Below are 129,295 nucleotides of genomic sequence, written 5' to 3' on the forward strand. Positions count from 1 at the left end.
TTTCATGGCAATTGCCATTTAAAACGTTGAAGTAAAGCCTTTTATTTAAAAGTCACTTGACATGAAAATGTTTTTTGCTTCTATATCGGTCTTGTTGGTCCCCTAATTCTGCATCTGAAGTCTCTCGGTGCAGAATTACAGCCACTTTGATCCAGTCCCACAATGAGATTTCCCAGGACGCACCGTTTCACCGCCTGTAGCTTTAAATGCTAATGAGGAGGAGAGCGGCCTATAGAGGTTGAGGGGACATTCGCGTCGTGAACACCGTTCACCAACAACGATGTTTGGCACAGACGTTTTTCAAGAAAAAAATTAAATGCACCAGCTGGTTCTTCAGAGTCTCGTGACTCATTTTTACATTTAATCAGCGAGCAACTGCAACGCTTGGAAGCCATGACAGTGCAGATCATGTTTTAGGGGAGCGGTGGGAAATTCTCTGGTTGGAAAAAGCATAAGAAACGGGAGGTAACCTTTCCCCTTATGACGTCATAAGGGGACAAATTCCAGATCCGACCGTCTGAGCTGCCGCTCTCTGGACGATGAAGCAGAATGAACCAAACCACTCTTCACACCGACCGCCATTTCTAGCCACCACAGGACCACAGACAGGCCGGGGGACCTTGTATTAATGTTCAATCATCTCACAGAGTGACATCTTCATGTCAGGGGACCTTTAAAACGTGTATGCTGGTTTGTTGTATTAAGCCCCCAGTCGCCTCTTACTGCTGCAGTAAAAGGATGACGTTCCGGACGTTCCTGGCATGTTGATTGGCGGCTGCCCCAGCACTTGGTCATGAAAGGAACGGCTCAGTCGGAATCGAAACCTGATTCCCGGGTAACCGAAGGGATCAACGGCACGATGCCCCAACGCCAGAGGTCCCGTCGTATTCCGACCGGAGGTCTGCGTTCTGGTTTTAGATAATGGCCGCCCGGCACAGACTAAACACCGGATCCTCCCATGTAATAACTTTCCGTCTGTATCGGTGTGTTCAGTCTTGTCCACCGCGGCCGACTAAACAGGCGCGTGCTAAGTGAGTGTTACGGTGGAGCGGCGGCCCTGTTTGTTTGGGTGAACGTGTGTGCCGAAGTGGCTGCAGCCGGGGGTCCGTCGGGGGACCTCGGGACTGATGAAGGGGCTGCCGGGGGCCCCGCTTCACCAGCACCACCCTCTGAACTGGTTCTCATGCTGTTGTCATGGCGATGGTGTCGGAACACCCACAACCCCGCCCTTTTCCTGCATTTTGAGTTCTGGCCACAGTTTTACAGACTCAACAAAAGCCAGTTCACCTCTCTGTGTGTGGGACTGCACTGCAGCAAGTGGAAAAGGGTGTGTGTGTGTGTGTGTGTGTGTGTGTGTGTGTGTGAGATCTCTCTCTCTCTCTCTCTCTCTCTCTCTCTCCGTGTGTCTATAAAGCAGACCAGCAGATTTGAATTGGCAATACATAAAATGGAGAGAGCTGAGATTTTGCCCAATCGGGGTGCAGCGCTGGAGCATGGTGTCCTCAGCAATTACCACACACTCACACACACACTCACAAATGCACAGTCATAGGCACACACAGGCGCATAAACATAAACAAGTAAATGTAAAGTCACATGCTGTGTGCTGTTGCCCGCACACGTACCCCTACACCAACATGTGCAACTGTGCTAACTCACTGGCGCGTGTGTGTGTGTGCGTGTGTGCGTGTGTGTGTGTGTGTGTACTTTCCTCTTTCAGTTCGTATCTTTGGTTATTTGTATACATTTCAGGGAAAGACCCGGCAGACTAGGCTGTGTGTGTGTTTGAAGATTGTGCTGCTGGATTGTCGGTCCCGTGTGTGTGTGTGTGTGTGTGTGTAAATAGACATCCTGCTTCTCTCCACTGACCCCTCCCTCAGCTTAATTAGAAGCTTCTCTGGGAGTTAATTGGCTGGTGAGTAACGCCGGTCTCACGTGGGGCTGTTAGTAGATTGTAGGGGGTTTACAGTAAACACTGTGGGCTGTTTGTCCCGTGCTGGAAACGTGTGTGTGTGTGTGTGTGTGTGTGTGTGGTCTGCAGTAAGCATGACACAGCATGACGTGGTGTTTTTTTTTTTTTTTTACTGTCTTGCTCGCCATTTCGCATGACGAGATCTCTGGAATCAGGAATAAAGAACCTGCATCACTGGCATCACATCGGCCCTCAACGTGACGTTTATTTCTATTGCACGTTCGCCATCATTCCACATGAGCAGGTCGGAAGGCGGGGCGTACCTCTGTGTTTTTCCGCGGCTTTATTCCATCGGGGTTAAACGTTTTAAGATGAGTGAGATCAGATGATCCTTCATTTACCCCCCCTTATCATGAAGAGCCAATTGGGCCACACCCTGGTGTCACACTCCAGACCGATAGTTGTCTGATCATTTTGTTGTTGACCTTTCGTTGCCTTTGCTCGGCGTTTTTTGAGAAATGTCCGTTTTATCGACTGTAAACACCGGCTTCTGTGTCGCCATTTTTTTTTTTTTTTTTTTTTGCATGCCGGTGTTGATTTAATGATTTATTTCAAGCTGGCCGGTGCCACTCCGAGGTTCATTGTCACCGAGTGCGTGTCCACCGCGGCCGAGTGACATTATGCAATATTGGTTGCTTAATGCACCGAAGGTTGGCAGCACACGTCGTGCTCTGAAGGCCTCGCGCTCGCTCGCTCGCTCGCTCGCCCGCCGCGCTGACCTCTTGTCCCCCCTCGCGTCCTTCGCGATTTACGGCCGAGGTGCAGCAGGAGGAACCTGTCCCCAACACACGCATCCAGCGTCCAGGGACCGGCCACACTGGACAGGGGACACTTTAACAATGCCCGTTTTTTCCCGTGTTGTCAGATGATGGGATTGTTCAGGTTGGTCTGGAAATTTTAATCCAAACGCCACGTTTGTGCTGATTAAAGACCAACTTGTTGGGGGCGGGACGTGGAGCTGCCTGCGGGTGGAGGGGGAAAACGGGTTAATTGAATTGCACTCTGGGAGGAGCTGACATGACTGGTTTGTGGGTGGAGATTAAGACGAACCCAGGGCTGACTGATGGCTTAATGGGGGGGACCCTGACCCACCCCCAAACCGACCACCTGGGGTCATGCGAGGCCACGTCCAATCCGGCTAGACTGTGCCTTTGTCCGCGGATGACCCGTAATCCTCTTGGCGTTAATGAAGGTCTGGTTGGGTCACACGTCCGCAACACCCAAACAGCATCAGCCGAGTCGAAGCGAGGTGTGAGGTCAATGTCAGATTAACAGGGGCAGCGCCATACGGTACAAATCACCGGATAGATTACGGTGAATTCTAAAATTCGGTTGTTGTGATTCATTCCTGAGGTCAACGCTTGCTTAGGGCCGGGTGATACGGACTAAAAGTAATATTGCGATGTTTTTAATATATATCGCAATACACAATAAATATGTAGAAATCTCCAATGAATGAGTGTATATGATGCTTCATTTTTAAATCTGTTAATAATCTGCTTTTAATAAGACAACCGGTGACCTTCATGGACAGAATTTCCAGGCGCAGCCGTGGTGTGGAGGGTGTCGAGTTTGGTGTCTCTGCTTTTTGCAGATGATGTGGTCCTCCTAGCTTCATCAGCACCTCCAGGTTCTCGACCAGAAAAGGGTGGCTTGCCAGCCCCGGGTCGGGAGAGAGGTCCTGCCTCAGGTGGAGGAGTTTAAGTATCTCGTCTTGTTCAGGAGTGAGGGAAGAAGGGAGCAGAAGATACGAACGCTGAACCCATCTGTCGTGGTGAAGAGGGAGCTGAGCCAGAAAGCAAGGCTCTCGATTTACTGGTCGATCTACGTCCCAATATTACATTTACCGCATTTACCAGACGCCACTTACAGTCAGTAGTTACAGGGACAGTCCCCCCCCTGGAGTGTCCTGATCAGGGACACGATGGTAGTAAATGGGGTTTGAACCCGGGTCTTCTGGTTCATAGGCGAGTGTTACCCCCCTAGTCTACTACCACCCTACCACCCCACGATATTGGTTTAGAGCGCTTTGCGTATTTATGGTTTCTCCGGCACTGCAGTTTCATCCGAGCCGAGCGAAGTGGCGTCAGGAATCGATCATGAGTTCCGCCTGCGGACGGAGGTTAATCTTGGCGTTACGGTCGAGGTTTCACAGTTGTTCCCCGGGGGGTCACGCGGAGGTCAGATTTACCGCAGCGAACGAAGCCACACGTTGTAATTTAATAATCTGCTCTTATCCCGCATTCTGATTGGTCGGTTGGCGTACGTGGAAGCTGTGTAACGCACAGGTGATGGCGCCCATATTTAATCTGCGGCCGGAATGAATGCGTCGCCGGGCGGTGTGAGGATAATCCGAGGCGAGGGGCGCGTTAGCGGAATTGAACGCCCGGGAGTGCATTATTCCTTCATTAAGGATCTCGGGCGTTGGTGACGGCCACGTCATCTGTCGTGCCATCTTGTTGTGTGTTTGAGGATTGTGCGGCAAATCCGGCGACTGGACAAACAAAGACTGATTCATCCGGTAACGGCTTGAATTAGTCCCACTTTGGAAAAGCGACTCTTTCACCCTCACAATAGTGACAGTCATGTGACGACGCCCAGACTATTAACCGTCCTGATTGGGCCAGTGCCCGTCCCGCCCTCCCCCATCTGTTTCCCCCGAGGCTCCAGGACAAAACTGGACAACTCAACAAGTTTGATTGCGTCGGTTTTTGTGGCCTGTACAGACAGAATGTGTGCGCTGGTGAGGAACGTTCTGGAACGGTCCTTCAGCTCCCACCTGCTGCAGGTTGCATGACATTGCATCAGTGGCCTGCCTTGTAAGAGGGGGCGGGGTCCTGGACTGGGGTACATCGCTGGACAAAAAAAGTCGTTACTTGATCTGCGCTGCTCGTCCGAAAAACATCCGATTCATACAGAATCTGCATGGATGATGAAACATTATTATTATTATTATCATTATTATTATTATTATTATTATGCCGTCTTTGGTTTCTCCTGTTAGAGGTCGCCACAGCGGGTCCACCAGTCTGGTTGTTCACATAAAGATTTGGCAAAGGTTTTGTGCCGGAGGCCCTTCCTGTCACATCCCTCCACATTTCCCCTGGCTTGGGACTGTCACCAAGGGACACTGTCACATGCGTCCCCAGTGGCTGGGTAATTATTATTGTATTGTGATGAATGTCTTCTAAAAAAAAAAAACAACATAAAAATAAGACATCCTGTTTCAACATTTCAACATTCATGAAATGTTCTTATTAAATACTTTATTAATACTTTAAATTATCGATGGAAATCAAATTTATCAACCCATGTACTTTGGATTTGGAGCCACACTCAAAAAGGCGGATCCAACTTTGATGTAAAGTCCGTAAAACAAGTCAAAAATGAGACTCAGTAGTGTGTGTGTCCTGATGTTAGGTTGCTGCGTCTCCTCGGCGTCTCCTGATGTCCTGGCCTGTCCCCTGGTAGCGCCTCCATGCTCTGTTCCATCCTGGATGAGCTGCACCACCTGAGCCACCTGTGTGGGACGTGGGCTCCGTCTCATGCTGCCACCGGAGTGGACAGTCTGATTTCACAGAAGTGTGCTTGACTTGGACTTGCATTGTGTTGTTTAAGGTCTTGTCGGAACTCCACACATCGTGCCGTTCGTGCTCGTGTGTTCTATCAGTAACTCTGCCTGGTTTTATATTAAAGCAGAATAAATAAATGTTGGTTTTGTTCCGGAACATGCAGGCCATCACTGCCCCTCTGACCCCGGCACCAAACAGCAGACAGCTCCTCATGAATAATAGATGCCACGTGTCCTCGTTGCACCATTAAAAGTGACCTTGTGCCGTTATTGATTGGCTCGGATGATGCCACCTCTGACCCCTGTATCTCGGCGTGCCGGGCCGATCGGGTTTCGGCCCTGCGTCCGTAACGCTGCTGATTTACGGATCATTGAGTGAACTGAACATGACTGTCTGAGATGATGACTTGTATCACAACGTTCTTTCGTTCTCCACAGACGCCTGGACCCCTGTCTGAAGAGCCCCTCCCACTTTACCTTGACTGGGGGTGAGGAACGGGTCTGTTTCAGGAGATCTGTTTGTCTACATGTGGGTTGATTATTCTGGTTTTGGATTATTCTTTATCTTCTGTGACCGTTCTGTCTCATGTGTGAAATATGAACATGTTCCAATGGCTAGAATCAGGGCGACATCAGGGTGGGGACTTTCACGGGGTTCTGTGTACCAGGGATCTATACATTTACCTTTACAGCATTTATCAGACGTCCTTATCCAGAGAGACTTACAATCAGTAGTTAGAGGGACAGTCCCCCCCTGGAGACACTCAGGGTTAAGTGTCTTGCTCAGGGACACGATGGTAGTAAGTGGGGTTTGAACCTGGGTCTTCTGGTTCATGGGCGAGTGTGTTACACACTAGGCTACTACCAGCCTTCAAGCAAGTCCAGGACCAGAACGTTGGTTCCAGTTCAATCCAGGCTTATCCTCAAAGAACCATGCAGGTGACGTGCCAGTTCTAGGGGTCACCTTTAGTTCAGCGGTTCAGTGTCTAATGAATCTCCTAACTGGAGACGTCTGAAGCTTCTCCTGGTGTTGTGGCTGGACCCTGCTCTGCTCTGACATGTTTTCCTGAGGCTTTGGTGGTCGGGTTTTTAATCCTTCTGATTTCTCAGCCACGTAATCTGCACTGCTTGACCATGGTGTGGTGGGCTTCTGTGAGCTTGTGGAGTTAAATGGGATTAGAGATTCTTTGATTTTTATCTAATGAGGGGTTTAGACTCTATTGAACCTGGTCCTCCTGCTGGAGGAGAGGTCTGGTCCACCTCGCTGCATCTGCATGAATGTGAACTCCCTCTGCGCGTGTCAGAATGTGCTGACCACCCTGCCCGTCACCGGCTCTCGACGGCGGCGGCGGCCAGACAGGCCCTGCTGAGTGGACAGAATCTCCAGCAGCCCCTCCACCCTTCACTAAACCCACCCATCTATCCTGATATCGGCCAACCGCTGTGCTGCTGACTGGGTCACTGCCTGTGCCGGTCAATACACACCTCAGCTCTCACTTAACCGTGTATTTACTCTGTGTGTGTGTGTGCATTTGTGTGTACACACACATTTGTCTTGCTCAAGCAAAGCTGCCGCTGCATCTCAGACTGCAGGTCTTGTCAGGACACATCAGCTGTTTTATAGAAGATGCAGATGGAGTCTGCAGGGTTCATCAGGGGCAGCAGAGCTTTAAGTGGACTATTTATCTGCTTTAAAAAGACTTTTGAATAGCACAGCATTCATAATTTCCCCCATCAGAACACTGGAATTAAAGTGCCTGATAACCTGCATGTTGGTGTTGGTAGTGGGCGTGGTCACTAGTGTCCACTAATTCACCAGTTCACCCATTAGAACGCTGGAATTAAAGCGCCTGATAACCTGCATGTTGGTGTTGGTAGTGGGCGTGGTCACTAATGTTCACTAATTCACCAGTTCACCCATCAGAACGCTGGAATTAAAGCGCCTGATAACCTGCATGTTGGTGTTGGTAGTGGGCGTGGTCACTAATGTTCACTAATTCACCAGTTCACCCATTAGAACGCTGGAATTAAAGCGCCTGATAACCTGCATGTTGGTGTTGGTAGTGGGCGTGGTCACTAATGTTCACTAATTCACCAGTTCCCCCATCAGAACGCTGGAATTAAAGCGCCTGATAACCTGCATGTTGGTGTTGGTAGTGGGCGTGGTCACTAATGTTCACTAATTCACCAGTTCCCCCATCAGAACGCTGGAATTAAAGCGCCTGATAACCTGCATGTTGGTGTCGGTAGTGGGCGTGGTCACTAGTGTCCACTAATTCACCCATCAGAACGCTGGAATTAAAGCGCCTGATAACCTGCATGTTGGTGTGGGTAGTGGGCGTGGTCACTAATGTTTATATAGTCCAGAACAAGGAGGGTGTATGAGAGCTGTCAGTCATCCCTACAGACTCCTCCCCATTATAAACTTCATGTTTTTGTCAGCTTATCTTTGGACATTATGAAAGCGTGACTTGTGTTCTTTATATAAGTCTTCCTGTGGTCGTTTAGAGCCAATATTAGCATTGTATGTATATAGTGTTCCGGACGTAAACCTGCTCCTTTTCTCCGTGTGAAGGGTGGAGTGTCTGGAGGGGTGGAGTTCACACCCTTCATCTGTAAGAAACTGATGTCTGATGGATTCTTCCCTCTCCTCTCATTTATTCATTTTATTTTCACCCAAAGTGAAGAACAAAGATGCAAGTTGAGACACCAGAACAACTTTGCCTTCCCTGCCTGTCCCTCTGTCCCCCTCCGTCTCCCTCCATCTGTCTCCTGTGCATCCCCTCGTGGCTGATGGATCACCACTCGCGGTCCCCCACTTATCCCCCATCTCCCATTCAGACTTTTCAATCACGTCCTCGCCGTCCCTCTCCGTCTCTCCCCCACCCGGCCCCAGACGGACCCATCTGGAGGAGCTCCTCCATCAGGACCTGACAGCTTCCTCCTGCTCCCACTGGTGACCTGCTCTTCATTTGTGTTCTTAAAATAGACGCGTGTGTCGCCGGGCCTGATCTCTCTCCGCGTGAAGCGCGCGGTGTTGGGGACGTCACCTCTGCTGACCCCACACGGAGGCTGAAGGATGACGTCCCCGAAGGGCCGCGGACGCTGGCCTCTCCATCTTCCTGTCATCTGGACGCATGGAGTCGTCAGGTCAGCACTATTTAAACCAAATTGCTTCTATTGTCCCATCACATGACACCAATACGCAGGTGCGGTGCGTGCGAGTGAAGTTCCTGTGAGCGGAACCGGACTAGAAAATGAGAACCGCGTATGTACGGGACTGAATAAATTGTGCAGGTGTGGAAACGTCAGTAGGCGCATATACAGAAATATCCAAAATGCGTCGTGCAATAAGGACAAACTGGGGGTGGACCCAGAAAAGATGGCGGCGCCGGTGAATACATTTACCTCAATTACCAGACGCCCTTATCCAGAGCCACTTACAATCAGTAGTTACAGGGACAGTCCCCCCCTGGAGACACTCAGGGTTAAGTGTCTTGCTCAGGGACACAATGGTAGTAAGTGGGGTTTGAACCTGGGTCTTCTGGTTCGTAGGCGAGTGTGTTACCCGCTAGGCTTCTAGCAGCATCGTGTTGAAGGAAGTAATTCCATGATTTGTACTTTATACTTGATGTTGGAGTATAAGACGATATCGGGATATCGACGATGTAGGACGCCCACGATGTGACGAATGTTTAAGCAGCTCGAAAAGCCGGCCGATATTTCAGGCTGTTGTTGGTTCTCTGTGTGATATATGAGTACATGTCGGGGTACATGTACATGACGCGCAATGTCACGTACAGGCGGAGAGGACGGGTCACGTCCCTGCATCAGACTGTTCAACTCTGATTTTCTGGGGACATGGTGGCCTAGCGGTTAAGGAAGTGGCCCCGTAATCAGAAGGTCGTCGGTTCGAATCCAAGGTCCCGTCCCAACACGCTGCTCCCCGGGTGCCTGTCATGGTGCCCACTGCTCACTCAGGGTGGCGGTTAAATACAGAGGACACGTTTCACTGTGTGCACCGTGTGCTGTGCTGCTGTGTATCACAATGACAATCACTGTATGTATGTATTTATTTATTTATTTCAGTGACCCGCTATAAAACATCAGGAGCTCATGCAGGCTGAAGACCTCCCCGCTGAACCTGGTTTACACCACAGTTGGTCCTGGCGGCCATTTTACACTCTTCGCTTGTTAACAGCGCCGCGTTTTTACTCTGCTTTTCAGCTGCACATGCCGCGGCCCGGCGCCGGAGAGAGAAGAGCCTCTTTATCTGTGGCGCCGCAGCAGGTGCGGCTCAGATGGACCTGGGTGTCCTCCTCAGGCCGTCTCATTAGCAGCCGCGGGGCTGCAGGGCGGGCAGCTGCGAGGGGACAACGGAGGCCACTGTGGGCGCTGGAGCCGGGCCAGAGTCGGGCCGGACCCCGCGCCAAAGGGGCGGGGCTACGGCCGTGTCAGCACGCGGTGGCGCGAAGAGGGCGAATCCTGGGTGCACGGCTGTGGTGTAGGTCCTACGTTTGGCCAAAGCCAGATTCCTTCCATTCATCAGGAACCGCTCAGGACTAATTTCATCTGCGCGGCTTTTTTACATTTAACGACGAGTTGAACGCTGGAGCTGGTCGAGCTGCGGAGAAGTTTCGGTCCCAGATCTCCACTCTTCTGCATCCTCGCGTGCTTCGTTTCGCAGGGAAAAAAAATATTTGTGTCAGTGAAAATTCCAATGAAATAATCTAATCCCATCCTGATGTCTGTGTGCATGTGGAAGTCTCTGCAGTGTGTGTGTGTGTGTGTGTGTGTGTGTGTGTGTGTGGAAGTTGACATTTTTGCTGAGCGTATTTAACCTCCTCCGTAGGCCGACAATGGCGGGATTAGCTTCGTTCCCGTTCTTTATTCCCCCTCCTCTCGGAATGCTGTGCTCATCAGTTCAGCATGTCCAGGCCTGTCCCCTGCTCCTGGTATTCCTGCCAGTGGGAAAATCACCTGAACATTGTCCCCCATCCAGTGGTCCACACTGTCCTAAAAGAACAGACAGTGTTCTTCATGTCTGCAAAAAGTCATTGCTATAGAGAAGGATCAGGTGGGAAAATGGTTTGGTGCTTAAACTCGTTTCAAGGAGCTTTACACACACGAAATATGATCTTATTATTGCATCATAATAGAGTCTAGAACAACCACCAGCTTCTGGTGGTAGTAGCCTAGCGGGTGACACTCTCGCCTATGAGCCAGAAGTTCAAACCCCACTTACTACCATCATGTCCCTGAGCAGGACACTTAACCCTGAGTGTCTCCAGGGGGGACTGTCCCTGTAACTACTGACTGTCGCTCTGGATAAGGGCGTCTGGTAAATACTGGAAATGTAAATGTATTCAGCTTCTCCGTGCACTGACACGTACTTTAAGCTGGATCAGCGTTCATCACAGCTTCTTGATGACGTCTTTAGATTTGAACATTTATTAAATAGAAAAGAGTTCTGCAGCTCAAGTCTTGTGGGTATAGATGTGAATTACTCTGAATCAAAATATATTTTTAGATATTTTACCCACTGCACACCCTCTGTATTTAACCATCACCCTTGGTGAGCAGTGGGCACCATGACAGGCGCCCGGGGAGCAGCGTGTGGGGACCTCAGTGGCGGATCTGGATTCGAACCGGCAACCTTCTGATTACGGGACCGCTTCCTTAACCGCTAGGCCACCACTGCACCAGAAAGTGAAGTGATTTAACTCATCACACTTAGTGAGTAGTGGGCAGCCATGAAGGACATTTCCTTCATTAAGGGGACATCAGTGGAACCTTGGCGTTTCGGGATTCGATCCCAGTAACGTGTCCACTTCTGCTAGGCCACCACTGCCCCCTCTGTGATGTTTTCAGGCTGCTACCACCTTGGCTCTGACCAATGATAATGTGTGGTGTTATTAGTACAGAAGATCTACTCATCTTCTGCTGCCAGACGTTCCACGGCAGTCCACTGATGGTTCCTCCTAGTCTGGGGTTTGGTGGACCAGTGGTGGTTAGCCAGGGACCCCCCGAGTCCCTGGCTAATGAACACTGCGGTTCTATGAAGGTTCTCACTCTGAGTTCCCGCCACGTGAACCGCTTCAGTCGGCGAGATTGTGGCCAGCGTGCCGCTGGAGAGCCGAGCCGATTAATTCTCATATTTGCATGTGAGGCTGATATCACGTCAACTTTGTTCCGTTATCAAATGTACCTTTTAGAACAGAAGGATTTGGGTTTTCAGAAACAGAGCGCTGGGGCTGTCTTCCTTCAGGTCCTCCCAGGGGTGCCGACTCCCCCCGGAGGCCGTGGCATTTTCACGTTCCGCAGCGAGAACAGAAGCTCCGGCAGCCAGAGGGAAGAAGGGAACATCTGACAGCTGCGTGTCTCGAGTCACCAACTTGTCAAAGAAGCTTCATCAGCAGCCGCAGCGCCGCCACTTTTACCGCGCTTTTGTTGGGAGTTCAACAGAGTTCATTGTTATCCGAACAGGAAGCGCTGGACTCTAATCGGCCAGCTGCCCTCCTGGCGTTTGTAGTTGCCATGGCGACCTGATGACGAGGCCGGCGGAGAGAGCGTACCGGTCAGTTAACAGGCGCTGCCAAAACACGGAGCAACAGTCTGATTGTGCCCTCTGTGTGTGTGTGTGTTACTGTGTATAGCATATAATGTATATTTAGATAAGATAAAAGAACTTTAAATATAATTGTCATGATCCGCTCCGGCAGGGGTTACTCCGGGTCCGGAGTTTTATGTTGGTCCTGTGTAATGTTTCCTGGTTGTTATCACCTGTGTCTAATTATATAAAGCTGCCCTGTTCGTGTCTGTTTGCCGTCAGGTCGTTGTCTGGTGATGTTTCCTCTGTCCTGTCTACTATGTATTAAACCCCTGTCCTGTGACGTCGTGCTTATGTGTCCTCCTTCCTCGCCATGTCCAGCCATCGTGACAGAATGACCTGACCAGATTGGGACACAGCCGACGCCACCCCGCTGAGATCCAAGGAGCCGTGGTTCGCCGGGAGGACGATTCCGTGTATGGACAAAGTCTCATCCGGATTCCACCTCCGGTAATCGCCAGTTTCCCGCCAAGATCCATGCCATGTTTTTATCATGTGGATAAGCGTGACAGACTCTCAGCGGCCTACGCAAGCTACCGTGGGGTCGAGAGGATCCCATGTTTCCCCTGGCGATTCCGGAGGCACGGAGTACGGGCGAATTTGTGCAGCCGGACCTCGACGGCTTACGAAAGCTACCGTGCGGTCGAGGAGACCCGTCGCGCAGTTCAGGTTCTCCGGCGAGAATAACCGAGACGAGGAGAGCGGCGGACTTCCCGGCGTTGCGTGCCGGAGACTGGCGGAGTGACGACGGACAGGATGCCGGTCCCCCATGGATGAGCCGTGCTTTGGACCAGGCCTGAAGCCGTCAGTGCAGGACAGCCGTCACTCGTCCTTATGGACTTCCTCCCCCTTTTCATGGACCGTTTTGGGTGGCACTCCGGGAGTTGTGCCTAGGAGGGAGGGTAATGTCATGATCCGGTGCGACGGGTTACTCCAGGTATAAAGCTGCCCTGTTCGTGTCTGTTCGCCGTCGGGTCGTTGTTTGGTGATGTTCCCCTTGTCCTGTCTACTATGTATTAAACACCTGTCTCGTGATGTCATGCGTATGCGTCCTCCTTCCTCGCCATGTCCAGCCCTCGTGACAATGACACTATCAGCAAAACACGCATGTTGTTGGTGGGCGTGGCCACGTATGTGTACAAGTAGAGTAAAGAATGGAGGGAAACGTACGACACGCCTGGGCGTGTCACGTATTGACAGGAGGGGTTTACATCATCCAGCGGTTAAGGAAGCGACCCCGTAATCAGAAGGTTGCCGGTTTGAATCCCGATCCACCGAGGTGCCACTGAGCAAAGCACCGTCCCCACACACTGCTCCCCGGGCGCTTGTCATGGCCGCCCACTACTCACTCAGGGTGATGGTTAAATGCAGAGGACAAATTTCACTGTGTGCACCGTGTGCTGTGTATCACGTGTGACAACCACTTCACTTTATTTATTATTTTATTAGAATGAGGAAGTGAGAGCTGTCAGTCATGCAGACATTAACTTCAAACATGATTAAAGTTGCACTGGGTGGCAGGAATGATGTCTGGGTGGGTAGATGGTTCCACCGTCGCTGGTGTGCGTGTGTGACCTACTGATGGCCGCAGCATCTGAATTCGGCCGTAGGATCCGTGTCGTGAGATGAGCCGACGCCTCGAGTGCCAAGTTCCAGTTCCAAAAATACCCGACCGCGTCTCGGTGGTAACTAAGGACATCATGCGGCGAGGGAGTGTAGAGGTTCCATCCTGGCCCTCAGCTGTCTGCGGTTTTAAATAATACGCGAGTCCGTTTCCTCCAGATGCTCGTCATGTGACCCACGCCAAAAGCATCCAGATCAGATAAGAGCAGCTGTCTAGAGAAGGTGTCTTTTCTTGGAAGTCCTATTTGCGGAGCGGAGTCCCACCTGCAGCCTGACGGCAGGAATTTAAAATAACTTCAGACACCGAGACCACGGTGGCGGGGTTACCGATCAGATAATGAATCCTGCGAGAGCGCCGTCACCGCCACGCCCGCTTCACCCTCCAGGTGAGCGGTGAGATTATCAGGGTTCAGAATGTTTCTGCTGCCTTCATTCAGGAGCTCCTGTGGTCTAATACAATACGGAGTGCAGCATGTAGAGATCAAGCAAACTGAGTTTCAAAATTCGTTTATTACAGTAACAATATTCAAATCATTAAAATATAAACATGTATATATGTGCATATGTGAACTTTGTATGTATGTACAGTAGAGGCCAGAATTCTGAACACACAACATGTTTTCACTTAGGCTTCTGTACTTAACAAAAAAGGTGAAATAAGTGAAAACATGTTTTATATTCTAGTTTCTTTGCTCTGATTACTGCTTTACACACTCTTGGCATTCTCTCGATGAGCTTCAAGAGGTCGTCACCTGAAATGCTTCTCCAACAGTCTTGAAGGAGTTCCCAGAGGTGTTTAGCACTTGTTGGTCCAGCTCACCCCAAACCATCTGGACTGGGTTCAGGTCCGGTGACTGTGGAGGTCAGGTCTCCACTTTTTTTGTTAAGTACAGAACTCCACATGTGTTCATTCATAGTTTTGATGCCTTCAGTGAGAATCTACCAACATAAATGGTCATGAAGATAAAGAAAACACATCAAATGAGAAGGTGTCCAGACTACTGTACTGTATACTGTACATAAGTGTGTTTGTTAGTCTGTACGTGTGGTCAGCTGTAGGGTCTTTGTTGCAGAGTCTGGCAGCGGTTGGGAGGAAGGATCTTTCCCTTCCCTTGGACTACTTTTTGGTGGGCCCTCACCTCTCTTGACCAGGAACTTCTCACCGTAATCCACCCGCATCGCAGTCTGGTCAAAGTGGCTCAGGTCCTGGTGTTTATTGGCCTCTCAGGGGTCACAATGATCCGTTCAGAACACCACCATGTTTATCAATTATAGGTCGTGACTCAAACCTCTGGACATTTAGCACGGTCACCTGGTTCCTGGTGTGTCTGCAGGCATGAGTCCAAGCAGATCGGGGTGAGTTGACTCAGCCAGACCATCTAGAATGTTCTAATCACCATTTAGAACTGCTTGACAAGCCTGATCTGTGCAAAGGTTCCAGTTTGTTTACCCTGACACGGCCCCGCCCACCACGCTGCAGCAGAATTCCGCGAAAATCCGAACGCACAGTAGCGCCCCCTGCAGGCGCATCAGCGCGGGCACGTGCTCGTCTGGTGTGATGAAGCCGACGTTCCTGTGCAGACACCAGGCACCGTGATGAGCATGTCAAGTCCTGCCGAGACAATAACGGCCTTCACACGTCCCGCTTATCACGAGAAGACGGCAGTGGAACGCGGAACACTCCTGCTCCCTGCGCTGAGGAATGAAGAGATTGTCCTGTTTTCTGAGGGTGGGTCTGTCCACATGTCACCCAACGCCACGCGCATGCAGACCAGCGCCAGTGAAGCAGGGGGCGGAGCCTGCTGGAGGGCGACACACATGTTCTGCAAGGCGGATGTGTTGCTGTGAAGAATGGTGTTCTGGTGTCAACCAAGGGTTATGTAATACCCACACACACACACACACACACACACACAACCTGGTCTTCCTTACGGTAGAAAATGTCTGAATTGACAACAGGAATGTGACTTGTCTCTGTTTGTCACTCTCAGCCGTGTCTGTCCTCCTCCTCATTTACGGCATTTACCAGACGCTCTTATCCAGAGCGACTTACAATCAGTAGTTACAGGGACAGTCCCCCCCTGGAGACACTCAGGGTTCAGTGTCCTGCTCAGGGACACAATGGTGGTAAGTGGGGTTTGAACCTGCGTCTTCTGATGTGAAGCTTGCTGGGATTTCTGCACACACACACACACACACATTCATATATATTCATAGGGGTTTATAGCTGCCAGAAGGTTTCAAACATTTCTGTCTTCTGGGAACTTCATGAACCCAGCAGAGGTGGGACCAGCTCAGGACACACTGAGGCTGAATCACGGGGCAGCATGAGGAACACGTGCCGCACAACTCTGATGTTGACAGCCAATTCAAATCAGACGTCCTCATCCAGAGCGTCAGTCCCCCCTGGAGACACTCGGGGTTAAGTGTCCTGCTCAGGGACACGATGGTAGTAGTTTTTGTGGTTTTCTTGTTCAGAGGTGAGTGTCTCACCCACTAGGACACTACTGCCACCCAACTCTCCTCCATCCCAGCTGGTCTCCTTTCTTCACAGGTCACCGCTCACCTTGGACTTCCAAGGACATCACACACAATAATTGGTAGTACGTCTGCAAAGGCCTCTCTCTCTGTAGAGCACACAGTCATGTATAACTGGAGGACCTCATGTAGGACGGTGTGACACTGGGGCTGGTGGGACGTGTGAGTTCAGACGCCGCTTTTGTCCAAGACATTGTGCTCCGTGGACAAAAGAGCCGGAGAAGCTGGACCAGTGATCTTCGGCCTGAAGCCAGGCTGCTATTGTCTGAAGTTGAGGCTGTGGGCGTGGACGCCTCAGTCCGGCTCCGCCGTACGCGGTGGTTCATTGTCCTCGCATACAGTACGGCACACGGCACAAAGCAGCCCGCCAACCGAATCGCGGCAAAAGGGAAGAATTGTGTGGAATGAGGCCCCTCGACGGGCCCCTGAAGTCCGGCGGGAGAAGATCCCGGACGGCGTGACGGCCCCCACCGGCCTGCTAATGAAAACCAGCTCCGGCGCTTCATCACCACCAGCTTCCGACGGAGCGCCGTGCCACCGATCCCACAGATGTGGCCCGGCCTCATGGATCCCACATGGTTGGTCCACGGCCAGGCGGAGCCGCAGCAAAGGGACGGGGTCGCCGAGACGCTCCGGCGGGCCCCCCCACCCGGCGGCGATTCCAGCGGAACCCTGCTCCCCGACAACTCAGCTGCGGTTCATACGGAGGTGAAAACCACGGACCTTCTCCAGGAACGGAGCGGAACTCCGTCTGGATTACATTTCCGCTCCTGCTGCTGGGGTGCGACAGGAAGAGGCGCGGCCCTCGTACCACATGTCCTGAATGTTGACACCTCCAACCAGGGCGACAATTTCGTCACCTCTGACCCTTTGACCCCTGTGTTGAAGCCACCTTGTGCATCTTCACCTTCACGTCTGTACAACGTGGCCTCCAGTCTGAGAGTTGGAGGAAATGGACACAGAATCTCGTGAAACGGCTGTTTCTGTTACGAACTGATATTGTCCACAATGGGACATTTAACGAGCGTCACGTTAACAAGAACATTAACAATCCTGCAGAGTTCCACCCAGACCCGGTTCCACTAGATCACTAGATCTTCATTAGAACACAGACGGTGTAAATAGAAAATAGAAATGTATATATGTATATAGAGGGTGGCGGTAACCTAGCAGGTAACACACTCGCCTGTGAACCGGAAGACCCAGGTTCGAATCCCGCTAACTACCATCGTGTCCCTGAGCAGGACACTTGAGTGTCTCCAGGGGGGGACTGTCCCTGTAACTACTGATTGTAAGTTGCTCTGGATAAGGGCGTAAATATATCACATAATTATCATATTATATATTCGTCTTGTTTTCGTCTCTTTGATCCACAGCGCAGTATCTGGTCTTCAATCGTAATTGTCCTGTATTGTCAGAGTCTGAGCTGATGACGGAGCGCGTCCCACTCGGTATTTTTAGGGGACGCTGGACTCCTCGGCAGCCACTTCACACGGCCGGGCGCCGCGCCGCGAGCAGCTGCTGTCATTGTGCTGCCCGGAGACAGGCCGGCTTTGTGCTCCGGCCCGCGGTGCTCCGGCCCGGGGGCGGGGCAGACGGCCGCCCAGCAGCCCGACAGGGGCAAACAGCTGGAGGCAAAAATAGAAGCGGCCATTATACGAGACGTCAGGACGGCCGCAGCGGCCGTTTTATCCCGGAGTCCGTCCAGCTCACATGACCTGTCATGTGATTCTTTTAAAGCAACGAATAAACGATCGTATTCATTTTCTGATCCCCTCTGTTCTAGATCAGGACGATGCTCGGTTCTAAGTGCATACGAGATCATTTTGGGGCAGTGGTGGCCTTGCGGTTAAGGAAGTGGCCCCGTAATCAGGAGGTTGCCGGTTCGATTCCCGGTCCACCAAGGTGCCGCTGAGGTCCCCTTGACGAAGGTCCCGTCCCCACACGCTGCTCCCCGGGCGCCTGTCATGGTGCCCACTGTCACCCAAAGGTGATGGTTAAATACAGAGGACACGTTTCACTGTGTGCTGCATTGCAGTGTTTCACACTTTCATAATGAACCAGTTCAGAAGACGTGGTGAGACTCATTCAGAAGAAGAACACAGACAGTGATGGAGCTGATCTGATGGTGGATGGAGGCCCATTCCACCAGCCAGGATCTGCAAGGCATGAGGTGTTCCATAAAGTCGCTTTGCTGGAGAACATTGGGGGATATGGTAGTAAGTGGGGTTTGAACCTGGGTCTTCTGGTTCAGGTGATTGTGTTACCCGCTAGGCTACTACCACCCTAGTAAAGCCAGCTGGGTGAGTAGTGGCGTATGTCCTCGCCGGCTTGAGTGACTCTTTGCAGCCTGTCTGCGGCGAATACTGATCAGAGAACAGCCGGGCATGGCTCTTTTCACTCATTAACCAGCTTAATCAGTCTCTCGTTGCCTCTTTTCTTCACTGTGATTCATTAGCAGCTTGATGGCCACGCCCCTCGTCGAAATAAGAAACCTGCAGGGAAGGTCACCGTCTGCACCGTGGAGGTCAGGAGTCTGCCGCGAGGGTTACCAGTGGGCATTGATCGGTGCAAATTGCGCGGGGTCAGGGGGGTCGCACGATTGCTGGTAATTACGGGCAGGCGCCTGACAGGCCCGCGTCGGCTTCTGAGACCTTCAGTCATTCCGGCCGGAGAACAAGAAGGAGAAAAATAAACAGCAGATAACATTCAGCGCAGAGGAAGCTATCGGGGCCGAGAAGAAGTAGGCGTGTGCTTAATATTTCACTTGGAACCAAACAGACCCATTTGTCTGTGATTTATCCTCAAAAGCCAAATATGAATAAGTATGATCAGGGACTTGAAGAACAAACATATCAACCAGAGGCAAATGACATGAAAGGGAAGTGATTGTCATTGTGAAACACTGCAGCACAGCACACAGTGACACGGTGAAACGCGTCCTCTGTATTTAACCATCACCCTTGACAGGCGCCCGGGGAGCAGTGTGTGGGGACGGGACCTTCATCAAGGGGACCTCAAACCTTCCGATTACGGGGCCGCTTCCTTAACCGCTAGGCCACCGCTGGCCCTGTTAGGGAATAAATTATTATTCTGATACCCATCATATTAGTTTTAATTATTATTTGATGTGAATTTAATACTGTCCCTGTCACTACTGGTTGTAAGGCGCTCTGTGAGGCGCGAGGACGAGCACATGACATCTGCTGATGGCAGAGGTGTTTCCAACACTCCAATAGCAGTAATCCACGGGAGTGCGACATTGTGACATTGTGGCCATTGTTGGGTTAAACAGCCAATCACAGCAGAGAACAGAGATTCAAACCTGGAATATCATCACAATGCTACGCCCTGATCTGGGGTCAGTGGGGTAATTGGTAGGAACAGTCCAGAGTCCTACTGGCTCAGCTGTGGGATGGTGATGTGTGCGGTTTCATACAGTGGAGTGGATAACGTGAGAGTTTATTTGAAGTGTCTGTTGGTCGTGTGTGTGTGTGTGTGTGCAGATGATGTAGGTGCAGTTGTGGGATGGGCAGAGTTTTGGAGATTTCGGTCCCACCTGCTGTATCATAACTTGCAGCAGAGGGTTAATCTGTGTGTCTGGAGAAATGTCGTTTTCTCTTTCAATCTCCCTCACACACACACACACACACACACACTTTACAGGGAGTCGCCGTGGACTCACAAGATCACTACCAAATGTCTCTGTTGTGAAGACCCCTCGGAAGAAATGTGAAGTAGTCTAGAGCCGCACTGAAAGTGGACCTGAGCGACAGGAGGGTCCAGTGGGGCGTGAGGGAGCAGGACGGTTCCATAAATCATGTCTCAGGTTCCAAGAAGCAGCTGGGCCTCCACTTCCACAAACCGACCTCCCCTCCTGATTCAGAGAAAGCAGCTCCTCCACCCTCTCACACACACACACACACACACACACACACACACGGCTTCTCAGACACAGTCTGCGCTGCTCCGACGTGGGTTTGTGCCGTGGTGAGGCCGAGATGTTCAGACCCCCTGGAAGCTGCAGAGTTTTAAAATCCACGCTTTTCAAATCATAGGTATTGCTCTGTGTGTGTGTGTGTGTGTGTGTGTGTCCGGAGCGTAATTGCATCTGGTCCGGAGTTCTGGCTCTCTGGACCGCTGCTGGAATCTGCAGTTCGTGTGTAATCTGCCTGTGGCACGTCTGGGTGGAACTGAGGCGGAGCCACTCCTTGCCCCGCCCCTTCGCCCGCCCAACCCGGCCAGGTACCAGCATGTTCTCCACGGAGCTTTTCCGTAATCTGCCAACCAGTTCTAGTACAGCGGTAGATGCACCTCAACATTCTGTATTGTACTGGATATCTGTTCTTCTTTCTAGAACGTTCAGACACCCCATGTTCCCCACTAGCCGTGAAGATGAGCTGAATGTGTTTTAAACAGGCGTGTTACGTTTACGGTGTTTACCAGACGCCTTACAGTCAGTAGTGACAGGGACAGTCCCCCTGAAGTGTCGTGATCAGGGGGGTCTGAACCTGGGACTTTGTGGTCTTCTGCTTCATTGGTGATTCTCTGACCCACCCGGCTGCTACCACCCAGATAGATGTTCTTCATTCTGGGCAATACTTTCGATCGTGGGGCTTGTTCGCTACTGCAAGGTCAAAGGCTCCCTCAAAATTTTAAGTGAATAAATGGATAAAACAAGAATGTAAAGCAACGTTTCGGGATTTAAAAGGTCCGTGATAATTCTACGTCCTTGCTTGAGCGTTTTGTAGGTCATTTTCTCATAATTTGAGATACTACATTTGTGGTTTTCATGACTTTTGAGGCATAACCATCGACCTGTAATGAATGTAGAATCCACCAAATTCACATCCTAATCTGCACTCTCAGTTTTACTTCTGGACCGTCTCCTGGTTTCAGGTCTCAGTTTCGTTTTCTCTCGCCGCAGCATCATCAGATGAGTGATGAAATATTCCCATTCCTAATGGCTGCATCGGGATTCAGGATTACGGGAAGGGCCCCCCGCGTCGTTCTTCTAGTCCACACGGGACGTGATGATGGAGCGGAGTTGGAACCCGGTGGCCAGAGGTCACTCGAGCCTGCCGCTTGTGACGAGCGCCATCGCCGAGTGGGTGTCCGGTTTCTCCCACTTCATCAAACACAGAGCTCCGCCCCCAGCAGACACACTCCTGATTCTGCTGAGACCCACCCAGACCTCCAGTCGTCACAAGTGTCATTACGCGTCATTTTACTAAGGGCCCAGGCAGAAGGGCGGCAAACGGTTAAATCTGCAGGAAAGAACTTGTCCAGCTTCTGGGTCAGAGGTCACACGAGCCTGGACACTTCAACTCAGTTGTGTGTGTGTGTGTGTGTGTGTGTGTGGCTACTCGTCTCTTCAATAGAAGTAAATTTAAAACATATTTCTTTTCCGTGTGTGTGTGTGTGTGTGTGTGTGTGTGTGCGGTCAGGCTTTCATCTGGCTGCCGTTCCACCTCCCTTATCTGCGGCAGATGAGGAGGCCAATCAGGAGACGACGACAGCCGGCGGGTGTAAACTATTATGGGCTGGAAGTGGAGGTCCCACCACAGCTGGGCGAGGCGCCGCACATGTGGCGCGCAGGGAGGCGGAGTTTCGCCGCTAATTATGGAAACCGTCCTGCATCTTAACCAGGTGTGTCACTGGGCGTCTGTTTATCATATTCCTGTATCCATAATCAAAAAGTCGATTTACAGTCAGAAGTCTGACTTTTAACTTAAATATCAACAAATAATTGATGCAGTAATCACGATTATTTCATTTATTTTTCGCAATAACTAACATTGATTTATTATTTTCAAGTCAAGATTGCAAAAACGTTCAAAACAAGGAACATGTAGTTAAATGATAAGTAATGATTAAAAAAATAATAACCCCGCAACACACTGTTCAGTGTAAATGAGTTTTATATTAATGTTGGGGATTATAATGAAGATTCGACCGTGGACAGAGGGGCGGAGCCACAACATTGCACCTTCAGAAGAGCAGAATCAGCTTTACTGGAGGTGGGGTCAAAAGGTCGTGTGGAGGTAAGAGTGGGATCTCCTGCGGTACGACCGGTCGGACGGGTCAGCGTGGTGCTGACCACTCGGACCGGCTGTGGCGGCGGGGCCGGGGCCGGATGTGCTTTGTTCTCTGTGTTCTTCGCCTTATCGCGCTGATATACGGCCGATTTCCTGCTCCCTCCTGGCCCGACTCCAGCGCTCCTGCAGGAAGGAACGTCCTTATATGGTCGCCAGGACGGTTCGCTTGCCGCGGTGCAGCGTGACCCAGAAGCGGCTCAGCAGTTTTCCCGCCAAACGTCCTCAGATCCGTTGGAGCAGATTGGCCGCGCTGGCCTGGACCCAAATGTCCAGCGTCCCGCTTTATCTCCTATTCAGATGATGAGCCGATAACGGCAGCATCTGCTGAATCACGGAACATGTAGGAGTAGGACCCTGGACTTGTTCTGGGTGATGAGATTCCGGGTTCATGCCGGGTTCCTCTGTGGAGGTCTGCGTGTTCTCAGCTGCTGGCAGGTCCAGGGTTCTGCGGTTCTCCACTTGGTTCCTTTATCTCCTCTGCGGCAGCGTTTCTGAACCGGATTTCTTTTTCCAGCTGTTATCTGTGCCCAGAGCTGCATGAGTGGAACCTCGAGAGGAACGACAACGAAACCTGAAACTGGGTCAGAGTGGCGGAACAACAGCTGGAGCCATGACACACACACACACACACACACACACACTCACAAACACACACACACCCACACACTCTCTCAAAAACACACATTCACTCACACACACACACACACACACACACACTCACAAACACACACACACCCACACACTCTCTCAAAAACACACATTCACTCACACACACACACACACACACACACTCTCTCACAAACACACATTCACTCACACACACACACACACAGTGGGGACCGCAGAGCCCCGGCAGGGTCACGGTCACCTCTCCAAACCTCGGAGCTTCTCACCTTCAGACGCAGGAAATGGGCCTGATGAGTGGGAATGTTTGGTATGTTGTGTGTCTGCATGTTCATTAACTTCCTCTCCGGCGATCATCCGGCGATAATGAAAGTAATGAAAATCGTCCGTTAACACGACTGGACCACCGTGACTCAGTGTGTGTGTGTGTGTGTGTGTGTGTGTGTGTGAATGTGACTGTGTGAGTTTGTGACTGTGTGAGTGAGTGTGTGTGAATGATGTGACTGTGTGTGTGTGAGTGTGTGTGTGAGTGAGTGTGAATGTGACTGTGTGTATGTGTGTGTGTGTGTGTGAATGTGACTGTGTGAGTTTGTGACTGTGTGTGTGTGAGTGTGTGTGTGAGTGTGTGAATAGACTGTGTGTGTGTGTGTGTGTGTGTGTGTGTGTGTGTGTGAGTGTTTGTGAATGTGACAGTGTGTGTGTGTGAATATGACTGTGTGTGAGTGTGTGTATGTGTGTGTGTTATCAGTTGGCCGTTCTATCACCAGATTGCTGTCGACACCTTTATTGCTCTTTCTTTGATGAAATGAGAACAGAGTGGCGTGTTGGGCGGTGTGGGCGTGGCCGGTGTGGGCGTGGCCTCCTGGAGGACGGGCAGCTGCTGGCTCTGCGGCGGGCGGGGATTTACTGTAATGCCCCCTAATCTCACACTTACATAACCCTCCACTCGCCCTTTGTTTTGATTCGGGCGTCTCTGCCGCCCTTTGTGCCGCGACGCGGACTCGGTTCCAAAGAAACAAAGGCGCGTTGTGGGGCCCAGAACCCAAGAAGACAGTTCTGCCGGGGTTCCGTTCCAGAATGTTCTCGGCCCGGGTTCCTGGTTCCAATGTTGCCGTTTTCCACATGGATTCTGCGGCATTTGAAGTGCAAATAAAATAAAATCGTGATTTCACATCACGTTACATAAAAAAACCTTTATGACACACGTCAACGTCCCTGCTCAGGACAAGTTCAAGTTTATTCAATTTAAAATGCGTGTGAGTACACAATCGCTACTCACGGCAGCTGTCTGGAACGTTCACTCCATCCGTAACTGTTCTTCACTTCTTCTCGTCTTCGCCACGGCGCAGGACGCCGGATGGCCCTGATCTTTACGCTCCCTCCTGCCGCCTCGTCCTCGTGGATCTGATGGTTTTGACGGCGTCTGAGACTCGGTCCCCTCAGAAAGGAAGCAGCGTCGTCAGCTCCCATCATGCAGGCCGGGTGGGCAGGTTTTACTCCACCGCGACCCAGCGCTATTTTCCCGTTTCATTATTTAACAGACTAGAAACGCCATTTGACGATCCAATTAACTTATTAGCGGGAATTCCGGTCTGTAGTACTGATCACTTTGTCAAGTGCTGGGGTGTCAACTGTAGGGCCTGTCAAAGCCCATGGAGACGCACCGTACGTGATTTTGGGCGATATAAGAAATAAATGTTGTTAATTTTCTAATGAAATGTTAATTCGATTTGCATTTCTCAGCCACCGTCGTCAGGTGATGCGTTTTAATTGGCGAGGGAGGGATGTGAAAATGGATGCTGAGGAGGTGCCGGGTGCCTGTACTCTACGCGCCAGTGCAGGTGCGACGTGCAGCTGATGCTCGGATCTGCGTGTTTTGGGCAGCAGTGGCATCGGAACGGAGAGTTTTTGGAGACGCAGGAAGTCACCAGCGAGGACTCCTGTCACGCCGCCACCCACTCGCCGCCTGTCCCAGCGGAGTCCCCACGACTGACGAGAAAAAGAAACGGAACCAGTCAGCCGGCCAAGAGAAATAAAGCAGCAGGACGCTGATCTTATCACACACACATACACACACATACACACACACACTCAGATTGGGTTACAGCATCAGACACACACGCACTGACATCACTAATTACACAAATGCGTAAAAACTTCACACACACACACACACACACCACGATGACACTCAGATTGGGTTACAGTGTCATACAGACACATACACTTACTGTGGAGGCTTGTGTAAGATGAGTACACACCTACACACACGCACACACACACCATGGTGGCATTCAGATTGGACAGCAATATCACACACAACTCAACGACACACACACACACTTTCACTCTGACTGCACATGGGACTGTTGCAATAGGCAGTAAAGTGTGTGTGTGTGTGTGTGTGTGTGTTGAAGTGTTAATGATTACACGCTGCTCTGTAACTCATGAGAACATCAGAACTCTGGAGGCTGAATCTGAATCTTCGCTGTGGGAAACGAGGGTCTGGCCGCTTCCCGTTCTGGAGGCGGAGCCACAAACAGTGACACACGGCGGAATGGAATGGCACTCAAATCCGGCCAATCAGTGAGCAATGTGTGATAAACAGCCCAGACCCCGATACCGACGCTTATTACACACTGAGTGTGTGTGTGTGTGTGTGTGTGTGTGTGTGTGCACGGATTGTTAGAAACTGCTCCGCCGTCCGGAGAAGCGGACTCGGACACCAGTTAGGTGTCCCCGCGCCGAGTGAGTCACGTGAGTCACACGTCATCTGGACAACGTCCTCCTACTGACCGGGGTGACCTCCAGCCCAGGTCCTCACAGCCTCTCTGGGCTCCTGCTTATTCGTCCTTTTTATTTCCATTTTATGCTTTTCACTGCGACTCAACTCGGGACCCCTTGGGGTCTCAGCATTAAGGTCAAGTGTCCTTCATCACATGACTTTATACATCCCGCACACGCACAGTTTAGTTCCCTGGACGTTCCTGCACGATCCCTGAGGATAAAATACACACGAGGCTGGAAATGTAGACAGCAGGTGAACGACATTCTTATTTAAACCCCGAAACTCACTCGCTCAGGACACGAGCCACGCCCTTTTCATCTGCACGTCCGCTGACCTTGTGACCTTCAGCCTGTCTGTTAAAAACAGAAGGTCATTGGTCAAAATACTCATATTCCATTGCAGGTCATGTAACCTGCCAGCAATGCATTAAAAAAAGCAACGTAGACACACAAAAATTAAAATGAAATTAAATAACAAAAATCATGTTCTTGGGCCAGTGGTGGGCTGGCGGTTAAGGAAGCGGCCCCGTAATCGGTAGGTTGCTGGTTCGAATCCCGATCCGGCAAGGTGCCACCGAGGTCCCCTTGATGAAGGTCCCGTCCCCACACACTGCCCCCCGGGCGCCTGTCATGGTGCCCACTGCTCACCAAGGGTGATGGTTAAATACAGAGGACACGTTTCACTGTGTCACCATGTGCTGCGCTGCTGTGTCTCACAATGACAATCAGTTTGCTCACACAATTAAAATGCCGTGAATTTAGGGCAAAGCAATAGTTGAAATTATGTTTAAAGTCATCATGTAGTATAATTTTTCACCCCAGTAGCTTCGGTTCAAATAAGTTAACGAAGTAAGAAAAAATGCCACAAAAGAGACTATTTGAGTTGAGGTTTCTTGTCCCCAACACCTGGACATCACAGCTGGAGTTAGCCAGGGGTATCATGTGACCGCGCCTCCCGTTGATCTTTCCAGCTTCAAAGTGCGGCGTCACGTTTCAGGTGCCGCCTTTGAACCGGAGCCTCCTCTGTTGACCAGATCAAGCGTAATTGCGGCCTATTGACTCCTGTATATGAGATTTTAATGCTGAAGGCGGGGTTGTGCGGTGCCATTTAATGACGAGCGTGTCATTGTCCCACCCACACACACATTTCCTCAGGCATTTTTGTGGGGGGATAAAAAATAAAATTCTGCACCTCCTCTCCGGTGTCACTGGCATCCCTCAGTAGAAGGAAGGAGGAGATCAAGGTTCTGTCAGCTGTGACCTCTGACCTCTGTGTGAACCAACAGGGACCAAGTTCATTAGCTCAAGCCTAAGCTTCTGGTTCTCTTAAATGGAGAGATGGATTTGGATTCTGATTGGATTGTGAAGGGTGATGGGGGCGGGGTCTGTTGGCTCTTTAAAACAATGTTTTGCCATGCAAAGTTATTTGCAATAAAAAAGAAGCAGGAACTGGAGGTCCCGCCCCTTTCTTTCTCATTTAAAGTGAAGTGATTGTCACAGCAGTACAGCACACGGCGAAATTTGTCCTCTGTATTTAACCGTCACCCTTGGTGAGCAGTGGGCACCATGACAGGCGCCCGGGGAGCAGTGTGTGGGGACGGTGCTTTGCTCAGTGGCACCTTGGCGGATCTGGATTCGAACCGGTAACCTTCGGATTACGGGGCCGCTTCCTTAACCTCCAGGCCACCGCTGCCCCATTTAGCATGTGACAGGTCTGCAATGACGGTGACTTGCCTGTGGTGGGGGATTTTGTCTTCCCTAATTCCATCGGCATCTCAGACTGCGCTGGCACAGATCCCACATTGTACCCAAACCCCCATCCTGCGGCGGGAGGGCAGCACAAGAGGCCAGTGTTACACGTCACATGACCTTCCGGCTGCAGCCCACACATCCTGAACAGAGCAGGAGGGGGATTGGCTCACATTTTCATTTTCGATCATCTGTTCAGCGGAGAAGCCGAGGAGCTACGGCACTTAACCCGAGTCGTGACCCCCCGTAAACACACACACACACACACACACACACAAAATACGCCGCTGAAAATGAGTCCAAGCTGAGGTACAAAGTGTGTGTGTGCACATATACAGTAGTCTGGACACCTTCTCATTCAAGGTGTTTTCTTTATCTTCATGACCATTTACGTTGGTAGATTCTCACTGAAGGCACCAAAACTATGAATGAACACATGTGGAGTTCTGTACTTAACAAAAAAAGGTGAAATAAGTGAAAACATGTTTTATATTCTAGTTTCTTTGCTCTGATTACTGCTTTACACACTCTTGGCATTCTCTCGATGAGCTTCAAGAGGTCATCACCTGAAATGCTTCTCCAACAGTCTTGAAGGAGTTCCCAGAGGTGTTTAGCACTTGTTGGTCCAGCTCACCCCAAACCATCTGGACTGGGTTCAGGTCCGGTGACTGTGGAGGCCAGGTCCCCACTTTTTGTTAAGTACAGAACTCCACATGTGTTCATTCATAGTTCTGATGCCTTCAGTGAGAATCTACCAACGTAAATGTTCATGAAGATAAAGAAAACACGTCGAATGAGAAGGTGTCCAAACTTTTGGCCTGTACTGTGTGTGTGTGTGTGTTTCTAAGAAGGTGGGCAGCAGCCTGCTGTTATCCACAGGAAGTCCCATCAGGATCATGATCTACACAGAACCCAGTAAGTGTCACGGTCAGGATCCTCGAGGAACCGGCTGTGACATGTCGCGCTGGAGACCCACCCATTCAGGTCATTAGTTGCGGAATATGGAAACGAATTCAGGAGTAAAGAGCTCCTTCCGACCCTGGAGCTGCGGCGCTGCTCCTGCTGTTCATGGAAGCACCTCGAGAAGGTGAAACTCCTCCTTCCTCCGATACGCCTGATGTTCGCGGCGCGTCGACGGACCCGAATGGCCAGTGGCGCTGGGACGCTGCCAGCGTCCGGTTCTGATGAGAACATTCTGGAATTCCCCGTTTGCAGCAACTGGCGAGTTTCCTGTGACCCCTGACCCCTCTCACTCTGCGTTTGTGTGTAAAAGAGCAAGCGTGTGCCGGGGGAAATGACATTAGGCGTAATTGCGGCGTTTGTTGACCCGCCGCGCCTCGTGTCGGATCCGGCGTTTAATAATTCAGCGCCGCCTCTTGTCCGCGGTTTACAGGGACGTGTTTGTTCTGTCTGATGGCGTATTTGTTCCGTTCTGAAGCAGGGTAGGGAGGGGCGGCGATAAGAACCTCTGAAGAACCTGAAACCACCACGCCGATTTCACTCAGGTCCTCTACACCTCATTCATTTTTTACGAGAAGAAGGACCTCCGGAACCCACGGGACCGGCCAGAGGAGGAAGTGAGGAACCTCAGCACGTTAAAGGCCATTTAGGAGCAGCTATGAAACCATCTCATTAATATTGACGAGGAATTTGCTTATGGCCACCGGTGGACGGGCGCGAGAAGCTCCGTCTCAGACGAGCAAGATATTCAGCAGAAGAAAAAGACGACGCTCAGCTAGGCTGCTTATGAGATAAAAAGATTAAAATGCGAGTGATGAGGAGTCCTGGAGCCCCTCTGACAGAATTAGGGTCAGGAGATCATTAACCACCTAATGGAGCGGGTAAGCTTAGAAGGCTGGACTGAAAACATTCTGGTTAAGGGGGTTCTCCAGCAAAAGGCGTGGGACCTCTGGATCATCACACTTATTCTGGTGTGCATGGCTGCAGCAAACTGTAGAAAGATCTCCTTCCAAGAACAACCCGGCCAAGAGGCAACGGACGAGTCTGCAGACTGCAGAGGGACGCGTGCAGATCAGAGACCAAAACCTGGAGCTCCACCTAGAGGCTAACAGCCAACCAGAGTCTTAACGTCTCTCTCACTCACAATCCTACACCTGGACACTCCGCATTCCCCCGCCCTACACACCACTTTCAGCTTCTGGCCCTCACCAAACTCTTAATTAGGCCAAGCAGGACCTTCATGAGATCTAATTGGTTGAAATGGGCTCTTGTGTGTGTGTGTGTGTGTTGGATTATGGGTACTGCTGGCTAATTGCAGTAATGGCATTACAGTAATAAGGGCCACGCCCACTCCGGGGTGCATGTGAATCACATAGACGTGCGTGTCGCCCATCCCCTGGTAGGAAATCGGTAAACGAAAGAGGTTCTGGTCTGGACCTCTCCATCGTCCGACAAACGATGAGAAAACAACGTTCTGCTGGGTTCTCCAGAATCCAGGTACTGCTGGCCACCCACCTCGTGGTCAGAAACTACCTGAGGAAGAACTTCCCATTACGTTCTTATGAAGTGAACGATGGACCGCGAACGTGACCGTTTTACGAACAGCTGAAGGTGTGGAGTGGAGATCAGGAGGATCATCTCGCTGAAGATGAAGGCAGGTCAGCTCCTGGGAACCGCACCTGTTGCCTGGGCCAGATGGACAGGTGCTGGAATCTCCAAGCTTATAACGTAAGTCACCGTGATCCAATTAGCGCAGCCACTGATGAACCGTGCCATATCCCACAATCCCCCCCTCACTCGGCCTAAGTCTCTCTCGTTGCTCCTAAATAGTAGTAATTACATGGATTAGCGTCCTTAGCCTCCTCAGACTCCAAGCAAAGTGCTGATATCACATCCAGCAGAACCGACAGACACCACATCCTGCTCCTGAACCCTGAAACCTCCTGAAGACCTTCTTCACGTCATGAGCGCCGCCTACAACATGTCCAACACAAATCGTAGAGACAAAAAAACACAGGCACCACACCAAGGCTTCCTGAGACTTCATTCTCCAGAAGAGATGACTGTGTAGACCACAACACAACGTTCACCAGAACAATTCCGAAGGTCCGCAAGGTCCAGAACCTGAAGGTTCACATGGAGCCGCATGATCAGAACCTCCAGAACCATGGTTATGTAGTTCTGATTCTGGAGGTTTTATATCTGGTCAGAACCTCCAGAATTCGAACCGGGAGTTCCAGAGATGTAAAGAAGAGGAACATCTCCAGCCGGACCGTCTCTCTGCCTTGGCTCATATAGGGTGGTAGTAGCCTAGTGGGTAAGACACTCGCCTATGAACCAGAAGACCCAGGTTCGAATCCCACTTACTGCCATTGTGTCCCTGAGCAAGACACTTAACCTTAAGTGTCTCCAGGGGGGGACTGTCCCTGTAACTACTGATTGTAAGTCGCTCTGGATAAGGGCGTCTGATAAATGCTGTAAATGTAAATGTCATCTTCATATTCGTCATAGTTCTGTAATAAAGTGTGCGGCGTTCCTTCTTTGTTTGAGGTCCAGCTTTAGACCAGGAAGCTGCAGATCATACAAGATCCATCATCTCAGCTCCACGTTATTCGTTCTGTTCTTCAGCCACGTTGGAACACGTCCCTCCCTGCCTGATGGTGGGAAATCGGAGCTCCACGTGCTGTTTCAGCATCTGCTCCTCTGCTCTGGTCGTGGTGTGACTGGTGCTCCTGGGTCTTCTGCACTGAGCCCCGGTCCACCCCAGCTGGAAAGCTGCTCTGAAGCTGGAGGAGCATCACCCCGGCAGAGGGGAGATGGTGATGGAAGTGTTGAAGGCCTCACGCTGGCGCAAGCTCATAAAACCCAAAGGAGAAAGGATGTGGAGATGAGGAGAAGGACAGGGAGGAAGTTGTTGGAAGTGAGAACCAGCTGAGGTTCCTCCTCCCAGATCAGACTGCGAGGAGGATGAGCGCATGAGTCACATGTGGACACTTCCTGTTCAGGACGGCGTGGTTCGAGGGCCCAGCAGCAGTCAACCTTCAGAGAAGATAAATCCGAGGACCATGAGGAACCGAAGAAGCGATTTTGGACATTTTAGGGACAGATGGACCGACTTCCTGTTTTCCTGCAGCTGCTGCCTTTACTCAGGGCAGAAGAACGCAGCAGGAGGAACACGGAACACCGCACGCGTCGCACTTCAACACCGAGAGGAAGTGGCGCTGATATTAAAACATTTCACATGGAAAAGAGAAGCAGGATGGAGGAACGTTCCCACCCGAGAAAACCGGAACTTTTCCATTTCCTGCTAACTGAATAAAAATTTACATTTTTTTTTTTTTATTTTGAATATTTATTCAGTCAAATTGCATCTCAACATATGGTTAAAAATACAAAGTAAAAAAAATGTAATAACCAGGGATTTAAAACACACTTCAGACTGAGGGATTGGCAGAAGCCTGAAATATTACGGACCAAGATATTAAAAAAATATTCATTATTTAAAAAGAAAATAAAAACCACAGAGTAGAGCGGTCCTCAGTCAGCGCACACACACACACACACACACACACACACACCGGCTTCACCCCAGCCGGACTCAGTTGGCCTGCAGCATGCTCTTGATTTGTTTGGAGGTAGTCTCATCATTCAGATGTTTCGTCGTGTACCTGTGTGCGAGAAGAAGAACTTATTAAAATCACCATGACGTCCATGACGTCCATAGTCATCCTGGGCGTGTTGATTTCTTCCAGATGCGTGGATGCATCGGATGAGGGACAGATCAGGGTCCCCACACGCTGCTCCCTACTGTCACCAAGGGTGACGGTTAAACACAGAGGACACGTTTCACCGTGTCACCAAACGGAACATCATTTGCTGAGACTGTGAGAAGCTGCATGCAGATGGGACCTGCTGACCTGAGCGCGTTCAGGAGACCCTCCACGCTGTTGGGCTGCTGCTCTCGGAGGACTTTAATACAGCCTTTCATCTGTAACACACACTTCACGTTACACACACACACGGCAGCAGCGCAATTCCAGAGGCGCGGAAGCGTGATGAGAATCGGACGCACGTCGATTTTGGAGGACTTGATGAAGGCCCCGGCGGGATGAACGTAGTCGTACAGGATGATGACGCCCACCATGACGCGCAGACAGAACAGCACCGTGTCCTCGCTGGCGAAGCGCTTGCGGTACTCCCTGCGTTCTCCACAGAACACACACATTTACAGCGTTTACCAGACGCCCGTATCCAGAGCACCTCACGGTCAGTAGTGACAGGGACAGTCCCCCCCAGGAGACACTCAGGGTTAAGAGTCATGCTCAGGGACATGATGTGGGGTTTGAACCGGGGACTCTGCTCTTCTGGTTCATGGACGAGCGTCTCGTCCTGACCAGGGAAGCAAAGGCAACTTTCATTTTTGGGTCCTTAGACCCAGGTTCAAACCCCACTTACCACCATCGCGTCCCTGAGCAGGACACTTAACCCTGAGTGTCTCCAGGGGGGGACTGTCCCTGTAACTACTTATTGTAAGTCGCTCTGGATAAGGGCGTCTGGTAAATACTGTAAATGTAAAGCAGACCGGAATTTTGCCAGCAAAATTATTTTATCCACTTCAGGGGACATTAATTTTTTTTTTTGCTATTTAGTCCCGTCATTAACACATATGACTGTATTTAATTGTCATTAAGTATGCAAAAGTGCCGTCACTACATGTGTCTGACATTACACACACATTTCTTAATTTGTGATGGGGAGTCATTAACATTGTAAATATTGCAATTTATTAAATTTTGATGCCTTACTAGAAATGTACCATAACTGCATCTTTTAATGGAATGTTCTCTTGTGCACAAATATTATTAAGTCCATAATGACCAATCATCGGTGATGAAAACTCACGGCGTCTCCAGCATGACCTTACACACGCTGGCCATGGTGCTCAGGCAGTCCGTCGTGTTCTCCAGAGGAAGATCTGCGTTCTGGAAGAAGAGGAGGAGGAGGAGGAGGGGGGTCACATGACGCAGATCTGTGCCTGTCCGCTGGGAATTGTGGGAACGTCAGACTCTCACCTCCGAAACGAACTTTGTGGTGGCGTCACTCAGCGTCTTCAGCATGGGCGTGGCGTTGGCGTAGAACAGGGACATGCGATTGGCCAGCTCGTTGTTGACCTCGCTCTCTTCCTCGGACTGCAGGTGAGCGTTGGCGAGAAGACCAGGAGGCATCAGTCACGTCAACGACAAGCAGGTTTATTCTCAAAAACCTGGCTCAGTGTAACCCCGCCCACTCCTCAGTCAGAGAGAGAGAGAGAGAGAGAGCGAGAGGGAGGGAGGGAGAGAGAGAGAGAGAGAGAGAGAGAGAGATGGGGCCGCAGAGCAGCAGTTCCTCACCGACACTTTGTTGATCCTCATGCGGCTCAGGGTTCTCCTGTAGTAGCTGAAATCATTCTGGATGGCTGGGTTGGTCATCTGTTGTGTGGAAGAACATCATAAAAATATATTATATATCTATTATATATCTATTTCAACCAACTCCAAATATTGATTTGTCGTTATTTCTTTATGTTGAGATCTTCCACCCAAAATGTGATGATTGTAGTAAATGGTGACCTCCAGATGGGCCACGCCCACCTCATGAATCTGTACAAGCGTACCAGAAATTCACAAAAAAAAAACATTTAAATGATATAAAGGTCGGATACATATACAAATATGATGAAATCTGAATCACCACCATTACTTTTCCTGTAAATTCACCATTTTTCTGGAACGTGTTGTAGGTTCTCTCAGGGTTTATCTAGCAGCCTCACCTTCAGCTCGTCGAAGCGCAGCGTGAAGTGCAGGATCTCGGCGAACTGCCGCGCCAGCGCCTGCTCCTGCTCCAGGTGCTGCGTGGGGCTGCAGCGGGTGCTGGTGAGGAAGCGCAGGAGGCCGTGCAGCGCCCCCTCTGGTGAGAGGCAGACAGACAGACAGACAGTGAGAACTGCGGCTCGGGTCCCGCCCACCCCGGGGAACCGCGAGAGGCGCATGGCAGAACCGCAGACACCTCTCAGCTCGTGGAGGGAAACGACTGCGTTTGATTGGTTCCCGCGCTGCCCGGCAACGCCTCCGGGGGCCACCATTGGCTGGAGATGCGTGTCAGTGGTAATTAGGCCGTGACCCACTTCCTGTCGCGTGAGCCCCTTCGCTCTCCAACGACTCGCTGCCCTTCAGAACTAAAAATAAGAAACTAGGACCATCGTTCACAGCAGGATGGCCTACATACCGCCAGTAAAGGTTCAGAAGTGGACATTTCTTTCCAGAAGTAGGACATCAGAAGACCCCAACAGGTTTTCTGCTACGAGATATCAAATTTAAAATGTATCTCAGCCGGAAAACGTGACCAAACGCCAGTGCTGGTGTCACTTTGTTCCATTTATGAGAACACAGGTTGGGAGGAAGGAGGAGGTTAAACCCGGAGGAGGGGCATCGGATGAGGTCATGAGAACATTTTGCTCAGTGGGGTAACGGAGGCTCGTCTCGCCCGAGGAGAACGTTAATCTGGTTAAGACTCGGCCTCCATTGTTTCCCTCCGGGGGGTCCCCATATGGGCACCGACACACACCACACACACTCATTGTAAGAGACACACCGGTGTTTCTACTGCTGTTTCCGGGTCAAAGAACCGCCAGACCTGCAGCAGATCTACATGCGAGGAAGCTCACGTCAAGACAGGAAGTGGGCCCTGAACCCAGCGATGCACCATGGGTGGGTGGGGCTCTCACCGAGCTTCAGCGAGAACTCGTAGAACTTCTTCAACTTGAACACCAGTGGGCGGACTGCAGACCACGCCTTCTCCTGCATTCGGTCCTCATTCGGATGCTGTATGGCCTGAGCAGAGACAGACAGACAGACAGACATTACCAGTAACCTCTAATGGTCCAGGGGGAAGAAGGAGTGGCCTAGACAAGGTCTGGAAAAGTGTGAGGTTTAGAAGATGGTTCATGGTTAGAAAAGCCCAGTTTTACCAATGCTGAGTTAGAGATATGGTAGTTGAGGGGTTGGTAGAGATGGAGAACTGGGTGTCATTAGCATAGCACTGAAACTGAATAATGAGTTGGCCTAGCGGTTAAGGAAGTGGCCCCGTAAACAGAAGGTTGCCGGTTCGAGTCCCGATCCGCCAAGGTGCCACTGAGGTGCCACTGAGCAAAGCACCGTCCCCACACACTGCTCCCCGGGCGCCTGTCATGGTGCCCACTGCTCACTCAGGGTGATGGGTTAAATGCAGAGGATTTCTGGGGCCCTTCTATTTAATAAGAAGGGCCCCAGAACGGAGCCTTGGGGGACACCATTAGTGAATCAGATTTTAATTATCATTAGGATATAATTTACATTTACAGCATTTACCAGACGTCCTTATCCAGAGCGACAGTAGTTACAGGTCCCCCCCTGGAGACACTCAGGGTCAAGTGTCTTGCTCAGGGACACGATGGTAGTAAGTGGGGTTTGAACCTGGGTCTTCCGGTGACGTCCTTAGTGAGCAGTGGGCAGCCATGAAAGGCGCCCGGGGAGCAGTGTGTGGGGACGGTACATTCATCAAGGGGACCTCAGTGGCACCTTGGCGGTTGGGAATTTGAACCCACAACCTTCAGATTACAGGCCCCCTTCCATACCCGCTATGGCAACACTGCCCCAGGAAGACCCTCACGGGGACCCTCACCTGCCGGATGGCTTCTCCTGCGCCGCTGTAAGACTGCAGGTCTTCCAGGACGTGGACCGCTTCTCTCAGCACCTCGTTCACCTTTTCCCAAACCTGCCGCTCCGCCTCCGTGGGCTGAGCATCTGTGGGTCACGGGGGGAAGAGACTGGGGCGTCAGTTCAAAGTAAACACGCCCCTTACACAGCAGCCAATGAGAGGAGGACAAGACACAAACTGATTTATAAATCCTGAATCCTGATTGGCCGTAAATTGTGGAATTTTTGCCACCGGGAACGAATGCAGCAGATCAGCTGAAGATGCTGAAGGACTTTGCCAAGAATCAGCGGCGACCTACTTTCGAAGTCGAGGAAGAAGTTCCCTCCGTTGTTGTCTATGTCTCGCGTGAGGACCTTGATCAGATTCCCCATACCGACCAATCAGGGACCTGGGGACACAGGAAGCAGTGAACCATTAATCACGTCCACACTGTGAATAGTCATGCATCCATCATGTAGGTCCCCCGAGACGTAGCCTCACAACAGGTGTTTGTGTGTCTACTGTCCCGCGTGGCTCCACTGGACAAAAAGTCAATTGCAACGAGCCACCTGTCACACCTGCGGTCGTCACGGCAACATCTGGAGGCGCGAGGAGCGTGCTTCTGAACAGCTGAACCCCGGAGAACCTGAAGCTCACCCCAACACCACGGCAGAGGACGCAGTCCTGATCGAAATCAAGAGTCATAATCCACCGAGAAGCAGGTGCAGGGGACATTTTATTCACCACCACCCTCCCCTGAACCACGGCCGAATGGCAGAATTTAAATATTTAGGTGGCATGATGGGTAATGACAGTGTGCTGAAGCCCCCACTCGCCCCCGACCCGTCCCGAGTGTCCCCCACGAGCGGAGGGATTATGGGAAATTAGCTGCATGCCAGATTACAGCGTCTTTGTAGAATCTGCCCGGGACGGGGATAATCTGGGACATAAAACACCCCCCTAAATCATCAAAATGTCCTGAATTTACTTTATTTAAATGCTTTCTTTTTTGTAAAAAAAGAACGGTCCGTTTTAAATGTTTAATGTGTTGAGATGAGAGCAGACCGGTCTGTGGTCCTCGGCGCGGGACAGGACCGGTCACCAGATCCCCATTCCACGGGTGGACGGGCGCAGAGGCGCCTCATTTGACTACAAACGCACCCGCCCACCTCGCTCATTGGCTGAGACAGGAGCTCCAACCCGCTGCTGTTTCCATGGAGCCCCAAAAAAAGCTGTCTCAACCAAAAACGCGGCGGCGTCCAATCACAGCGAGACGCTGCGCTGCGCGCCGAGCTTTTTTATTCTGGGGACTCAGGCGGACGGGAATAAATGAATGATGCAGAAATAATGGAACCCGGAGCACCAGCTCGGAGTTTAAAATATAGGTCGTCGTCGTGACCCCCCCGTGACCCTAAACCCTGCCCAAGGTGGAACGTGAAGCGTGCCGATCCACGTGGCCCTGATACTACGGAGGCTGCTGCAGGACCGCAGCCCCGCCCCTCAGCAGGGAGGAGGCGGGTCACGAGCGCTGCGGCGGGGCCTGCTGATGCTGCAGTGCAGGAGCCTCGCGGGCGACCCACAAAACCACACCCTGGCGCCCATACCCACGTACACTGGCACGGGCGATCTTAATACGCCCTATAAACACGGGCCACGCCCACGTGGAGACAGGCGTCCACAGACGGAGACGCAGCATCACACACACACACCACCTCAGGCTTCCTCTTTTGATTCAAACCTCAGCCAGATCTGCAGAATGTACCCATGATGCCTTGCTGTGGACAAGCCGGACCCTCGTTCTGAAAGCGAGTCTCCTGGCAGCGGTTCTATTATTCCCCCCCCCCCCCACACACACACACACACACACACACACACACACCAGGCTGCAGGCGCATCTACCAGAATAAAACCTGCACGCATCGCGCGTCTGAACTCCGCATGAACCAGACGGCCATCAGAAAGCCGCGCCCCCGTCTGCGGCAATCACATGACGGACAGCGGAGCCCCGCCCACTTCCCCACCCATTCCTAATAGCCGCAGAATGTAACGGTGAGGTGGTGCAGGGGACTTGTGGGTTCGCGGCACCCCCTGCTGGATCTGTGGACTTTTCACCATGTGTGGAGTTTAGAAGATCCAATACAAATGGATAATATATAAAATTCTCAATGATTAAAGGGCAGAAAAAGGCTTTCTCGTAGAATAATAAAGCATTTTTTAACGTTCCCCATACGTTGAATTAGAGCAGCGTCAGGAACTCGTGCAGGTCCAGTCCTCTACAGAACAGAAGAATATGAAGATCACCTGATTTAATATCATGCCTACGTTCCCTGAACATTATATTTTCACGCTTAGCAACAAAGGGAGGTGGAAATGGAAGAGAACAGCTCGACATGGTGGAGAAGAGACACAGAAACTCATCACTTCCTGTTATAACTTTTCTTTTTTTAACAAGCCAGAACCTTTACAAACTTCTTTAGTCCAAACAGTTTTGTGAATGAATTTTATGTTTATGAAAAGCCCAATGAATGCTCTACTGGTCTAGAACCAGGAACCACTGAGAAATAGAGACAGAATGAAACTTTGAAATTGGCCAAGAGCAGAACAAGTGCGGTTACCAGACGGGGAGGAGGAGGAGAAGAAGAAGAAGAACTCCACTCCAATATGAAACCAACTCAGAATGAGGAGGGGCCAGTGGTGGCCTAGCAGTTGAGGAAGCGGCCCCATCAGAAGGTTGCCGGTTCGATCCGCCATGGTGCCACCGAGGTCCCTTTGATGAACGTACCGTCCCCACCCGCTGCTCCTCGGGGCGCCTGTCATTGTGCCCACTGCTCACCAAGGGTGACTTAAATACAGAGGACACGTGTCACCGTGTCACGAGCTGCAGTGTCTCACAATGACAAATACGTCACTTTCATTTCTGGCATTTACCAAACACCAGTATAAAGCTATAGTTACAGGGACAGTCCCCCCTGGAGACACTCAGGGTTAAGTGTCTTGCTCAGGGACGCAATGGTAGTAAGCGGGTTATGAACGCGAGTGTCTTACCCACTAGGCCCCTACCACTCTGTACACAGAAACTCTGCCCTTATAGGTCCCCTGACATGAAGATGTCACTTTGTGAGATGATTGAACATTAATACGAGGTCTGTGGTCCTGCGGTGGCTAGAAATGGCGGTCGGTGTAAAGAGTGTTTCGGTCGTTCTGCTTCACCGTTCAGAGAGCGGCAGCTCAGACGGTCGGATCTGGAATTTGTCCCCTTATGACGTCATAAGGGGAAAGGTTACCTCCCGTTTCTCAAGCGTTTTCTGCCCAGAGAATTTCCCGCCCCGCCCCTAAAACATGATCTCCACCGACTGTCATGGCTTCCAAACGTGTGAAGCACTGCAGTTTCTCTGTGATTAGATGTAAAAATGAGAACGAATGTATTTTTTTTTTTTTTTAGTTCCGTCACGCAAGACTCTGAAGAACCGGCGGGTTCATTTTATTTTTTCTGGAAAAAAAAAACAACAACACGACTTCCTGTCTGGACCAAACCTTGTTGTTGGTGAATGACGCTGATTATGTCATTTCCACGAACGCCCGCTCAACTTCTACGGGCCGCTCATTGTGGGACGGGATCAAAGTGGCTGTAATTCTGCACCATGGCTGAATTTCGGAGAGAGACTTATGATACAGAATTACGGGACGAACAAGACCGATATAGAAGCAAAAAAAAGAATAAAATGTCTCTGCGTTACCCATAACACACAGAGATAAGTGAAAACCAGACCAAGTGAAAGTCCTGGAAGTGTGGAAAAGTACCAGAGGCTGCGGTGGGCTGGACGCTAGGCTGCTGCAGACCTGTGAGGACACGCCGCGCCTGACATGACCGCACACGTCTGTACACACACACCTGACCCAACATCTGCTTTGCATTCTTGTTTTATTTATACGGGATTCCACCAAACCGATTTGAATACGCAGCGCTGAGACGCCTTCAGACCTCGGCCATGCGACTTGCATCTGGCGGCCACTTTATTAGGTACACCTAACTCACAGAACATGGAGGACCTACTCAGGACTGACAGCATCTCCTCACCTTCTCCACCCACAGCAGCAGCACAACATGGCCTCGCCAGAGCAATCATGTTCCTGGGTGGAGCCAGAGGGCATCAGGTTCAAGCGCCATCATATTCTACACTCATTAAATATGATCCATAACCAGCATATTTAATAAGGAACCACGTGGCTTCACCCACCGACGGGGCCGCCATTCGCACAACCATCTTACAACCTTCACACAACCATCGCACAACCACGCTGATCCAGCGGTCACGTGATCCGACGACGGACGATGAAAACACGCCCTCGGGGGACCTAAATGTCGCTAAAGTGTTTTAACGTGTTAAACCAAACTCACACAACGTGTTATGTGATTATTATTACCAGTAGTAGTAAAACTTGGAGCAACAGCACTAATTTGAAGTAACGACGTGCAGGTCGGACCCCCGCTGCTCTACCTGCCGTCTGCGCGGCACTTCCTGGAAAAGGAGAAAAGAAAAGAGAAAGAGCGGCCGAGGCCAGAAGGAAATAACGAGGCGAGACGCTTTAAAAAGTGTCCCGGCGGGACGGTCGCGGGGTTTGGAACGAGAGACGGTCGGAGAGGAGCAGGAAGCGGCGCGGAGAGGAAGTTCCAGTCCGCGGCCCACCTGGCGACCCACCTGCGGCGCGCAACCGGCGAGGCGACCGACGCCCTCGGTTCTGAGGTGCCGGGCAGGAGGCGGGGGGCTCGCTCCGCTAGTGAGTTAGTTATTTGGTTAATGAGTTGGTTAGCTAGTTAGTTGGTTGGTTAGGGAGTTAGTTGGTGAGTAGGGGTGACGCCTCAGGTACCTACAGATCTCAGGTACGGATTGGCGGGTCCGGACCCGCTGGGGGGACAAAACGCGACAAGCGCGCCCGCAAGTTACCTGTCGTGGAGCGGCGGTGTCCCCGGTGCTGCTGGTGGCGCAGCTCGGACGCGCGTCAGGGGACGCGGCGCGGCGACCTCTGGCCAATCAGCGGCGCGGCGCGGCGAGCTGTGGCCAATCAGCGGCGCGGCGAACTGTGGCCAATCAGCGGCGCGGCGCGGCGAGCTGTGGCCAATCAGCGGAGCGGCGCGGCGAGCTGTGGCCAATCAGGGCCCTCTTCCGTTCTCTATAAAAGGTTCGAACTTTCATGAACTTTTCAACAGAGCAACACGACAGATGCGCAGAAAGGTGTTTTTTTTTTTGTCATTTTGTCTGTGCAACTCACTGGTTTGCAGATGGTTTTGAATCATCTTTGTATAGAATTTCCACCAAACATGCCGAAGTCCAAACTGTTTCAGATTGATAAATGAGGATTTTTTTTTTTTTAGTGAGGGATCAATCATTTTATGAAACTAATAGAAATAATAAGAATAAATATCTCAGTGTCGTGGGTTTATTAGGCTGATTAGGGAAAACCGGACGTATGCTCACCGAGTGACCTCTTTCTGTTGTGGAAGTTGGCTCAGCATCCAATCAGCATCAGTGTGAAGTGCGTATAGTGAGATGGCTTTATGAACAATAAATGCAATAAACAAAAGCAGTGTTTCCAACATAAAACCTTTATTGTTATAATTAGATTAAGTTGAATACAAAGGTTCCTTCTAAGCGTACAGTGCAATAAACACAAGGGGCGGGGCGGGGCGGGGCAGGGGGGCATGAGTCTGTCATCCACGATTCCATCCACTTTTCTCACAGGGATACAGGTATGAACAGGCAATGGCAGCGGACGCCATTTCACCAAACGCCACCACGGGACAACACTCACTGAACAGAAAGACGCCTGGTCGTCCTCCAGCAGGGACGCGGTCACGGCCTCGTGGTGGAAGTCATGGGAGACAGTGCTTCATCTCAACGTCCTCATCACACCAACGAGGATCGTACAGGACAGGAGGGGGCGGGGGGAGTCAGAGGCCGACAAAACTACAGGAAGCTCATTAATAAGTCTAGAACATTTTTAATCTAAATTGTTAGCACAGTGTCCCCGTCGGGGGATGAATCGAGTCGGAACCGCAGACAAACACAGCGAGAAGACATTCCACAGCGAAACACACCGACCTGACCCGAGCCGACGCAGTAGACGATGGAGCCCGACACGTCACGTGACCACGTCTGGTGTCCTTCACCGATATCCAGCCCCGGGACCCAACTGTCCGGCGTTCCTCTCGCTCCGCATGCCGCTACACGCCAAACACTTCATATCCACATACGTATACGTATATGAGCATCCAAGAACAAATTAAAAACACAGAGCTATAATGAACAGATCCCCCGTGGCGTGACTGGCACCCACAGGTCAGCGTTTCGTTCATTTGCACACTTGCATATATGTACATGGGTACATAAATATACAAATATGTGTGCATATATTATATACATGTAAAATGGACACACATGTAATGTTCTATATGCACCCACACACGCACAGTTACAGCATACACTGAGACACCTTAAGTGCTAAAATCCGAGAACAGCTACCGCAAACCCAGGTTCGGCATGCTGGGGTTGCCATGGCTACAGTAATACTGGTAGGCAGGACAACGTAGTTGGTTTATATGACACACACAGTCACCCCCGGGCGCGGGGCGGCCTGTGCGTTGAGCCTCAGACGTCGTTTAGGTTACAGCAGCTATGTACAGAGGCCACGGTGCGGTCCCGTGTGAGGCCGCACGGGGGCGCTGTGCTTGTGCTGGGGGGGCGGAGCCTCACACCAACCCGCCCGGCTGTCAGTCAGACAGAATGTGCACGAACGACATGGGGAAGACGCCTTTCCGTTCTGGCTGACCCTCGACGTGTCCGATCTGGAGAGGCACAAACAACAAAACGGACGATCAGAACCAGGGAACGGAGTAAAACCCGAACCCGACGAAACGCTGGTTGAACTTACCCACCACTCCTGGTCCTCTTCCCCAGTGACAACGATGACCTCGCCCTCCGCAAACGTCAGCTCGTCGTCGTTGTCCGCCTGGCAGTCGTAGATGGTTTTCACCCTCTTCGCTTTGCCTTTACCCTGCGAACGCGCCAAAACGATCAGGCAAGAAAGTAGAAACATCCCCGCCACACTGCGGGAGGGACTAGTTTGCAGGGTCTCTAGTCTAGAAAGACTAGTTTACAGGTTTAAGGAATCGGGGGGGTTTCCTCGGCAGACACCAGGGGTACCTCGCGTTACTGTAACTGAGTAGTTTCTCGGTGGGACCTGTACTGAATGTCAAAAAGCAATTTAATAAAAATTTTGGACTAGCGGTTGAGGAAGCGGCCCCGTAATCAGAAGGTTGCCGGTTCGAATCCCGCTCCGGCAAGGTGCCACTGAGCAAAGCACCGTCCCCACACACTGCTCCCCGGGCGCCTGTCATGGCCGCCCACTGCTCACCAAGGGCGTTGGGATAAATGCAGAGGACAAATTTCACTGTGTGCACCGTGTGCTGTGCTGCTGTGTATCACATGTGACAATCACTTCACTTTCACTTTCGTCCTGCCGTTTCATTGGGCGTGCCACATGTGAGTGACAGAGAGCCGTCACAGACAGGAGCAGGTAGCGATGATACTTCTATAAAGTTTGGCAAGTTTATTATACATCATGATTAAAACGGTAGACTACTGTAATTCTGAAATTGTCATGATTGAAAACCCGAATGGTGCGCAGGCTCCTCCGTACCGTGTTTATTTTGCGTGGGAGCGGTACCGGCGTCTCCACGGCGCCCGCCAGCGTGCCGTTGGCGTCCTCGCTGCACTGTCGGGGTGAGAGCTCCCCCTGCTGGCTGGATGACTGCGCTTCATCGGGTGGCTGCACTGGCTGCTTCGCCGCAAGCTCTGCCGCCACCGCCGCGGGCTTCGGGGGGAAGTCTGCGAGCTGCGGTTTGGGCCGGAGGTCCTTCAGGCGTGGCTTTGGTGGCAGGTCCGACAGCTGAGGCTTCGGGGGCAGGTCCGACAGCTGCGGTTTGGGTGGGAGGTCCAGAACGTGGGGCTTTAGAGGAAGATCTCGTTCTGCCGGCTGGGGGGCTCGCGGTTGAGGCTCTGGGGGTCGAGCGGAAGAGTCGCCACATCTGGTGGGAGGGTCTGCTGCTCTCGGGGGCGTGTCCGACGCCTGAAGGGTCTTCTGAATGACCTCGGGCCCCTGGCCGCTGGACTTGTCCACGGACGGAAGGTGGATGGTGTCAATCTTCCGCAGGGCCACTGAAATGAGCGATCAGGGAGATTCATCAGCAGCACTTCTCTAATTCCCCATCACAAGCTTCCATTCCCACATGGCTCACCTTTCTGAGGTAGCTTAGGTAAGACCCTGGGGCCGAAGGTTGACTTGGTGTTGCTGGAAGTAGTGCTGTGCAGAGGAAAGAGCGGTGAAAGGCGACTCGCCGACACTGGCTCTGCCAGAACATGGTTTGGCGAGGTTCTCACCTTTGCTGCTGCTGAACTCCATCAAACTTGTTGGGAGGTGGCGCTCGGCTCGCTGGTGGGGGCGTGGTCTCGGTGCCTGCGGATTTAAGAAGGTAGAAGAGGAAATCGGCGGCAGAGAATGAAGAGGAAGCAACTCTCGGCTATTTCGGTTCACATTTGTTGCCAAACCAAGTGTCAAGTGTGCGAGAGGTTGCAGAAGTGTCACTTCCTGTGTGCATGCTGATGTGCAGCGCCGATAGCACCAAGCACACCAGAGCAGACCTGCCGGAGCTGCTGCTGCGGCCAGGCACACGAACAGAACACACTGTGCACAACACAAACCTTTACTGGACTGGGGACCCTGAAGAACGGGACTCGGGGGGTCTGACAGCGTGCGTTTATGCCCAGGCGGCGGGGGCGGTGCCCTCTTCTTGGAAAGGGTGGAGCTTCCTCCCACCGAAGACTGGGAGGTCAGTGGTAATGAGGTGGGTGGTCCTGAAGACGGACATAAACAAATGGCAAATGCATGGCAAACTAAATTACAACAACTAATAACTAATAACTAACTAAATAAACCACTGACAGAGGAAATAAAGACAAACAGATCTAAAAGTCAGAAATACTGTAAATAAATAAATAAATAAATAAAGCACACTGGCCACCTGCAAGTTGCATTTCATACTTGCAGCATTGGTGTCATCAGATAACAAGTTTGTGTGAAAAAGAACCTGGTTAGACGCAAATGAGTGCAGCTGTGAGATCTCCACCCTCCAGGGCCATATTCCGCCGTTGCGGCTGCACTACTGTGGGTGGGCGGGGCACTAGCAGTGCTGTTTGGTGCAAGTTTGCAGGTTGCACAACACTTATTTGTGTGTGTACTCATGCAGATAATTAGGATCTGAGGTCAGTGAGCGGACCGATTCAATACTGAGTCAAGTTGCATTATCTGAGGTCAGTGAGCGGACCGATTCAATACTGAGTCAAGTTGCATTATCTGAGGTCAGTGAGCGGACCGATTCAATACTGAGTCAAGTTGCATTATCTGAGGTCAGTGAGCGGACCGATTCAATACTGAGTCAAGTTGGATTATCTGAGGTCAGTGAGCGGACCGATTCAATACTGAGTCAAGTTGTATTATCTGAGGTCAGTGAGTGAACTGGTTCGGAACTGTAGTGGTGAGATCCGTGATCAAAGTGTGAATTGATTCAGGACTGAGACAGGTGGTATTATCCAAGCACTGTGAGTGAACTGAGTACTGAGTCAGGTGGTATGATCAGAGTTCAGTGAGTGATTCAGTATTGAGACAGGTAATACGATCTGAGATCAGCGAGTGAACAGATTTGGGACTATGAGTTCAGTAATATGATGCAGTGTGGTTGTTGTTGGCTGATGCACCTCCTTCATTCAGCTCATGGCCTGCGGCCTTATATCAAGACCCTGTAGTAGGTCCTGAGGGTTAACAAGGTGTCTGTATGAACCTTTGGCTGCCCCTCGGCTGGCCAGCGCAGGCCCGTCTGTGCCAGGGGAGGCTGGGGCCTCGGTGGAGGTGCTGTAGACAGGGTTGGCAAAGGCTCCGTAGGACAGGCGCTGCTTGTCACGGTGGCCCAGGTAACTCGGTAACGTCAGCTTCTCCTGGGGAGAGACGCTGGAGTGGCAGAAGCTCTGCGGCCTTGGAGAACGCTCCTTCTTCACTGGGCTTGGCTGCAGAGGTCAGAGGTTAAAGTCCTTTGTGGTAGAACAACATTAAATGACATGCATCTCCTCAGGAGCTTTCAGGCTATATACGAGTGTGAAGCCACCATCTCTACCTTATCATCCAGATCATCATCGCTCTCATCGATCTCCTCGAGGCGCAGGTTCCAGTCGTATTCAATGTGCACGTGGGGGTTAAACTTCCCGGCCGCAGCCTCCATCAGCTGCACAGAGCGAGAGGGCAGGCAGAAAAAAAACTTTCAAATCACTCTCACAGAGCGAGGAAACGAGACAAGTGTCAGACAGTGTGGTGACGGGGGACAGTGAGAGGCGAGACACAAATCTGCTAGACAGTGGGAGTCGGATGACTGCTCTCACCGGCTCTTCACACTGCGCGTTCTTCAGTCGCCGTGACACGTCCAGTGCAGTCTCCCCATTCTGATTGGCTGAGGACACAAATCATTTCTTTTCAGCATAATTCATTAAAGTGAAGACCCTGAATCAGCCTTTCCATCACCTGCGAGTCAGAGTCAACTCAGATCACACTGAACAGCAGAAGAGAGAAGAGACAGAACGGCTTTTCCTCACCAATGTCTATCGCTGGTTTCCCCCTCAGCAGCAGCTTCACACACTCTGGTTTCTCATACAGGCAGCAGTAATGCAGCGCCGTGTTGCCACTGTCTGTCTGCTTGTCTAGAGTCCCACTGTACACACACGTTTATAACCAAAAAATCATTAAAGGTCCCCTGAAAATGTCACTTTGTGAGATTATTTAACATTGATCCGAGGTCCCCCGGCCTGTCTGTGGTCCTGCAGTAGCTAGAAATGGCGGTCGGTGTAAAGAGTGTTTTGGTCCTTCTGCTTCAGCGTTCAGAGAGCGGCAGCTCAGATCTGGAATTTGTCCCCTTATGACGTGTGTCCCCAAACGTGTGAAGAGTTGCAGTTGCTCTGTGTTTGGATGCAAAAATGAGCAGAAATGTATTTTTTGTTCTGAGGAACCGGCGGGTTCATTTTATTTTCCTAATAGAAAAACGTCGACACGTCTTCCTGTCTGTACCAAACATTGTGGTTGGTGGACTGTGTTAATGACATAATTTCCGCAAATGTCCCCTCAACTTCTATAGGCTGCTCTCCTCCTCATCCCTCATTAGCATTTAAAGCTACAGGCGGTGAAACGGCGCGTCCTGGGAAATCTCATTGTGGGACTGGATCAACGTGGCTGTAATTCTGCACCAAGAGACTTCAGATACAGAATTAGGGGACCAACGAGGCCGATATAAAAGCAAAAAAGTTCATGTAAGCAAACCTTTAAAGTTCATCTTTGTTATTACACCAGCTGGGTAGTTAGTTCCTCCTCTTTAACATACAGGTAACCACTTCCTGTTTCTATGTTTACCTGTTCTGGACGAGGAAATCCACCAGGTGGAGAGAGGTGTGGTCTGCTGTTCGTACAGCGAAGTGCAGCGCCGTCTCTCCAGGGTCCTGGGCGGGGTTTAAATCACACCCACATCAACACGCGTCCAGATGAAATTTCAGCAACGTCCTCAGCGGTCCAACTCTCACCTGTCCAGCTTCAGGAAACTGATCCGTAAGCTCCACACCCTCAGCGTACAGCTGGATAAGAGACATCAGGTCCCGCGTCCTCACCGCCTCGTACAGGTCACCCTGTCGCGCCGTCGCCATGGACGCCGTCCTCCGGGCGTATCGGTGCTCCACATACTTTGCGTTGATGAACTCCTTCCTTTCAGTCCTGCAGGCGAAACCGCAAAGTCAAGCTACATGCGCCTGGCAACAGCCCCAAAATGCCACAGAAGTGGGCGGGGCCCTCACATGTCGCTGGTGGGCGTCGGCTTGGCTGAAGCGCTGGGCAGGTTTCCTTCCAGAATTTCGTTAAAACTACTGTTGCCTACAGTCTTGGCCAGCTGAGGAGGACAACAAAGCCACAGAGATTAGGTCCGCGGAGATGAAGTAATCACATCAGAGCAGGAGCCCGTCCCCCACCGGACGCCGCTTTCTGCTCATCCACTCACATCATCTCCGACCGACTCTGTTCTCACCAGGAGCTCTGAAGTGCCGAGCTTGTCCAGCTCCACGGACTGGATTCGTGAGATGTGGACACCCATCTCCCGGTGGATCCCGGAGCACTCGATACACGTCAGAATGCCCAGATTAGTGGACAGCCATTTTGGTTCTGCAAAAAAGCCAAACAAAAAATCCCCACAACAAGGTCACCTTTCAGCAGCATGGCCCAGAACGCTTTCTGGCGAGCAGCAGAGGGCGCCAACGCTCACGAAACACGGATGGATGAGCTGAGGGAAGGCCGGACCTGGAGCGCCGCAGTCGCAGCAGAACTCGTTCCCCGGTATGCGCAGAACGTCCTCGATTATGGCTTTGGTCAGGTCCTCCAGGGAGTCGTCCCCTGTGCTCTGGTCACCTTGGAACGCCATGTTCAGAGCTTCCTCCTTACTGTTGGTCAACACGGAGATCCAGCTGCGCACACGCACACACACACACACACACACAACTGTGCGTTAGTAAAATAATGTTTATTAGGGGTGTTGAACCGAATCTCTTAATCGATGCATCGCAGAACATAATCGATTATATCATGATTACGTTGCTCTGGTTCAGACGTCTGTTAGATTTGAAAACAATGCGAAGTAATGTAGAAAAATTGATGGGACGCACCGTGATGAATCGATAATCGCAATCGAATCGAACCGCGAGACCAGTGAATTATCACACCTCTACTATGTATATGGATGGGAGCGTAGAAGCTATGAAAACTTTCACTTACATGACGAACTCCTGCTCATCCTCAGCCTGGAAGTGGTAGGTGCGGTTGTCTGTGGGTCAGAACCGGAGAACGTGAGTCGGGTTTCCCTGCCGGAGGGCCTGGGGAACTTGGCGGCGGACTCACGTGAGATCAGGTCGAAACACTTCTTATCCTCGCCGCCGGGCTTCACCTGGCAGGTCAGCAGGTTGAGTCTCGCCGGCTGCCTGTTGGACTGCGGGGGAGAGAGAACCTCGGTCAGGCCGGAGCAGGATGGTGTGGTTGTATCTGGGACCGGGTCCAGATGAGGACGGGTTACCGTGGCGTGGGAGATGGTGAGAATTCCGCTCTTCACGGAACACTTGCGGCGCTGCCACACCTTCCGGAGCCTGAGAGAAAAAAGAAAAGCCTGAGCAATGGACAAAGGAAGGTGTCTGATGATGAGGATGATGACCCACCCATCACTCTTCTTCATTAGATAGCCCTTCTTCTCGCTCCCAAACTCTTTATTGCCCTGCAGCTGGTGCATGCTGTAGCCACTCTGTTTACTCTGAGAATCCTGGAAACACACACACACACACACACACACACAACAAGAACAGATTCAAGCAATCGATCTTTCTGCATGTTCATGGTAAGTAATCTCTGGATTTGGCTCCGAACAGGAATGTTAAAAGGTGAGAGAGACAGGCAGAGAACTTACTCTCCTAGACTTCAGTCAGAGAATGCAAATGGAGGAGAAACAGAGAAACGTCACAGTGAGAAAACATACTGCAGCAGATGCTACAGGACAACCTCACACACACACACACAGACACACACACTTACATCATAACAAATGTTCATCATGATATATAACACGATTCACTAACGTCACAGCATTTAGTCACTGTATTTACCTTCTTGTTAGTGTGTAATTTTTGATAATGCCCAGTTCATGAACTTTAATGCTGTTTTTATAAACAAAAAATTAAAAAGGGGAGGAGCCTGTAGACGTGATTTACAACTATCACACGCCCTACTTCCTCATTCTGGACTATTTAAACCTCCTGTCAATACATTACACGCCCAGGTGTAGCGCAGCATCCATCTCCTCCCTTTCTCCTTAGTTTCCCTCTATTCCCTACACTCCTAAAACCCCTTATACACAAATTAGTGAACATTAGTGACCACGCCCACTACCAACATGCAGGTTATCAGGCGCTTTAATTCCAGCGTTCTGATGGGGGAACTGGTGAATTAGTGAACATTAGTGACCACGCCCACTACCAACATGCAGGTTATCAGGCGCTTTAATTCCAGCGTTCTGATTAGTGAACTGGTGAATTAGTGAACATTAGTGACCACGCCCACTACCAACATGCAGGTTATCAGGCGCTTTAATTCCAGCGTTCTGATGGGGGAACTGGTGAATTAGTGAACATTAGTGACCACGCCCACTACCAACATGCAGGTTATCAGGCGCTTTAATTCCAGCGTTCTGATGGGGGAACTGGTGGATTAGTGAACATTAGTGACCACGCCCACTACCAACACCAACATGCAGGTTATCAGCCGCTTTAATTCCAGCGTTCTGATGGGGGAACTGGTGGATTAGTGAACATTAGTGACCACGCCCACTACAAACACCAACATGCAGGTTATCAGGCGCTTTAATTCCAGCGTTCTGATTAGTGAACTGGTGAATTAGTGAACATTAGTGACCACGCCCACTACCAACATGCAGGTTATCAGGCGCTTTAATTCCAGCGTTCTGATGGGGGAACTGGTGAATTAGTGAACATTAGTGACCACGCCCACTACAAACACCAACATGCAGGTTATCAGGCGCTTTAATTCCAGCGTTCTGATGGGGGAACTGGTGAATTAGTGAACATTAGTGACCACGCCCACTACAAACACCAACATGCAGGTTATCAGGCGCTTTAATTCCAGCGTTCTGATGGGACATCATTACAGATCACAACCCGTGTAACCTATTTTATTTTGTGCCACGTAAGATAAATATCCCCCATTAATTTAAATCTATCCCAATGTTTAAATCACTTTTTACCAGACTTGGCAAACACACACACACACACACACATAAAGAATAAACACTCAGACAGGTCGAAAGTGCAACAGTGTGTATTTGTGCCACATTTGGCACAGGAAACACACACAGAACCTGTGCTGCTGCAGGTACCTCCTTCTGTTCCAGCTGCAAAGAGGACTTCAGAAGGTCCCTCAGAGCAGTCAGCTGCTTCTTCTCCTCATCCTGCGTCTGCTTAATCTGGAGAGCAGAGGGGGGAGGACACATGAAGAAAATGTACCAGAAGAAAATGCCCAACAGAAAGGTTAAAGGTCGCTCACGTTGCACAGATCCGCCGCCAGTTTCTCAATGTGCTGCTTCAGCTTGTCTGCCGTTTTCAGGCCGTCTTGGAAGAAACTGAAAAAGATCATAGCCATCAAGACGTGTACAAGACCGTCTGTCAACCTTTTCACCTAAACTATTCCTGGTGCTGACTGTCATCGTCCAGCCAAATCTGTTCTGATAGAACTGGCTCTTCTTTTATGAGAGGTCTGTGATAGTGGTGTCACCGCACATGCGTTTCGTTGTGTCACCGTATGCTATGCTGGAGTGTCTCAAAATGACAATCACTTCACTTTCACTTTCATTAAAGACAGAAAACATGAAGACAGCGCTATACTAGCGAAATTAATAATGAAGTTGCAAAGTAAAAAAAAAGTGCAAATATTGCTGTGCAAAATGCAATAGTGCAGTAGTAGATCATATTTTCTAAACAGAAAAGAGGTACGGTGTGTGTTTGTCAGTCCAAAGAGAGTGTTTAGGTGTCTGATGACCCCCAGTCTCTACACACTGACTGGTGATGGATGTCAGAAACAGGAGTCTGAACTGCATTCGTTTCAGACAGGAGTTGGACCGTGAAAATGTGGGACGTTGACCGTCCTGCTGGGCGAACTCACTTGCACTGTGCGTGGTAGTACTTGATGAGGTTCTGCAGGAGGTCCACACCTTTCTTGGTCTTGATCTCATTCACTTTGATGAGGTACTGGGGGAAAACAGAGGAACGTGGAAAATGATGTTGTTTTGATGCACAGGAGAGAACCTCAGAGCTCCAAACATTTTTTTTAATGGCGGAGGTTCTCTTGTTCTAATCCGTATCTATATGAATGAGTGTGTTTCCAGACTGTGTGTGTGTGTGTGTGTGTGTGTGTGTGTGTGGGGGGGGGGGGGGGGGGGGGGGGGTCTTTCCCTTAAAGCTCAGAGTCGGAGAAGAGAGTAAGATACTAATCTGTTTACGGAAAACAGGACAGGAAGAGATGAAGATAAAACAGAAACCCACCCGCCCGCCCGCCCCACACACACACACACACACACACACACACACACACACCTCACACATCTGCAGCTGAAAGATCCGTCTCTCCTTCTCCATTTCCTCTGCGATCTCAGCGCCGGTGATCTCGGTCCGGATCATCCCATGCTGCTTTGCATGTTCTCTCTTCTCCTTTTCAATTTTAGTGCTTCGGTTCCACGTGAAATTAACAAGAGAAACACACACTTAGCCCACACACACACACACACACACAGACCTCAGGGAGAAATACTGTATACACACAATCACTTACAACTTGGTCTCATAGTCCTTCCACGCCTTATCAAAAGGCTTCTTCAGATCCTGCAGAAAGAGAGAGAGAGAGAGAGAGAGAAATTTCCCATCAGCCCTTTCGGCATCTCGCCTGTGTCCTGTTCACCATTCAAGTGACTCCCAATTTGTGACTTTCCAGCTTGAACCAACCAATCAAATCAAATTCAGTTGTGATATCAGAGGGGAGATGAATACGAATGAATGAATACGAATACGTTGTAGTGTGAGAGAGATCCGAACTGAAAGGTTCCATCACACACACAACCCAACACACACAGGCCTTCGTTTTGCAGTAATGAGTGTGTGTGTGGGTGTGTTTGTGTGTGTTGCTGATGGATGCCTCTGCTGTTTAATGATTCATGTGCTGAGTGCGCGGAGAGAGAGCTCATTTACAGCAGCCACGGAGGGACGTGCCCCATTTCCAATACGCCGGGGCGAGGCAGGGCGGGGCCGGGGTCTGCCGACTGGACACTAATAAATAAATAAAGTTTAACAGCGGCCAGCTGAATCTGCAGGTGCTGGAAAGTTCTGGACTGATCAACTCACAAAATCAGCTTCTTTCTGTTTACCAAATAATAATACAGTGTATGTTCATACTACATAATAAGAAAACTGCAGAAATCGATTCGATTGGGTGGTTTTTAACTGCTGCAAGCAGCGGGAAGCACTGAACCCCCAATTCTGTTTGGGGCGCATGATTTCTCCGCATTCAAAATGAAAATGAAAGCCGCCAATCACTGGTGCCCTAAGAATTCACTGTGATTAATCATGAGTAATCACAACCGATTATTTTCAAAATGTGTGAATAATGTTTAAATATTTCTAAAATGGGGCCAGAAACAAGGCCGACCTGCCATATAGACATGAAGACAAACAAGGAAAACCTAACAGCGGTCATACAAATAAAAAAAAAAAATGAAAATGATAAAAAACCAACCTTTATTGTTGAACAGTCAAAGAGAATAAAAAAGGGAAGGAGCTTGCCCAGTGGATACTAGTTTGCTGTTGCCCTAATCTAATAATATTATATTTTAATATTATATTCTAATAATAATATTATATTATATTAGATGCATTTACCACACATTTTGAGAATGTAGCGCGGTTACTTCTGGAAAACAGTAAGCTGATGCACCGGAGTCACTGCAGCGAATATCAAGACAACGCAGGAGGTGGCGTACATTAATCAAATGAAACTAAATAAAAACTGCGAAAAAGACACTGACATTTAACCATAACTCACTGTTCTCAAAATGTGTGATCGCGTTTGGTCCTGTTTTGGTTTGGTACGTGTCAGGGTTTGTGCAGGTTTGAGGAAGCCAAATTTAAGACTTTTTCCAGGCCACTTTCATCAAATTTAAGACCCTGCATCGGGGTCATCAGCTACATTATGTCCAAGGGCCAGATGCTCTTCTAAAATATAATATTAATTGTATTTTATCCTAAGTAATAAATTATTATTTGATGTACTGAGCCACCAGGGAGCAGCTGCCATATTTCCGTCATTTCCAGCAGCAGTGTTTGATACGGGCGACATCGGCGTAGCTTGGGGCAGCGTTGTGGGCGTCGGCCTTACCCGCCGGGCCACCACAGCCAATGACGTGCGTTACTCTGTCCATGCACTCTGATCACGAACCGCACCAAGGGTCGAGTTGGGTTCGAGCCGAGGTCACTACAGCCCGTCGCCTGATTTGCAGAGTGGAGGAAGAGGAGGAAGAGGAGGCTCTTACCCCCTTAACGCCTTTCAGGTCTCCTTTGAGCAGGGAGTCCAAGGTGAAGATGACGTTGTGGCTGAGGCTCTGCAGCTGAGGAGGAAGAAATGAAAGCGCCATTACTCTGTGTGTGTGTGTGTGTGTGTGTGTGTGTGTGTGTGTGTGTGTGTGTGTGTGAGGAATTGATCAAGAAGTGGCAGTTTAATGGCGCCTCGCTGCACCGTCAGCACTTTGCTTGTAATGGAGCCGCTTCCAGCTTCCTGAGTGGACCAGGAAGTCGGGAGCTCACCAGGTTCTTGAGCAGCGCGGCGAGCTCCTTGATGAGGCCGGAGAACTTGATGAAGGCCGCGCCCAGGTCCGAGCTGTCGCGGCTGATGAAGTTGCTGCCGAACTTGTCCAGCGCCTGGCTGTAGTTCTCTTCGTTCTGCACATGCTCTGCAGGTCAAAGGGCACATGGGCCGCAAATAAGAACAGCCAGGGACCGGCGCCAGAGGCATTAAAAAATTATTCATTATTTCCATAAAAAAACACATTTCAAAAATGAAAACTGGGAACTAATTACATTATTGGAAAAAACATTACAAATATAATTTCTTAGGGACTGCCATTATATTTATTTGTGGGTTCCTTCCTCTACGGTTACTGTAGGGAAGATGAAGAGCATTTAATTAGTTTGACTTCTGAATAAAACTACTTATGTTTAAAGTTACGCTTCATTATAGATGTAGAGTGAACAGATCTTATCATAATATTTAAAAAAAAACCACAAAGCTGAAGCGGCGCCCATCCACCGTATATGAATAAAATACCGAATTTAACAGCATCATTACATTTGTTTTTTAAATTCCCATCTGAGATACAGTTGTGTATTAAAATCTAGTTCTTCTCCACCAACAGATGCAGAATACGGTATTATTAGAACCGTCTCTGTGCCCTAAATCATGGCTGAAGGTTCTGGCTCCGGCTCCCTGTCTGGGAGAAGAAGGTGCCGGGAGGGAGTCCAGGGAACGGAAGGAAGGAACGCGAGTCGGGATGATTAACGTTTAAACCCATCACAACCAGGAATCCCTTCTCGCAGAAGAACAGAAGACAAAGAGCTAAATATGGCAGCGGCGTGACTCAGCGGAGGCAGGACCTCCGGAGACGGGGGGTCCGAGGGTGCCAACAGCGCCAATCCCGCCTGTTCATGATGATCCTTCACGCCGTCTGGGAGTGAACGAGGTCAAAAGGACAAAAAACCGCCTCAGCATCTAAATCCCTAAACAGAAATGTAAGTGGCTGCTGGTGTGCCCCAACATCTCATAAACACATAATGCCGGCATTCAGAACCGCAGGCTGCTGTTCAGACATCAGCTCTTATTCATCGATTGATTCATCGCGCGTAGTGGCCGCCTCGATTTGGCCCCGTTACTTTATTAAACGAGGGTCTTGTGGGAACACCAGGGTCAAGGGTCGGCAAAACCTGTAAATCTGACCGCGTCTGTACTGTGGAGATAGAGGGAAAAAAAGGAGATCTTGGGCTTGGCTCCTTCAGATCTCCAAAGTTCTGATGGTCCATCGTCACTGCTGCCTGACCCCAAACAATGAACCGATTGGCTCTGAAGGGCTCTGGGGACACGCCGGTGGCAGCGGTCTTGCTTGTGTCATGACCTCTTATGCCGAAAGGCTCCCCAGGGCATGAGGGAATGAGGGAGGACATTTCTCCCCTTTCAGCCCTGACCAGGCTTGAGTGATTTGCTGCAGGATGAGGATGAGGATGAAGGTGACTGTACCTTGGCCTGAGTTGTAGATGGCTTTAACAGATTTCTTCACCTTCTGCAATGCTGTACGGTCCTGGTCCAGCGCCTAAATACGTGGAGAAAGTAGAAGGAGACAGGTTAGGAGGTTCATTTTCACACATTCCAGGCCCAGACGGTGGAATTGGATGAATGTGGAATTGTCGTGTTGCGATTGTGCTGGACCAGCGTTGCTCCATCTTGCTGCACATCTAGTCAGAAAAACATCTAGTCACCATTACGGATCATAATTCATTCATGAGCAGACATCACTTTAAAACAGCACTAATGATCGAGGTTTTCCAGCGTCCAGCTCCAGAGCTCACATCTCTGACCACCACCAGCTCACTCGGCACAAGCCCGATCTCGGTGGGCGTTTTCCACCATCGTGATCGAAACGGTGAATGGTGAAAATGATGTGGTTGTCATTATGAAACACAGCAGCACAGCACACGGTGACACAGTGAAACGTGTCTTCTGTATTTAACCATCACCCTTGGTGAGCAGTGGGCGGCCATGACAGGCGCCCGGGGAGCAGCGTGTGGGGACGGGACTTTGCTCAGTGGCACCTTGGCGGATCGGGATTCTGATTACGGGGCCACTTCCTTAACCGCTAGGCCACCACCGCCCCAGTCCCAGTCCAGAGATGTCCACGTCGCGTGGAGGCGTCGAGGTCTAACGCCGTCAAACTGAATCGTGGCTCCGTCACTTCACATTTCACCGTCGAGCGTTGATGGGAACGTACGGTCACCAGCAGACATGGAAAAGGGAGGAGGCTTTACCGCTTAAATTCTGGAGAGCAAATTAAAGTCCAGAGCGACAGATTTACCCGTGAATGTAAAATTGAACACAAACAGAAGTAAAGAATGAGAACGGACGCCGTATCGAGTCTCGGTTTTATTCAAATTCTAAATTCTAAAAAAACAATTCTAAAAAAAAAAGTAAAAAGTAAAAAGAGCAGAGATTTTGCACAAAGTGATTTTGTGTAAAGAGTCCAGAGTGACTGAAAGTAAAAGTACGAGAACAATCGTTCCTCTGAAGCTCCAGACCAGAAGTAGTCGGCTGGCGGGGTTACCTGGGTTACGATGGGCGGAGCCTCTCGCCCGGACCCTCCCCCGGATACGTGATCTCCGATAAGAAGCGAGCTGCCCGGCAGCAGGACGACAGCGTGGACCACGAGGGACGAGCTGAGGTCACATGGTCCCTCACAGCTGCCGAATGCAGGCGGAGAATTTGATCCGTGCCACAGCTGGCCACCGGTCCGCGGTCCACACCTCTCTGTCCCTTTGTCCTGGCGGCTCGGAGAGAAGCTGTCCCTCACGTCGCAGGAGATCAGCTCGGATGTGTCCTCATCATCACGCGTGCTGCCACAGGGAATTTTATCCCCCACCGCTGACCAGTTATTGACCGGAGTCGTCAGAACAGCCCCACAGGGCAGCAGGGCAGAACCGCCGCCATAAATAGAATATTCCGGTTCTCCGTGAGAACATTGTCCCATGATGCAGATATAGGATCACGTAAACATATCGTATGCTGCGATTTAGAATGTAGAGACTACATATGTTAAAGAGAAAGTGACGTGACCGTCATTGTGAGACACAGCAGCACAGCACACGGTGAAATGTGTCCTCTGTATTTAACCGTCACCCTGAGTGAGCAGTGGACAGCCATGACAGGCGCCCGGAGAGCAGCGTGTGGGGATGGGACTTTCATCGAGGGGACCTTGGTGGCTCGGGATTCGAAACCTGATTATGGGGCCACTTCCTTAACAGTCAATTGATTGATTGACACCACAAAACGACATTTTGTCCAGTGTCCGCTCTTTGAACGATTAAATGTTGCTTGTAAACATTGTTATTATAATATATTGTTCATATTACATATGTTACATGTTAATTATTATTAAGAAACATAATATATTTGATCATCAAGTATGTGTATGTCTAGATAGTGTGAGACATTTTATCATTGAATTTATAAAATGTCCCAGATACCGGGTCCTAATCATAGTGATCTATTTGTAATTATTTTTGTCTAAAGGTGGTTCTTTTATAGTCTGTACCGTATTTAAGGTTTAGTTAGTATAGTTTAGTTTAGCGTGTATATATGTATATATATATATTTTTCTTTTATAATTGCACTATGGGGTGGTCTGTGTGAGACATGTATTTCAATACACGGTATACTGTGGTATATTGTCAGTACAACAGTACACATTTACATTTACCACATTTACCAGACACCCTTATCCAGAGCGACTTAAAACCAGTAGTTACAGGGACAGTCCCCCCCTGGAGACACTCAGGGTTAAGTGTCCTGCTCAGGGACCTGGGTTTGAACCTGGGTCTTCTGCTTCACAGGCGAGTGTGTTACCCGCTAGGCTACCACCACCCTCACAATCTTGGATGTTCTAAACCGAATTGTCGAGACCGGCGTGCAGGTAAAAGCTGTTCTTCTGCACACGACGCAGCCCAGAGCTCCAGTAGGAACCCTGCATGCGGCACCTTCTAGACGAGGCGAGATGAAAACGTGCGAAACCACGCTGGGAAAATATTTTGGACGCGTTAAGCAGCGGCGCATGAAATGGTAAGAAAACGCCGACACGCTTGGAAAATTCTCTCCTTCTCCCAACACAGATAATCTAATAATTCATGTGCGGCGAACAAACATTCACATCTTGGCCCAGCGTAAACATGCCCCGCCCCCACCGCGGCCTCCAGCGTAATAACCCCTCGGCCAGCCAAACCCCGGAGGGATCCCAGCGTTCCCGCACGCCGCCAAGCCGCGCCGAGAAAAGTGCTGAGGCGACGCCTTCTCATGGGCTGTATGAGTCAGATGCAGAAGCGGGACGGTTCCACCGCGCAGGGTCTCCGGAAGCGGATCCTCCGGGCGGAGAACTTTCCAGATACTACAAGCGACCAGGAAATGCTTCTGGAATTAAGGCCGAATCCTAGAACAATCGGTCCTGGCTGCAGTTGCAAGGTCACATCGTCCCCGAAGTGGCCCGTCCGGCGGTGACCTGAAACTACACCCAGGTCGCGGTGAGGACAGGGCGGCCACCAGAAAATTCCATGGGATGACTTCCTTTATTTTTAACCAAAGGAACTTGTTATCCTTCCAGAAATCTCTCCCACTTCCCTAGAAAGAATCGTCTGGATGGGGACAAACACTCGAACAACGGAGAAAACGGGAAAAAAACTCCTCCAGATTCGTCATCATACTAACCTACAGGACGACTTTCGAAACTGCACGGTTTTGGTCATCTTATGCCGGTGCCCGAGGGAAATGCCGCCACAAGCGGTATGCGAGAATCCTGGCCTGCTGGCCCTCCTGTCCCGTCTTACTCTCCAACGTCTGTCCCCTGGACAATAAACTGGACCATATCAAACTTCAGAGGACTTTAGCGGGGCCAGTGGTGGCCTAGCGTTTAAGGAAGCGGCCCCGTAATCAGAAGGTTGCCGGTTCGAATCCCGATCTGCCAAGGTGCCACTGAGGTGTCACTGAGCAAAGCACCGTCCCCACACACTGCTCCCCGGGCGCCTGTCATGGCTGCCCACTGCTCACTCAGGGTGATGGGTTAAATGCAGAGGACCAATTTCACTGTGTGCACCGTGTGCTGTGCTGCTGTGTATCACATGTGACAATCACTTCACTTATTATTATTACTTTTTATTATTACCCAGCGGGGACCTAGAGACTGCTACGTAGCTCAGAGAAAGAATTCCGGACGCCGCAATTCAGCTGGCTGGGTTTACTCGAGTGGCGGAGTTGGTGACTGTGAGATTCAGACCTTTTTGCTTACAGCGGGAATCGTGTTTTCAGTGTCCTAATGACTAGGGTTGTTCGAAAATATCGATACAGCAATATATCATGATATTTCACAAGGTGATATTGTATCAATGTAGGGACATCAAATATCGATATTTTTGTGTGCAAATTAAGTCCACCGAGTGTTTTCTTTAGAGAGTTCAGCCGAATAAGGCTGGTAGTAGCCTAGTAGGTAACACACTCGCCTGTGAACCAGAAGACCCGGGTTCAAATCCCACTTACTACCACCGTGTCCCTGAGCAAGACACTTAACCCTGAGCGTCTCCAGGGGGGGACTGTCCCTGTAACTACTGATTGTAAGTTGCTCTGGATAAGGGTGTCTGGTAAATGCTGTAAATAGTTGTGTGATGGTGCCTGTACGTCCCGTGTGAGTTGCCACTTGTAAATCGGTTAAAGTGTTTCTCATGTTGTAAATTTGATTTATTAAATGTTCATCTTTTAATGGAATGTAAATTTTTTCCAATTCTTGGCCACCATGATGCGTTTTAAATATCGCGAGAGAGATGCGAAAATGGATACTGAGGAGGTGAAACGGAGGGTAGACTGTGGCGGTTATGCTTCAGACCCGCACATTTCCATTCCCTCGTAGTCTAGCGCTCGTAGCGCATGCAAAGAAAGCCTGGATGCAAAAAAAAACTTTACTTGTTGGGTCGGATTCTGTCAGGTTCGGACCAGGTACGGCCTAAAAAAGTTAGAGTGCGTTCATGAATCCCTGCGCTGGTCCTCCTACCCGGAAGTTCCCTGACAGCCGTGTAAGATAAAACGACAGAATTACGTTCCGCCACTGTCCCTGCGGAATTATCTTGTCGTAACAGAAATTAATCAGATGCAAATTAGTTCAGAACTAAATATAAAAACAGATAACAGAAGTTAGCGAATATTCGAGGTCACATGACCTCGACAACATGACCTTGTGGGACCTTGTGATATTGGTAAAAATGAGTACAACAGCAAATGAAAATATATCAATCAATCCTCAGTCTTATTGTTATTATCAATAATAACCTGGTATCGTCGATACGGAAACTATGAATAAAGGCGCATTACTTATTTTTAACAACGGAGAATTCATGTATTTTAAGTTCAGTTTGAAAAAAAAAAAAGAAAATTAAGGAACTTAATAACTGAACACAGAGCTGACCCTTGACCTCCAGCAGCGATTTCTGGAAGAAGAAAAGCTGGCCGTAGTCTCAGGCGTAATGTCGCTGTTATGTGACCCGTTACCGTGACGATCGAGGGTCAGGCTGGCACCAAGCAGCACAGAGCTCACCGCCTGCCCCCCGCGAAACAATACAGCCGCATCAGGCCGGGCCGTCGTCTCCCGTCCCCGGACAAAAGAAGCGGGGGGAGGCCGTTCACGCCGGATTGTGAAAAAGCGAGTAGACGTGCGGAACGCTTGGCTGCGGAGGACGGTTGCGAGAGGGATGGTCCCTGCAGGAATCACCAAAATAGAGCTGAGCCGAGACGCAAATCTGTCCATGTCCCCTGCCCGTCTGCGGATCAATGGCTGGAAATCGGTTCCGCAATAAAGCAGGTCACCATAGTGATTCATCACGGCGTAACACGGGGGAATCCTGGGAAGGGTGGGAGGGCAAAACAACATCAACCCTCTCCGTGGCTCCATCCCTATGCCTCGCACGACCCGATTATTGACAAGTGGGCGGGGCCAGGCTTCCATGCCGCACCTTTATTCACCAGTAAATTAACTGTGGTGATGAACAATTCTTCACACTCTGCGTCAGACCCATTAAAAGTTCTCTCTACACAAATGAAGCAGAAATTTCTCTTCAAATCTACAGTACAGCTCTCACTTTTAAGTCAATTCTTCCAAATGACGTGTAAACATAAAAATTTACTCTACACGCCAATTTACCTTCTTGAATCTTAACCTTGTCGTGCCCCGCCCATGTCACGCCACACCCAGTCTGAGCACAAAGCATGTATTTCAGATGGGATGGAAAAAAACAAGAAGAATACAAACAAAACGTTCATTTAAAGTGAAGTGAAGTGATTGCCATTGTGAAACACTGCAGCACAGCACACGGTCACACGGTGAAACGTGTCCTCTGTATTTAACCATCACCCTTGGCGAGCAGTGGGCACCATGACAGACGCCCGGGGAGCAGTGTGTGTGGACGGGACCTTCATCAAGGGGACCTCAGTGGCATGTGTCCTCTGTATTTAACCATCACCCTTGGTGAGCAGTGGGCAGCCATGACAGGCGCCCGGGGAGCAGTGTGTGGGTACGGTGCTTTGCTCAGTGGCACCTCAGTGGCACCTTGGTGGATCGGGATTCGAACCGGCAACCTTCTGATTACGGGGCCACTTCCTTAACCGGTTTGACAGATTACGAATCTGATGGTATCCAGTCAGATGCTTAAACGTGTGAGGGAGTAAAAAAGGGGAAGGTCATGAGGGTCCTGCCTCATCTGACCTCAACTACGCCACCATGCCAGCAAGGGGCAGATGCGCTCCCAAACACCCGACGGACAGCCACGACAGGCCAGAAGGTGTCTCATTCTTTAGTGGCTCCTCCATCGATCCTCCTGGAGATATGCGACTGGCGATTCCGGGACCTTTCCGCCCTTTCTGCAGTTCGGCAGTTCCCCTTTTGCCTTCTTGGATTTGGTGGATTGACACCTCAGTTCTGGACCCCCCTGTCCGCCCTCGTAACATCTCTGCGAATGCCTCGCCCAATCCGGATGCCAACAACTAATTACCATTGGCAATTTATTGATATGTTATCGTCTTGCAGGATTCGCCGACTGCAGGTGCTGGCTCTCGACCCATGTCCCAGTCCCCCTTGCGCATCTGTCCCCCTTGTTCCGCGACAGCCCCTGTGCATGAACAATGCCAGTGGATCTTCGTATTGAAAGAGACTGGGGGCTGCGGTGGGTGCACTGCCATGGAAACAATTGTCAGGATTGAGCACTCAAGCCTGGCTGGGACAACGTGGCGGGAGGCCGGAGAGTCTGGGACCTCCACCCTCAGGCCGCGCGTTTTTTTTTTTACATGTTCCCAGAATTCTACTAATAACAAAAACTCATTTACATTTACCAGACCCCCTCATCCAGAGCGACTTACAACCAGTAGTTACAGGGACAGTCCCCCCCTGGAGACACTCGGGGTTAAGTGTCTTGCTCAGGGACACGATGGTAGGAAGTAGCTGTGTTGAATTTAATCGTATAATGGATGAATGGATGCCGTGCAGAACATAATCGATTGTATCTGGCGGCGGTATAAAAATTCCAGTTTAAACGTAGTGCCGGTAGTGACAGTGACGGCCTGATCGGAGTACAGCGCCGCTTCGTGAGGACTTTCCTGCTGCGCGGTGCGGCACCGTTAGAATAAAAGCAGATGTTACCCGTCTCCGAGTGTCCAGAAATCTACAACATGACATTATCATCTTACCGGGAGTTTAGAAGACCGCGTGCTGCAACCGGCCTGAACGTAGCTTTAGATTTTCTCCACGGACCACAAAAACGTTCCGTGTTCAGTCCGCGCTCACCAGACACCACAAACGTCTGAACCAGGCATTTTTTTTATGCCGTTTGTGGCTTCGGGTTGTAACGGGTTTCCGTTTCTGCTGGGGTTCCCATCACGCTCTCTATTTATTAGGCCTACAGCACCGCAGCTCCGGCATGCCCGGTTAAATGTCGGTAACCGCTCGCACACGCGACGGGGACGTTACACGTACCAAATGTTACCACTTTTATGTCATACAAAATGGAATAATAAAGGGACCACAGGGGCTTGGACCAGTCTGCTCAGTTCCTCAGCTTAGTGGTGATCTGCAGCAGGACCGGGGCACACGACTAACTCTACCCACAGCATAGTGCCGTGTGCATTTAAATGAGAACTTCCAGTAAATACGACTGCTTTTCTGCTCATTGAAGCACATCAAAGCGTCCACACAGGCGTACGAGACCTTAACTCTTGTATTTGGACCAGACCAGGGGTGGAACACACTCGCCTATGAACCAGAAGACCCAGGTTCAAACTTACTTACCAGTACCATCACTTACTACCATCGTGTCCCTGAGCAGGACACTTAACCCTGAGTGTCTCCAGGGGGGGACTGTGCCTGTAACTACTGATTGTAATTCCCTCTGGATAAGGGAGTCTGGTAAATGCTGTAAATGTAAATTTAAAAACATCATGTGACCATATTAGTTAATTTATGGGCTGCATCCCTATGCATCGATATCGAGGCACTGATAGTCGTAATCAAATCGAATTGCGGGACCAGCGAAGGTTCTCACACCTCAAGTTGTAAGTGGGGCTTGAACCTGGAACTTCTGGTTCACAGGCAAGTGTCTTACCCGCTCAGAATGGCTGAATTCCACCAAAAGAACAGTTTGAGGAACACATCAACGAGGTTGAGGTGTTGACGTGTCCTGCAAATTCCCCAGACCAGAGTCCAATCAGGAAAAATACCGATGCATGAAGGCCCCGCCTCACAACTAAACCCCTGGTACCAGATGATCGTCGAGAATTCCAGCTGCTTCCTCCGTCCAGGAGTTCTGCGTGCGAGTGGATCCCTGCTGACTCAGGCGTTGTTGGCGAAACGGGCGTCACCAACGTGCATTTACATTTACCAGACGCCCTTATCCAGAGGGACTTACTACCAGTAGTTACAGGGACAGTCCCCCCCTGGAGGCACTCAGGGTTAAGTGTCCTGCTCAGGGACACGATGGTAGTAAGTGGGGTTTGAACCTGGGTCTTCTGGTTCGTAGGCGAGTGTGTTACCCGCTAGGCTACTACCGCCCCGCAGGAAGTCCGAGTCGTTTAGAAGCAGCGAGCTTCCTGTTGGAGGGTTCGCGTGTGTGTAAGCGCTGTGGTCCACAAGCAGCAGTCGAGTAATCGATACGGTGAAACGCGGCGTCAGCCCAGCCCCCCAGCGCGTCTCCGCGTAAGAGCCCGTCACCCTCGGGGGACACCAGTACGTCCTGACCAGAGCCACACCCACCGCCGGGCGGTGGTGACCTAGCGACTGGAAGGTTGCCGGTTCGAGCCCCATTCCGCCGTGGTGCCACCGAGGTCCCCTTGATGAAGGTCCCGTCGTGGTGCCCACTGCTCACCAAGGGTGACGGTTAAATACAGAGGACACGCCGCACCGTGTCACCGCGTGCTGCGCTGCAGCGTCTCACAATGACAAAAACAATCGCTTGTTTTCATCCGTTCACCACAACTAACGGAGGAGCCGGTGGCTGGCGGGTGCGCGGTGGTCCGTCGGTAAGTAGGTTAATCCTCCTCTTCCTCCTCCTCCTCTTCTCGCAGTTCCTGCGCAGCCGGCGGCGCTCAGGAGAGTCGCCAGGACTATTCTCAGCTGTTCAGGAGAGACGCCGGGCTCCGATTCGTTCATTCATAAAATACCCCCCCTCCTCATAATAATAATAATAATACAGCCGCTTACACGCCGTTATTAAGCTCCGGTTTCCACCGACGTAGAGTTCAGCTCCGGAGATAATAAAAGCTCGTCACCGAACACAAACACCATCATGAATAAAGATGTCAGCAGCATGTAGGTCACGGCGGCCCCGCCATCGGGGTCACGGTCCCTTCACCCCGGCAACCGGCGGGACGGGAGCCGCATCGCCCTTGACGGTACCGGTGACCCGGACGCGTCGCAGCGACGTGCCGCATTCTGCGCGTCCTGCAACCCCCCCCCCCTCCAACACACACACTCATATATATATACACACACACACACACACACACACACACACTCTCATATACACACGAGTAAAACCTTGGTTGCGGTGTTTTAAGCCGCCAGCGTGTGTGATGAGGATGGTGATGATGGTGATGGTGGTGATGATGGTGATGGTGTGATGGTGGTGTGACGGGGGGGGGGGGGTAAACAATGCGGCGGCGGCGGCCTCACCTCCTCCAGCACGCTGACCGTGTTCCTGCAGCTCTGCAGCCGGGTGGTGAAGCTGGACGTGGTCGGGGAGTTGTAGTCCTCCGTGGTCTCCGACAGGAACTCGGACACCGAGATCTGGTCCGGCATCGTGCGGCGCGAACCGGGGGACGGGGGACCCCGCCGCCGTCCTCGGTCCCCGGAGGGAATTCCCGCTCCCGCTCGCTGCTCCAGGCCGGGGATTCGCGGCGTTAGGCGGCCGAAGCTTCCCGCTTCATCCTCGCTCTTCCCCCCGCTTTCCTTTCTCCTTCCCCCCCCCGGTTTCCTCCCGCCTCGTCCCGACGTCCCTCTGCCTCCTGACACCCGCCCGGTCGCCCCGCCCACCGCCGGCGACGCGCGTAACCGCGGCCGCGCATGCGCGGTGCTGCGCACGGCGCCGCTGCGCGCTGGTGGAAGCCGCGTTTCCGAGGACGCGTCCGGACCGGACCGGACCGAACCGGACGTTGTGTCTTCTTTTACGCGAAACGTCGCTTCCGGTTCGTATTCTACACGTTTTCCACGTTCCTGGTGTCCGGATGATGATGATGAACATTAAAGATGCAACAGGGAGATTCTCTGGAAAACGAAGCCTAAATTCTAACTTTTACTTATATTTATATTTAACTTTTACTAATATTTAAGATGGCTACTCAGATAACGTGGAACATCATTCATTTGAATGTATTTTAAAAACGGAAGGTTTTGCGGTCTTTTTAAACTCGAGTAACCTCTCGCGACGTTAAATCTTAACTAATTTCAATGGGATGCAAGGCAAATTATTATCAGATTTTCAAGTTTATCCAGTTTATATATTTTATATTCAATAGTGCATCAGGCTTAATTAAAATATTCACACAGTGCACCACTTTTTAACCCTTTTTTTTTTTTTTTTTTTTTACATTGTCGCCCCTTTCATCACACCATCTTAGTCGTTTAGTTGCATCTATTTTGCAACAACATTATTTTACTGAAGTGTTGCACAGTTTTGACACCCGTTATACATTGAAATATTTGGTGCAATAGTTTTGTCTGAATGCTCGTAGAGTTGCCAGCATTTTCCAGTGGAAGTCTCACCATTTAGTGAGACTAGTTTTCTGTGTCCCGTGCATCACATGGCAAGTTTTCAAACTTTACATTTACACTTATGGCGTTTATCAGACGTCCTTACAATCAGTAGTGACAGGGGACAGTCCCCCCCTGGAGACACTCAGGGTTAAGTGTCTTGCTCAGGGACACGATGGTAGTAAGTGGGGTTTGAACCTGGTCTTCTGGTTCATAGGTGAGTGTGTTACCCACACCTTTTTGCATGGCTTTTGTCCTAATTTTATATTGAAGTAGTAAGGCATGACAAGTACTACATACACGTCACACTTGTTCATAGTTCCGACCACTTGTTATGGGGATAAAGAAACTCGTGTTGTCAGCATGTAGAGAATCGTCCAACATGCCAATCCGTCCACACGTTCTCCTCTCGAGTATAGAAGCAGAACTTCTATACTCGTGTAGATCAGCCAAGGAGAAGAACTGTAAAGGGTCAGAAACCTGTATTTGGGGATGGTGGTATGATGGTTGACGTGGTCCGAAGCTGCTGAAGAAGGGACGAGATGAACGAAGAACCCGAGTCAACCCAGGGCTGCGCGTGGAACCCATTTCATTCCCATAAAAAAACGGCACACATGGAGAAAAGGGGGGAAAGTGCATTTATTGAGTTTTGACCAGAGGGCATCTGGTTGAACGTAGTTCTCCGTGACCCGAGCCGAGGGTCACGTGACCACGGCGTTAACCTTCGTCTCTTTAAACAACCAAATCAAACAAACCAGATGCACCAAAAGTTTGACCAAACGAACGTAAAGCACTAACTGCTTCATTCCTTTCGACGTTAAAAACAAGACGCCTCTAGAAATGCATTAAAAACACAAGTAACACAGCTCCTTCAGGAAAAAGGGAACGAAAAGCAAAGGAACGCCATCCTGTTCAGTCCCTGGGGGGCGGGGCACCCCTGACGCTGCGCGCCGCCTCGCGCCGTGGCTACAGCCCGGTGACGGGCCAGACCGGATCAGAACTCTCCCGCCGCGGCGTCACGGCTCCGGCCAATCAAACTGGAGGCCGGCAGGGAGGGGGCGTGTCCTGCACGGCCCCTCCCGCCATGATGGGGGCATGTGGGTCTATTCCGAATCCGACTCGCTGCTGTCCTCTGAAGATGAGCTGCTGCTGCCGTCCGACTGGTCTTCCTCATCGTCGTCGTCATCTTCATCATCATTCTGCCAAATAAAAAATAAATCCCTAAACAATCTGACTATTATAACTGATTCTATTTTATTATTTTTTAAATCAGTCATAGTTGACTTCTGCCTGTTGTATGTAATTTTCACCTCATCATCGTCATCATCATCCTCGTCATCTTCCTCGCTGTCTGTACTGCCAGATGACTCGTCGTCTTCCTCCGAGTCGGACGAGTCGGTCTTCTCGTCCTCTTCATCAGAGTCTGACGTGTCCTGCTGAAGACCTCAGGGTTACCCCTCTCTCAACAGACAACGTCACGATCGAGGGGAGGGGGACGGACTGGAATTGTGGGCGTTACCTTCGCACGGTACGCCATGGAACGCTTGCCCCCCCCGGCCCCCAGTCCTCCGGCTCTGGCACCTACCGCCTTCCCCTTGGTGACATGGACTTTGGCCCATGGGCCCTGCGCCTTGGCCGTGCTCCGTCGTTTCTGTGGCGGGGGAGGAGTTTGAAGAGAACGTGGAGGGCGGGGTCGAGGAGGAAAAAAAAAAACAAAACAGAAACAGTTGAAAGCTCCACGCAGCGACTAGTGGCCAATCAGAGCTCGGCATTCGGCGGGGTGCAGGAACATTTCCCAGTGAAGCCGGGCGGGGTACAGGCGGAGGACACAGGGCAAGGGGACTCACCGTGGTGGAGAACTCCTTATACACGGCACGCTCCTGAGGACTGAGCGACTGGAAAACCAAAAAGATAAAAAAACGATTTCAAAAATCATTCTCCAGCCGGCGGTTCACGGAGATAAAGGGGAATAAAAATCGATATGTCTGAGTGGTTATTTGTAAAACAGAATCTTAATATCGTAACGAGTACACCATAATTAAAGTAATTAAAATAATTAATTAGCCGGAGAGGATATTTAAATACCGTAAAAACTAGCTAATTTGTAATACTAAAGATGAAATTAAAAAGGTGAAGTAGAAATCTTACTGCACATGAGAATGTGATAGTTCTCCATAGAGAGAATATGCTTACTCATATTTCATATTCTTTAAAAACAACTGGACTGGTTTATATTGTGTATGTTGCATTTTAAAAATAAACCCCACAAAATGTCACTTCCACCACAGAATTCTCTCACCGTCTGAGATTTCCCAGAACCATACCATACCAGTTCCCAACCATATCCATATATTTAAAAAAAACAATCATCTGCCCAAACCCAGTATTTCTACGACCTGGACGCTGAGAAATGGCGGGGCGGGGCGGGGCGGAGCCTGCCCGGGGCGGGCCTACCTTCACCCAGGAGTCCAGCTCCACCTTGTACTCCAGCTGGTGCTCCTCCACCTGCTTCTTGTACTTGTCTTTCTGTGCCTGGCTCAGCTTGTGCCAGCGCTTGCCGATCTCCACCATCCGCTCCTTCAGGCTGAAGTGGTTGAGCTCGCCGTTGGTCAGGAGCTCCTGAGAGAACATCTGGTACCCGCTCCTGAGACAGAGAGTTGGGCGTCACCACCCTGATCTTCAAACGCGTCCATGCATTTTCCACAACATATATGAAAAAAAACCCCGTACCGTTGTTCTTGATGTTTTAAATCTGTTCATATCATATTATTGTGTTGTTCATGTTGTGATTTAGCTGCACTGTGAAACCTTTTGTGTTACACATCCCATGAGGTGTAACGTGTCAATTTAAATCATTAATAATCTCTGTCGGCGGTAAGTGACAGAAAACGGTGAAACTCCACGAACGTGGAGGTCGTAGAGGTCGTAGAGGTCGTAGAGGTCATGAGGTCGCAGTGCTGAACTCACACAGGAGGCTTCTTAGGCTCTCCATCAAATTTGGGCTTCCTCTGGCCCTGCACCGTCGGTGGCGGCCTGGACTCCAGCAGCTCCCTCTACGGGACAAAGAGCATCAGTGCATCACACACACACACACACACACACACACAGCACAAGCCTGCAACAACACACACTCAGAACCATAAGGACCGATTTCTACAAAGTGAAAGTGCCACGCCCGTCTCAACGTATTTACATTCCCTCATCACAGGTGAAAAGACAGTGGCCAAAACGTCCAGTCACTGACCACGGTCCGGTACTGAACCTCGTATCGCTTCTGGTCCTCGGCCGCCTTCTTGATCCAGGGAATCTTCTCCTTCTTCTCCATGGCCTTCCAGGCTGCCTCCATGGCGCCCTGGGCCTTCTTCCGGTCGCTCTGCAACGATGCCGACACGATTCCTCACCCCACCGAACGAATACACGCGATACATACATATTACAAATATTCATGCGCGTTACGGGGCGAATGGTCTTCTGGAAATAACATGCGTTAAAAAAACAAGAGTCAGAAATGAACCTCGATCAAGACAAACGTCCTTATTAAATGTAAATATTTCACGGGCGTGTCTGTCTGCAGCTGCTTTGGCAGCATTTCTATTCTTGGCATAACAGCAGGCGGCAACAATGCATTCTGGGATTGCGGTTCGCTGTCTTTGTTCTTACACGGTACTTGGCCAGATAATCTCCGATCACGCTCTGCTGCCACATCTCCTCTGCCGTTTTTGGCGTTTCGGGGAGGCGCGACTTCTTCTTCCCGTCTTGTTTCTCCTTGGCGGCGCCGCCCTGCGCCCAGTGCTCCACCTCCGGGTCGCGGCAGCGTTCCTGCGCCGAGAACGCGGACGGTAAACCCCGGAATTATACAGGTTTCCTTTCAGAAATCCACACAGACCTTTCCTGGGGGGGACTTGGCCCGGAGATCGGTGCTGGCCGTGGCCACGCCCAACTTCGTCCCGCCTAGCTTCTCCTCCATCAACACCCGCTCTCTCTCCTCCTCTGGCAGGCTCTGGGGAGGAGGACAAGAGACACGTTACTCCCCTAAACATGGGCCGCGGAACCCAAAAATTAGTGAGGAGTAGAGAAGGCACGCTCACTTCCAGGAACCTCTGGAGGTCCACCTCGTACTGCTTCTTCTTCTGTTGGGAAGGAGGGGGGTTAGAGAAGGTTAGAAACGTCCCTCTGAAGCCGGGCGAAGCAGGAGCGCCGGGACAGACCTGTTCGCAGCGCTTCTGGAACATGTCCTTCTCCTTCTGCGTCATCATCTTCCACTGCTTGCTGCACAGCACCATCCTCTCGGTGCTCGGCACGTCCTTCATGTTGACCATGAGCTCGGCGCAGTACAGAGAGTAGCCGTTCCTAACAGCCACAGCGTCACACAACGTCACTCAGCGTCACACAGCGTCCCCACAAACCCCCCGGCCCGCGCTGGACACCTACGGAGGCGGCTTGGTCGGCCGGCCGTCGAACTTGTCCTTCAGCTGCCGCTCGGCTTTGGTGAGGACGGACTTGGTGTGCTCGTCGGAGCTGGCGTCTGGGTGGGCTTCGTGGTACGCCCGCATACTTTCCTGCGGACATTTAATAAGAACCCAGCGCAATCACCATAAACGCTTCATCTGCGATGATTATTTATTAGCAGATAATACCCCAAAATACTAATATTAGTCATTAAAAAACTACTCAAGTAAGAGTACTAAAGTATTTAGTGGCAGGACTACAAGCACTGAGGGGACTGTTGGATTTAATGTGTCATTAGAAATTTTTTTGAAATTATGTTTTCAGACAAATTTGTAACAATTTGTAGTAATTAATGGACTAAATCTTATATATGCTAATTATACGAGTCAGTATAATTAAAAATTATAAATAAAACAGTTAAATGAAACGTTAATTCCTTCCTCTGTAGGAAATGTATAGAGGTTATACGAGTCAGTATTGATGAGTTAGTATTAGTTAGTATGAGTCAGATGTATAGAGGTTATACGAGTCAGTATTGATGAGTTAGTATTAGTTAGTATGAGTCAGATGTATAGAGGTTATACGAGTCAGTATTGATGAGTTAGTATTAGTTAGTATGAGTCAGATGTATAGAGGTTATACGAGTCAGTATTGATGAGTTAGTATTAGTTAGTATGAGTCAGATGTATAGAGGTTATACAAGTCAGTATTGATGAGTTAGTATGATATATTAAATAAAAGTTAAACGTTAATTCCTTACTCTGTAGAAAATGTAGAGGTTATACGAGTCAGTATTGATATATTAAATAAACAGTTAAATGAAATGTTTATTCCTTCCTCTGTAGGAAATGTATAGAGGTTATACGAGTTAGTATTGATGAGTTAGTATGATATATTAAATAAAAGTTAAATGTTAATTCCTTCCTCTGTAGAAAATGTATTGCTTGTATCGCCATTTAACAAATTGTTAAAGGATCGATATGAAGGACCGGGACTCTGTATTCTTGCTGTGAATTTAGTTTTCTAGCTCTGGAGGCGGTCGAATCGGACTTTTTTTTCATCCGAGTTATATCACGGGTTTGTGCCGCTCTGCCGACCCGGTCATGTGCGGTCATGTGACTGTACGGCTACGTCTGATTGGTGAAACGCGTTAGATCCGCTGGTGGAGTCTGGCAACAATGAGAGCATATAAATGGTTTTAAAACGTACCGAGTCGAGCGTTGCCCAGTGTAGCGAAGTAGGAGTCGAGTAGAAGTAAGAAGTATGGCGTGGTAAAGGCGTGGTAAACCTTTTATCTCCTTACTACCCACCCAAGTTGTCAGTACTGGACTCATGTATTCATATAATTAATGGTACAAAGATTGATAACCAGTAATTATATGATAAACAATGATCCACCTGTAATAAAATGATTTTACTCATATCATCCCACCTTAATAACCTCTCGTTTTCCACTGGAGTTCACATTACAGCACAGTTTTAGTAGAAGAAGGAACCGGATTCAGTAAAACACGAGAAATGTCACCTCGTAGTCCTTCTGCAGCTCCAGCGCTTTGCTGATCCACTTCAGCCTCTTCTTGTCCGACAGCTGGGACCACTGGCGCCGCAGCGCCTCCTTCAGCTCCTTCTGACTCACCTGGGGGCCAAGAGGCACATGACACACCCGTCTTCCGGCCAGAACACACACACTAACACACACTCACACACACACTCACGTCCGGGTGGAGCTTCATGTACGTCTTCTTCTCGTGGTTGTACCACAGCTGCTGGGGCGTCTTGGGTTTCTCGGGTAAATCCGACTTCTTCCTCTCCTCTATGAGCTCTGGGTGGTCCTCCCTACGGCGGAACCAGAGAACACCGGCTTATTCTCGGAACCTGCACCACCACAGAATCCGCCTCTCAAAAAGTGGCCTACTTGAAGCGGGCCATGTTCTTCTCAAACGACTCCTTCTCGCGCTGGAACTCCTGGATGTACTTCATCTGGGGCACAGAACAGCCAAAGGGTGAACCTCCGTCCCAACACCCTGCCACCACCCTGCTCCACCGCCACGCCTCACCTTCTTCTTATCCGGCAGCTCCTTGTACTTCTTGGACAGGATCTTGGTGAGGTCCAGGTTGCTCATCTCGGGGTGGATCTTGGCATACTTGGCCCTTTTCTCCATGAAGAAGCGGAAGTACGGCGTTAAAGGCTTCTTTGGGAAGTCCGGGTGCGTCTAGAAGGAAGCGCAGGGATGAGAGCAGCGGGCCAACTGGTCTGTGTATATTAAAGATGATGTCTGCCAAAGTTCCTACCTTCAGCTTCTTCCCCTTGTACGGGTTCTTCACGAACTCGATCGCATCGACAATCAGCTCCGTCATCGTTCTGTATTTCCGTACCTGGAACGAGAGAAAACGTTTGTGACACCCAGAATGAACCTGGTAGTAGCCTAGCGGGTAACACACTCGCCTATGAACCAGAAGACCCAGGTTCAAATCCCACTAACTACCATCGTGTCCCTGAGCAGGACACTTAACCCTGAGTGTCTCCAGGGGGGGACTGTCCCTGTAACTACTGATTGTAAGCTGCTCTGGATAAGGGCGTCTGGTAAATGCTGTAAATTTAAAACCTAGACATGGACTTGACAAACCTAGTGGTCCCAGCATCGACACGACACCGTTACCAGTCCAAGTCGTATTTCGGTACTCGCCTCTGAAGAGACCTTCTGCCACTTCTGCTTGCACATGTCTCCCGTGAAGCTCCCGAATCCCACTTTATCCCAGTCAAAGTGGGACTCGGTGGTCTTGTACTTCATGGTGTCCCCTTCAGGGAGAAAAGTACGGATCCTCTCCAGCAGCATCAGACAGTCGTCCTTGCTCCACGAGTCCCCATCTGACACACAGACGGCACATGAGAAACATTTTCATGCCACCGGACAACGTCCAATCAGCAGGGCCCTACCGGACTCGGACTTGATGCGCATTGCCTGGGAGGTGGAGATGCTGGTGCTGCCGTTCATGGTGGCGGGTGTGGCCCGGATCGCTGGATGGCCCTGGAACGGCGTCGTTCACACAAAATCTTTATACGGGCAAGAACGCGCTGCTGTCGTGCAAAACAGACATGGTGCCACGCAGGGGACCATGAACACGGTGCAGGGGTGACACCGGATCATACACACGCATCTAAACAGCAGCAAGCAGACAGTCGCATGCAACATGTGTGTGTTTGTGGGTTTTTTTTTTTAGTTTTATTTGATTGAAATTGGTTGCAACGTGTTAATATGGGAAAATGGCTTGATAATGATGCATTATGTGCGGCACAGTCAACATGCATTTTAGTTTTAGAATCTCGAGTCATAGAACTAAACACACAAAATTCCAGAACATAAAACCACGTCATATATTAGTAATAGTGTTAAATGTATTTAAAAAATGAACTCGGACCACTTGTCTCCGCGCTTTAAACGAATATTTAAATGAGATTCGAGTCTGCGGCTCCGCCTCCGCATCCCTCCACCGCCCCACCCGCGGAGCAGCCGCAGCCCCGGGACGAGCTCCGAGTCCGGCCGCGTCTGGGTGGCGGTCGTCCCGTCTCCACGTCGGCCGCTCCGGGGTCCGCGGACGGAGCCTCCGGTCGGTCGGCGGGGGCCGGATGAGAGAACCGGGGATGGTTTTGCCTTTTTTTTTGCGTCCGTCTGGACGCGCCACCTTCCGAACGATAAACGTTTTTATACCGCTGCTCCTGCGAGGACGTCGGGGAGGTGGAAGACTGAAAAGCGGCCGCTGCCCGGACGTGGAACCGCGGGTCTCCGGTCCCGACTGCGGGGGATGCGGCGCCCTGCCCGCCGCAGCGACACCACGGACCGCTTCACTGTCTGTGCGTTCCGGGAGAGACGACGCCGTTCCTGGAGCATCCACGGGGGGCCGGGTCTCCTCCTCCGGGGTCGGGACGGGGTTCCGCGGTGGCGCCGTGCCTGACCTCCGACCCCGCCGTCCCCCGGTTAAAATGTCGCCAGCCCGCCCGCAAAGTCGACAGCTAATCCCCGCTCCGGTCTGGCGAGGAAACCGCACGACGTCCAAACTCGCATGTTTTTCGGGGAAAATATTTGTTTTCGGTTCCAGCGAGACGCCTCGTCGCGGGGAGCCGTTGACCGCGGCGCGCCGGCGGGCGTCTGCTGGCAGCCCGCGTAATGGCGCCCGAATTCCGGCAGGAGTCAGCACGCAGCTTCCGCTGGCAGCCCGAAGCCCGAGCCACGTACCGAGGAGCGGAAAAAAAGCTGCAAAAATCCCCCCGGAACCGTCCGCACCGACATTTCACGCGTTTATTCCGCCTCGCCGCCGTCCGGAGCTCCGCGTCCATTTTAACACGTGAATCCGGTGCAAAAAAAAAACACGTCTTTATGGCCAAAAATGCATCCTCCGTAAATACAGCCGGGACGCGGGGGCCGATTTTAATTCGCAAAACGCTTCTTTCCCGGTGGAAAGGTCCGGGGCCGAAGTTTCGGGAGGGATTTTAAAAACGGAGCGGCGAGCGGGCGCCGCTGCCGTCCCTCGCCCCACAGCTCTCACTGCAGCGCCGCCATGAATGTTACAGCGACTCGGGGACGAACCGCGCCGAAAACCGCCCGCAAACGGCGCTCCGAGCCGGCGAACCACTCACCTTCCTCGACCGCTCGGCCCCGCCGCCGCGTTCGCGCCGCGATTCGACCGCGTTACGGGCTTTTCGGGGCGTCTAAGTGCCCGTTTTTCAGCCGTAAGCCCCGGGGAGTCAGGTCGAAACGGATCCGACAAAAGGAGCGTCTGGTTCGGTATGAAACTCCGCCCAGCGCCGCAGGGGGAGGAACTCCGAGGGAAAACATGCGAGAAAAAGGGGGACAAAGACGGAGGCTAAAAACTTTTAAATACGCGCGTTTTATTCCATTTTGCCTCCTTTATTTGCGTGTTTTATTTTTTTTATTTGATATTCCAGTATTTTCGGTTTTTGACGGCGATTCTCATTTTTAAAGCGCCGAGAGGAAGGTGTTGCTGGTTTATTTTTTGGCGGACGTTTCCCCGCGTGAATCCAGAGTTCCAGGCGGCCCGCCGTCCCCGGGCCGCGGCGCGGCGGAGGCTGCGCGCAGGTCGGCGCGGAGCGCCGGGTCGCCGCGGCTCCGGCTCCCGCCCAGCGGCTGAGCTCTCCGCCGCCGGCCGACGGGAGACGCGGCCGGGTCCCCAGATCCCCCCACGCCGGCCTCCGGTCCATTCCGCCCTCACAATGCCACCATTTCCCATTGGCTGGGGACCCGCGGGGGACAGTCTGACCATCGGGGCGCAAATATGGATTTTATTCCGAGGCGTGAAGTGCGCCCTCCAGCGGATCTGCGCTTCACCTGCATTTTCTCACCAATGATCGACTTCAATTAGAAAACAATAGATTAGATTTGCATACACGTCATTCATTAATGTAGTTTATATACAGTACGGGCCAAAAGTCTGGACACCTTCTCATTCAATATGTGTTTTCTTTATCTTCATGACCATTTACGTTGGTAGATTCTCACTGGTGGCAGTGGTGGCGTAGTGGTAAAGGAAGCGGCCCCATAATCAGAAGGTTGCTGGTTCAAATCCTGAGCAAAGCACCGTCCCCACACACTGCTCCCCGGGCGCCTGTCATGGGTGCTCACTGCTCACTCAGGGTGATGGGTTAAATGCAGAGGACAAATTTCACTGTGTGCACTGTGTGCTGTGTATCACGTGTGACAATCACTTCACTTTCACTTTTTTCAAAACTATGAATGAACACATGTGGAGTTCTGTACTTAATAAAAAAAGGTGAAATAAGTGAAAACATGTTTTATATTCTAGTTTCTTTGCTCTGATTCCTGCTTTACACACTCTTGGCATTCTCTCGATGAGCTTCAAGAGGTCGTCACCTGAAATGCTTCTCCAACAGTCTTGAAGGAGTTCCCAGAGGTGTTTAGCACTTGTTGGTCCAGCTCACCCCAAACCATCTGGATTGGGTTCAGGTCCGGTGACTGTGGAGGTCAGGTCTCCACTTTTTGTTAAGTACAGAACTCCACATGTGTTCATTCATAGTTTTGATGCCTTCAGTGAGAATCTACCAACGTAAATGGTCATGAAGATAAAGAAAACACCTTGAATAAGTGGTGTCCAGACTGTTGGCCTGTACTGTTTATATATAATATATATTTGTTTCCAGTTATTTCAAGATTATTTGTTTTTATTACTTGTGGGACTGATAAAGGATCAATCTTATCTTCTCCTGACCAAACGTCTTGTGTTGTTAAAGACAAATAAAGTAAAAACCTTCAGCGGTGTTCATATGGATCTTACTGGTTTAACACAGTCAGGTGAAATAAAAGACGCAGAACAGAAACGTTTGTCCAGAGATTTTAATTTTTATTTTTCTATTCGGCTCACGTGACCCTGAACACTAAACAGGTCAGGAAATAATGCAAATTCCGTCCCAGCAGGCCTGCAGGTTCGAGCTCTTTACATCCCCCCAAAAAACCACCCCGAACACGCAGGTCGTCACGCTGCACAGAGCAGAAGCATCAAACCATATAAAGATCAAGGCCACTTTACAGGAAAGGCACTACAATCGAGTTTACTGCATCAAAGGAAAAACACCCATGGCAAATATGCACGGCTTTGCATGCATATAAAATCTATCTTTTACAGGGAGCTTAAAGCCTGAATACGTCTGGCATTTCGTCTCAGCCGTCCCGCCTTCTGCTGCTCGATGTTCGGGGCAGGGGGAGAGGGATATTTTTTCGGTTTGTTCCTGGAATGCAGGATGTGCTCATCACCCGCTAGACGGCGCGTCTCTGTAGCTGTTTTCAACACACGTTTTTATAATCATTATTCAAACTCTTCTTTTTTATAACGTCATTCTATTGTCATTTTATTGTATTACTTTTGGTACAAAGATTCTTCGTAAAATGAAACGATTATTTGTTTGTGCAAAATTCACAGATCCAGCCTTCGCTTTGTCTTCCGCTGTCATCCGTAAAGCAGAATGATCTGAAGGCAGGGTTCAGGGTCGTAGATACGGAGCCGGGGCACCCCGCTTCGCCGTGCTTCCAGGGCCACCAACGCGTGACGTACGGGACCGGGACTCTCTTCGGTGGTTGAAGTGCACCGTGGGGCCTGGTTCAGCATTGATTGGCGGTTTGAACTGCATTTAAGTTGGATTTGCCTGCAGAATCTTCTACGCGCTACACTAAGCTGCACAATATGAATATAATGGCACATACGGCACATTCTGAGAACGTGTGGCTTTTTTTCGTAACTTTTCGCGGCTGATCCTGGTGTAATAAAGTGCTTCGTTCGAAAGACACGCCACTCACAAAAAACCTGAAGTCCAACACAGCAGCACACACACACACACACACACACACACCGAACATCTTTAAACACACACAGAACTGTGCATAAACGAAGCAGATTGCGGTTCAGTGTCCGTCATCACTTTCTGACGTAGCGGTAAAGGACCGGTGGGTTTCTGGACGGAGAATCCGGCAGGTGGGGGGCGATCATGGGGGTCAGACTGGCATGTGCATCTCCGTGTATTCGTCCTGGCCCTCCTTCTCATCGAACGTGGGCTCCGCATCGTCCGCGTCCAGCTGCGGCAGAGACAGAAGGGGGGACGCTGCTCAGACCACAGTCAGAGGTGAAGGTCTCCGTCGCTGTTAAGCGGAATTTCCGGGTTCTGTCCCGGGTTTTAAGCAGCCGGGACACAGAAGGTGCACTGCTGCCTCCCACAAAAACTGCACCAAACCCCCCTTACATTTACGCCATTTACCAGACGCCCTTATCCAGAGTGACAGGGACAGTCCCCCCCTGGAGACACTCAGGGTTAAGTGTCTTGCTCAGAGACACGATGGTAGTAAGTGGGATTTGAACCCGGGTCTTCTGGTTCATAGGAGAGTTTGTTACCCACTAGGCCACTACCACCTACCTACAACCATCGCGTCCCTGTGCAAGTGTCTCCAGGGGGGACTGCCCCTGTCACTACTGACTGGATAAGGGCGTCTGATAAATGCCTAATATGTAAAGGGACCTGGGATTCGGGCCGTACTTCGCACCGGCGTTCCGAGGTTCTAATGGACGGCACTCACACACTGCATCTCTCTGGTGCTGAACAGGCACGGCAGCAGGAACATCTTCACCGGCACCGTGAGGATGAGGACGAACGGGAAGGCCAGCGACGCCGCGGTCGACATGACCGCCCACAGCAGCGCCAGACACACCAACTGGATGCCAGTGAAGATGTGCATTCTCACCGTCCGCACCTGGGAAGACGGGTGGCGATGAGGTGGGCGCGGTCAGGTTGTGTGTGTGTGTGTGTGTGTGTGTTTCCAGTTCACCTTGCGGACGTAGGTGCGGTCAGGGTGGTACTTCGGGGGCATCAGCAGCAGCAGGATCCTCTCCGTCAGCTGGATGCCGTTCAGCGACATCACACCCATGTAGAGGAAGATGCCGAAGAGCACGGTGATGGGGATCTGCCTGAGCAGCTCTCCAATCACGATGGAGAGACCTGCAGCAGGAGGGACGTTCACTGGTCACTGTTTCCACCTTCAGCTGCAGCTTCTCACACCTCAATACATCTACCCTGGATACATCTACCCATCTACCCAGCCTCAATACATCTACCCAGCCCATACCTAAACCATCTTTTCATGATGTGGTGAAACCGCCTTATCAGTTCATAAATGAAACCACATGACTTATGTGGTATATACTGTATATACTGTGTTCTGTGTTTCCTGAAGAACATCTGTTTTCAATGTGATTGTTAAATCCAGTCGGGACAGTGGTGGCCTAACGGTTAAGGAAGCGGCCTTAATCAGAAGGTTGTTCGAATCCCGAGCCGCCGAGGTGCCACTGAGCAAAGCACCGTCCCCACACACTGCTCCCCGGGCGCCTGTCATGGCTGCCCACTGCTCACCAAGGGTCATGGGTTAAATACAGAGGACAAATTTCACTGTGTGCACCGTGTGCTGTGCTGCTGTGTATCACATGTGACAATCACTTCACTTAAAAATCCTGTTGGCTCAGGAAGGACATCATGGCGGGCTGTTTATTTTAGTAAAAGCAAAAAATAATTTCTGTATTCAAGCCGCCAAGTTGCTCTAAAAAAGGTATTCTGGGTATTCTGCTACTTCTGACATTACTTCGTTCACTCTTACTTGAATCTTATTTAAAAATGTTGCGTTTTAAGACCAAGAATTGTTTTTTATTCAAATATGTACATTTGAATCTATAAATTGAGAAATGAATGTGGAAATAATTGAAAACCGAATGGAATTGAAAAAGATGATCATTAGATTAATCGATGCAGCAGGAAAAGAATGGCTAATTTAATGGTTTGGCCAAGCCCTCGTCCCGATATGTGAGTGTATAATGATTGAAATGTTGCTCAAGCCCCACCTTTATCATCAAACTGAAGATGTGGAGGTAAGCTTGCTAATGACCTCACCCACTAAAAGGGCCACCAGGAAACCCGTCACCCTCTGCTCCTTCACTTCCTGGATACGCGGCTTGTCTCCCGGGGCGACGGCCTTGCTCATGACCGTGAGGGCGTTGGCGTGGGTCACGGAGCGCACGGTGGCGGCGGCTAGCCAGGGCAGACCAAACATGGCCAGCAGGCCGCCCAGCGCCACGATGATGAGCAGGTCCAGGTGGAACCCTGAGCCCTTCACCAGCATCCGCTCCTTCTTACTGACAATCAGACTGCGAGACACAGGACGGTCACAGCGACATGAAGCGGCCTGCTCAACAGGTCAGGGGTCAGACGTGACAGGCACGGACTCACCTGGTGATCTGGGTCTCCATGAAGATGAGGATGAAGACGAGCAGGGCCGGCAGGAGGCTGGCAGCCATCATCCAGGCGGGGAACTGCCCGTCCGAGCCCAGCGGGGGGACCAGCCAGCCTCGCTTCTCTGGGCTGGACACTGAGAATCCACTGGGCACGCTCAGTTTCTACAAGCGGCCAAAGGTCAGGAGGTCGTTTTCATTTACAGCATTTACCAGACACCCTTATCCAGAGCGACTTACAGTCAGTAGTTACAGGGACAGTCCCCCCCTGGAGACTCTCAGGGTTAAGTGTCCTGCTCAGGGACATAATGGTAGTAAGTGGGGTTTGAACCTGGGTCTTCTGGTTCACAGGCGAGGGTGTTACCCACTAGGCTACTACTACCCAGTAGTTACAGGGACAGTCCCCCCTGGAGACACTCAGGGTTAAGTGTCCTGCTCAGGGACATAATGGTAGTAAGTGGGGTTTGAACATGGGCGAGTGTGTTACCCACTAGGCTACTACTACCCAGTAGTTACAGGGACAGTCCCCCCTGGAGACACTCAGGGTTAAGTGTCCTGCTCAGGGACATAATGGTAGTAAGTGGGGTTTGAACCTGGGCGAGTGTGTTACCCACTAGGCTACTACTACCCAGTAGTTACAGGGACAGTCCCCCCTGGAGACACTCAGGGTTAAGTGTCCTGCTCAGGGACATAATGGTAGTAAGTGGGGTTTGAACCTGGGCGAGTGTGTTACCCACTAGGCTACTACTACCCAGTAGTTACAGGGACAGTCCCCCCTGGAGACACTCAGGGTTAAGTGTCCTGCTCAGGGACATAATGGTAGTAAGTGGGGTTTGAACCTGGGCGAGTGTGTTACCCACTAGGCTACTACTACCCAGTAGTTACAGGGACAGTCCCCCCTGGAGACACTCAGGGTTAAGTGTCCTGCTCAGGGACATAATGGTAGTAAGTGGGGCTTGAACCTGGGCGAGTGTGTTACCCACTAGGCTACTACTACCCAGTAGTTACAGGGACAGTCCCCCCTGGAGACACTCAGGGTTAAGTGTCCTGCTCAGGGACATAATGGTAGTAAGTGGGGTTTGAACCTGGGCGAGTGTGTTACCCACCCAGGTCAGCCCAGCAGGACCTCATAACTTATTAAACGGCCTCTCATTCATAATTGCATAATGAGGATTCCTGTACATGAATTATTTATATTTATGAAGCGAGTGTTGGACTTCACCTGTGTGTAGGTGTCTTTGACACTGTAGTCCACCATCACCATGATGAAGATCGCTATTGGAACCCCAAAGTCCCCAATGATCCTGCGGAGCTTAAGCGGGACAAGAGATGGCGTTAGAAGCAGCTGGACACACGTCCAGGACAGAAGCTGCTGCGGCAGCGGCTCACCCTGCCGGGGAAGAAGGCGCTGTTCTTGAACTTGCGCAGGTAGAAGGCGATGAAGAAGGTCCCAGACATGAGGACCAGAGACAGCAGTGCCGTGTTCGGCTCACCCTGCCGTTTCTCGCTACCGTCTGCGTCGCCGCCGCTGCTCCTGTTGCCAGGCGGTGGCGCTGCTGAGGTGCTGTTGTCTGGGTAACAGCTTGTGAGCGGATGCTCGAGAAATATCTGTCAATAAATCGGCCATACTGTATTGTGTTCCATCTAAAAGGTAAAGAAAATGAAATGATGGCTCAGCTGACCTTAATAAGCTTCGAGAAGGTCTCATAGATGAAGATGAGGGAGATGAGGAAGGCAAAGATCTCCTGTGTGAAGCGCGAGACAAAGCGGACCAGAAAGCTCCCCTCGAAGGCCACCACCAGGACCACAATGACAATGAGCCAGAACCCGATCCAAACCCGGCCCGTCAGGTACTCCAAGTTATTGGACTTACAGAACTGGAGGAGAAGAGATACAGATGACGGCCTGCAGACAGACGACTGGAAAGGATGCAGAGTGAAAAACGGGACTAAATAATGTGTCTTTTTGAATGAATGTTCACTCTTCAAGGAATATTTTGAAATCACGGCCTGATATTTGCAGATGTCTTCACAGATGTCCCATCCCATTTATGAATTGCATGTTGAAAGTGAAAAGTGAAAGTGAAGTGATGTCATTGTGAGACACAGCAGCACAGCACACGGTGACATGGTGAAACGTGTCCTCTGCATTTAACCATCAACCTGAGTGAGCAGTGGGCACCATGACAGGCGCCCGGGGAGCAGTGTGTGGGGACGGTGCTTTGCTCAGTGGCACCTCGGCGGATCGGGATTCGAACCGGCAACCTTCTGATTACGGGGCCGCTTCCTTAACCGTTAGGCCACCACTGCCCATGTTGCTGGTAGTGGGCGTGGTCACGTTTTGTGATGTTCAGGTGTGTAGAGAGAGAGCCTGCCTCCTGACAGGATGGTGTTTATATCATCCAGAATGAGGAAGTAGGTTGTGTGAGAGCTGTCAATCGTGCATACTGGCTCCTCCCCTTTTTACAATTTGTTTATTAAACATTATTAAAGTTCATCTTCTGGTTATAATACCACACCAACAAAAGGTCTGGGAACTCACTGAAAAGAAGGCCTCCTCAAACACAAGCAGGGGTCCGGAGAAGCCCACTACCAGCAGCGGCTGAGCCCCCAGCAGAGAGAAGATCAAGCCCTGCATCGATGTGGCAACGATCAGCTCCGACACTCCAATCAGACCCTCCGTTTTCTCACCTGCACAAGGGGAGCAGACCAGTGAACAGTAGAGCAAATGTGGTAACGGTGAGGGACCAAGCGTATGAAACGTACCCAACAGTCCCCCAAAGGTGACGGCAGGCGAGAGCGCAGCGAAGTAGATGAAGATTACAGCGGCCATGCACTGAGGGTTTAGGGCATCTCGGAAGTCGCTGAGGTATTTGGGGTAACGCTGCTGCATGTCCTGGACCATGCCCCCGAACAAACGGCCTGTTCTCTGTAGGGGGTCACGCCCAGGTTTACTGGGGGGCAGAAGAGCTGGAGAGGTAGAGAGCGGAATGTAGGAGAACAACAGCATGGTAGTCAAAGACTGAAGTTGTTGTGGGTTGGACCATAAAAAGGAGGAAAGGCTTGGATTGGGCTGGACCATCATAGGTCAGATGGGGTCTTCAATGCACCATTGTTGAAATGAGGGGCTTTGAGGTGGGTTGGACCATGAAGGCTTGAGCAAGGTGTCTAAACATCATGGTTTAGGAGGGGTTCAGCAATCAAGGGTAAATGTGTTGGAACATTGTTGGTTGGGTAGGACCATTCTTGGTATTTGAACAGTATGCATTATGGGAATGGAAGGCATTGGTTGTTCTTCAGGATGCCATTACAGGCTGTACCCAAAATGGGTTTGACAGGTCATGGGTCATGTGGTGTGGGTTAGACCATCTTGGTTTGGTTGTGGGCCATGTTAGGTTCACACACTTTTTGCTCAGGTTGGTAGGACAGGGGGCTGAGAGACCATCACGTATCAACATGACATATGCTCATGAGTTATGTGGGGACTGAAAGGACTGGGACTGATCAGGCAGGGGATCGGTGGACATTTACATTTAACATTTACAGCATTTATCAGGCACCCTTATCCAGGGTGACAGAGACAGTCCCCCCCTGGAGACACTCGGGGTTAAGTGTCTTGCTCACGGACACGATGGTAGTAAGTGGGATTTGAACCTGGGTCTTCTGGTTCACAGGCGAGTGTGTTACCCTCTAGGCGTGGCCCATGGATTGGGTGACCATGACAGAACCTCATTGGTCTGGCATGAGGGGTTTGATCGAAACATCATAGGTCATGTCAGGGTGCATTAAATGGGGAGGCTGGATCATTGAAAATATGGGGGTGGGGCTACACAATCATTGAAACAATGTGGGCGGGGCTACATAATATCATCTTGGATGAGACAGGGAAATGGTCAAAGCATCAAGAATATCATTCTTCAGGCAGATCATGGTGTAACGATTAAGTACATGAGTACAGTTACAGTGTGTGTGTGTGTGTGTGTGTGTGTGCGCATGTGTGTGACTGTGCATACCCTTATCCTCCGGACTCTTGGGCTCTTTGGCCTGTAGTTTTCCTTCCTGCTCCTGTCTCTTCCGTAGCATTTCCCTCTGGAACTGAGCAACGGAGTGGAGCAGCTCATCTCCTCCTACCTCTGATGGCGGCAGGACGATGCTGCTGTCCAGGAAGCTGTTGATGGCGTTCAGCAGGTCCTGCCGCTCGTCCGCCAGATATGCCGCCTCATGAAAATACTGCAGAGGGCAGTGCAGAGGGGTAGAGCTCTATATGTTATGCATAACTCTGCAGGAACATTCATCTGCTCAAAGCCAACAGCAACGCCCTGGTAGATGTGCATGATGATGAATGAATCTATCATGAATCTACATTCCGTTCGGCCTCGTCCACACGAGAATGTTCTTCTCCAAAATGGGAGCGTTATCTGAAATGCAGTCGTCCACATGGAGACCCAGCGAAAATCCCGGACGCTGTTTTAACCCCCTCCACACCACTAGGTGGCGCTGTAACTCTCCACTCTCCTTGTTTGCTGTCCGGTTCCCCTCCACGGTGAGTTAAACTCTTCGTCTTATCATTTAACCCCAAACAATGTCTTATCCTGGCAAGGGTCGGGTTGCACTTACACAGGAAAATAACTGCTGTCTCCGTGTGGACATTGAATAGAAATGTCCCCGTTTTAGTGAAACATATTCCCGTGTGGTTGGGGCCTTAATGCCACCTGACACTCACCTTATCGGACATGAGCGTGGAGATGGACCGGCCGATTTGGTGGTAGTCCATGCTGGTGGTGGGCGGCCCAAGAAGCACGAAGAGAAAGCGGACAGGGACGGGCACCTCCAGGACCGACTCCAGCAGGACGGCCTCCTGCAGCCGGACAAAGGCCATGGAGGGCTGAGCCAGGAAGTCCACGCTGCCTGGGAGTAATGTCATCATCATCATCATCATCATCATCATCATGCCCTGGTCATGGTCTAATTGGGACTCCTGACACATTTACAGAAGCTGATTGGCTCACCCACAAGGACCACAGTGGCCTCTGCGTTCTCTGGAATCTTCTCCAGCAGTTTGAGCTCGTGTTTGGACTTGGACCGGTGGATACCCAGCAGCGGCGGGTCCTTCTGGAGACACGTTACCAACACTCATTAACATCTCAGTGCACAGGAGGACACGGCCGACTGGGTGAATGGCAGCACCTCGCCCCTGTCGACGTCCACGCGGGTGTCCACGTCGTTGTTGGCCAGGCCTCCCACCATGAGTGGGTCCGTGGCGGAAGGTTCTGGTGCGGCTAGGTGGTTGTTGCTATGGTGATGTGCCATCAGCGAGGCCAGGCTGGCAGCAGAGATGTTCCGGGGGAAGGACGCGTGCTCCTTCTCATCACTCGGGTGGCTGAGGGACACAGATGGCAGGACAGAGAGACAGCGAGAAGGAGGTGACCTCTGACCTCTCATTACTGCTTTGAAGGTAGATGCGCGTCAGGCATGCATGTCACATAATTGTCTCTTCTGATCATCAGTAAAAAAAACCTAATGTCTGTCCAGTCTTTTATGTCCATATTAAACCTTACAGACGTTCACGTCTGAGCGCACCGGAGTTGGACACGTGTGTTTTTGGAGAGTGTGTCTAGTAGGCAGTGACCTCAGTTGTGAATACATGTGTTTGAACGTGTGTGTGTGTGTGTGTGTGTGTGTGTATTGACCTGTGTTTCAGCAGCAGTGCTCTCAGGACGTTTGCTCGGTCTTCAGCTCTGATCTGGTCAGATATGATCATCTGTTCCACCACCTGATGAGCGATTCCCGGCAGACTCTTCTGATCCAAATCCAGCAGAACCGCACCTACAACACACACACACACACACACACACACACACACACACACACACTCAGCTGATGAAACACACATGCATACACCTCATCTGTGTGTATTAGGGCATTATTGACATCAGACTTATCCGTCAATAATCTCAGAATTTTACATCCCACCTCCAGCTGTCCTTCGTACGTCCCCTCAGAAAAAAACTATATAATAATAATAACGATAATCCCCAGCGTCCCTGGTTGTCCTTTTCATTTGTCCATTTTGGCACGACGTGAAGGCTGATCAGCAGCACGGGTCCCATGGAAGGTGAATGTAAATATGAACTCTGTAATTATTATGTCTGATATGTCTGTGTCTGGTGGTGGCCCGGCATGTTATGGTATGAATTGCCCTAATGTCTCTGTGTGTGTGTGTGTGTGTGTGTGTGTGTCTCACCGTGTGAGATGGTCTTTCGAAGCTCCAACAGGCTGCGGAATGACAGCGAGGCGACGTGAGGTTTCCCCCAGCGCTCCGTCTCCTCCTCCACGTCCTCCTCAAACTTGATCCAGCGCGCCGTCTCCCTCCACTGCGGTTCCTGGTTCTTATCCATCACCAGTTCGTTCAGCTCCACGAACACCTGTGAGTACACACACACATTCACAAATACACACACACATTCACAAATACACACACAGGCAGAAAGTCATCAGTGATACCTGTCTTCAGTTTTACTGTCATGTGTGAAATTATTAGTATTTTTGAGATATGAAAGCCCCTCCAACCCCAACATTTGGGCAAAATACCATGCAAGACCCCCACCCCCTCCACCCAAACGAGAACTGATCGATTTCTGATGGATACACCACCTACTAGCAGCTTCATTAGTTCAGTTTTACAAATGTGCTTATAACTCCATGCAGTGTGACAACCACCCTGTGCCAAAAAATGTATTATTTCATAAAGAAATCCATTTAAATCTTGCTGCATTTTGTCCATAGATACATTTTGAGAAAAATGTAAATGTATTAACAAAATGACTTTGTCATGGGCAACATTAATTTACGGACAAAAAGACTTTCAGTTGTTTAAAAAAATTACAAAAAACTTTCTGAGAACAAATAAAAATCGACAAATTCTTGCAAAATGTATTTTTTGATTAGATGAGGCCTGTTCTTAATGGGGTAGATTAAAATCTTCTGGTGAAAATATGTAAGACATTGGAGTCTTCAGTAAATCTGTTATAAATAGATTTTATAAATAAATCCCCCGACACGGGAGCATTAAAGACATGAGAAAAGAATCTAATACGAATCTCGGCCCCAGAACCGAACGGGTCTCCGCCTCTGTCTCGCACACAGTGCAGGCGCCAGGAGAAGCTCCACACCACGCCATGCTGCCCTACCTTCTGCCTGCAGGACCCAGCAGCTCTCCTGCCAGACTGACAACAGAGCAGCTTCCATTTAATTCAGTTTATTAGAACCTGCATTAGATCTTAGATTAGATATTAGATCTGCAGATCCAGACAATTAAGCCACGAGGAGCAATAACCAGAACACGACGACATCTGTAGGATGAAGACTCTTCTGAATTGATAACCGTGACTGTCAACGTTTATCAGTAAAAGTCAGGCAATATTGGAATAATCCGAGATTCTGCATTTCTGCAGCTGCATGCACTTCTCACCTCGTGGGGGGTCCGGTCCAGCTTACGACTGCGGCCACCGGGCTCCTTGTGGTCCTTGCTGAGGTGAACCACCTGACCTTTATTACTCTTCCTGACCAGGTGGCGCCGGACTCCAGGAACATCCTCGAACCGGTGACCTGACGCGGAGAAGAAGAGCGGGCCGCGGTGAGAAGGAGCGGAGGAACATCTGCCCCTGCTCCTCAGAGTCTCCTGCCTCTGCTGCAAGAAATGTTCTGATGTTCTGATTACAGTTCGGTGGCCTTTTGAACCTCGTGGAGACAAGCAGCCGTGACGGCATCAAAGTGAGGAATTGTTCACTTGTGGGGTGCTGCTGCACACACACACACACACACACACACATGCGCGCGCACACACACACACACACACACACACACACAGGCCCAGACAATAGCGATATGGAAAAGGACAGTCGTGGGTGTGTTTGGACCCTCAAGTGATCTGAATTCCAACTAGAGTTTGATACGAGGGACAAATATCACATGATTTATTCATGGAAGAACGATGCATAACAGAGCGACACACACACACACACACACACACACACACTGTAAAACATAAAATAAATAACACACACTGAGGGAATTGGGAATCCTCTGACTGATTTCTCTTTTCCAGGACAGTTTGGATTTGATGCTGGATGTGGGTGGATCTGCCGCATCCTTAATTGAACGCAGTTTTACGCACAGCAGCGAGCGCGTGAGACCACTCACTCTTCATGCCGTCCAGGTCGGCGGTGGCGAGGGTCTGGGCCTCGCTCTCGTCCGTGGGGACGCTGTGGTAGAGGGCGCTGTCCGTCCCCGTCAGGTTCCCAGTGCGTCTGCGCTCTTGCAAGTCGTAGCTCCGCCCACCCAGGCCTGGCCCTGAACCCTGTCTGGAGCCGCGGCGTTGGGGCGGAGCGGCCATCGGGGGCGTGTCCGGAGAGCTGAGCGGGAACACGCATGGCGGAGACACTCCGTTCCTGCCGTTGGGAAGAGCCGAGTCCCCATCACTCCATGTAGGAGGGTGGGGGAGCCGTGAACGTTATTGTAATTGTGTGTGTGTGTGTGTACATGCAGGCACTGACTCGGTTGGCGTTGCGTCCTCTGGCAGGTCACTGGTGCCCAGAGCAGTTTGGGGTACGATGTTCAGCTGGCGGGGCGGGGTACAGCTCAGGGGATCATCGTCCGACACAAAGAACTGTGGGTGGAGCAAAGCAGAGTCAGGAAATGTGTGAAAGTGAAAGTGAAGTGATTGTCACATGTGATACACGGCAGCACAGCACACGATGCACACAGTGAAATTTATCCTCTGCATTTATCCCATCACCCTAAGTGAGCAGTGGGCACCATGACAGGCGCCCGGGGAGCAGTGTGTGGGGACGGTGCTTTGCTCAGTGGCACCTCAGTGGCACCTTGGCAGATCAGGATTCGAACCGGCAACCTTCTGATTACGGGGCCGCTTCCTTAACCGCTAGGCCACCACTGCCCCCCACTGTGGCACACTGTGTGTGTGTGTGTGTGCGCATATGTGTGTGTGTGTTCGTACACATCACCTGCACCTCCTCGATGTGAGTGTCAGTGTCTGTCTCAGCAGTGTTGGTGATGCCGTTGGACTCTCCATCCTGCTCTTCCTCTCCCTCTTCGTCCTCCTCATCCTCCTCTATGGTAGTGGCAGTGCTGCTGGCTGAGCCCCGCCTCCGCAAGGAGCCCCGCCTCCTCTTGCCGCCCTTCTTCCTCCGGCCCTCCAGAGGGAGGTGTTTGGAAAGGGGCTGATGGACGTTCATGGAGGTGTGGCGGTGAACTGCCAATCACACAGCCACGTTCTGCAGTCAGTATTCCGGCACAGTGAAACAAGGCGGGTCCTCTGCGGGGTCAGAGGTGATAACAGATTATTTGCTGCTCACATTCGAAGTCTTCCTCGTTGAAGTTGCGGTGCTGGTCGGGCGGTAGGCGGGGTGGGGTTCGTAGGATCTGCTGGAAGCGCTCCACCCCCAGGGTCTTGTTGAGGTCCCGATCTTCATCATCCTCACGCCGGCGGAGGGGAGGGGGCGTCAGGGCGGGCTGGGAGGCGGGGTCACAAGAAACACATAAATCATAAAAATGAGCTCCAATACAGGGGGACCGACCTCTCTTCCTCTTCTTCTGATGGTAGATTATATTCTTTTCGCCGAGAACACGACCGAGGCGCCCGGAAAACTGGACCTGTTCTAAAGGCTGGAGATTCAGGAATGATTACTTCATCTCCACCAGCCGTTTATTATATTTCTCACAGCACAATAGATTCTTGGGCCTCCTTACAGGAGATGTTTGGTATGTGGGGAAGGGGAAATATAATACTTTACTGAACGTCTCTAACCGGATATTCATTAGAAGCTTTGGAACGCTGGAAAATAATTCTTCCACCATGATACGCCCAGGCCCGGTGTGGGCAAAACTCATTTATCTTCTCCTGAAGCACATGTTCATCTGAATAATGGAGAAGGGTCATGAATCAGATGGGTTCTACCCTCTACCCCCTATCCTGCTATACTAGAAATCCACACGTTCCTTACTTCTTAGACTTACAGACTTACTTTTACTTTAGTCCTCTGTTCTACTTATACCTTACTAATTTACACTTGTAAGTGTAAATTAGTAACTTGTAAGTGACAAAGACAACCCCTTAATTGGATGGAGAATGTAACAAATTGCATGATGGGAATTTAAAAGTCCGTAAAGGAACACTAGAAGTCAGAGTGGGATAGCCGGCAGAAAAGCCTTTTGTTGGGTATCTTGTGCTGCAGTGTAATGAATATGAAGTAGAGGAGAGGTGAAAGGAGGGACGTGAAACACGACCCGCGCGCTTTGTCTTCTTTTCTGGAGGTGCTTTCTTCACAAAAACCACCAGCGATCAGGATTAAAGGACGGCCTTTACAGACAGTGTGCAGCTCAAACTGAATGTTCCTTCAACAGAACCCTTTATTGGCAAATACTGAAAGTAGTAAAACTGAACAAAACAGCAGCGGATTTATATCATATTTATAGCAACAGTTTTATAGCATATGTAGATTTTAGTAGCGGTTTTATATCATATGTAAATTATAGCAGCGGTTTTATATCATATGTAGATTATAGCAGCAGTTTTATAGCATATATAAATTATAGAAGCGGTTTTATAACATATTTATATTATAGCAGCAGTATTATAGCATATGTAGATTATAGCAGCGATTTTATATCATATGTAAATTATAGCAGCGATTTTATATCATATGTAGATTATAGCAGCAGTTTTATAGCATATCTAAATTATAGAAGCGGTTTTATAACATATTTATATTATAGCAGCGGTATTATAGCATATGTAGATTATAGCAGCGGTTTTATAGCATATATAAATTATAGCAGCGGTTTTATATCATATGTAGATTATAGCAGCAGTTTTATAGCATATATAAATTATAGAAACGGTTTTATAACATATTTATATTATAGCAGCGGTATTATAGCATATGTAGATTATAGCAGAGGTTTTATAGCATATATAAATTATAGCAGCGGTTTTATATCATATGTAGATTATAGCAGCAGTTTTATAGCATATATAAATTATAGAAACGGTTTTATAACATATTTATATTATAGCAGCGGTATTATAGCATATGTAGATTATAGCAGCAGTTTAATAGCATATATAAATTATAGCAGCGGTTTTATATCATATGTAGATTATAGCAGCAGTTTTATAGCATATATAAATTATAGTAGTGGTTTTATAGCATATTAGATTAGATTAGATTCAACTTTATTGTCATTACGCATGTACAAGTACAGGGCAACGAAATGTAGTTTAGGTCTAACCAGAAGTGCAATAAGCAGCAAGTGCAGGATACTGTTCAAATAAGTTATATATAAGTTATATATATATATATACATAAAGTGATAATAGTGATAATATGTAGATTAAAGTAGCGGTTTTATAGCATGAATAAATTATAGCAGCGGTTTTATATCATATGTAAATTATAGCAGCGGTTTTATATCATATGTAGATTATAGTACCGTTTTATAGCATATATAGATTATAATAGCATTTTATAGCATATGTAGACTATAGCTGTGATTTTATAGCATCTCCAAATTATAGCAGAGGTTTTATAACATATGTAAATTATAGCACCGGTTTTATATCATATATAAATGCCCATGGAATTAGTGTCTGTGCAAATGTAAGTGAACTCCCATCTGCACTGGTTGAGCCAAGCAGGTAACAGACCCAGGTGTCATAATGAAATATGGCCAAGATTCTTGTTCTGAACAGGTATTGTCAGTGAACAGGCTGTAAAAGTTCAGGCTTCAGACAGTCAGCATTGAAAACTGATGCTAATTATCCGGACAACATTCTCTAACAGCAGTCAAGTTGTTGCTGTTTGTGGGAAATGAGCGGAGAATTTGTTGTAACATTAAAACAGAAGATGACTTAAGTAAAGTGAAGTGATTGTCACATGTGATACACAGCAGCACAGCACACAGTGCACACAGTGAAATTTGTCCTCTGCATTTAACCCATCACCCTGAGTGAGCAGTGGGCAGCCATGACCGGCGCCCGGGGAGCAGTGTGTGGGGACGGTGCTTTGCTCAGTGGCACCTCAGTGGCACCTTGGCGGATCGGGATTCGAACCGGCAACCTTCTGATTACGGGGCCGCTTCCTTAACCGCTAGGCCACTGTTAGGCCTCTGTTATTGAAGTGATGCTCGGAGTGCCTATGGACTGGGGTCAACAACATTTTCGGAAGATTTTGTTACCAGTAGAATGATAGTGGTGAAGGATTCCATGGTGCCTTATCATTGGTGGTTGTGCTATTTTCTGATTGGCTGTTGTCTAGGCCAGTAGTTGACAGGCTCTGGGACCCAGCGGAGAAGCACTTGTTTCATAGTGGAGAGAACCTCCACTACTTCTTAACAGGCTTTGCTAAGAAGGTAAACTCATTAATACCAATTAGATGTTGCAGTGGTGGCCTAGCAGGTAAGGAAGCGGCCCCTTAATTGGAAGGTTACCGGTTCATATCCCCAAACCGCCAAGCAACGGTGTCCAATTGTGCCACCCGAGACGCCCTCCCATCCAACCCATGCTCCTGGACCGTCCTCAAGCCAGATGTCTTCCTGTTTACATTTACATTTACAGCATTTACCAGACGCCCTTATCCAGAGCGACTTACAATCAGTAGTTACAGGGACAGTCCCCCCCTGGAGACACTCAGGGTTAAGTGTCCCGCTCAGGAACACAATGGTAGTAAGTGGGGTTTGAACCTGGGTCTTCTGGTTCATAGGCGAGTGTGTTACCCATTAGGCTTCTACCATCCATTCTTCTCTGCCCCGGTCCACCCCAGCCTGACCCACTCGCCTCCTTCCCCGCTACCCCCCACGGAGCCAGAGCTCCCTCCCCGTCCACTGCTCCACTCCCGATCCAAATCACCTTCTGCCTCCCCCTCACAGACCAAGTGCCTCCGGTCATCCTCCCCAGCTCTTCCAGTGTCCACTCCCCGTACAATAACTTGTCCCCCCGCTCCAAGCATGTCTGCAAGTGCGTCCCCAAACTCGCACGTTGACAGTTAGTTTTAAGAATATTGGAACGTTTGTGGCGCAATAGTCCTCCGTTTGTGCCGCACCCCGGGGTGGATGGCGTCCTTAGCATTTTTCTATGCTGCCTAAGGGCACAGTCCGGCTCTACACTATGGTCACATACAAATCAACAATGCCAAGAGCAACGGAGATATCCGAGGAATTCAAGAAGATGGTAATGACAGCCCATCAGTCTGAGGAGGGCTATAAAACCATCTCCAAAAGATTCCATCTCCATCCATCCACTGTAACACAAAAAATGTACAAATGGAGGTCCTTCAACATAACCGCAGCTTGGCCTAGAACTGGGCCAAAAAGAGGCAGTGGCACCAAAAAGGGGCAGTGGTGGCCTAGGGTGGTAGTAGCCTAGTGGGTAACACACTCGCCTATGAACCAGAAGACCCGGGTTCAAACCCCACTTACTACCATTGTGTCCCTGAGCAAGACACTTAACCCTAAATTGCTCCAGGGGGACTGTCCCCTGTAACTACTGATTGGATCAGAAGGTTCGAATCCCGATCCGCCAAGGTGCCACTGAGCAAAGCACCGTCCCCACTCACTGCTCCCCGGGCGCCTGTCATGGCTGCCCACTTGCCAGACGTCCCTCCAACCTCTCCAACTGGCTGAGTCCTGCAAGGAGCAGGTGGGCAAAAAAATCCCCATAAGCAGACGTGAGAGAGTGGTTAGTGGCTACAGAAGACGTTCAGTCCAAGTAATCCAAGAGTTCAAGTAATCCAACGTGTTTTGTGTTGGATATTTGACTAATTTGAATGATAGAATGAGGAGGAGCTTCTTGAGAGAATGAGGAGGACATTCTCTTCTTCCCGCAGGCCATACGAACTCTCAACCACAACAACACTATATAGGACAGAACTCTAATACACTCCAACACTTCTGGACTCAAACCCCCCCAGAATCTTTTACTTTACACAAATTTTTTACTTTACTTTCACTTTACACATTTGCACACCTTCACCTTACCTGTTACATTTATTTTATGTTAAAAACATAAAAGTGTAATATTTAGTTATGTTTACAATATTTGCATTTTGGTTCATTGTATACTTGCAATGTTTGCAGTACTGTTTCACCGCATATCACACCGTGTATGACTGTGTACGTGACAAATAAAATTTGAATTTGAAATTTTCTTTAAAGTTCATTTGAATTATTTAAAGTTTTTTGAATGTTCCTTTTTTACAACGTCTGGAGGGTTCAAAATCTTCCAAGCAGCACTTTCACAATATAAAATGCACGATCATGATGTCAGCAAGATTATATTTGCATGGAATAGAATCACGATTTGATTTAAGCACGTAGCATCCCCGATGCGGCTCATCTTTAATATTCATCAGCTTGTGCCTCTCGTGGAAAAATATAAGATCAGCTTTGAGAGGACAGGTAGCACAGTGTGTTCCTGGCCGTCGATATTACATCAGCTCCATGTGTTCCGTGCTTAATCAGATCGGGGCGTGGCGCCTGGCAGGACGTGCGCCGCCGCATCACTCAGCCAGACACGTCGTTTGGGCGAAACCCAATTTGCATTTCTGGAAGCCACGTTTGCCGGCAGCTGCCGGGAGACTCCAGCGAGCTGCTCCTCTCTAAACTGACTCCGATGGAGCGAAATGTGGCAATCGTCGCTGCTCGTTTCAAATCAACGCTGTGACCTATGACCTTTTGCGCTGCCTGTGTCACACCTGTAGCGTGCTGTTGCGGACCTGCAGGATCGCCATGGAAACCACACGCAGTGCCAGCATCAGCAGCTGGGTGGTAATGGCATTGTCTGCGGTCAGGTCACGTAACGCCAGACCTCGCAGCCAATCTGAGAGAGAACCAGGCGCCTGACACTTCCTGCTCCCAATTATGAGCATTTTCAAAGTTCTAGCACTTCAAAGACACGTCTGTCACACTGATCACACGCAGACTCAGAGTCCGTCATCCTCATTCAGTGCACGCTCGTACACGAACACGACCCAAAGTCTCCAGAAACAGCCAAAACCACATTCCATGGGGCGAAATTCAAGACGTTCCCCACAAAAGATGAAACCTGAACGTGGATCCTCAACAAATGTCTTCAATTTCTCGCCCTGAGCACGTGTGACCATGTAGAACATTTTGACTTGTACGTGTAGCCACGCGCATAACCACGGGCTGGTAGTTGCCTGGTGTGTAACACACTCGCCTGTGAACCAGAAGACGCAGGTTCACATCCCACTTACTACCATCGTGTCCCTGAGCAAGACACTTAACCCTGAGTGTCTCCGGGGGGGACTGTCCCTGTAACTACTGTCTGTAAGTGGCTCTGGATAAGGGCGTCTGGTAAATGTAAATGCATAACCACGGTGGGCCAGAACAGTCAAGAGAAGGACACGGCGTCCTAACATCAGGTATACTGCATGTAATATTTCTTATATGAACGCAGTGTCCATCACAGTGAATAATATTGCTCATTACGACACGTTTTCTATCGCAAATGTTTTCTGGGGCATTACTTGTGCCAAATCAGAAGGTTGCTGGTTCGAATCCCAAAGTGCCATGGTCCACTTGACACACCGCTGTCATGGAGGACACATTGTCATTGTGTCACCGTGTGCTGTTCTTCACTTTACTTCAGTCTCCGTCCCCTGGTCGAGCTCCTCTCAAAAACCGCGGTGAAATGGTGACTTTTCACTCTAAACAACATGGTTCCTTTTCTGTTTTCCGTGCAACTACGTAAATGTAAAAATGAAAAAATTTAAACAGAAAAACTGCTCAAATCGTGAAAAGCAATAAACAATAATACAGATTTACAGTAAAACTGCGTAAAACCTGGCGCCTCTACCCTAAACAGCCATAATCCTACAAACTGGAACACCGGGAGGAAACCCGACTTTGCTCCAGCCGGTCTGGTTCTGAGGTCGTATTTCAGACGTGACCTTTTTCAACCGCCATCAACTGATAATAAAATCTACTGGCGCGCGGCATGACGTGTTCTGAATCGGAGCGATGGATCTTTCCCAGAAGAACCCACCACTGCATCCAGGGCGGAGCAGCGGCGTCTCTCACCTTCAGTCTAAACAGGACGTCCATCCGGCGTGCGACCGACCAACAGAACCTGAAAACCGAACTGGTCCGAAGCGGCGCCGAGCCAGAGGTCCAGAGGATCAACGTAAGACCTCAAACGACACAAATCTACACACACACACACACACACACACCTGACCTGATTCTGTTGCTCAGTGGACGGTGTGAGGACTCACATGTCCTGCTTAGGACACAATTGGCCCAGGGGAATGGGCCTTGACCTGTAATCATGGTTTGGCAAGGACGACTTTCTCACTTTCGCCCGCCCGCACTACGTCGCCATGATGAGGACGTAAGGCTGGTGGTGGTAGCCTAGCGGGTAACACACTCGCCTAGGAACCAGAAGACCCAGGTTCAAATCCCACTTACTACCATCATGTCCCTGAGCAAGACACTTAACCCTGAGTGTCTCCAGGGGGGGACTGTCCCTGCAACTACTGATTGTAAGTCCCTCTGGATAAGGGCGTCTGGTAAATGGCGTAAATGTTAATATTCCTCCGTCCACAGGTGGACGGCTCTGGTCTGCAGGGGGACGATTAGACAGCTTCTTAATCTGACAAATCAATGTGCTAATAAAAGAACAAAGTGTCACTTACACACTCAAACACCCCCCGCTAGGAGCGTTATGACCAGTCCCGGCTGGTTTTAATAAGTAAATCTGCGCAGGAATGCTGGCGTGCAGCTGCCACGCCGCGCCGTTATCCCATATCAGAGAGAGGCGGCTCGGCCCGCCGCCACCAGCGGGGCACTGGGTGCCACTCCAGCCGCACTTCAAAAGGCCACTAAGTCCCACCGCCGGGCAAAGCACGGGGGCGAAAGGTCGCGGCGGCGATGTGAAATCAGAAGGTTGTCGGTTCGAATCCCGGTCCGCCCTTGATGAAGGTCCCGTCCCCACACGCTGCTCCCCGGGCGCCTGTCATGGTGCCCACTGTCACCAAGGGTGACAGTTAAATACAGAGAATTTAAATAAAGTTTTTAAAAAATTATATAAACTGCAAATATAATCTGTTTTCCTCCAATAAAACAGCATTTTATAACAAAATAAATCAAATATGAAAAGTAGTCTATTCAAACCTAAACTAAAATCTGTAGATGTAAATGTAGATGTAAAGTGGTGTAAAGTGTAAAAAGGTAGTAGCCTGGCGGGTAGCACTCGCCTATGAACCAGAAGACCCAGGTTCAAATCCCACTCACTACCATTGTGTCCCTGAGCAGGACACTTAACCCTGAGTGTCTCCAGGGAGACTGTCCCTGTACTGATTGTAAGTCGCTCTGGATAAGAGAGCCTGATAAATGCTGTAAATGTAAATGTAAAGTGTAGCATTGTGTATCTATGTGGAGGCGCAAAGGTCAATTATATCCTTGATTTTCAGTGTAAAAACTTTTTTGAAAATCTCATCAAACCTTCGTGTGATTTTTTACGATTGGTGGTGTCCTTGGTCGTTTGAAAGAAGATCACTCTGGCCGAATGAGAGGAGCTCCGTGTGTAAAACTCGCAGTATCATGAGTATCAGGAACAGTGACAGCCAACCGGAACACGAGTCTGAAGACGTCAGCCGCGTTGGAATGCGCCCTAACAGGCTCACCAAGTGTCCGGCCTGGGTCATGGGTGTCCCATGGGTGTCACTGGTGTCCCACATGTCACTCATCGCCCGGCGGCTGTGTCCAGACTGAAGCGCGCTGCTCCGAGGTCCCACTTTAGCCCTTTTCTTTTTCAGTAGGATTCAACGTCGTGTCTTTGGGCAGCATAACCTGCGGAAGACAGGAAAAGAGGACATGCAAGGCGTCAGTAGCGGGGCAGTGGTGGCCTAGCGGTTAAGGAAGCGGCCCCGTAATCAGAAGGTTGCCGGTTCGAATCCCGATCTGCCACTGAGGTGCCACTGAGCAAAGCACCGTCCCCACACACTGCTCCCCGGGCGCCTGTCATGGCTGCCCACTGCCCACCAAGGGTGATGGGTTAAATGCAGAGGACAAATTTCACATGTGACAATCACATCACTTCACTTCACTACCATACATCCCAATCTCCTGGAAGCTCGCTCGCCACATTCATCCGAAATTCCCGGTGATGCTGTTGCACGCAGAAACTTCCCGCGTGTCCCGTCCTTTTTTTTGACCGAGACGCACATTTTTGCTGGGCATGAGTCAAAAGGGACATTTTCTTCGACAGCTCTGCCTGAGTAGTATTTCCGTCCTGAAGGTCAACTCACACACCGGAGAACCAGGAGACTGACGGGCAAAGACTGTCTCAGGTGTAAACAGAAGCACTAACATCCGACCCGGCGAAGCGTTCTAATAAAAAAAAAGTTTTCACGTCACAATCTGCAAATCTGCGTTATGTGAGAGGATCCAGTTTCTACATCTCTTAGAATAACTTGGATAGAAACCTGAGATATGGAGCTGTGTGGTTTTCTGAGATCCCTCCCTGGACCTGTCGAGATCTTCACTGGCTTGTGAAGGATGAATCATTTCCAAGGTGCCCAATCAGTACCAACGGGGACAGTCCCCCTGGACACGATGCTCAGGGACACGATGGTAGTAAGTGGGCTTTGAACCTGGGACTCTGTGGTCTTCTGGTTCAGAGGCGACTGTGTTAGCTGCTGGGCTGCCAGCCCACAATCAACAAGCAGAGAATTTTTGAAAACTTTAGAAGAATCTGCCTGGAGGACACGCCTGCGTCGGACTGAATTTGAAAGGTCCTGTCATTGTTGCCTGTAGGACATTTCTCTGTCATGTTCCTCAGACGGTTCCTGGACACTTTCCGCCATTTTTCCATGGAGGGGTGTACCTGATCAGCAACAATGTTCATGTAGGAACCACATAAATGGCATCCACATAAATAGCAGGACCCAAGGTTCCTTAGAAGAACCTTCTCCAGAAACAGGAACTGTTACAGATCCGAGCATCCAGACCATCCTGTTCTTCACCCTCTGCATCCCTGATGAAATGCTTTTGATGTGTGGGCTGGTTGGAGCCTGGTGGTCTGAATCTCATGTTCGAACCCCACTTATTACCATGTTGTCCCTGAGCAGGACACTGAACCCTGAGTGTCTCCAGTGGGGGGGACTGTCCCTGTCACTACTGACTGTAAGGGCGTCTGGTAAATGCCCGAAATGTAAATGTTCATTGGAACATCATTGTAGATGTAATTAAAGGGGATACGTGAGATTTCTACGTTCAGGCCACATTTAAATTAATATTTTTCCAGAATGTCAGTCCTGTAAAATGATTACAAATCCATATTTCCTCTGAATGGAAAGTATCTCCAGTGTGTTTACTGCAACCTCCATGACCAGATCTTTTGAACATCGGCTGAGAGGAGCTCCATGCTGGTGCTTGTAGAATGAACGGTGTGAGCTGCGCTGCGTCCCGCGGAACCCTTGAAAGGTTCTGTGTTCCGTTGAACTCTTTACGAATGTGAGGCATGCAGCAGCAGCAGAGGAACCGAGAGTTAGCAGACGTACACGTTCCACTTACAGAGCCGCCAAGTGGTCCCGGACCACAGATCCACATTTAGATTCACTTCCACGTACCGACACAGAGGGAGTCCATTCATTCCACTTCCCTCCACGAATCCCCGGCAAACTCAGGAAAGAAGGAAAAAAGAGGTCGAAGTTGCCGGGAACTTGTGAGACGTTTGACTGGACGTGAGCAGAGAAGCAGGGGACGTGCAGTCACGACTTTCAAACAGTCTGCTCAGTCTGCCGGGGCAGACCATCATCACCAAAAATACGACGGACAGACGGACTGAGAGGGAGAGAGGGAGAGAGAGATCTGTCACTTACCTCCGTGAGCTTATCTCCAGGAGCCCAGATCCACAGCGGTCATTGTAGGACAACAGTGATGCCTACAGTGAATTCAGGAGACGCCGAAAAGCAGCAGAGACACAAAGATGGGAGGGGGGTGAGAGAGAGAGAGAGAGAGAGAGAGAGCTGTGGTTAGATGTTGTATCCCTCTACAGAACACACCCTGTTCTCTGTTCCCTCTCTCTCTCTCTCTCAACCACCCATTCTGCTTACACACACACACACACACACACACACTGTCTTTCAACCTTGAAGTGGCCACCGATACCCCCCTCCCCCTGCTGCCTTTTTAGTCCTCTGACAAACATGTGACCGGGGGGGGGACATGACTCGACAATGTAGCTCCAGGAAAACGAACAGCGGCACACACTGAGTTTTCAGCAGACTCGACAAAACACACACACACACACACATCAGGGGTGTGAGGGCGCACACAAATCACGCTTCGGTACGTACCCCGGTTTTGAAGTCAAGGTCTTCCTTTATTTTAACAGGGGTTTACTGAACAAAGCAAGTAAAGTAAAATTCAAATAAACATTCATTTAAAAACAATATTCATTTACTCTAAAATGTATTTTATTAGCTATTTTTTTAAAACGCTGCCACATTGAAGTTACAAAAGGGGGCGGGGCTTGAGTGTGACTGGTTCCTTCCTCTAAAAGAAAGAAAGAAAGAAAGAAAGAAAGAAATGCTTTTGTCATTGTGCACCATGGTGACACAGTGAAACGTGTCGTCTGTATTTAACCGTCACCCTTGGTGAGCAGTGGGCACCATGACAGGGGCCCGGGGAGCAGCGTGTGGGGACGGGACCTTCATCAAGGGGACCTCAGTGGCACCTTGGCGGATTGGGATTCGAACCCACAACCTTCTGATTACGGGGCCGCTTCCTTACCCGCCAGGCCACCACAGGCCTGCGCATCACGGTACATGCAGGAAGTGCAACTTTTTGAACAGTTCCTGAAGAAACGTACCTCCATTGTGGTTAATGTTCATGTTTTCCATGTCTAATGTTTGGCCGTCACCTTGCTTGGATCTGAGTGCTTTTGGCTGAGGGAGCACCGTACAAGTAGACTCTTCATCTACCAGTTTTTGGAAAAAAATATATATATATTCTCAGATATCGATCAATACATAAGATTTAGTATGGACCTCGATGCCCATTAGCTCTGGTCCGACCCAGTACTGCATCCGCAGACTACAGCGATCTTCATGGAGCGTACCTGGAGGAACCAACGGGAGATGATTCTGCAGCACCAGAAACAGCCAGAGCTCTGTCCAGAAGAACCTTGGTTCAGGTCCAGGCCCGGTTTTCATCATTTCAGACACTTCCACCTTCAGATGATGCATTTTAATTATCGTGAGAAGGACGCGAAATTGCTGAGGAGTTTAGCGCTCGTAACGTGTGAAGAAAGGCGGCCTTTTAAAAAGCTCTACTCGTCGGGTCCGATTCTTTCAGGCCTGAACGCCGCTCCAACCGCCCGACGAAGCAAGGCCTGTTTCTCACAAGGAGTGAAATACATATTTTTTAAAATGTATTCATGTATTTACTTATCTGTTCGTGCGTTATCTATTGATCATTTTATCTATTTATTCATAGTGTGTGTGTGTGTGTGACAAACCCGTGTGAAAACAAACCCATTTATTAAAAAAGTTCCTGTATCTGCCCCCCCCCCCCGTAGTATTAGTAATACTAAGCACGTTGTAAGTCGCTCTGGATAAGGCCGTCTGCCAAATGCCGTAAATGTAAATGTAAATGTAAATGTAAATGTAGTAATAGTATCGTGTACCGTCCTTCGAATCGATATGGAGTAGCTACCAGTTCGTGTTGTAAAAGGATTATTGTACTGAACATATTTCTGAGGCTTTGTGCATTGGATGGGTTGGATGGAAGTCGTTATTAAAAGCGCAGATACGGTGTCTGGTGATGCCTGCTGACGCAGGTTTTATGAAGAGGACAGAACTCAGCGGTAAACAGGGGCGGAGGGACGAGGAGACGGGACAGTGTGCACGGTGTTGCCAGGTTGGATAGGTCCGCATCCGAGAAACAGTGACTGAAGAACCAACACACATCTGTACAGACTCACTAACAGTATTCAAATCTGGATCTTTTTACAAATTCTAATATTTTTTGACGTTATCCATATTCAGATAGAAAAGAGTTTGTGACTCAGTCCAAACACATTCAGAGGGAAGGGCCAAAATGATATTAGTGTGTACCAAATGTAAGCACACACACACAAAAAATGATAATAATAATTTGAACTAATTTGTCATTCATCTCGGCTGCATGTCAGACAGCACACAGCAACCTGGAGCTACGTGTCACGCCGGCCAGATCCTCGGTAAGAAGTTCACACATTCCGGCGATGTGAACAGTCCTCAGAATTGAAAGCGCCTCGCGCATGCATGTTTTGTGAGTCTATAATTAGGGATTATCGGTCACATTGACTTTGCAGTCAATCCCAAACCCAAACTCCTAATCAGCTCCAATCCCCCCCGAAGGAGCGTAACTCGCTCCGACCAGTTAGGGGCCGTCCAGGCCGGCCTGCGGTTATCACACCGACGCTCACAATGTCGCACATGTAAGCAGGCGACAGACAGACACCTCAGATCTGGCCTTGCACATAATCACTACTTTATAAAATGAAAGCAGGTGACAGACGTATAAGGAATTATTAAAAAACGCGTCAAACGTTAAAACCCAGAATACATGAAATCCATCGGTGTTGTGATGATCGGTGTTCGGTGCCGATATGTCATTTTAAAATGTGCTGATTAGGCTTGAGGACGGGCGTGTCTGCCGTGCAGGGACAGCGGGAAATTTGCTTAAACGGATTTTTCATTGGACCCACAATGGCGACGCATGACGTCCTCCCGAGTGTAACGTCTCTGTCTCTTTCTCTGCAAGCTTTAGTCTTACAAATCGACTGCAATTACTTGTTTGTAAAACGTGTGATAAATTAAAATTGTAATCGATTTACACACCAGTTGAGAAACTTTCGATTTATTGTCCACCTCTGATCCAGCCGTTCCTAAGCAACATCATTCAGCGGCTTCAGCTGGTCTCTCAGCCAATCAGAATACCAGAATGTATACGTGTGATCCTGAAAGAACTAGTTGAAATGGCCATTTTTGACTGACTGTGACCCAGAAGAAATCCGCCTCAACCCCCCCACCCCAAAAGAGCTTAGAGAGAAACTTTTCTCTTTAAGTTTTTTAACCCTGAACCGCTTACATGAGACGTGGGTTCGAGGATTTGGTCGTATTCCACAGCAGTCAAAGCTCTTGGTTAAACAGATTGACGAGAAAAGTTTCGAGGTGGACTGATCCGGAACCAGGTTCTGATTAACTTCGCACCCGCGCTGATGTCAGTCTGGAGCGGACCTGGGCAGTTTGGTGCAGAACCGACGGCCTGAGGGGGTCAGAGGGTCAGCAGGAGGAGAAGGTAGAAAAGACCCCGAACTCACCTGCAGCACAGATGAACCCGCTGGAACGTGGAGCTGCGTCCCGCACCGCTGTCCACCGAGCTGTGGGCAGCTGCAGAGAGGGCCTCATTATATAAGGAGTGTGTGTGTGTGTGTGTGTGTGTGTGATGGATATGCAGGGGAGTGGAACTTTCGTATGTGTGTGTGTTTTAAAAGGAGAGAAAGTTGTGTGTAGGTTGCAGGGGGCGGGGTTACAGAGTCCATGTGTGTGAGAATGTGCTGGTGGGTGACGGGTGGGGTGATGAGTATGCAAGTGTGTGTGTGTGTGTGTGTGTGTGTGTGGGGATTAATTGGTCAGCTCTTAAACCCTGAGGGAGAAGGTGGGCAAACGACGAGAACAAAACAACACAGTCACATTCCATGAGTACTACACACAGATTAGGAACAGTGTAAGTGTGTGTGTGTGTGTGTGTGTGTGTGTTTTCTGGGCTGTTTACACCTTGTAGTGATTGTCTTGTGATTATAGTGTGAAAAATGAAGACCTGTAATCACACAACTGTGTGTGTGTAAAATGTCCTCATAGTGAGTCAGAATAAATGCTAAATATTTCTGTTTTGAGTACTATGCTATTGTCTATGTTGTGTATGTTTGTGTGTGTGTGTGTGTGTGTGTATAAAATGTCCTCATAGTGAGTCAGAATAAATGCTAAATAAATATTTCTGTTTTGTGTACTATGCTATTGTCTATGTTGTGTATGTTTGTGTGTGTGTGTGTATAGAAGCTGTGCAGATGTATTTGTGGAGATTAACACAGTTCATCAGGAACAAGTAAAACTCCCATTTCCACCTCGCTCTCTGGCGGGTTCTGTAAGAGAACGTCTCAGGCCCGTTCCCCTCACCGCATTCCAAGGCGGAGGACTTTGGCTGGACCTCCGCTGCAAGGTTCAGTTCATCTACACAGTGACGTCATGAACGGCCCAGCACCCAGCACCCAGCACCCAGCACCCAGCGCAGTGACCCTTCACAGACGCCGACAAGTCCAGAAGAGGGACGAAGAGCCGACTGCACCGTCCGGTTCCTCTAACACAGGAAACATCATAACGGCGTGTTGTTTCGGTGGCGTGCACAGTCTGTGTGTCATATGCTGAATAAATGCAGCAGGGTCTGTTTTTTAATACAACACAAATCTGGAGCGTTCATAAAAAGGCACGAATCGTGTTAAACGGTTTTCATCATGGACACGAACTGTCGGCCTCTGGACTCCCGCGTTGCCAGATTGGGCGGCTTTTAACTTCGGATATTTGGGGAAAATGTGCTTGTTGAGGACAGGAACCCATTTCTCATGTCACTAGACACGTAACTTGTCACGGCAGCTAAACATTTCTCACATAGTTCCAGGATGTAGACATATTTCGAATTGTAGTTTTTGTCCAGGCTTTGCGTCAACCTGTCATTTTACTTTTTATTAGCTTTCACACAGAAATGTTTTTTCTCCGAAACAGTAAAATTTCTGTCTGTTCTGGCGTCGCGTCCACACGGAGACCCCAGAACGATTACTTTCTGTAATGGGTTCTGGAGTGAATTTCTCTTTTCCGCGTCCCCATCACATCAACTTGTCCCAGCTCGGCTACATAGGCTGGGCTTCTCGTATAATTACAAGCATTTTATACATTTTATAAAGGCTTTTATTGACAATTACATCAAGTTTAACACCCAAAGACTCAATACTTGCAGTTTTGGACTCTTCCCCCCAAGACCTCTGTAATTCACCCTGACATGCTGTCAATCAACTTCTGGGCCAAGTCCTGACTGATGGCGACCTGTTCCTGCGTAATCGGTGCTTGGAGTTTGTCAGAACTTGTGGGTTTTTGTTTGTCCACCCGCCACTTGTTCTCAGTTGGATGAAGGTCCAGGGAGTTTTCCAAAATTTCAATGTTTTGTCCCCGAGACACAATGTTTTGTTCTCACTTTGGCTTTAAGACGCGGTGCTCCATCTTGCTGGAAAAGGCGTCGTTCTTCACCAAACTGGTCTTGGATGGTTGGGAGAAGTTGCTGTTGCAGGATGTTTTGGTTCTTTATTCATGGCCGTGTTCTTGGGTAAAATTGTGAGTGAATCCCACTCCCTTGGATGAGAAGCAGCCCCAAACATGAATGGTCTCAGGAATCATTTTTCCAGATGCCCCAAACAATCTTAAAGGGTCTTCATCAGAGAAAATGGCTTTACTCCAGTCCTCAGCCATCCAATCCCTGTACTTTCTGCAGAACGTCAGTCCGTCCTTGATGTTTTTCTTGGAGAGAAGCGGCTTCTTTTCTGCCCTTCTTGACACCAGGCCGTCCTCCAGAAGTCTTCTCCTCACTGTGTGCAGATGCCCTCACACCTGCCTGCTGCCATTCCTGTGCAAGCTCTGCACTGGTGGCACCCCGATCCTGCAGCTGAATCATCTTTAGGAGACGGTCCTTGATGATCTGATAAATGGTTGATTTCGGTGTAATGTCGGTAGCAGCAGTTTTCTTGCCTGTGAAGAACGTTTTAACACAATGATGACTGGACCGTGGTTAACAGGGTAAAGGATTTCAAGCATCACCCTCATTTTAAAGCATCCAGTCTGCTATTCTACCTCAACCAGCATGACAGAATGATCTCCAGCCTTGTGCTCCTCAACACTCTCGCCTGAAATGATCTCAGCACGTCCTGAAATCCAGTGGATTGGGTTTTTTGGGATTTTATTTTCATGGCAAAGAGGGACTTCTGGTCGCCCTTCATGAAGTTCTGGAGTTCGTGCAAACTGGCGCAACTTTGTGAATTCTGAAAAGGTTTAGCTGCCGAGGGGGCTGCAGAACCGTCAGCGGATTGTGTTGGCGCCGCCGCGGCCTTTGTTCTAATATGGAACGTTTTAACTCGTGGATGATGCGGGGATGAGGGTTCTGGCCGCCGCCTCAGCACATTTTTCATTAGACTTGACCCCTGCGCTGGTTAATAATAGTTAAGTGAAGCGGGTTCGTGGCGAACGCGAGAAAGCGGCCGCGGCGATTTTCACAAAATCCCTCCGGGACTGGACGGGAACTTTTTACCGGCCAGGCGCAGCATCTGTACTCTACATTTTAACACCATAATCACCAAAAAAAAAAAAAAGTGCGAAGACAGAGAAACGTGAGAAAGATCAATGGCGTCGTGTTACGTTTTGCTGTAATAATTATGAAGGTTCCCACAGTGAATTCAGGAATGTAATAACGGGGGCGGCATTATGGGCTTACAGGGCGTCCCCGGTTCTCTGGACAGGATGGGGGACGTTCCTCTGCTCCCGGCATTCTACATCAACATTAGAACAATGGAGCAAAATCTATGGCAACTTATAAACTTAATATTGCGAGAATATTAAATGTGTAAAACTATATGTAACAATAAAGTATAAAGTCAAAATAAGGTTTATTATAATGTTTATATAATTACTATAATTAAGCAGATTAAAAAACAAAGAATTCCTCAAACTTTTTTTTTTTTGGGGGGTTTAAAAGCGACAAAGTTTTTTCGTTGTGATGTGTGTGCCGCGCTGAATGATGTCACCGTGTGTATGTGCGTGTGTACATGTGTGCGCCTGTGTTTGTGTGAGATTACGTGTGTGCGTGCGCGTTCATGTGCGTGTACGTGTGCGTGCGAGTGTGTGTGTGTGCCTGTGTGTGTGCACTTATGTGCGTGTATGCTTGTGTTCGTACATGTCCGTGCATGTGTGTGCGTGCGTATGTGTGTTAGTGTGTGTGCGCTTACATGCATGTGTGTGTGTACGTGCATGTGTGTGTGCGTGCGTTCGTATGAGTGTATGTGTGTGTGTGTGTGTGTGTGTGTGTGTGTGTGTGTCGGACTGGCACCGTGGGAGAAAGTAAGTGAATGTTTGGGCGTGTTGTGAAAACCTTGGTAATCGAGGTTTTGGTAATCCTCCTCCTCCTCCTCCTCCTCCCGGAGTTACGCCGTTCTCTCCGTCGCAGAGAAACCAGTAATTAGAGGCGGGTGGGACGCTGTCCCCCAGGATCCGTGTCCAGCAGCGCCACACTCCTGGTCTAAATATCGTACTCGTAATCAACTTATTTTATATGAAAATGACGCCAAGTTGTCTTGTGGGACGTCTGGATAAAAGGGACACGTGTCTCATGTGTGACAGGGACGCGGGTCCGGCTTTGATCATCGCAGCAGCTCCCGATAATAAATGAGCCAGAAACCGGAGCACCTCTGAGCGGTCAGTCAGGACCGGACACTGGGAGGGGGAATCTGGCTTTTTTTTTTATTCCAACACGGGGACTTACTTCACTTCACCACGTTTTCACACCACAGTCACATCGTCTATTCAGTCTTAAAACAGAATAAATAAGGAAGGTTGTGCTGCTCCTCCTCCTCCTCCACCCTGAGTTACGCCGCTCTCTCAGCATGCAGAAAATGCAGGGACAAAAACACGAAACGACGCTGGGAGCGACCTCCACCGGAGGACGGGAAGGTGGCCTCAGTCCTGTGCGGCACGCTCGGTCTCCGTCTCAGTCTCCTGCGCGTCCCTCCGGCTGGCCAGTTCCTTCAGGCCCTCCTGCATGTGCTCCACCGCCTCCGCATCACCAGCAGCCTGAGCCGCGGCCAGCGCCTCCTGGTACAGCCGGCCCGACTCCTCCCAGCGACCTGGAGCAGACCAGCGACAACGTGTAAACAACGTACAAACAACGTACAAACAACGTGTTACATTTACATTTACAGCATTTACCAGACGCCCTTATCCAGAGCGACTTACAATCAGTAGTTACAGGGACAGTCCCCCCCTGGAGACACTCAGGGTTAAGTGTCTTGCTCAGGGACACGATGGTAGTAAGTGGGATTTGAACCTGGGTTTTGAACCATAGGCGAGTGTGTTACCCACTAGGCTACTACCACCCTGTTAACAACGTGTTAACAACGTATAAACAACGTGTTAACAACGTATCCATATGCCCCTCTCATCCCACTATAATCAGGAATTAAACATGTTACTTACTGTACATAAAATGAGATTATGAGTTTGATTAAATATTCAGTTAAATGTAATTTAATCCACCGTTTTCATGATAATGCGGTTACAAATTGTGTCATATTGCGACAATCGTCACCCTGGTGCATCAGAATTCCCGCCATGTTTCCCAGCAGCACGTGCCGATCTGGATGTCCCGCCCGCTCGCTGAGCTCCACGGCCTTCTGGACCTGAGCAAGCGCCTCCACGTGTCTCCCCTGCAGGTCCAGGATGGTGGCCAGGTCACTCATCAGGACCAGAGTCTGCGATGCACGCACACACACACACACACACACACACACACACACACACACACGGAGCTTCAGTCTAGACGTTTCAGGACCTGGTCGGATTCACCTGAGCAAAGGGACGTAATCGGAAGGTTGCCGGTTCAAATCCCGATCCGGCTCAACACGGACCCCACACGCTGCTCCCCGGGCGCCTGTCATGGTGCCCACTGCTCAGCAAGGGTGACGGTTAAATACAGAGGACACGTTTCACCGTGTCACCGTGTGCTGTGCTGCTGTGTCTCACAGTGACTTTCACTTCACTTTTCAATTCCATTCCAGCAATTAGTCAAGATCATGAAAAATTATCGGCTTGTCGTTTCGGCACTTGAAACCTTTGGCGAGGTGGCACTAGGTGGCACATACTCATCATGACGGAAAGAGGCCATATTTCGTACGTGCATTTTCACTCCTTATACCAGATATGAAGAAACAGATCAAATCATTACACACAAAATGCACAAATCTCAAACATTTTATCCTGCAGTACAACCAGCCGGTTTGCGGTGCCGGAGATCCTGTGTTCCTCGCGGTGGAAATACGAACACCGTAATGCCGTTTTCATGTTTACGTCTGATCCGTGGAGGTATTCTAGAGTGGAGTCGCAGCCGTGATTGGACATTGACACGTGTGGGGGGGCGATTACAGCTTAACGGGCAGGACGAGACGTGACCTCCACAGCGGACGCCTGTTGAACTGTAATCGGCTGCCCGTTAATGTCCAATCACTTGACGTTTCTGGGCCAAATTCTGTAACATTCTTTAAAGTTCTGCGACAAACAAGCACGAAGCGACAGACCCAGAATTCAGTGGGGCGGGGCATATATTTACGGCATTTATCAGACGCCCTTATCCAGAGCGACTTACAATCGGTAGTTACAGGGACAGTCCCCCCCTGGAGACACTCAGGGTTAAGTGTCTTGCTCAGGGACACGATGGTAGTAAGTGGGGTTTGAACCTGGGTCTTCTGGTTCATAGGCGAGTGTGTTACCCGCTAGGCCACTACCACCCATACGGCACGGCGCCACCACATCCAGGGTGAATGAGAAGGGACGCGTCCACGCGTCCATCTGAAGAACCGATCGCGACGGACTCCCTTGCGAGTGGAGGTGTGTGTGCGCGCGGCGCCACCTACCTGCGGGTGGGACTCGCCCTGCTCCTCGCGGCAGATCTGCAGGGCTCGCTGGTAGTCCGCCCCGGCCTCGGCGAGGCGGCGAGAGGCGGCCAGGTAGCGCGCTCGGGCGTCCAGCGTCAGGCCCAGCAGCAGGCGCGTGTCTTTCCGCTCCTCGTCTGAGACGACAGCAGAACGTCCGGGTCACGTTCAGACAGAACATGGCCGGGAGCGGCGGGGACCTCGGAATTCCGATCCGAGGTCCCCGGCCGCCTGTCATGGGGTGACGGTTAAATACAGAGGACACGTGTCATCGTGTCACCGTGTGCTGCGCTGCAGTGTCTCACAACGACAGTCCGCCTCCTTACCCGCTAGGGGCCACCGCTGTTTCACCTCCACTTTCTTCCGGAACCTGCTGCTACGTGTAATATTTAAACGTCCTCGTATAAACGTGGGACGCAGACAGGCGCTCGGCGGGTGACGTGGACGTGGAAAGCGTGAGAATCAGTACCAGGCAGAACGATACCTGACAGCTGCTCGGGAGGAAGGTCCTTGTGCTGTTCCATCTTGGCCTCCAGAGACTCGGTGCAGAACCGGAAGCCGTGCTCCGCCAACTCGCTCCTGCAGCCGCGTTCCGGACAAATGTGAAAACCAGAGATTCGCAAATCAAACGAACATTACATCACGTTTAATAAAACCAATTTACAACACGCAAAATACTCCTACCAATCACCGAAACCCACTTACGGAAAGGATCGGTACTATAGACTGCAAGTCCCTGATTATATACCACGATCATAAACTGCACGAGCTCGGCCCAAATAATGGAAATTGAGTCCAAACTTCGGACCGAGATTTTACTATCGCCCCCTGGTGGTCTCCAAAGGTCCAGAAAGTGCACAGCAGCTAATTTCAACACAGCTGATAAAGAAATACACACACACACACACACACGAACGTGGGTAAAAGAAATTTGTTATATAAGAGCTCTTACTTGTTCTGAGAGGCATAGATACTGGCCAGCTTGAGTGACATCTCGATGATGGCATTGTGGTCCTTCATGAGACAGAGAGAACGTCAGGAAGTGGGGGACGGGAAGGGGACAGGAAGGGAACAGGAAGCGGGGGAATGTTTGGGACCGTGCTTTTCATCAGAGATCCTTGTTACCTGCGGCATCCCTCCGGCAAGCATGAAACTCATCGCCGCCTTGAAAAGCTTCTCCGCCTGCAGAAGGGGTGACAGGGGTCATGAAGAGTTCAAAGGTCATCCACTCTGACAGAACCCCCCCCCCTGTACTCACATTGGTCAGCTGACCCTGGACAAAGGCGAGGTTCGCCATCTTAAGGGAGATAAAGCAAGGACAGAGTGAGGACCACAATCCCAATAAAAATATTAATAATAATGTTAATAATGCGTCATACCAGACTGTATGTGTAGATTATTGCCTGCGTGTTGTGGCTCTGATGCGCGAGTCTTATAGCTTGATGGAGGAAACCGTCAGCGGCGTCCAACTCGTCCCGCATGATACTGAGCTGGGAATGAGGACGAAAATAATATCAGGCCTGGTGGACGAGGAGGAAACCGGATCAATTCGCGATGAAAGGTGCAGCCGTAAAGCGACCCATACGAAGAGTCAAGAGTAATCTGGGCACACGGACGCCGCCTGGTTTCCACCGAACGCCTCTTCTCTACGCGGCAAATGTCCCAAACCACCGATTTGCTGAAAAATCTCAAATCTATGTTGACACCACTTGCAGGCTCCCTCTACCCTGGAAGGGCGTCCCTCTCTGTATCACTCCGTCCCAACGTTTCTTCCTTTCGTTCTTTCTCTCTCCTAGAGTTTTTACTTGTGAGCAGAAGGGTCAAGGGTCAAGGGGTGTCCACTGTAGGGTTAAAGCCCATTGAGACGTACTGTATGTGATTATGGGCTAAATAAGAAATGTTGTTGATGTTATTTGTTTTATGACACGTGTCACCTTCATGACCTAAACACGGAGCCTGATATTAATCCTGCAGCGGTTTTAAAGTAGAATTGGTCTTTATTATTATGTTATGTGTGACGTATGTTAATTCCGGATATTATCTTCCTCCTCCTCCTCCTCCCTGGACGCCCGGGTTCTGGTACCTTCGCCTTCTTCAGCAGGAGAATTATTTCGTCCTCCGCCTTCTGCGCTTCGTCCCTCTTGTCCTCCGCGCCGCCGAAGAAGGAGAAAGCTGGAGGAGGAGAAGAGCGACACGCCTCAGTCTCGGCGGCCCGAACACCCGCGTCTCTTACCGGGGGGGGGGAAGGCGGGACGCACCTGCCGCGCACCACAGCGCCGCGCCGCTCCGGGAGAACCGGGCCCGGCCCCCGCCCGGCGCCGCTCCGTCCGCCCGGGCCGCACGGCGCCCCGGACAGCCGGGTCCCAGCAGCCGCGGCAGCCCCCGCAGGCCGCGCACGGCCAGGAGACGGCAGCTGGCGGCCAGCGCCATCTTTCACTGTGACGTCACGACGTGACGCAGGCGCGGAAACGTTTTACATAATTTACACAATAATTCAATAAATCAATCTTTAATTTACTTTATTTTGCTTTAATTAGCAGACGCTTTTATCCAAAGCGATTTACAAGAGGACACCAGCAATTCTCGCTCGGTTTCTATAGATTTTGAGTTACAAAACTAAGAGCCCCGATAAGGCCTAAAAAGAACATGCTCGGAAATTGTTAAGTGTCAGACGGAAAAATATATATATATTTTGTGAGTGTGCATGGTCGTGTGTAAGTGTTAGATTCGTCTGGTTTTCAACAGCACTAAAATCCCACAGCCATGCATCTATTTCAATCCAAAGACCACAGGAAAAGGGAAAGAATGGATCAGTTCAAAGGTTTTAATAAAATTTGCGTTACCCCTCCGTGCTGGGGATCCACAGACATCACAGCCAAAAGGTTTATTCATATCAGAAACCAAGGAGACACACGAACTACGTCCACATCGCACAATTTCCCCGTCCGCCGTGCATTTGCAACGATTTACAGCAATGTCCTAAACTAAAAGAAGGATGTTATACAGAGAAATACATGAAAACAGTTCATGTGTACTGGAGGAATGTGCACCGTTTGTCATTATGTATTAAAATCTACTCTCAACACGATACTGCATATTTACAACAAGAAAAAAAAAAAGCTGCCAATTTTCACAAGCTCTGACCTAAAAGGTCAACTCGGGTCATGAAGCGGAATCTTGGTTTTAAAATGGGATCAGAATGAATCCGATATTCATGATCAGTTATCCCACTTTCTATTTCTGTCTGTGGAGCTGCCATTTTTAGGGCCCGAGGAGCCACATCCAGGACAGCGCGATGAAGGCATGCAGCTCAGAATGAATTATTGCTCAATCGAGTCAGGACCCCCCCGTCATTTTCAGGAAACCGTATGTACATCAACGCCTTCAACAATCTTAATCACAATCAGACATAAAAAAAAAAAAGAAATACAATGAAAACATGGGGGAAACTAAAGCCTTCTGGCAAATCGCGGTTGCTTAAATGGTGGGCCTAGCCTCTCCTCTCCATCACCGGAGCAGGGTGCGATTGTCTCAGGGACGCCGTCCACCGCCATGCGCTTCAGAACCTTCATACACTTACACAGCTGACACGGGTACGACATGTTTTCAGTGTGAGTGTGAGTGCGTGCGTGAGTGTGAGTGTGAGTGCGCGTGCGTGCCAGGAGCGATCGGAAGGAGCCGCCTCACTCCCGGCTGCCGAACAGCTGCAGCAGGAAGAAGAAGATGTAGACGACGTCCATGTAGAGACAGAGCGCCCCGAACACGTGCTCCTCCGGGCTCAGGGAGTAGCGCCGGTTCCCCATCAGCAGCTGCACGTCGAACGCCAGGAACTGAGGAGAGAGGGGGGCAACACAGAAGCTCCTCCCATCATTCTGTATTCGCATTTCATTTCACGACCGGAGGGTTCCAGGGGTGAGAACTTGAGTCATTTACGCCCATATGGTTCTTACTCCTTGATATGAGGTTGAGGAAGGGCGTAAAACCCACCAATAATCCTGATTAAAAATAATGTAGAGATGTTGGTAGAACAGGGGGCAGTGGTGGCCTAGTGGTTAAGGAAGCGGCCCTGTAATCAGAAGGTTGCCGGTTCGAATCCCGGTCTGCCAAGGTACCACTGAGGTGCCACTGAGCAAAGCACCGTCCCCACACACTGCTCCCCGGGCGCTTGTCATGGTGCCCACTGCTCACTCAGGGTGATGGGTTAAATGCAGAGGACAAATTTCCCTGTGTGCACTGTGTGCTGTGCTGCTGTGTATCACGTGTGACAATCACTTCACTTTCACTTAAGAAGAATAAGGAACGACCTCCTACAAGTAAAAGTCTACAGATGGAGAACTGTATTGTATCGCAGCTCAGAGACTCTTTCTCTACACACGTCACTGTTTCATGGAAAGAGGGGAATTCTGGAGCCTAATGAACGAATGTTCGTTAATTCACCAGGAATTACCAAAGATGGAATTAAAGCGCCTGATAAACTGCATGTTGGTGTTGGTAATGGGCGTGGTCACAAATGTTCACTAATTCACCAGTTCACCCATCAGAACGCTGGAATTAAAGTGCCTGATAACCTGCATGTTGGTGTTGGTAGTGGGCGTGGTCACTAATGAATTCTGCAGTAAAAACATCAGGCTTTTACATAGAGATGATATTAATCTATGTTAAATTATATTTATGTGTGTGTGTGTGTGCAGGGGTTAGACACTGAACCTGAAACACCTGGTTCTGGACCACAGTCATGTGATGCAGCTAATGAAGCTAATCAGTCATGCTACCGCTCCACTATTCAACCACCAGATGTGCAGAGAACGTGTCTCTACAGGAGTGGAACCAGGTGCTGCAGTTTCATTGTCTGACGCCCGAGACTGGTTACCAGGGTGAAGACCAGAGCTCCCAGGCCGGCGTACGCTGTCTGCAGCCAGGGTATCTGTACCAGAGCAGATTCCATTCAAAATGAACCGAATGAGAGCATATCTGTAGAAATTATTTTTTACCGCCTGCATATTCTGTTCAAATACTCCGTAATTCGCCACGCTACCGTAATTCATTTGCATTTCTTTTTATTTATTTCAGCTACGTCTACACTGTAGCAGAATTGCAGTAATCTGCTCACATATCCGAACGGCGCAGTGAAGAGGAGCAGCAGCCCGGTCACCATCAGCACCATCACCAGCGAGAAGAGCAGGCCATGGCATGAGGTGAAGTCCACCTGGGCCAGAGGAGCACAGCACGCACACATGAGAACGGCCGGTCTCCGCGGTGCCTTCACTTCACCGCCACTCATTCACCTTAGACTGGAAGCAGAAGAGCGTGACGGCCAGGCAGACCAACGCCGTGATGCCCACGCACAGCATCACCACCTTGGTGTTGTGGTAACTGTGGAAACGCAACACAGACCGAACTGCTCATCCACATATTTACACAATTCCACACAACGCACAAAGCACACTGAACACACACACACACACACACAAACAGAAGTGTCTTATATTACCTGGCCAGCATGCCCGCCATATAGGACATGGCGAGAGTCTGCGAAGGCGTGAATAAAAGCACGTGTTACACCCTGGGACTACACATGGTTACACACACACGTCGTGACAATGAGACCATTTACTTACGAAAATGCTGAGAAGAACGAGGTTGGTGGGATACTGCCGCCTAAAAAGAGGAAAGGTTGCTTTAAGGGGCGTGTCTCTACCGCTTTAAAAAAAATGCTTCAAAAATGAGATGTCAAATAAAAAAAACCAAACGTAAAATTGACCTTACAGGGTTTAATAAAGTTTGTTTAATTTTCATTGTATTCCCTGTGAGTTCCCAGTAAGAGCCTTTGTTCTGTATTTGCTCGATATGAGGGGCAGTGGGGGACATTCCCCTGTGGGTTGAGAAATGGAGTGGGAGTCTGTGTGGATGGTTCTTGCTTTTACCGGGCGCTTGTGCTGCACACCAGCACCAGGTACGTCCCCATGAAGGTCATGCTGCGGGAGAGGGACACCACGGTGTTAAGAGTGCATTTGTGAGACGTGCACCAGTGGGGCCGGCGCTACAGGAACACTCACTATGAGGCGAGGTAGACGATGCGGTTGTACTGCACAAACTGCCGGACCGGATCACTGGAAAAGAACCGAGAGAGAAAGACGCGTTCAACGCCCTCGACCGCAGAGAGGTACGATCTGAATGCTTCTTACGCATCCGTGACCTTCCCTACCAGAACGTGAAGAGAGCCACCACTCCAAACGTTACCAGGAGCTGGAGCATGAGAATACAGAAGACCTGCACAGAAAAAAACACACAAAGTCGAACAGAATCACACAGGCTAGTCTTCTGTCTCACTAAATTCTAGTGACTGCCAAAACACCACTCACTGCCTCTGTGGACATCATGAAGCAACATGAGAAAGATGTTCATGTCAGAAAAAAAAGGAGGAAGGACGTGGGTGAGAGGGACAGAGATGAAAACAGAGAGGAGGACATGTGAAATGGCAACCTTTCGGATGAACATGCGCCGGACGTTCTTGTCCTCCCAGCTCTGTCCACTGAGGCCGTCGATGCTGCCACTGTGGTCTGAGAAATGGGAGGAGATATCCGAGGTGTATGGGTTACTGTAACCAGGACCTGGCAAAGAAGAGAGAAAAAACATCACATTCCCCATTTCCCCCATCAGAACGCTGGAATTAAAGCCCCTGATTACCTGCATGTTGGTAGTGGGCGTGGTCACTAATGTTCACTAATTCACCAGTTCCCCCATCAGAACGCTGGAATTAAAGCGCCTGATTACCTGCATGTTGGTAGTGGGCGTGGTCACTAATGTTCACTAATTCACCAGTTCCCCCATCAGAACGCTGGAATTAAAGCCCCTGATTACCTGCATGTTGGTAGTGGGCGTGGTCACTAATGTTCCCTAATTCACCAGTTCCCCCATCAGAACGCTGGAATTAAAGCGCCTGATAACCTGCATGTTGGTGTCGGTAGTGGGCGTGGTCACTAATGTTCACTAATTCACCAGTTCACCATCAGAACGCTGGAATTAAAGCGCCTGATAACCTGCATGTTGGTGTTGGTAGTGGGCGTGGTCACTAGTGTCCACTAATTCACCCATCAGAACGCTGGAATTAAAGCGTCTGATAACCTGCATGTTGGTGTTTGTAGTGGGCGTGGTCACTAATGTTCACTAATTCACCAGTTTACCCATCAGAACGCTGGAATTAAAGCGCCTGATAACCTGCATGTTGGTGTTTGTAGTGGGCGTGGTCACTAATGTTCACTAATTCACCAGTTTACCCATCAGAACGCTGGAATTAAAGCGCCTGATAACCTGCATGTTGGTGTCGGTAGTGGGCGTGGTCACTAATGTTCACTAATTCACCAGTTCCCCCATCAAAACGCTGGAATTAAAGCGCCTGATAACCTGCATGTTGGTGTTGGTAGTGGGCGTGGTCACTAATGTTCACTAATTCACCAGTTCACCATCAGAACGCTGGAATTAAAGCGCCTGATAACCTGCATGTTGGTAGTGGGCGTGGTCACTAATGTCCACTAATTCACCAGTTCCCCCATCAGTCATGTTTGTTATAAGGGAAATGGAGGAGAAGGGGAGGAGACGGACGCTACATCTGGGTGTGTCACGTATTGACAGGAGGGGGGTTAAATTCCCCAGAATGTGGAAGCCGGGTGTGTGACAGCTGTCAATCAGGCCTACAGAGGTACAGTATGATGTCGGAGAATCACAGAAGAGAACAGGGCTGCGGTGTGCCTTACTTGGCCCGTGGTGGACATAAGCCCAGCTGGGGTGCATGGGTACGTTTGGGGGAGGCATGGCGGGTGGATGGCCGAGCCCAGCCTCCTTATCTCCAGCAGTGGCCTCTGCATAGCTGGGCGGTGCAGCAGGTAAGCTCATGGTCAGGCCAGTCTGATGCTGTGAAGTAGGTGAAACAGAGGGAACCAGAAAGTCACATTTTTCAGAATAGTTCATGTGCTGTCCAAAGCACCGTCTACCTGCGATTAGCGTCATCGGACGGTCCGCGTCAAGGCGTAGACTCTGATCAGAACATTACTGGAACATTACAGGACATTACAGGGTGGTAGTAGCCTAGCGGGTAACACACTCGCCTATGAACCAGAAGACCCAGGTTCAAACCCCACTTACTACCATCGTTTCCCTGAGCAAGACACTTAACCCTGAGTGTCTCCAGGGGGGGACTGTCCCTGTAACTACTGATTGTAAGGCGCTCTGGATAAGGGCGTCTGGTAAATGCTGTAAATGTACTTACTTCAGCAAGGTAACAGCACGTTATCGGTACTCCAACACAGCAGGAACTCAGTATTTCATACATTCACATAAATACTCATGGAATAAATGAGTGACTACAGACATTACATTAAATGACTGAACAACAACCGAGACAAATATTATACGAGCCAAATTGACACAACATACACATACAAACCAATAGACAGACAGCAGCCATCATGGCATAGATGTTACACCAGTTTACTGCACTTTTGGTTGTGCAATGAACTGACTGATTTGAAAAGAATCCATTCCAGTAAAAGAAGAGGGAACCTAGGCACTATTCTGGAACCTAGCGGTTAAGGAAGCGGCCCCATAATCAGAAGGTTGCCGGTTCGAATCCTGATGCTCCAAGGTGTCACTAAGGTGCCACCGAGCAAAGCACCGTCCCCACACACTGCTCCCCGGGCGCCTGTCATGGTGCCCACTGCTCACCAAGGGTGATGGGTTAAATGCAGAGGACACGTTTCACCGTGTGTTGTGCTGCAGTGTTTCACAATGACAATCACTTCACAATCACTTTTTGTAAACATTACATTTACATTTACAGCATTTACTAGACGCCCTTATCCAGAGCGACTTACAATGAGTAGTTACAGGGACAGTCCCCCTGGAGACTTGCTCAGGGACACAATGGTAGTGGTGTTTGAACCTGGATTGTTTACGAATGGAAAGACGTCACGAAAACCCTTTTTAAATAAAACGCGATCGCTTTTGTTCAGATCGCTTTGGTAAACTTGTGAGGCAATAAACCAGGAACAAATGGATTAGAGGAAGTGGTTCATTTTACTGCATTCAAAATCACTGACAAGTTAAAAAATATTTTCTTAATCAGACGTTTTAGCAACGTTAGCATGTTAGCATCCGCGCCAGCCTCGTTAAAGAACCGGAATTGTATTTACAAGAGCGACTCGTTGTGAGTTCAGGACAGTCAACAAAAAAAAAACACGACAGACAAGACAGCACGATTATAAAATGATTACTATTAATATTATTTCCTCACGAACGGGAGCCTCCTCACCTGAGTGACGGTGGCGCGCGGTTCGGCGTGCGTGATGACGCAATTGGGCGCACGCCCACCAACGTCTCGATTACCGCGGTGTTCCTAAAAGAAGCGCAAATCAATCTCACAGCGGCACCGTAATATTAAACTTGCCTGAAGACTTCTGCAACGTGGCCTTGTTGCTGAAAGGGCTCAGATACCCTTAAACAGATTAGTATACTTTTTACTTGATATTCCAGTGAAAGAATAATGTGATATGAAAAGAGAGTGGTTAGGTATATTTAGATGGGAGTTGTTCCCTTTAAATTTTACTTTATTTAGCAGACGCTTTTGTCCAAAGCGACTGTTAATCTGCTGGTTATACCTTCATTTATAAACCATCAGGAAAAAAGCATCTTATCTGATATTACAGTGCATAAAATGCCTTAATATTTCGAATTTAATGACCTTAAAATAAAATACTAATAAGGGACAAAATACATACCAATGTATTCCCAATAAATAAAAATCAACGTGTTGTGTGCAGCCCTGGCCATTCAAATAATATATTACAATTTTAAGAAGCCACAATAGTTGAACGAAAACCGGTGATTGGATGCTTGATGAGAATTGCTGTAAAAACAGGAATACCCTTGTTACAGTAATGAAACGTATTTATTGCAGACAGTGTTAAATAATACAACAAATAAAAGAAGCTCTTTGAGAGCCAGCCTTAGGACATCAGCATCAGTCCCAGGACCCATAACTGCAGCGGCATGTAATTTAAAAACCTTCCTATGTGCCCAAACTGCTCCCCTGCTTCGCCATAATTCTCACATTTCAGTTCTAAACTGTAACACTGTACGCTTGGGAATAACTGCATGATGAAAACTGAAATCTCTGCAGGTCGCCAGCAGCTGTCGCTGAGGGCGGGTGGAGGCGGGGAGCTGGGCGTCTGAGGGGCGGGGCACCAGCATGCGTGGCTGGACTGAGGTCGCTCAGAGGTCATGCATCTGCTTGTCAATCTTAGACTTGAGGTGCTCCTTGTAGGCCAAGATGTCATGCTTCCACTTGGTGATTGTCTGCTTCTCACACACCCAGATCTCCTGAGCAACCTGTGGGGGAAATGGGAACGCTCGTTGGAAAAAGGGTCCGACAGCGGACATTCAGCACGCGCGACCTGGGGCGCTCGGCGTACCTGCTGGATAAGCCTGAAGTCGTGGCTGACCAACATCATGCCGCCCTCGAAGTCGTTGATGGCATCGGCCAGGGCGTCGATGGTCTCGATGTCCAAGTGGTTGGTCGGCTCGTCGAGGAACAGCATGTGCGGGTTCTGCCAAGCCAGCCAGGCAAAGCAGACTCTGCACTTCTGCCCATCCGAGAGGTTCCTGATGGGGCTCACCTGGCAGAGAAGACACCGCTCAGCACGCAGAACAGTGGCTGGAGCTTTAAATGCTGATGAGGAGGAGAGCGGCCAAGTTGAAATAACGTCATCACATTGATGGGTTCCGTGTTTTTTCCGGAAAAATAATATGAACCCGAGGGTTCTTCACATGACTGAACTGAAAAAATACATTTGGACTCATTTTACATCCAAACACAGAGCAACTGCAACGCTTCACATGTTTGGAAGCCATGACGGTCGGTGGAGATCATGTTTTAGGGGAGCGGTGGGAAATTCTCTGGGCGGAAAAAGCCTGAGAAACGGGAGGTAACCTTTCCCCTTATGACATCACAAGGGGACAAATTCCATATCAGACTGTCGCTCTCTGAACGGTGAAGCAGAATGACCAAAAAATGACCATCTCACTAAGTCACATTTTCATGTCAGGGGACCTTTGGTAGAGCGGCAGAGCGGCTCACCTGCTGCTTCCCAGTCAGCCCGTAGCGACCGATGATCTTCCTCATCTCCTCCTTCTCCTTGATCTCGGGGTAGCACTTCATCATGTACTCCAGGGGGGACAGGTCCAGGTCCAGCTGCTCAGTTAGGTGCTGGGGTGGGCGAGTACAGAATCAAAGTCAACAAGAGTGCACTCACCTTCATCACAGTAAAATACGGATTCATTTTAAATAATGATGAAGGAACACACACACCATAAACTGGCACCAGGGAGCAATAAAATGAAAAAGAACACACACCTGATGGTATCTGCCGATCTTGACGTGGGAGTGCTTCCTGATCATGCCATCTGTGGGGAGGAGCTAAGCGGAGTGAAAATTAATACGCACGATTACTTCCATTTGGAACGGGGAGTTATTATTACTACTTTTTAAAACAGCTCCAGTACAATCAGTTCTACCAAAAACTGCAATACTATATTTCACCAACAGAGGGCATCTGAATATAAGAATAAAACGGGTAATGACAGGAAAATGAGGAAATTAATAAACAAAAAGTGAGGCGGTGGCAGGTCTGCACCTCTCCCGTGAGAAGCTTCAGCAGCGTGGACTTTCCGGCTCCATTCGGCCCCACGAGGGCCACCCTGGTGTCCAGATCGATGCCGAACTCCAGGTCCCGATATATGTGCGGCTGTGGAAGGAGGAACGATCAGGACCCGTTTCGAACGGCGCGGGGAGAAACACCGCGGCCTCGTCTTACCGTGTGATCAGAGTATCTGAAGCTGACGTTCTGCACCATGATGACGGGCGGGGGGATCTTCCCACAGGGAGGAAAATAGAACGACAGGGTCTGCGGGCGAGACACAGCAGTGAGCGGTTTAACACCACACCCTCACCGTCCTCCCGCATTAGGCGGGTGGATCAGCTCAACGCTTCGGTCAGTCTTTGTCACAGCGCCGCCACACCGGGAACGACAGTCCCGGGGCGCCGCTACAATTCGGCCTTTTGTTTGCATCATTTCACCGTGGCAACCCGGCCGAGCGGCAGGAGGGACCGCAGAGCCGCTGCAGCTACCTTGTCATTGACGACGCGCTCGGTCAGACCCGAGGCCACCATCTTGGCCAGGGTCTTCTCTTTGCTCTGAGCCTGCCTGGCCAGCTTTGCCGAGCCGTGACCGAAACGAGCGATGTAGTTCTGGAAGAGAGGAGAAACGAGGTTTTGGTGGCCCAGCAGCGTTGCATCTGAAATAAACCTGCATCTCCTCCCCCTCCATGACGGACCTTCATGTGGGTCATCTGGTCCTGCTCCCAGTTAAAGCGCTTCATCTGGTTCTCCTCCAGCTCCTCTCTGGTCTTCACATACTGGTCATAATTACCCTGCAGGATGGACATAAAACATATATGCAAAAATGCAACAAAACAATTACAACTTTAAAATAAATGACAACGTACAGTGTAATACTTGAGCTTCCGCTGGTGCAAGTGCATGATGTTGGTGCAGACTCCGTTGAGGAAGTCCTGGGAGTGCGAGATCAGGACCAGGATCCGCTTGAACCTACAAACGAGACGGGTGGGGGGGTTGAGCGCATCCGCACGCGTTCTGGAAAAAGCACCGCGGGGGGTCTAACCGGCAGATCAGTAAAACGCTTCGGTCGGATTTTTGTCAAAGCGCCGCTCCACTAGAGGGCGCTACAATTCGGCCTTTTGTTCACATCATTTCTCGTTAGGGGAGAAATTGTAGGGACGGACGGACTCACTGGCTCAGCTCCTCCTCCAGCCACACGCAGGCGTCCAGGTCCAGGTGGTTGGTCGGCTCGTCCAGCAGCAGCATGAAGGGCTTCAGGAACAGCGCCCTGCAACAGACGGGAAGTCTCGTGAGCGGCTCCGACGCGGCAGGAACCGGCGGGAGGCGGGAACCCGGCAGAGCTGCGGAGATCAGACAAAGCGCTTCGGACTGTTTTTGTCACCGTGCGTCCGCGTCGAGAACAGACTGCTCGGCGGCCGCACTGTCATTCGGCCTTTTGCTCACATCACGTCGCGGCAGCTCTGATGCGGGTTCCCGATAATCTGACAACTACTCAGAAACCACCACCGGGGGCCGAAGCAGCCTGCCGGTTAAGAAACTTTTTTTTTTTTTTATAAAGTAAAAAAAGTCCCCTGACATGAAGATGTAACTTAGTGAGAGGATTTAAAATTAATAAGAGCTCCTCCAGACTGTATTTGGTTGTTCTGCTTCACCGTTCAGAGAGCGGCAGCTCAGACGGTCGGATCTGGAATTTGTCCCCTTATGATGTCATAGGGGGAAAAATTACCTCCATTTCTCATGCTTTTTCCGCCCAGAGAATTCACCGCCCCTCCCCTAAAACATGATCTCTACAGACCGTCATGTCTTCCAAACGTGTGAAGCGCTGCGGTCGCTTGGTGTTTGGAGGTGAAAACAAGCACGTTTTTTTTTAGTTCCGACACACGAGATTCTGAAGAACCAGCGGGTTCATTTTTTTTTTGGAAAAACGGCGACACGACTTCCTGTCTGTACCAAACATTGGGGTTGGTGGATGGTGTTGATGTAATTTCCCCACAACTTCTATAGGCTGCTCTCCTCCTCATTAGCATTTAAAGCTACAGACGGTGACAGCACGTCCTGCGAAATCTCATTGTGGGACTGGATCAAAGTGGCTGTAATTCTGCACCAGGGCTGAATTTTGGAAAGAGACGACAGATCCAGAATTAGGGGACCAACAATACGGATATAAAAGTAAAGAAAAAAAAGAATTCATGTCAGGGGACCTTTAAAAAGTATTAAAAGCAGTAACCCCGGACTCACCGGGCCAGAGCCACGCGCATCCTCCACCCGCCGCTGAAGTCCTTCAGCTTCTTGCGCTGCATGGCCGCGGTGAAGCCCAGGCCGTGGAGGATGCGGGAGGCGCGGACCTCCGCCTTGTCGGCATCCAGCTCCTCCAGACGCTCGTACAGCTCCATCAGCTTCTCACACTCCGCTGGGGGGCGGGACACACGAGAAAAGGGGAAGTGAGACGGCAAGATCCGCAGGGAGCCTTCCCGCGCGGAATGTCCCGCGTCCCGGCAACGCCGCGCGAATCAGACGCGGGGCGAAGAAACGGGACGAGGTGGTAATGTGCCACGCCTAGGAAAGGAAGCTGCCACAAACGCACAGTCCCCATGAAAACGTGGCGCGCGTCGAGCGCATCGTGCCGGTAAAGTGTACTCACAGTCCTCGTGGGCCAGGCGCTCGGCCTCCCTCTCCAGCCGGATCCTCTCCTCGTCCACCTCCATCACGCACTGGAGCGCCGTCTTCTCGCTGGGCGGCATCTCCCGCGTCAGGTGGTAGATGTCGATGTGCTCGGGGATGGGGACTTCTCGGTGGCCGATGGCCGACAGGAGCATGGATTTACCTGCGACGACACGGAACGGTGAAGTGATAGTCACTGTGATACACAGCAGCACAGCACACGGTGTCCTCTGTATTTAACAGTCACCCTTGGTGAGCAGTGGGCACCATGGCAGGTGCACCTCAGTCGATCGGGATTCGAACCCAAAGCCAAACGGCAAGTAGAGGGAGTCGGTCGATACGTACCGGTTCCGTTGAGACCGATGAGGCCGTACCGGCGGCCCGAGTTCAGCTCCAGGTTGGTGTCGCTCAGCAGCTCCTGGCCGTGGAAGGTGAGGGACAGGCTGCTGATGTGGACGTCGGTGCTGTTGGGGTGCGACGCCAGGACGCCGGTCACGGCCCGGGCCTCCGTCTTCCTCAGCTCGAACTCGTCCAGCTCCCTGGCGAGGCCGGCGACGCCTGCGGGGCGGAGAGGCGACACTGAGCACCGCGACGAGGTCGGTGGAGGAACCGAGGGCCGCTCACCGCCACCATCGGCCGCTCACCGTTACTCTCCACCCAGTCCTCCTGGATCTCGGCCTTCTCCGCCTCCTCGTTCGCCTCGTCGGGTTTCTTGGTGCGCTGGCGGGCTTTGGCGGCCTCCTTCTTCTTCGCCGCCTTCTTCTTAGCGAGATCCGACGGCATGACGACCGGAGGTTGGACCTGGGAAGCGGGGAAAAGACTGCTTGTCACTAGACTGGTGATTTTTATTAATATCGATTACTGATAAAAAAAAAACCCGTATTAATACTGTTAATAGTTTCCAGGATATTAAATCCTGATGTCACGTGTTCCCGGCGTCCACCAGACAAGGCCGCAGCTAGCGGGTTAGCCGCCGATGCTAACCACGCCGGCCCCTACGCGGGAAAATTCCGCCGGAAAAAACACACAGACAATTAAAAACTAATTAACTAATTTGCCAGAGAAGTGGGAGATAAGACGAGGAAGACGCCGGGTAAACTCGGCCTCCCTCTTTATTCCGGTTCTCCGACGCCGGGTAAATTCTGCCTCCTTCTCACCCTCTTTATTCCGGTTCTCCGACGCCGAGTAAAGTCAGCCTGCTTCTCACCCTCTTTATTCCGGTTCTCCCACGCCGGGTATATTCAGCCTCCTTCTCACCCGCTTTATGCCGGTTCTTCGACGCCGGGCAGCCTGCGGCTCTTCTCGGCAGCGTGTGGCGGATGCCGGCTCCCACGCCGGTTCTGATACGGAGCTCCGCCCCGCTGCCCGCCCACCGGCCAATCAGCGTCCCGGTTGCAGGCGGGTCTGCGCACATCGTCCAATCAGCTGGCGGGGACGAGCCCGTCGCCGCCGGAAACGTCTCGGGCGGAGGACGGAAGGCCGACGGGAGGAAGAGAAAAGTTTCCAACCGAAACCAGCCGCGTTAAGATGTTACCGTAACAAAGATGCAGTTCCTGCAGAATTCCCTTCTTTTCCGGAAACAGTGACATGAGAAAGAGACTCTGAGCTGGTCCTCTATAGACTATAGACTTCTATAGACTTTTACCTGCAGGAGATCGTTTATTATTTTACACCCAGTTCTTCTACTAACATCTCGACATTATTAACACTTTCACTTTGTGGGTTTTACATTTCTAGTCCCTTCCACACTTATTGTTGGCAAGATGAAAAACCTTTAATTATCTTCAAACTTACACAGTACTGTAAATAAAAAAAACACTAATTGATATCATTTGTGAGGATGGTCTTGGTTTGCTTTGTGTGATTATTGCACAATAAATTATTTAGAAGAGTATTAGATATAAGAAATATTCTTTTGGGCCAGTGGTGGTCTAGCGGTTAAGGATCGGGAGGTTGCCGGTTCGAATCCCAACCCGTCAAGGTGCCACCAAGGTCCCTTTGATGAAGGTCCCGTCCCCACACACTGGTCCCCGGGTGCCTGTCATGGTGCCCACTGCTTGCCAAGGGTGATGGTTAAATACAGAGGACATGTTTCACTGTGTGCTGTGCTGCAGTGTTTAACAATGACAATCATGTGTGACTATAATTTATTGCTGCTGCACCACTTTGTCTTCTGTGTATCATGTATTATGTTCTGTCTGCAAGGGAGGGATTTTCATGTAAGAATTCCATGGTGCTCTGTACGCTGTACGCTGTACTTCGTACATAAGAAAATAAACTTCAGTTTCAACTTCACCGTCACGTCATAGGAAGATCAGAATCAGAATCGTATTTATTGGCCAAGTAAGTGCCACAAGGAATTTGATTCCGGTAGATGATGTCTCTCAAGTACAATGTAGGAAAAAAACAACAACAACAATGTGCAAGGATGTGGTGTTATTGTCCAAGTTGTGGATTGCTTGTGATTTATAAATAACTATATCTACTTTTTATGAATAGGCAAAAAAAACAAACTAAATCTTATATACAAGTGAACATAAAGTGCAGTGTGCAATGATGGAGGAGATTTACAGTATCAGCAGTTTAGGAGGGAGACGGTGAGGGGGAAGAAACTGTTCTTGTGTCGGCTGGTCCTGGTCAGCAGGTCAAAGAGCCTGTGACCAGGGTGTGAGGGGTCTGAGATGATTTTCCCTGCCCTTTTCCTGGATCTGGAGAGGTACAGGTCCTAGATGGAGGGCAGGGGGGCACCGGTGATCCTTTCTGCTGACCGTACAGTCCTCTGCAGTCTGATTCTGTCCTGTTTAGTGGCTGCTCCATACCAGACAGTGATGGAGGAGCACAGGACAGACTCAATGTCCGCAGTGTAGAACTGGATCAGCAGCTCCTGTGGAAGACTGAACTTCCCCAGTTACCTCAGGAAGTACCTCCTCTGCTGGGTCTTTTTGAGGATGGAGGAGATCCTGGTCCTGGGAAATGGAGGTGCCCAGGAACTTGAAGGTCTCCACAATAGACACCGGGTTGTCTCATATGGTGAGGGGGAGCAATGTTGAGGGATGTCTCCTGAAGTCCACCGTCATCTCCACAGTCTTGAGCGTGTTCAGCTCCAGGTAGTGTTGACTGCACCAGAGTACCAGCCGCTCAACTTCCTGTCGGTATGCAGACTCATCACCATCCTGGATGAGCCCAATGACGGTGGTGTTGTCTGCAAACTTCAGGAGTTTCACAGTTGAGTTTCTGGAGGTGCAGTCATTGATGTACAGGGAGAAGAGCAGTGGGGAGAGGACACATCCTTGAGGGGCACCAGTACTGAGGGACCGTGTTCCAGAAGTGATTTCACCCAGCCTCACTTGCTGCTTCCTGTCTGTCAGGAAGCTGGTGATCCACTGGCAGGTACCAGGTGACACGCTGAGCTGGGAGAGTTTGGAGGTGAGGAGTTCAGGCACAATGGTGTTGAACGCCGAGCTGAAGTCCACAAACAGGATCCTGGTGTAGGTTCCCGGGCGGTCGAGATGTTGCAGGATGTAATGCAGCCCCATATTCACTACATCATCCACCGACCTGTTTGCCCGGTAGGCTGGTGTCCCGTGATGTTCTTCAGATGGGCTAAAACCAGGCGTTGTCAAGGCGACAGGTCTGTAGTCATTCAGACCAGTGATGGTGGGTTTCTTGGGGAGCGTTTGAAGATGCGATTGGCGATATTCATTAAAAAGATCAAGGTGAAGTAAGTACATTTACATTAAGGTATTTGGCACAGTAAGTGTGGTATAAAGTGGATTTGCCCTGTGAAACATGCTTTGAAAAGGTTTAAAAATTGGA

General features: G+C 50.0%; 7 protein-coding genes across 15 annotated transcripts; all 7 read right to left on the minus strand.

Annotated features, from left to right (window-relative positions):
* Nucleotides 1–31,868: 31,868 nt before the first annotated feature.
* On the minus strand, nt 31,869–41,267 carry fam49ba (family with sequence similarity 49 member Ba). 3 transcript variants are annotated; one of them, XM_028975372.1, is made up of 12 exons: nt 41,192–41,216; nt 40,671–40,765; nt 36,565–36,654; nt 36,231–36,352; nt 35,296–35,401; nt 34,342–34,478; nt 33,923–34,000; nt 33,605–33,721; nt 33,435–33,514; nt 32,605–32,731; nt 32,450–32,520; nt 31,869–32,200 (listed from the first exon to the last, which is right to left on the minus strand). In XM_028975372.1, the coding sequence occupies exons 3-12, from the start codon at nt 36,635–36,637 to the stop codon at nt 32,131–32,133; spliced, it is 981 nt and encodes a 326-aa protein (XP_028831205.1). In that variant the 5' UTR covers nt 36,638–36,654; nt 40,671–40,765; nt 41,192–41,216; the 3' UTR covers nt 31,869–32,130. The 3 variants fall into 3 exon arrangements, with proteins under 3 accessions (XP_028831205.1, XP_028831202.1, XP_028831204.1); XM_028975369.1 differs by lacking the exon at nt 40,671–40,765 and having other exon boundaries at nt 41,192–41,267; XM_028975371.1 differs by having other exon boundaries at nt 40,671–41,261.
* A 565-nt stretch (nt 41,268–41,832) lies between these two features.
* On the minus strand, nt 41,833–66,309 carry asap1a (ArfGAP with SH3 domain, ankyrin repeat and PH domain 1a). 2 transcript variants are annotated; one of them, XM_028975291.1, is made up of 29 exons: nt 65,983–66,308; nt 56,265–56,337; nt 54,782–54,927; nt 54,511–54,585; nt 52,761–52,810; nt 52,526–52,655; nt 52,095–52,180; nt 51,480–51,555; nt 51,313–51,399; nt 49,831–49,839; nt 49,586–49,686; nt 49,447–49,516; nt 49,275–49,362; nt 49,152–49,200; nt 48,681–48,844; nt 48,412–48,545; nt 48,185–48,276; nt 47,918–48,104; nt 47,751–47,836; nt 46,943–47,058; nt 46,733–46,800; nt 46,471–46,578; nt 46,141–46,363; nt 45,005–45,157; nt 44,684–44,759; nt 44,542–44,606; nt 43,944–44,461; nt 43,176–43,298; nt 41,833–43,089 (listed from the first exon to the last, which is right to left on the minus strand). In XM_028975291.1, exons 1-29 carry the CDS (start codon nt 66,106–66,108, stop codon nt 43,015–43,017), a joined length of 3,354 nt encoding a protein of 1,117 aa, XP_028831124.1. In that variant the 5' UTR covers nt 66,109–66,308; the 3' UTR covers nt 41,833–43,014. The 2 variants fall into 2 exon arrangements, with proteins under 2 accessions (XP_028831124.1, XP_028831125.1); XM_028975292.1 differs by lacking the exon at nt 49,831–49,839 and having other exon boundaries at nt 65,983–66,309.
* Nucleotides 66,310–67,678: 1,369 nt separating this feature from the next.
* On the minus strand, nt 67,679–76,752 carry ubtfl (upstream binding transcription factor, like). Of its 2 annotated transcripts, none has more exons than XM_028975309.1 (19): nt 74,447–76,752; nt 74,196–74,377; nt 73,801–73,884; nt 73,566–73,721; nt 73,424–73,488; nt 73,224–73,344; nt 73,034–73,144; nt 71,491–71,618; nt 71,268–71,409; nt 71,148–71,189; nt 70,946–71,059; nt 70,720–70,878; nt 70,322–70,432; nt 70,027–70,112; nt 69,514–69,703; nt 68,907–68,954; nt 68,579–68,710; nt 68,370–68,495; nt 67,679–68,258 (listed from the first exon to the last, which is right to left on the minus strand). In XM_028975309.1, exons 1-19 carry the CDS (start codon nt 74,502–74,504, stop codon nt 68,163–68,165), a joined length of 2,151 nt encoding a protein of 716 aa, XP_028831142.1. In that variant the 5' UTR covers nt 74,505–76,752; the 3' UTR covers nt 67,679–68,162. The 2 variants fall into 2 exon arrangements, with proteins under 2 accessions (XP_028831142.1, XP_028831141.1); XM_028975308.1 differs by having other exon boundaries at nt 70,304–70,432; nt 74,447–76,751.
* A 1,110-nt stretch (nt 76,753–77,862) lies between these two features.
* On the minus strand, nt 77,863–104,841 carry slc4a2a (solute carrier family 4 member 2a). The gene is made up of 24 exons (XM_028975289.1): nt 104,710–104,841; nt 101,222–101,283; nt 99,023–99,188; nt 90,677–90,833; nt 90,326–90,573; nt 89,858–89,970; nt 89,505–89,752; nt 88,774–88,910; nt 87,547–87,727; nt 86,993–87,128; nt 86,490–86,682; nt 86,312–86,414; nt 86,026–86,210; nt 85,316–85,532; nt 84,069–84,272; nt 83,845–83,993; nt 82,986–83,180; nt 82,693–82,911; nt 82,526–82,615; nt 81,302–81,468; nt 80,966–81,219; nt 79,854–80,023; nt 79,605–79,778; nt 77,863–79,109 (listed from the first exon to the last, which is right to left on the minus strand). The coding sequence occupies exons 3-24, from the start codon at nt 99,083–99,085 to the stop codon at nt 79,029–79,031; spliced, it is 3,684 nt and encodes a 1,227-aa protein (XP_028831122.1). The 5' UTR covers nt 99,086–99,188; nt 101,222–101,283; nt 104,710–104,841; the 3' UTR covers nt 77,863–79,028.
* Nucleotides 104,842–108,922: 4,081 nt separating this feature from the next.
* Nucleotides 108,923–113,564, minus strand: ttc19 (tetratricopeptide repeat domain 19). The gene is made up of 10 exons (XM_028975362.1): nt 113,385–113,564; nt 113,210–113,298; nt 112,506–112,616; nt 112,385–112,423; nt 112,252–112,308; nt 112,079–112,140; nt 111,611–111,705; nt 111,109–111,263; nt 109,788–109,950; nt 108,923–109,326 (listed from the first exon to the last, which is right to left on the minus strand). Exons 1-10 carry the CDS (start codon nt 113,554–113,556, stop codon nt 109,160–109,162), a joined length of 1,110 nt encoding a protein of 369 aa, XP_028831195.1. The 5' UTR covers nt 113,557–113,564; the 3' UTR covers nt 108,923–109,159.
* A 363-nt stretch (nt 113,565–113,927) lies between these two features.
* Nucleotides 113,928–120,474, minus strand: faim2a (Fas apoptotic inhibitory molecule 2a). 2 transcript variants are annotated; one of them, XM_028975374.1, is made up of 12 exons: nt 120,434–120,474; nt 118,881–119,037; nt 117,610–117,737; nt 117,332–117,396; nt 117,183–117,236; nt 117,051–117,101; nt 116,745–116,784; nt 116,618–116,655; nt 116,412–116,499; nt 116,237–116,332; nt 115,997–116,050; nt 113,928–114,956 (listed from the first exon to the last, which is right to left on the minus strand). In XM_028975374.1, the coding sequence occupies exons 2-12, from the start codon at nt 119,017–119,019 to the stop codon at nt 114,810–114,812; spliced, it is 900 nt and encodes a 299-aa protein (XP_028831207.1). In that variant the 5' UTR covers nt 119,020–119,037; nt 120,434–120,474; the 3' UTR covers nt 113,928–114,809. The 2 variants fall into 2 exon arrangements, with proteins under 2 accessions (XP_028831207.1, XP_028831208.1); XM_028975375.1 differs by lacking the exon at nt 120,434–120,474 and adding an exon at nt 119,118–119,261.
* Nucleotides 120,475–121,050: 576 nt separating this feature from the next.
* Nucleotides 121,051–126,825, minus strand: abcf2a (ATP-binding cassette, sub-family F (GCN20), member 2a). Of its 4 annotated transcripts, none has more exons than XM_028975325.1 (15): nt 126,687–126,825; nt 126,124–126,280; nt 125,825–126,037; nt 125,460–125,642; nt 125,057–125,228; nt 123,990–124,085; nt 123,685–123,787; nt 123,514–123,609; nt 123,308–123,427; nt 122,994–123,083; nt 122,814–122,924; nt 122,534–122,596; nt 122,258–122,386; nt 121,593–121,796; nt 121,051–121,509 (listed from the first exon to the last, which is right to left on the minus strand). In XM_028975325.1, exons 2-15 carry the CDS (start codon nt 126,260–126,262, stop codon nt 121,393–121,395), a joined length of 1,836 nt encoding a protein of 611 aa, XP_028831158.1. In that variant the 5' UTR covers nt 126,263–126,280; nt 126,687–126,825; the 3' UTR covers nt 121,051–121,392. The 4 variants fall into 4 exon arrangements, with proteins under 4 accessions (XP_028831158.1, XP_028831160.1, XP_028831159.1 ...); XM_028975327.1 differs by having other exon boundaries at nt 126,737–126,809; XM_028975326.1 differs by having other exon boundaries at nt 126,637–126,794.
* Nucleotides 126,826–129,295: the final 2,470 nt, after the last annotated feature.

Source organism: Denticeps clupeoides, chromosome 4, assembly GCF_900700375.1.
Source record: "Denticeps clupeoides chromosome 4, fDenClu1.1, whole genome shotgun sequence".
Taxonomy (NCBI): domain Eukaryota; kingdom Metazoa; phylum Chordata; class Actinopteri; order Clupeiformes; family Denticipitidae; genus Denticeps; species Denticeps clupeoides.

Excerpts from the sequence above, each read along its gene's own strand:
- abcf2a (XM_028975325.1), bottom strand. The coding sequence starts at position 126,262 with ATGCCGTCGGATCTCGCTAAGAAGAAGGCGGCGAAGAAGAAGGAGGCC. Across the intron at positions 125,643-125,824 it reads CATCGGTCTCAACGGAACCG|GTAAATCCATGCTCCTGTCG; the intron begins GTACGTATCGAC and ends GTGTCGTCGCAG. Across the intron at positions 123,610-123,684 it reads GGAAGCTCAAGTATTACACT|GGTAATTATGACCAGTATGT; the intron begins GTACGTTGTCAT and ends TCCATCCTGCAG.
- ttc19 (XM_028975362.1), bottom strand. The coding sequence starts at position 113,556 with ATGGCGCTGGCCGCCAGCTGCCGTCTCCTGGCCGTGCGCGGCCTGCGG. Across the intron at positions 112,424-112,505 it reads TAATCTACACATACAGTCTG|ATGGCGAACCTCGCCTTTGT; the intron begins GTATGACGCATT and ends ATCTCCCTTAAG. Across the intron at positions 112,141-112,251 it reads TTGCCGGAGGGATGCCGCAG|GACCACAATGCCATCATCGA; the intron begins GTAACAAGGATC and ends TGTCTCATGAAG.
- faim2a (XM_028975374.1), bottom strand. The coding sequence starts at position 119,019 with ATGAGCTTACCTGCTGCACCGCCCAGCTATGCAGAGGCCACTGCTGGA. Across the intron at positions 117,397-117,609 it reads GGCGCATGTTCATCCGAAAG|GTCTTCTGTATTCTCATGCT; the intron begins GTTGCCATTTCA and ends TTTTCTGTGCAG. Across the intron at positions 116,051-116,236 it reads TCACTGCGCCGTTCGGATAT|ATACCCTGGCTGCAGACAGC; the intron begins GTGAGCAGATTA and ends GCTCTGGTACAG.
- ubtfl (XM_028975308.1), bottom strand. The coding sequence starts at position 74,504 with ATGAACGGCAGCACCAGCATCTCCACCTCCCAGGCAATGCGCATCAAG. Across the intron at positions 73,722-73,800 it reads ACAAGGGGAAGAAGCTGAAG|ACGCACCCGGACTTCCCAAA; the intron begins GTAGGAACTTTG and ends GCTTCCTTCTAG. Across the intron at positions 68,496-68,578 it reads CCATGGCGTACCGTGCGAAG|CAGGACACGTCAGACTCTGA; the intron begins GTAACGCCCACA and ends TGAGGTCTTCAG.
- fam49ba (XM_028975369.1), bottom strand. The coding sequence starts at position 36,637 with ATGGGGAATCTGATCAAGGTCCTCACGCGAGACATAGACAACAACGGA. Across the intron at positions 36,353-36,564 it reads CTTCTTCCTCGACTTCGAAA|ATGCTCAGCCCACGGAGGCG; the intron begins GTAGGTCGCCGC and ends CGTGACCCACAG. Across the intron at positions 32,732-33,434 it reads AAGGTCATGCTGGAGACGCC|GGAGTACCGCAAGCGCTTCG; the intron begins GTGAGTTTTCAT and ends TGGAGAACGCAG.
- asap1a (XM_028975291.1), bottom strand. The coding sequence starts at position 66,108 with ATGCCGGACCAGATCTCGGTGTCCGAGTTCCTGTCGGAGACCACGGAG. Across the intron at positions 47,059-47,750 it reads GATTTCCTCGTCCAGAACAG|TGGGACTCTAGACAAGCAGA; the intron begins GTAAACATAGAA and ends GTGTGTGTACAG. Across the intron at positions 45,158-46,140 it reads CAGCCGAGGGGCAGCCAAAG|GACCACCCACCTCATTACCA; the intron begins GTTCATACAGAC and ends GTCCGTCTTCAG.
- slc4a2a (XM_028975289.1), bottom strand. The coding sequence starts at position 99,085 with ATGAGTGACATGTGGGACACCAGTGACACCCATGGGACACCCATGACC. Across the intron at positions 86,415-86,489 it reads TGGACGTCGACAGGGGCGAG|AAGGACCCGCCGCTGCTGGG; the intron begins GTGCTGCCATTC and ends ACGTGTCTCCAG. Across the intron at positions 80,024-80,965 it reads CCTGGTGGCCCTTTTAGTGG|GTCTCTCCATCGTGATTGGA; the intron begins GTGAGGTCATTA and ends CTCCTGCTGCAG.